This window comes from Astyanax mexicanus, chromosome 2 (genome assembly GCF_023375975.1).
Source record: "Astyanax mexicanus isolate ESR-SI-001 chromosome 2, AstMex3_surface, whole genome shotgun sequence".
In the NCBI taxonomy this organism is placed as follows: domain Eukaryota; kingdom Metazoa; phylum Chordata; class Actinopteri; order Characiformes; family Acestrorhamphidae; genus Astyanax; species Astyanax mexicanus.
Genome location: NC_064409.1, coordinates 54784870 through 54899476, shown reverse-complemented (window position 1 = coordinate 54899476; position 114607 = coordinate 54784870). Strand labels below are relative to the sequence as shown.

The window sequence follows — 114607 nt, the reverse complement described above, 5'->3', positions numbered from 1 at the left end:
CTCCAGTACTCCCAGTCGATGACGGCCAGGCCCTGAAAGTCCTCTGAGGGGATGTAGTGCGCGATGTCTTTCCTGGCCTTGCTGAGATGTGCTTCTAGACTGCAGTTCTGAGGTAGACCTCCGTTCACAGGGAACCCTTGCTCTGTGTAGAACGGGTAGTGACCTAGACGGTTAGCATAGAATATGGTGACGTCCTGGCCCGTGTGTACGGCTCGCGGACTGCCGCTGATGTGGAACAGGTCGAGGCTGATGTTCATGTTGTACTTGACCATGCACATGTCCAGCGGAGCATTCCAGGCAGCCAGGAACGGCTTGCGGCCCACCAGGGGCAGCTTAGCGGGTTTCTGGCTGAAGGCAGCATGCACCAAGAGCAGCAACCAGGACAGCACAAGAGTGTAGGCAACAGGCACAGCTTGATGATGTGAAGCCCCGCAGGGCACACCGGACATCCTGCTTTCTGACTCACCAAAGAGCACTGTCAATCATCCTATGAGGAAGGACAAGTAAGGGATTAGAGAGGAGATGGGAAAGGTTGCCCAAATGTTCCTCAGCATTTATTTTACCATTTTTGTTTAAAATGTTTTGTTGTGTTGGGAGGAGCAGTGCTTTTAAACCATTTGATTTTCATATTTAATTTAAAGGACAAAATTAACATCTTTGCATTAACGTATTTTATTTTTATTTCGAGCATCTCCTGTTTGTAAACAATAAATACATTTTTTTAAATATAAGAAACTCTCCTATTTGAAAGGCAAGTTATATCAGGTATTGGACAGTTACACTTTACACAAGTTTGTAGCATTTTATAGTAAATAGAAGATGTCTCAAATTTATTGTTGGCCTCTTTGTAAAGTAGAAAATATCGCCATATGAACTATGTAAAATCTTGTGAAAAAGTATTTGCCCATACAGATTTCTTTTGTTTTTGCTTTTTCATCATACTACCATTTTCAAATTAACAAACACATTTTAATATTAGATACTAAATATAAAAAATCAGTTTTTGAATAAGAATTTAAAATTAAGTGAAGAAATCTGTTCAAACCAACCATGCGAAAAAGTATATATGTTTGTTTTATTTGTTTGTTTTTTTAAACACACATGTATACTTTTTGCATTGAAACTCTCCTATGAATACCATTTTTACCTAAGCTCCTTTTCTTGTTATTAAATGTTGATAAACTCTCACCTTAACTGAGGCAAATGAGACCTGCAGTTCTTTAGATGTTTGTTTGTATTTTGTTTGTGACCTCCTGAATGAGTTGTCCATGCCCTTTTAGAGTAATTCTAGAGTAGAGTAATGTCACAGTTAATTATTATATAAATGTTTAAGCAAAAACAAAATAAATCTTTAAGGAGGCCAATACTTTTTCACTGCACTTTATATTTTTTACACAGAGTAAATTACAAATCTACACAGTGTTTCCTTTGTCTTTTTTTAATTGCAGGTAGTATGAAACCAGGACATTTCATGTTTTGTCTGGTCATCTTCATTTAATTTAATAATATACATTCAATTTGGAATTTCAGGCCTGCAACACATTTCAGCCAGTTCAGTATGTGTATCTTCATCCACAGCCATGCCTTTGTAATGTGTGCAGCATGTGGTTTTGCATTGTCTTATTATAAAATTCAACATTCCTGGTAAAGATGCCATCTTGAATGCAGTGTGTTGCTCTGAGATCTTTATGCGCTTTTCAGCATTAAAGTTGCCATTGAAGAATTGTGTGGTTACAACCCCATTACATGACAGAGCCTGGCTTTTGCACTTGTAAATGATAACATACAGTCTGGGTGGCCTTTGATTCAGAGCTTACAGCATTCTTTCCTTTAAATAAAAAGATCTGGAATCATGATTTGGATTTGTGAGCGGAAAATACACAAAACACAGCAGACACAACATGAAATATCTTGGGTTTAATACTGCAATGAAATAAAATGCAGTACAGTACCAGTCAAACATATTGACACACCTTCTCATTCAGGGTTTTTCCTTATTAAATGTGTTTTCTACCTGGTAGATTAATACTAAAGACACCAAAACAGTTAAGGTGAAGATGGGTGATTTGTGGTGAGTTAGGATGAGCTGGAGCACAGCATGGAGAAAAGCGGCAACTATTGTTCAGCACCTCCAAGAACTCCTTTAAGATGCTGAGAAAACTATTTCAGGTTACTCTACCCCCTTAGAATAATCTAAAGCATAAAACATATTTTGGTTCGTTTAACACTGTTTGGTTAGAAAATAATTCCACATGTGTTCATGTAGCTTTAATGTCTTTAATATTAAAATTAACAATGCAAAAATTAATAAAAGAAAAGAAAACAAATGAATGAGAAGAGGAGTTCAAACTTTGTTTTTTACATTTTCCATACTGTCTCAACGTTTTCTTCATAGATGAAAAATTATTCTTTTTGTGTTTGTTTCTTATATTTTGATCAGATCTGCCTAATTCCTGTAAAAATGTGATGACAAAGTGACAAGAACCTGTTCAACTTCTTTAACTGTGTAAAAATGTGTTCACACACACTTTGGTCCTTTCAGTGATCCAGAGACTGTAAGTGTCTTCTAAATTATCACAGCAGTGGGTTGACTATTAACAGTACGGTCAACATCTTTTCTGTGTTGTGAATGATGATTAATGGCTGTAATTAGGAATATATAGGTCCTGAAATAAATATACATTTATATATGTATATATGTTTAAAGTGACACTTGAGCAAAAGGCAGAAAATATGGAAATTTCTTTCTACAGAAAGAAAACAAAACATGAGATCTGGTGAAGTTCAGGACATGGTCAGAAATGAGGAGGAGCTCAGTGCTGATGTGGCTCTCTGTGTCTCCCGCTGGTCTGACTGTGATTTAGACGCCACCTTGATGATTTCAGTCATCACTTAAACTGCGCTTAGCTGACCACTAGAATAATAACCACATCCAGCCACACACACTCACACCGTGGCGCCCACACAGCCATAATCATAGCTGCCCTCGCCAGAGGCCTGCCTGAAAACTACAGCACCCAGTAGGATTTGTTCACCACACATGTAAAGACAACATTCGTAGTGAATTAATGGGTTATAGGAATATTCTATTGTTCTTTTGCTTGGTTTGAGGCTCCTGTTGAAGGTTTGATATACTATAATACGCTTACAGCAAAAAGGTCCCTGCATATTAAAATGCTACAATAGTCCTTCCTGTTCATTTTAGACTAGAAGAGACAAAGCAAGTTTATTTGCTTTATATGAACAATAAAAAATACAAAGATACAATGAGAAAATGAAAGCATGAAAACATGCAAAACATGCATTAAATTATATATAATTAAATCAATAATTACAAAGAAAAGAATAATAATAATACAGTTAGGTCTGTCACAATACAGAATTGACTTATTGTAGAATAAATGGACATCAGGCTTCAACAATATTTGAAAATCGTGGGAGTGGGGGGAGTTGGACATGCCATGTCTTCTAAGAATAATTAATTGAAACATGGCATGCGTCATTTGGCCTAATACAACCGGAATGTTTACACTAGTTTCATTTTCCAGCACATACAGCTCTGGATATAAAATTAAGATAAAACAAGAGAGTATGATGAGTTTCTTGGATTTTACCAAATAAAAAACCTCTGGAATATAATCAAGAAGAAGATGGATGATCACAAGCCATCAAACCAAGCTGAACTGCTTGGATTTTTGCACCAAGAGTGACATTAAGTTATCCAAAAGCAGTGTGTAAGACTGGTGGAGGAGAACATGACAAGATGCAAAACTGTGATTAAAAACCAGGGTTATTCTACCAACTATTGATTGCTGAACTCTTAAAACTTTATGAATATAAACTTGTTTTCTCTGCATTATTTGAGGTCTGAAAGCTCTGCATCGTTTTTGTTATTTCAGCCATTTCTCGTTTCTGCAAATAAATGCTCTAAATGACAAAATTTTTATTTGGAATTTGGGAGAAATGTTGTCTGTAAATTTATAGAATAAAACATCAATGTTAATTTTACTTAAACATACACCTATAAATAGCAAAATCAGAGAAACTGATTCAGAAAAGGTTAAAAGCTTTATCTATCAGATGCCAATTATATCTGTCCAGTAGTATTACTTCATTTGCTCTAATCCTGGATACATAAGTACTGATGAGGCATTCTATTTTCTTGCTGGATTGACTGTGATTTAGATTTGATGATTTCAGTCATCATGTAAACTGGTAACTAGCTAGCATTTTTTTGCTTTTTGGATTCACAAATTCAGATATGCAACAAGTTCATCACTGGTGGAGTCAGGGGGGTAACCAGCCTCCCAAGCTCAGAGTGACTGAAAAACCTAGCCACTCTAAACTCCCTAAGACTCACTCCCCCCACCCCCACCATTGTTTTACTTACTAATTAATTACTCCATATGGTGGTGCTAAGCTGTTGAACGGGGTAAAATGTGGTGAATGATATTGGGAAACTTGGGACACTTTTTTTATGGCATTTTATTCTACATGTGGGAAGAAATTAGGTGCTCGTTCCTCAGGAGCTCTGCAGGTTCTCACTGGTGCTAAGTAAACTTTTCTGAGCTGCTGCTGTTTAGACAATTAATTTCTTTCTCGCTCTTTCTTTCTCTTTATATTCGCTTGCTCTGATGGTATTGGCCCTGATACGATACCAGTATCATTATTCATGCATTCCTAACAAAAACTATACGATATATCATAACATCGATATTTTGTCCCACCTCTTTTATACCAATCCTACTAGACAGCATCTCAAAGTGTGCAAAGTCATTTTTTATTTTTTTGCACATGCCCTTCAACTAATTAGTAAGTAACAGTAAAGGTGGTTTCAATTTAAACAAGGGCAGTAAGTGCATTACTCAGCACATCAGTCTGAAAAACTGAAAAAAAATATTTTTACTAGAAATCTTACGACATGATTTACAGGAAGCAGCATGGGAGCATGGAATCAATCCCCCAGTAACCATGGGGATAATAACATGTGTAGTCAGACATTATTAATGCCAGTCATCTGCTAAATCAGAGGTTGAAAAATGAGGCTAGGCGAGGAATGTTGTGGGTGAAGGCAGATTTCAGATCCCCGTGGCGGTTACGTTATTGAGTGGAAAGAGTTTGGCTGACAGCGCTAGCTCCTTTTCCCTCATTGCTGGCGCTGAGCCCATGCCATAAGGGGCGAAGAATTAACCCACTTCCTGCATAATCATACTTTACAGCAACCCACAGAGATAGAGCTAGAGCCGTCTGTTCTTCACAGAGTGGATCCACTCTTCAATGCTAAACTGACACCTAACATCACACCAACAGTGCTGAGCATCATCCCCATCCAAGAAGAAGATGTACAATAAAATCACACAAGCCATCACAGTTAATGACCCTTAAAATTTACAGAAGAGCTGCCTGGAAAATGTTACTAAGCCCCGAGTCTCAGAAGACTTTGTATTGAAATGCAAGGAAGAACGTACTGGGAGGTCATTCAGGTCTGTGTTTCTCTGAATGAACTTTTACAAGAGGAAAAACTTGCATGCAGTTGTCTGTAAAGCTTAGGTTTGACCCCAGTTGTCAAAGACTCTGAGAGATGAAAACCAGCTATGCAGAATTGCACAGACATTGTGTCAGTACAGTCAGGACAGTTGTCTGCAGGGTTTATTTATTTTTGAGCTTCCCCAAAATCCCTCAGCTGTCTCTGGTAGTAATTAAGATAAGCGTTTGTTGGTAAACGTGGTTTTTATGGAAAACTTTCAGCCAGCATCTTCAGAGAAACCACAGACTGTGCAAAGACGCAGAGTCGACCTGACGCAAACAGTTCTGATCATCTTCGTTCAGCGCAGTCCAAATGGAAACACAGGAGCAAACGCAAACACGCACGAGACTCAACTGCTTTTATAAGAGGAGACAGCTGGTCGGTTTGATGTTTGAACTGGCAGATTGTATAAAATGTGGTTTATAGACATTTAAGAAGATCTCCTCAAAGCTTTGTCTGAGAACATTTACAGTTTTACTTCCATTCATTCTGCACAGCTAGTTTCATGATATGAATATTGGTTACAATTCTCATTAGTTGTTTCCTTTAATTCAGATATAAAACTAAAATATGATCTGATTTGTTTGTTGATAGTCAGAGTGAAAGCCAAAACAGAGAGAGAGTTTTTTTTTTCATTCTTTTTTTCTCTCTCTCTCTCATGTTAACCTGAGGTCATGTTTTGGTCTGAAGCGTCTCACTCGCTCGTTCACTCCCTCCTAGATTATAAGGACGAATGAACGACCTCTTAACACCCTGAGATGTTAATCTGGATCTTGTTTTGACTGCTCTAGCGGTGGTGGCTTTTGTTCAGCAGGGCAGGAGGAATTTGTTACGTTGATACGACGTCTTTACAAAGTTATCTGTTCCTATAGTGGAATTTTACAGTGTTGAGCAGCAGCAGCAGCAGCAACATGCGGCGAGGATGTTTAGCTGAAGCTCAACCCGAGAATGGGGGCGTAATGTCTGCTATCCCACAGAAGCTCATTATCCAAAACTTGCTTATCTCATCTGGTATTTTTACACTCTTTCCTCTTGATGAAGAGACTTCATAACATTTACAGAGCTTTACAGGAACGTGCCTGTTTTGTATGTTAATTGTAAATGACATGGTCTCAAGTATAGAAAACAGATGTTTGGAAATTTGGACTAATTTGGTTTGGCTTAATTTGATTTCCTGGCGAAACACTTGTCTTCAGCTTTATCACTTTCATTGCTTTGGATTCTTTTAGTTACAAAGTCCTAGTTACATTCATCACATTGCTTTTATTTATCTTATCTTATCTTATTTTTTTTTTTAGCTGGTTCTCAAACGGTGGTATGTGAACCACTGATGGTATGTGTTTAGTGCTTAACTCAGCATGCAAACCTACACTTCAGTTTCAAAGGCCGTACATAACTCCACAATATTGCACAATTTAGGATTATTAGTTGAATAATTAACCTAATTAATTAACTTAGACACTGTGGACCAATACATCCTCTTGCACTCCTGTTATTTTCTTCTTGCGCTGGCTTTCTGAGATGTCTAAGTATGCATACTGCATTGATAGCAATCATTGTAGTAATTATAATAGCAATAATCATTAATTTGCGGAAATGTAAGAGTGGGTAAGACTGACACACTATCCCAAGTAGGCGATAATTAAAGGTTTTAGTTTGATCATGGGTGATATGTGGTTTAAAAGTTTGAGAATCACTGTTCTGCACTATTGCTACTTCCAATTGCAAGTTCATCACTACAGTAAACACTTTGACAGTCACTCCACCTCATCAAAACCTGCACGCTTTTGAATAATACTCTAAATACTTCAAAATATTTTGTTTCTTCTGTGCTTCTACTACTTCAGGTCTACTTTTAAACACTTAAAGACACTCTTCACACACTCTGCATTACTTTCATTCATTCATTAACTTTAAAAAAAAGTCATAGCAGATGGCCTACATGAGCATGTTGTGCAGTAAGTAGCACAGGAAACTGATAAAGGAAAGTAGTGCCGTTTTTCCGGAGCTAACAGGAGTTAAGGACAATCACACATGCTTCTAAACTTCATAAGCAGTGTCATGTTTCTCTCTGTCCAGCATGAGAGAGAGACGAGAGAGTATATCAACAGGCTGAAGTGGGATTTGTATGCAGCACGCAGAGTGTGAAAGGTCACTCACCTGAACGTTCCCCAAGGCCCATTCAGTGCCACTCCTCTGGGCACATGTGACATGCCCCTCTCTGCGTCCCCAGCATGGCAGCATACTTTCTGTCTGCTGCAAAATCCACCCACCAGCACTTTTATATACAGAAGGAGAGAGCGAGAGAGTAAAGAAAAATACAAGAGAGAGAGAGAGTTTCCTGAGAGGGAGGAGAAAACAACCACTGAGCCTGAGAGAGAGAACCACAACACTGCGATTAGAGCAGAGGGAGGAGGGAGGAGGGAGGGAGGCGAGGAGTGAGGAAGGACTCCAGTCTAAATCCCATTGACTGGGTAAGTGAGAGTGTGTGTGAGTGAGAGTGTGTGTGCAGGAGTATGTACTTGTTTTACACACATTTGCAGGACAGAGGTTTTGTAGCATTTTATTTGAATGTTACCTGCATAGAGTAGGGGCTTTATAACACATGCATAAGTGAATATTAATATTGCATGTATAAAGCAATGCTTAAATATTTATAAATTGTTCATGCCTGTACTTCTAACACTTAATATGTTGATGTGTAAATTATTGCATTATACATAATCTATAACACTATACATAAAGTACAGTTCAAAAGTTTGAGCACACACAAAGTATTTAGGTGGCTAATTTCTGAGTCCAGTAACTCTAATGAACTTATCCTTTGCAACAGAGGTAACTCTTGCTCTTTCATTTATGGGTCGGTCCTGATGAGGGCCAGTTTCATCATAACAGTTTTGATGGTCTTTGCGACTGCACTTGAGGATACTTTTAAAATGATTGAAATGTTTCGTATTAACAGACCTTCATTCTTAAAGTATTTATTTTCTTTACTTAGTTGAGTAGTTTTTCCCATAATCTGGATTATAGCATTACTCAAATAGCTCTATTCACTGTATACCAACTCCACCTCTTCACAACTTTACAACTGATGCTCTCAAACACATTATGAGGACAAGAAATGCAAGTAATTAACTCTTGATAAGTTCAGCACAGCTGTTAACTAAAAGCAATTCAGGGGACTCTATCTCATAAAGCTGACTGAAAAAACCTGTCATCTAAGCAAGAGGTGTCTAAATCTAAAATATAAAACATATTCTGGTTTGTTTAACATGAATGAGATTGCATTTGCTTTATTTTAAATTATGATATAAGGTACAAACAAAGGCATTTCATGTCTAGTACATTCTGATTAATGAATGAGTTATGAATATAAAATATATTGCCACCTTAATTTGAGGGTTTTAGAATTATTAATAGAAATTAATGGTAGAAATGTTTGTAAAAGTCATAAATAGCACTGTTCTTACATACTGTGTCTACATCTTATGGAAATCATGCTTCACAACAGTATTATAAATTAACATAAAGATCCATAACAAAAGTATGTATGTACAGTGTTTAATATAAATAGTTTAATATAAAATATTTACATTAATGTAATACAATTATTTAATTAATTTATTTGAATAGCCAACACTGCTTGATTTTATAAAATATCTTAAGTCATGTTACGAATAGTAGCATAACCTATTTCTAAACATTGCATTATTCAATGCTTATGAATGATGTGTTATAAAACGCCTACATACTTATAGCAACTTATAGCAAACAATGTCTCATTAAAAGTTCTTATGCCGATAAATCCCTTTCAGTACAGTAAGTACAGTTAATAAACAGAGGTCCCTCTATGTCTCCAGTCCTGACGAGGTATTAAAAACAAGTGTCTGTGTGTGTGCACATGCACACATGCCTCTGATCCCTCCCCCAATAATCATCTACAGTAACAACATCTTACTCAGCTCATCCCCATCAATCAGCATTAGCGGGACAGCATTAGCGGGTTGTGGCTACATGTACTCCAGCCACCTGGCCTGCAGTTCACAGGCTTTCATTTGCCACACATAACTTGCTATTGTTGCGTGGAGGCCCTGTAGCCGCCTCTCTCTTGCTGCTCAGGTTACGCTGCTCTGTGACCTGTGATTGGCTTGTTTTGCTCTCTTAGTCACTGTCTGTTGTGGCAGTAGACGAGACGCTCGTCAGAAATGTATTTCGAGGATGTAATTAAGCAGAACCAAAACAATACTTTTGAAGGTGTTATGGCTGAGCAGCATTACAACTTCATGCTGATTCATTCATTATTTAAGTGGCAGAGTCCCTCAGTATAACCATAATCATACACTGTAAAAAAAAATTAAATAAACATAGTTCTCCTTAATTTGATTTTTAAGTCAGCTGAACAACAAAATAATAAATTGTACCATAAACTAAAGCAAAACAAATCGTCTCAACTAACATGATTATGTTTCATGTTAAAAGTTGGTCTAACTATAAATGATCTGTGTTGTCAAAAAAACCCTAGTCGAGGCAAAAGCAACTCTTCTGCACATGCTCAGTTTGACTCTTTAGTTTAACCACATCTGCTGAGCAATTCTGCAGGGGATTCCACCTGATGTTGGGCACAATTCTTTGCATACTGGGTGTGTCCTTCCACTTCTTACTCACCATCAGGGTGTAATCGTTCTCCACAGGCTGCTGCCTTCTGTTGGTATTTGTAAAGTGTATGTGTTAGTAGTTAACTGCTTGGCCTCATCGTATAATAAATGGACGTGAGCTCAATAATATTTGATATCATGATATCGTCTATTGTGTTTATTTGTATGTTTGTACACATATATAACAATGAAGAGTAAAAATATGTATTTCCAAGACTATGATTATTAAAATTTAGTTTTCTTTAAAAGGGTATTTCTTTTTTGTTGTTTTTTGATGTTTGTTGGGGTTTTTGTTTTGTATATTCTTTTATCATTATATCAGTGCCATAAAATTGTCTTAAAATGACAATAATATCGATTATCCTTATAATTTTTGGGACAATATATCGCCTACAAAAAATTCCTATCTTTACAGGCCTAGGTCTCAGTGTTAAGGGCTATAAGAGCAAGTTACTATGTTTTGTGTTGCTAAGTGTCTATACCGTATTGTCCCATTTGCATTACTACAAGCTTATGTGACTGGCAACAAGACAGATGTGTGATAACGTTATAAATTCTGAGTTCCAGTTGCTAACTTAAATAACAAAATATAGTGTAGGCCCACTGCATGAATGTAATTAATGTAAAACGTGTCGTAGACACAACTTATTTTTTGAGTTGGTCCTAAAGGATAGTCAGCAGAACTTACAATACACGTTTCCATTTTTTTAAACAATACAGGCCAACTAAATACACCTAAGGGTTTTTTTAAGTTGGTGAGGCTTAATATTTCAGGTTTTATACATATGAAACGTGAATTATCTAAACTATTATTATGTAAATTATGTAAATTATCTAAAAGATTTCTCATTGCCACAATTGGTGGCGGTTTTCTTCATAACTTAAAATTTGAGTTAGCCTCACAAGTTGCCTTAAAATATTCTCAACTTTTTCTTTTTTACAGTGTAGCCGGAGTGTTGTTTTAAACAGCTTATTGTAACGCCGAGTAAAAGGTAAAGACTGGTTTATTTACAGAGTAGTAAGCAGAATAACACAGCCAGAGAACAGGTTGAACAACACTCACACTGGTAGCAGGAGATGTAGTAGTGAAAACAGTCCAAGATCCAAAGCCAGAACGACAGTCCGAAAATACAACAAATCCGATAAGGGCAAAGACAAAAGGCAAAATCCGTAATACAGAAAAAAGGGTCATAACAAAAGGGCAGACAGAAAAAGGTTTGGAAAAACGCTCAGTACGCAACATGAGTCGACAATACCTCGCAAAGTACATATGCTAACAGAACCCTATATGTACAAAACCTAGAATTACTATGAACCGGAACAACTTAGAACACAGGTGACTCAGAACGGGGGAGAGTATCGCGATTGGGTGAAGGTGAGCGGCTGACGGTGACGTCATCGCCAGTGGGTTTTTGGGAAATGGAGTTCGGGAGTGTGAGAGGAGAATCTAGAGACGTGACACTTATAACAATTGTAATATTATGTGGGCAGCAAATGGTCAAATCTCTGCCAATCTGCCATTGCTTTAACATCTATAACATTAATTCATATCAGTAGACACTAAAAGTGACTTACAGTGTGGAGTTACATGTTGGCTTTTTGTGATAACCCTAAGGCCCCACAGACAGATACTTAAAGCAGTTGCAATCTTATCTGAGGTGTTGTTAACTTGTGGCTTCTGAGGCTGGTAACTATAATGTGCAACAGAGGTAACTCTTGGTCTTTCTGGAGTGGTCCTGGTGAGAGCCAGTTTAATCATTTTTAGACATTTTTATGTCTTCGCGACTGCAACTAAGGATACTTTAAAAGTTCTTCAAATTGTTGCAAATGGTCAAATCTCTGTCACTAATTCATACCAGTATGCAGTGAAACGTACAGTGTAGAGTTACATGTAGGCTTTTTGTGCTAACTCTGAGGCCCCACAGAAAAGGAACTTAAAGCATTTGCAATCATAGTGGGACCACACAGACCCTCAGATGTTCACATGGCAAATCTTATCCAATTATCTGTCCCTAATGTTAAAACTGCATCAGCTATTTTCTTGAAAGCTCTTCTTCAAACATCAGTGAGTGGTGAGCATGTGGTGTCTTATGTCATGTTCTGCTCTAAAGAAGCAGCAATGCAGACCCTGATACTTCTGATTGATTGTGTTTTCTAGAACACATTTAGTAACATTGGAATACATAAAGAATACAGCTGCAGGTCTTTCGGGGAATGTATCTACCAGCTTTGCACATTTTTGTCTGTAACAGCAATTTCCATATCTTGGCACAGAAGCTTCATGGGATTTAGGTCAGGACTTTGACTGGGCCATTCTAACACATGAATATTCTTTGATCTAAACCATTAAACCATTCCACTGTAGCTCTGGTTGTATGTTTAGGATCATTGTCTTGCTAAAAGGTGAATCTCCTTCCTGTGTTTAGCTCCATTCACCTTCCCATCAACCCTGACTAGCTTTCCTGTCCCTGCTGAAAAAAAAGCATCCCAACAGCATGATGCCGCCACCACCATGTTTCACAGTTGGAATGGTGTGTTCTGGGTGATGAGCAATGTTACTTTTCTGTCTCATCTGACCACAGCACCTTATATAAACACACACCTATTGGCACCAATCAGTGGAATGGTGTGATGGATCATACTCCATTCAAAACGTTTGAGAAAAATTTGGGAATTGGGGATGAGATGAGGTGTTGATACTCCAATAACCTGACTTCACTAACACTCTTGTTCCTGAATGCAATCAAATCTTTATAGCAATGCTCCAAAAGGAGTCTTACTTGGTCTTACTTGGATGGTAGGGACAGTTACTCCAACAAAAACAGGATAAAGTTGCTTTTGATACCCTTGCTTTTAGAAGAAACAATCAATGAGCTTGTCTTAATACTGTTTTTGACAGAGTGAAAATCAGTAAGTGGAAAGCATGCAGTTTATATTTTGTGAGAATGATGATCATCGAAATAACTATTGAATTAAATTGAATATTTTTACATCGCCTTTATAAAATATTAATAAGGTTTGGTCTGCTCTTTTCAGAATCCAAAAAAATGCTTTTAAATTCTGTATAATTCTGTATATTGGCCTATATTCTAGATTGTTTATTGGTCATCAGACCTGCCATGTCCACAGAGATGAGAACAGGACATCAGTGCACCCAAAACCATTCAGGAAGTATTTGACACTCTGGAGGATCAATTTAGAGAACTTCAACTTCATATAACAAACCTTGCATTTGGAACTTTCCCATTGCCGTTAATTTTACACTGTTTATTTTGTTTTAAAAAGAAAGCTTCCTTTGGAGGCTTTGAGTCGTTTTTTTCTGCTCATAATGAATCCATATATCTTGTTTCTTGTTGTTGTTGACGTTAAAAATGATGTAAACAAGACATTTTTCTCCATTACTACTGATTTTTGCATCCAGATACCCGTCACTTCCTCCACATTAGGGGCCTTGGTGTTTAAAAATCACAGAGTGTACCATTTACACAGTGTAATTTATTGATCACAAGAGGAACCGAGGGCTTTCAACATCACCGTTATTTATTACCTCAAACCATTAGACTGGCAAATGTGCACGGTTTCAGCCAGTATCATCTACATCCAGCGAGCATGGCCTGCAGAACATGATCCATGAGCTGCTGGAATCTTCCTCCAGCCTCCGTGCAGTCGCCTTCCGGGCTTCTTGCGTGCAACCAGTGTGGAGACGCATTTGTTCCAATGGGAGGAGTGGGTGAGGAGGAGTGGGGGAGACTGGAGGACTAGAAGAACTTTGGAAGAAAACCGCATTCCCACAGCTGAAGGAGTGTGTGATGGTTGTGTTGGCCTGGAGCTCTGGATCATTGCTGGAGATTTCCCCTACCTCTTGTTCCTTCCCCTCAAAAAAGCCAATCTATTTCTGAGGCCTAACTGGCGAATTCTGTGGACAGAGGCCCTTTTGGAGTCTCAGGAGGAAATGATTAAGTCCTTCAAAACATCTTGACTTTCTGCTTGCAGACAGACAGACACCTTAGGGGTACAGTGTGGAACAGCCATACAGCCAAACACTCACCTTCCTGTTTTGATGGTTTAGTTGGTTCAAAACCACCCCTGCAGATCTGATGTGCTGTAAGATTCCATGTTCCATGTCCTTTTATAAACACTTAGTGACTTAGTGAGTCACTAGCTGGAACCTTCTGGAGCCTCTGCTAATTAAATGTAATGATCTGAATCTCTACAGTACTGTATAAACTTGTCTTCATGTTCTTCAGGTTTAGTAGAGACTTTGTTATTTCAACTGCATGCTTTATTCTTAAAAAATACAAGTGGTGCTATATAATTACCTCTTTGATTCCCAAAAAAAATATTTCAGCAGAAGACACTTTAAGACCACTTTTGTAAAAATGAGATTTGCAAACCTTTATTAACCTTTTAAAGATTAATGAACCTTCATGTAATGTTAAGATTCTATGCCAATAAAAAGTTTATCTAAGACCTGTTTGTGAATGTTAACTTTTTTAGAGTATAATTATAAGAGAGATGGTATTTTTGTGCTTCTGTGGTACCCCTACTGGAAAGTCGAATTCTTGTTTTGGGACACCCATCAAGAAGGACATGCTTACATGCATTTCTGGACAAGCTGAGAGAAACAGAACATGCCCTAAAAGTGACACCTTCCTTTGTTTGGTCCAGAGTTTCAGACTTTTCACTTTTTGGTTTGATCCAAAGTAGCAGATGAAATGGGCCACAAAACCATGGTCCGGACCAAAGGAGGTGGTCTCAGTCCAGATCTACTAAACCATGGTCCGGTTCATCTGCAGTTGTCTGTAGTGTCACTTTTCTACATGGTTCAGTTTATATCCAATCAAACAAAGACACACAATCCTTGGTGTGGACTTGCACCGGATTTTTCAGGTGAGAAATACTCACTAGCCAATTGACTTGAAGAAAAGTACTTCATACTAGCACTTTTCACTGTTAAATCAGACTACAGATATCTGCACAATGGAAGTAATAAAGGGAGAGAGTCATCTACCAACCCAGATAGAGCATAGACAACTGCACTCTCTCAGACTCCAGCTGCTGATGGAGAACCAGCGTGACCCAACAGTTACTCAATACTTGCTATTGTTGAGGGCCACTTGGGCCCCCACTTTAAGTGTAGTCTTTTTAAGTAATCTCACATTATTAATTAGCCTCAAAACATCTTATCATTCAATAATCCATCCAACCATATACAGTACAACATTTAAAAATTTGTTATTATAGAAAATGGTTCTTATTTTAGAAAAGACAATGGTTTTATATATAGAACAGTGGCAATCCCAAGAAACATTTGATTGCATGTTTTAAAATTGTTCTATATAGCATCAGGATAGGTTGAGCTATTATTATATACTGCTAAAACTTTTTTTGTTCTGTAGAACTCCTTTTACTAAAATTTAAGGTCTTAAACTGTAGGTAGTAACATGAGAATGGACAGCAAAGACACAGGGATCTTTGTGATTACTGGGTTGGTGGGGGGGGGGGGGCAGATATCTGGAGATGTTTAAGAGGACTTGGTGAGGTTTGGACAAGTACAGTCGCTAGCCCCTATAAACCACAGGATACTGCAGTGATCCAAATGTGGTCTGGAAGCTTCATTACTGTGGCATTCGACCATTTAGTGATCGCCATTCCTAACTGTTCCTGACTCTCTCTCTCTCACTCTCTCGCTCTCCTTTTTTCTCTGCAGTTCATTCTGACCACCAAAACCTGGGGCCAGCAGAGACCAGAGAGAACAGTCATATCCTTTTCAATTTCACCTTGCCGCACATGGTAAGGTGTATGGGAAAAGTTGTACTACAGAAAAACAGCTTATGTTCAATTTGTCTGCTACAAAAATAGTGTTTTTCTTTTCTTTATTTTTTTTTCTCACAATGATGTGTTGGTGCTCCTGACATAAAGGCTGTGAAATGTGTTGTGTCAAATGAACTGTGTAATGATCATGAAGTGTTTTGTCACTTTTCAGGCCTATGTGTGTTTCATTTGGTCACTCAGTAAATTACAGACTTCCTGTCAGCTGAAGTCAACTATAGACTTCTGTAAGCAGCAATTAGCAACAAGTGTGTGTGACACACCCTGACCTTTTTAAGATGTAGTGCTAGCTAAGTTGCAGTGGTCCGTGTGTGTACTGTGAGAAACAGGCAGCAGTGAAAGTGCGAGTTATTCACCCACATTGGCTGCCTCATCAGTCTTCCTGTGCTGGATGGTAAAATCAAAGATCTGCTGAGTTGTTCTAACAGCTCGATCTGCCAGCTTTCCCATAGTGTTGATGTTGGTAGGCTACTTTGTGGATGTTAAGCATGTCCTTTTGTCTCTAACCGCATTTCATCATACTAACTGGGAGGTCTCCTTCATTAAACCACAGCCCGGGCCCTGCGCCCCTGCTGTTGATTTAGGACTGGTCTGAACTCTTTTCAACTCTGCAGCATCATGTATAGAATTTGCTTTGCTTGTTCAGATGGGGCATTTCTCTACAGGACAAACCTGCTGACTGCGGACCTCGCTTTCCCGCTCAAACTGCCAACTGTCAGAACCTCGCCACATGATCTCAACCTCCATAATGAAAACAGGGATTCTTCCAAAGCTTATGACTTTTCTATATTTATTTATATAGTTGTTGGCATCTAAAACTGGTGCATAAACAGAAGTTTTACCTCAGTTTGAGACTTTTGCAAAGGCGCATTACGGTAAAACATGTTTAATGATTCATCATCTAATGAGTCATACAGTGTATTCCAGTTATGAAAAGGAGGGTTATATAGGATAATAAAGCAAAGTAGGCTCTTTAAATTGCCTATATAACTGCACTTCGGGTTATTTCATTTTCACACTTTAGGGTGTTGCACAGTTTCAGCCATTCAGCCTAATGTTGCTGTAGCACTAAAAAAAACTTTAGACACATGGTTTACTCCTACTCCTTACTCTCTATATGTTTTAGAACATTCTCCAGAAGGAAAATAACTTGAATATGCTGCATATGAAAACATAATTCTGCCCGCAATGTTGACTGGTTGGACATTTGGAATTTTTAAATAGAATCATCAGAACAGTGATAAAGGAGACACTAACGGCTGGTATTTCAGTCAACAAAAATTACAATGGTGTTAGTTGTAGATATTTAGGTTTATCATGACAGAGTTAGACCGAAAACAGTGAAAGCCCATGTTGGAGCAGCAAGAAACAGGAGAAGACTCTCAACAGAGAGAGGAGTTGCACGCTTCTCTAAATGGCAAGAGCTAAAATGCTGATTGTAAGAAAAACCGGGATGATGATTTTTTTTTTCTCTTTCTGTGCATGTTTGTCTCAATGGTAGTCATTGTTTGTAAATATGTTTGTTTGACTTTTTTTATAAATGTTGACTGTTGCTGGATAACTAAGTGGCTAGCAGAGATGTTTCTTAGTTAGATAATTAATTAGCTTGTTAGCTTAACATTGTTATTTCAGTAATAGCTGGATAACGGTCTTTTTTTTCTAAATGTATTTTACTTTCAACCATGTAGTGCACAAACCATTTTCTGTTACATTTGCCTGTCTGTTGTTTACAAAACTATCACATATGGCTAGGGAAAGGAACCGGAGGACCAGCAGCACGACAATCAACATTAATTCCCAGCCTGTAGGGGGAGCCTTGTAAAAAAAAAAAATGGTTGCATAGTGTGCCTTTAAATCATTTGTTTTCGGTGGAAAGTGTACGAAACACAGAAGAGTACCTCCAAAAGTCTTTATTTCTTGTTCTGACACAAGCTGAATGTACCATAAGTGTCACTAACTTCACTTTTCTGTTTTTAGTACTGTAGTTTCTAAACAATGCAATTTCTATGCATTATCTAATTAATGTTTATCAACTCCCTGCTCTGGGGGACACCCTTGTATTTTTACCCATGTACCATATTTTACGCACTATAAGGTGCACCGTATTATAAGGTACACTATTAATGAGCGTCTATTTTCATAAATAAGGCACATTGGATTATAAGGCGTCTTTTAAGCAACAATATTAAGGAACAAGGTTTCTCTTCCAATTCAGCATGTCTCGCCGCTGAAACAAGTAAAGCTAAGATAAGTAAACAAATGTATTTCTTAAAAAAACATTTTCTTTTAAAATCAAACAAGCACTGGACATTAATCTACACAGATTTCTCTCCTGAAAACTGTTTATTTGGGTAAGTAAAGCGCTTCAGTTTACTTACAGTAAGCTTAGATTTCCAGGATTTTAGCGCAGTTAGCAGCGCTTAGTGCTAGTAAATGCTACCCAACAGCACTACACTAAGGAATCCAGATTGTTCCAGTAACCCAGGGTGCTATCAGCTAGCGGTTTGTCCGACGTAGCTTATTTTAACACGGTAAACCAGCAGACTACTGGTATACCACTGGGCGACAAAAGAGCTAGCGCTGCGGTTAGCGGTTAATGCTAATACTGCTCCAGCCCAAGTGATGGTGAAACTTCACTGCAACTCGTTTATAATGCTGCACTTCAGCGGAGTGGCTTTACTACTGCTTACAATCTGACCAGTAAAATTCATACATAAGGCACACCGAATTATAAGGCACATTGTCAAATTTTGGTAAAAAAATATATATATAAAAATTAAAGATTTTAAGTGTGCCTTATAGTGTGAAAAAAAAGTTAATAAATAATAATACATATGTCTTGGTTTATTGTAAGTAAGTGTTTTAACAGAGAGGGGCTTAACTGAAGCATGCTTTTATCCAGAAAGTTCACACATTCTCATACTGTGACCGAGAGAAGTGGGACTGGTTAGGACATGTCAACACTTTCTGAAAATCTAAACTGTGGGAATCATTTCAATTACAAATAAAGGTTCCTCTGTTATTCCAGAGTGCAGTAAATGCAACAATGTATTTTACAGCACCTGTATGAACAGTAATGAGAAGGACGCGTGGCTTACTTTACCTCGGAGAACCTGCTATTAGTGGTTAGAGGGCGAGGGGATGAGGAGGACTGGCAGTTGGTGGAAGAAATGATGGATAGGGCAGAGGAGGCATTACTCTCATCTCTTCATCTCTACGTTATACTCATTCTGCAATCAGAGGCATTACTGTGATTACAGTATTTCAGCTTGTAGAAGAGAACATGGAGGTACTTCAGTGTGAAAAGTGAATTGAAGTACTGAAAGTGATTGAAGAGGGACTGCGCTTTTAGATATTTGATGATTTCAGATAAAATATAACTTTGTTGTTTGGCTGAATGTTAGTCTGCCCTTTCACATCATTCCATTGTCCTCTGAAGTCTGATTTATGTTTGAATCTCGCAGAACTGCTGTTGTCTAAAATTACAGTCTTGGCCGTCCTCAGCTCACTGAAGAAACAATAGGCCAAGGGGATTTCAGAGACTGAAGCTAGGGAAAGTTTGCAAAAAAGAGATTTATTTAAGTACAATCATCATAAAAAAAATGACTAACAGGAATCAAACTTGGTGGGTAGTTGTGCCAGACGTTTTTTAACGTTTTTTTTAAATAATCCAAGATCATCTGTTTGTTTTCACGTCACACGTCCAGAAGGCCTAGTGTCATGGTGTGGGGGGCAGCTATTTGGCACAATGCCAGATTACATTTTTTTTTTCATTACAGGCAGATTGACAGCCTAGTGTTACTTTAATGAAGCACTGCAACCAGTGTTACCCCACCTTTTCTGAACACACACACTCCACTGTGCTATCCCAACAGGACAATGCTCATCCACAAACTGCTGCAGTCTGAAGAGCTCTCTTGCCTTGAAGACACAGATGCTATGTAATGGCCATGGAATGGATTAATGCAGGACATCATTACTCCTGCCACGATAAGATTTTTTTCTTTTTTTGTGGACGAAATATCATCCCAGAAATGATTATGATAAACAATATTGCTGTCATTTTTAGACCACTAAAATCCACTGACGTTTTAAATAATTATAGTTTGGGAAATATATACCTTTTTCTTCTCCTACTGCAGACTGTCCACACTGTGTGTATGGAGTCACAGTTATTGAAGTAGTGGTCTGCATATTGCATGACTGGCTAAAATACTGTGTACTGTTATATATGTGAACAAACATACACTTAAACACAATAGACAATATAACAATTATCAAATATTATTGAGGTCGTGTCTTAGAAACGTCTACAACTCTTTAAAGAGATGTCATGTTGTGTTACACAAATGCGTTAAACACTACTCAATACATATAACCATGAGATCCTTCTGGGTTCAATTATTTTTGCATGTGTAGGAGGCCGAGCACTGTGCACAACCTGAATCACCAGTAAGCAGCTTTTTCTTTAGAACCAGCTGGTTGATGAGCTTATTTCTACAGGTACTGTAGGTTCATATGCACCCACACTCACACACACGTGTACAGCCACATGGTACCTCTCCCCTCTCCTCAGTGCGCACACACACATATACACACACTAACAGTAAGTAAGTCTACACCCTCTTTGATGTGTTTCCCTCTGGATTGCTCAGTAAAGAGACCCAATAACCTTCGCTCTGCTGCACGGTAAGGCGTGTTCTTCCTCTCCTTTTCCCGGCAAGGGGTCTGCTGCCGTTGCTTGTGTTGGATAAGTGTATCCCACCCTGCCAAACTGCTGGAATTCCGTGACCTCCAGATCCTGTTTCACATTTGTGTTCCTGGAGGTTTTCTGGTCCAGACCAACAGCTGCAAGGTGTGTCTCTGTGTGCGCGTGTGATCCAGCAAGCTGCAGCCTTTTCTTCATTCCTCTCTCCTTCGTGTGCAGTAATTCTTGGTGCGCCAGGATCAATAAATGCTACAAAGGCAAATAAATACTCGAATCTTGCCCAAGGCCACAGTTTATGGAAAGCAGCGCAACATTCCTTTGGTCTTTGGTTGAGGACCCTGATTTCTTCACACACAGTTTCAGCATGGACTTACAGTAAAGTCTACTAAGCAAAAAGCTAAGAAACATTATGAGCTGCTCCATAAAGAAACATCGGCCTTCAGAAAGATCATCAGACAGTTTGCGGTATTTATTTTCTACCTACAAAGTGCTGGGCGTCGCTCAAGAAGCTGCCATATCATGACATTTTACACATATAACATCAGTTTCTGATGGTATTTTGTTTTAGATTGCAGGCTGTGATAAAGCTCATGAACCCATGCCTCCAGTGTGATAATACTGCCTGTACTAAAAGAGTGTCGGACACACCTGGCAGCTTGTTTGGACTAGACTGTTTCTGTTCCATTCTCTTAAAGGTCTCACATCCTTCATTTGTTCTGTACTTTTTATATGTTTTTAAAGTTCATATCCAAGGTTTGTGCAGCTTTATGTTTTCAATAAATGGTCATTAGTATTTTTAACACGAATATGTTGCAAGCTCTTTTTATTTTTTAGATCTAAACAGAATATTTGTGTTACTGTGCAAATTTGGTAGTGCTAGACAACACTGTCAATGTTCACAATGTAGCTGAAGTCGAGTTAAGGCTTCTAAAAGACTTCCCTGTAGACTACTGGTCATAGTTGATGCTACCAAAAAGGTGTGCATCTTCATAAACATTCAAACTTCAACCTATTGCATTAACTCAGATTAAAAATAAACTACCATTAAGTAAGATGTATTATAGCTTAGTTAGCATTTGCTATGGCAGCTAGTTAATATGCCATTTTACATTTTATAGTATGAAAAAACACATGTGTACTGTACAACTGTATTTACAACATGGACAAATACATATATTTATGATTTTACAATTTCCTTACAATTTAGAACACCTTACATTTAATGAAATATTAAACTATATGAAAAACTACCAGTTTGCTATTGCTACTTTTTATTTTCAGGTTGCCCTTTTACAATTTACACTGTGCATAGAAAACCTTGGGTAACTGGGAACTGAGAACTCTGTTGCATCTTAGAAAATGCTCTGAATGTAGGCTGCATTTCTCAGCTCTACAAGAACAATCCTTCAGTTTGGTACAGCATTAACTGACATAGCAGTCAAAAATATTAGCTCACCTTTGCTGAATCCTAGGCTTTTGAGTTTGTGTTGAGTGTTATATGAACTTGTTTTCTTCTCCTTATTATTTGAAGTCAAAAAGCTCTGCAGCTTTTTTGTTACTTCAGCCATTTCTCATTTTTTGCAAATAAATGCTCTAAATTACAATATTTTTATTTGGAATTTGGGAGAAATGTTGTCTGTAGTTTATAGAATAAACAACAATTTACTCAAACATATACATTTAAATAGCAAAATTAGAGAAACTTATTCAGAAACTGAGATGGTCTCTTTTTTCCAGAGCTGTACATGTATGAGTTGGGATAACTGTCACATTATGTGAGTGATTCATTTAGATGAAAAAAGCTCAAGATGGAGAGATATTGTTTTAGCCTTCAAAGTTTATAGGCACAACTGTAGGAAGACAGTGTTTTGGAGCCTTAACCAAGTCTGAGCCATCTTGGTCAACCAACTTTGTCATTACAGTTTGGTGCATTCTCACAGTGGCTGTTCAGAGTTCCCCAGGCTGCATTTTGTTTGTCTTCTTTCAGGCAATTTACTATAACTCTAGATATGAGGAGTGACCATGCTCCAAGTAAACAACTATTTTTTGTTATGTTTCCATATGTAGAATAACTACATAAACAGACTTCCTGTTACAGTTCTATTAAATAAAGGCTACAGTGATTCACCAATACTGGTAGAAAATGAACTTTCAAGTCAAATGAACTAAATTAAAGGAACAGAAAACATTTAAGATTTTTTTCAAATGCTTCATGCTTGTCAACGTTCGCCCTGTCAGTGTGCTCTAGCCTGGATGTCCAAGCACTTTGTCTCAACATGTGTCCACAACCTTTTCAACAACACTGTTTATAAGATGAGACACTTAATAATGAGACACAGTCCAAGAAAAATGATGACGGACAGACAGGAGAAATAAAGGGACAGCACGAGCAGCAGCTCAGGCAGGAAACTGTCGTTTGATCTGGGAGGCAGTGGGTGGATGAGCTGAGGTATTTCACAGTAGATACCCGTCCAGCCCTGGTAACACTGGCAGGTGAATTTGTGCTTCATGTCCAGTATATCGTGGTAGTTGAGGTGTCCGCTCACATGGAAACGAGGGCCGCGGGCGGCTCGGTTGAGGTGGATGTTAAAGAAACGGGGGTTTAAATGCAGGTAAGCTTTAGAGTCCATGCTCTTGCGAACACATTTACCATTCTTCTTGCACAGAGCCTTGCTGCACAGCTTAGCTGCAGAAGTAACGTTGATGACGTAATGGCCGAGTGGGCCATCGATATATTTTTTCACTGTCAGACAGTTTCTCTGCAAAGACATAAGCAAAATTCAGTCATTAGATATGAACCGATATTCTGGTTATGGGTTTTGTTTTTTAAACAATTGGGATAGCTGTAGCTGATAACTGTGACTATGCTTTACAATTTGATGGAACATCACAAAAGCCCTATCCGGACAGGATTAGTTTCTTAGGGGGTCCTGGCGTACTATTTTTTTTTTATGAGGGGTCGTCTGTGATTTTATTCCCGTCCGGAAAAATCATGTATGTGTTTTTCTCAGACGTCCTGTGAGAAAATTACAGGATGAATTACCTATTGTTTTTTGCTGAACTCTGTGGTCCTCTAGTAATTTTAGTCCCTTCCGAACACACATCTCTGAGATTCATCACCTTGCATTTAATAAATCCAGCATATGAGATTTAAAAGGTGAGTTTTATTTATAGTGCGTGCAAGAAAATATAAACAAAAACTGTGAAAATACACTGACTTCTTGCAGTTCAGGTAAGATTGAATTCTGTCACATCGACTCTAACCTGTGCCCCCTCTGAGCATCAGGTGGGTCCTACCCGAGGCAGCCTTTTTCCACCCATGCCTTCCTGGTCCTTCTTAACAGACGAGCAACACATATGGACGAATATTTACAGAATAAAAAAAACTCTTATCTGTAGCTCCTGTGTGCTATAGTGATGCTAAGGTAGAATGAAATGATTATAAACAGGCTTGTAAAACTCTATTTATACATCCAATCATTAAAGAAGAGTTCAAAATACTAATTAAATGCATCATTCGGCACATTAAACACCTTAAATCTTAGAGTAAATATTTACTATTACTCTTATATTAAAATCTATTGTGTAGTCTTTTAGTGTACCAGATTTGGAGTCCCTCATTGTCCTATTTTGGGGCCTCTGATTTTGACGTGTTAATTACTAAAGCAATAAAGTGTAGGATTACATAAAGAGCTATAATGGGTTTAAGGAATAAGTAATAAAAGCGGGTTTATATGGCTAGGAGGATAATGTATTTATTTTCGTCTTTATGCTTTCTGTAAACAGGGACTGAATGAAAACACATAAGGGCATACCCCTAGGCAGTACTACACCACTGTCATAAATCATCAGCTGCTAGAGAATCTTCACGTCATCATCAACAGAGACATGACTGTTACGCTGCTATTTCAAATGACAGCAAGTTTGGGATTGACCTTCTGGTGAATATTGACATTACACATAGAATCTGCATCTAAATATGAACAATAAAAAAAAAACTTTACTGTATTTTTTTATAATTTTATTTACAGAGCCACTGTTTTTTTACTGTTTTTTATTTGTAACTGAGTTAATTGACTTTGAAATGAATCAAATTGGCAGCAACACTCAAGATTTACATTTATTTTTATTTACATTTTTTGCACACGTCCGTAAGATGATTAAATTCGCTAATAAAGGAAATACTGATTGAAAGTGTTTGTTTTTTGAGGTTGTTTGAAATCCTTCCATATGTTCAATATAAAAACCACATTAGTCCAGATGGCGAGGTTTATAAGCAGAGATAAACTCCAGCAGTGACTCACGAGTCTGCAGGAATGTTCAATTTAAACTTTATTTTAATGATGTGTGACTTGGGACTACTAAAATCTGTGTACCTGAGATCGAGCATACTCTGAAGAACCCCACAGGACCACTCCATCTGCACCCAGTGCTGCACTCTCTCCTATGGTGTGGACCAGGTCACTCTGTAAAGAGTTCAACAGCACAAACTTAACAACACATAATCATATTTGCATGAGAAATGGTACAGTATATTAATATTAATTTATTAATTTAAACTGTTAAAATGTCTCTGCATGTTGCATAATTTTGGTTTCTTTAGAGCTCATGACGTTTGATGACCTCCCAAGCTGTTGCGTGCTATTCCCTATCAATAAGAGCATATGAAAGTCATATAGGTTCCAACACTAAATTCCAACATTGCCCTGATGTGCCACAAAATGTATAACTGTGGATAACCCAATCAAAGTGAAAATATTATTGTTCCTGTACCACCCCTGATATCCAGCATTCCATTCATAATTACTTGACGTGTGAGTGTTTTACCATATCTAAGGCATTCAAGATGTTTAAGAGTGGAGCGTTTTCATCAACTTCGTCAATCAAGTCCTGGACCAGTGATTGAAACAATATGTGCTTTTGATGATTTCCATATGCTTTACAGGAATAAGGGTGGCTACAAAGGGTTCTACTCTTGACAGCATATTGCATACAACATATAAATACGCTAACTATATGTACAAAAGGTTGGTGGACACGTCTTCTAATAAATAAATAAAGCTACTTTAAGTTGAGAAGTTAGAGTCAGAGAATTAGCAAATAAACATGAATCAATTTATTGTAGACATTAGGATAAATGAGTAGAAGGTGCCTCAGCATTGAGCCTTGGAGCAGTGAAACTGTGTTTAAAATGAGTTGGGAAGTCCTACAGGAAAGAACAATTAAAGGAGATCTCCTTAATAGACAACAATACAATCAGATGAAAAGACAGGGGAGACTTTAGCATAAGTTTCTTGATGCCCAAATATGTCCCCTGAGATAAGTGGGCCACATATCTCACATGTCTTCTCATGAGGTTTAATATAGATCTCAACAGCAGTGGTGGATCAGCTTTTAGGGTAGTGGTGGCTCAGTGGTTAGAGCACTGGACTACAAGGTTTGTGGGTTTGATTCCCAGGTTTGGCAGACTGCCACCTGATCTCACTAAAACTCATATGTGTCTAAACCACTCAGTTTTCTCAGCATTGTATTGTCTTTTGATATTTCTCCTAAGCAATTTTAGGAGATAAAGTCTGTGACAAAGATAATCTCTAAATGTCATCTAAGTGAGAATCACAAATACCTCCTCTGAGACATCAAAAATCAACATTTGAGAAAAAGGGGATAGGTTTGGAGATAAGGTGAGGTGGTGATGATCCAAAATCTGGTAGAAAACCTTCTTTGTGGATAGTAGAGACAGTAACTTCTACAACATGAACTCATTTTTAATACCCTTAATCTCATAAGAACCAGTAAATACTTGTTTCAGAATAGTGAATGTAGTATTAAGTATTGTGTTATTCAAAGTAAGTAAGTTCTAGGAATAGTATTAATATGTTATTGGTCCTAATACATTTTTTTAGGCAATATAGAACATAGTATTGATGAAGTGTCAGATTTGAGTTTACTCAAATAATTAAAATGCATACATTTTTGATAATTGTTTTAAAGTTAACTTTTGTCTCACAATGTTATAAGTAACAAAAATAGAGGACCTTAATATTGCCTGGACAATTTGGAAAAATGGGAGACAACAATGCAAGTACAACATTAAAAGAGGAAGAAGAACCACTTTGTTGCCATAGTAATGCTTCACCAATTACTACGAAAGTGATTAGAATGTTATGCCAAGCCCAAACTACTTAGATTAATATATAGTGCATATATTATATGGTCTTTATGGCATTTAACTGATGCTCTTATCCAGAGGAACTTACAAGGTTAGTCCTATTACAGAGCTGGGCCATTGTAGTGTTAGGAGTCTTGCCCAAGGACTGTTATTGGTGTAGGCCAGCATGGTCACCCAGACCCAGGATTGAACCCCAGTGTCCCACAAGATGTGGTAGCTCACAAAGAGGCACTGGTGTTTTCACTGGCGCCACACCAACAATTATAGTATTAGTGTGTAGTATGCAACTGGCATGCACTCTTCTGAGAATATGTTTTACACTGACAAAATGTCTGCGTGATAGAAAACAACTATTTAGGCCCAATCCCATCTCTCTTTTGTACCCCTACCCCTTGTTTTCGAGTGTAACCTTCCCCTTGGAACAGATTTACAAGGTTTAGGGGTGAAATCCTGCCTCTAAGACTTAGAATAACCCTTTAAGCAGCTGATAAAGATATATTGCAGTGGAGGGCTAAAGTTCAGCAGCCTAGCTGCTTGTTAAATTAAGGGCCTTGTACTGTATGTCTTCAGAAATGGGGCAGGTGTGGCAGAAATGAATTATTATTGTCCATTCCTTAATTCCCCTGTGATGTAAAGCTGAAATTAGCATTTGTTCACTTTAATTTTTTTATTAATAATAATTTCCACCTTAAATAATGCAGCCTCTTCTGTATGTTGCACCATTTAAGGTGGAATGGGAAGGTTAGCTAGCTAGCTAGCTACTGAAACAATTTTTTAAGCTTGTTATGAAAAAAATGGTCATTAAACTACACATTCAACATATGGTAATATATGTTAAGTTTTTTTTTATTTTAAACAATGGTAATATAGTGGTTAGGATCATTTTAAAAAAGGAAAATACTATCATTTGTTGGTTTCTTTGGTTGCTTCTGCCACCATCTTGCCAGTGATTTTCATCCCCCTGTTTTAAGTATGCAAAATCTCAGTTAACCATCCCATTCAAAGCCTATCCCTACCACTTTGCGTGCACACGCAAACAGAGGGGTAGGGATAAGTGGTTGGGCCAATGGGTGAAATAGGATTGGGCCTTAATCTAAATATAACCAGTTACATTGCCTCTTAACAAATGAAGTTTTTTGCTTAAGACAAAATATTTTTCCAAAGTGTTTTGAACATTAAATATACAGTATATTGGACATATATATTTTACTATATTACATTGCTTTCTCACCTCAGACAGCACAGTGAATGTGTAGGCATAAAAGGGTCTGGAGTACACGAACACAGGCAGAGTGAAGTCATTCCGGGCGATCGAGGCGATCCGCATTGCCTCCTTGACCCTATAGTGCACAAACTTCACAGTGTTGGGTGAAGACTTCAGCTCATAGTCCAGGTATATGGATGGATAGAGCGCTGTGCTTTCCTTCCAAAGCCACATGAGATGGTCGTTACGCACATGCTCCACATTGGGGCACTCTCCCGTGTATCGGTGTGGGTGCTGCTTGTAGCCGTAGTTGTAGCAGTCTGGAAACAGGTAAAAGCCCCACAGGCCATGTGGCCGGCGACTCTTTGCAAGCTGTAGAGTGAAGTTCATGAAAGCCTGTCCTGCTCTCTCAAAAGTCTCCTTGGCTTCATTCTCCACTTTGCTTTGAGGCCAGCGAGGATGAGCCTTTCTTATGAGCTCCTTGGATTTGTTCCGGTAGATGTCCTTGGAGCCCCAGTTGCGCACCCACTGAGGACGCCAGTTCTCCCAGTCAATCACAGCAAGTCCTCGGAAGTCTTTGAACGGGATGAGCTTGTCGATGTCAGCTCTGGCTTTGTTGAGGTGCTTGCTGAGGCTCTGGTTCTGAGGCAGGCCTCCATTGATAGGAACTCCAGTGCTGGTGTAATAAGGGTAGTAGCCCAGGTGACTGTGGTAGAAGATGGTGACATTTGGGCCGCTCAGTGTTTCATTTTGGTTAGCAAAAATGTCAAATACACTTAAATCCAGGTCCACCTTTCAAAAGAGAGAAAATGATTGTGGATTATTAGGAATTTTTAATAGAACAATTAAAATGTATTACAGTGTTTTTTTTATATGCTGTTTAAATTAATTCATTAAATTATTTAATGATTATAGACATAGATATGAATATATTTGAATGCATTTTATATTCAATATTCAATATTTGTTTGATTGTTTGTTTTTTAATGTCAATTAAATAATAATAAATAATACATAATAAAACCATTGTAAGGCATAAAAGACATCACTAAAATCACATATTTAGTTTATTAAATAGCATTTAAAAGGAATGAGTCACCAAATAATTCAGAAAATACAATTCAGACACTTTCTTTTTCACCCTCATTTAAACATAATTTTATTCACTGATTAATTGAGGTAGACTTTTAGAAAGTTTTAAGAATAGGATCTGCAGACACATAAAAATGACTACACTGATGTGCCATGAGACTAGTATTGTGTCCCACTGAATGAGGATGTGATTTCTGCTGTAGTTGTTTGTCTCTTTACACACACAATTCTAGCCAGATGCCACTGATTACAATCAACACCATCCACTGCACTTCTGACTTTACTCAAACTTTATTTATTCACTCAATTTTTTTTATGTTGCCTTGCCATGAGTACTTAATCACAAGATACAACCTCACACATGTTGCAAGTGTGGGAATTACCAAACAGTTCCCAGAGGTAAACCTGCATATCAATTCACATACTGCTATCCAATGAATTTTTTCCATGTGTTTTTTTTTTTATAGGTCAAGAATCCTATACTGCTAACATACCAAAATAACCTTTCCATATTTGTTTGTACATTAATAAGTATCTAGTGTATCAAGGCCTGGTTGTTTAGTGATCTACATATTTAACTAGAAATCACAAGTATATTATGGAAGATCCCTCTGAACAGTGTGCTCATGGCAAGGCAATGTAAATTATCAGAGTTCAACTGAGGTCTGATAGTGAGTGTCAGAGGCATCGAACATTCCATTTCCAAAGTTGTTCAGGTATCCGTCATTCCTCAGTTCATAATATCACGTGTGTCATACTGGTCATAGAAGGTATTACTACCCACAGTATGTAACATAGTAAGTAGTAATGATTGTGACCAGCAGCACCAGGTTAGAATTGTCAAGAATCACATTTACATTTAATGCAGCAGGCCCCACATGTCAGTGTACGTAAAATATTTACTTAAAATCATATGAGAATATACCCCCACTAAGGTGGCTTCCATTCAAAATGGACTGAATGTCTCTGTCTGTTTCAATTAAAAAAAATATATATAATTACTGTACAACTTTTGTTAATAACTAGAAATCACAGTTATATTATGCTTAGTTTACTTTTTAAGATTTGCGAAAGTAGATAAAGTTACGTTCAATTCATTCAATAATTCTTTAATAATTCCTTTTTACCTTAAAACGCAGACGGCACGATTCAGTGGGTGCGTTCCACACCACCACAAACGGCCGATGGGGCAGTAGAGGAGTGTGGGCCTGTTTCAGCTGCTCACCCTGAACAACAACCAACCCCCACAGCACTACAGTCAGCAGGTCAGACACTGCCATCACCCCTGGGTCTGCATGGATCAGTCACCCACCTACAGAAATACAGAAATCAAAAGAGGGATATCAGGGAAATCACCTTCTCCTTTGAAAAATGACCATATGTTGGGGGCTCTTGGCAAGCACAATCAAAGGAGATGGGGAATGAGTGTGAAAGTGTGGGTCAGTGAGCTGCTCCAGATTCCTCAGCAATACAATGCCTGCTTTTTCCTATATAGGTTTTGCTGCATTCAGTGTTTAACTCCATGCATGAACACAGTATTCATGATGTGGTTTAAGAAACTCAGCTTTCTAGTTCCCCACAGTTTGGTATAATAGCTTAATATTTATGTAATTTCCATAAACGTAAGGGAAACCATGACCTTGAATGCAGGAAAAAGTTAGTATGACTGTCACTGCAATCATTTAGGAAAAGCTGCAGTAATTTTCCTCCAACCACAAAAAACGATGATGAGAAAAGCAACATTGTATAATGCATCTTAATATGAGCATACATTATATTTGAAACACAACCTCAAATCAGAAAAAAGTGTGTATATATATATATGAATATAAGTATGAAAAAGCAAATAAATAAACACTTCTCAAATATTCATTTTTGATCCAAAATAGTAATATGATTTTCAATAGGTGATGTCAAACAATGACTCTAATGATTAACTGGTACAAAAGCAATATCCATGAAAGTCTTTGAAAAGCAAATATTTTAAGTTTGGCAATAAACTTAATTATTAAAAAATTAAAAGCAATTTTGTATATTTTCTCTCCACAGTGCATAATAAAAAATGTAACCATTGACGGAACTGGGAGTAATTTTAGTGTTTGAAGAGGAAAGGCATGATCTCCTAGAATTTCTGATCCCTCAGAAGGCATATTCAAGAACAGAAAGGCAGAACTTATATTCAACGATAGCTGACTGAACCGCATAGGTAAGGGATTATTTTGGAATACTGTAAAGCAGTACAATACTGAGCTACTTTCACAAACACTCCTTTTTTAAACTTTACTGTGTAAAACAGAGGCCTTAGGTTCAACATATCCATATGTGGTGTTGACTTAAAGCTCCACTAGGTAGGATTGAGATTTTGTGCTCGTGGGCTCCCCCTACAGTTGCAGAGTGTAATAAATGTTTCAGGCGGATTAGTTTTTCTTTCTCGTTTTCTGGCTTTCACAGACATATTCGGTCTCTTTCCAGCTCATGCCAGAGTGTCTGTATGTTAGTTTGTAAAGAATGAACCAGTAGTCCTTGTATAACTGTTAGAACTAAATGTCGGAAAGCAGGTCGCAGTTCTCACGAGCGTTGGTCGCGGCCGCCTCAGAAAACTTACAGAGTCTGGTTTGAGCTCAGAGGAGCCCGGTGCAGACACGAGAGCACCGCTATTCCTTTTTTCAAGCTGTAATTTTACTTCTTTAAAAAGATCAAAAATCAAGGAAATCCTACCTAGTGCTGCTTTAAATGGGCTCAGATGCATCTGGGATGGACCATACCACAGTGAAATCATGCACTGTGGTCAGAAGAATCAGAATTTTATAGAACACAGTTTTTCTATAAGCTGTGAGCTCAGGACAAAAGATGAAAAGACCATCCAAACTGTTATCAGCAGTTATCAAAAACAACTGAGCTGATGTGATGCAGCATTAATGCAGACAACTACACTTTAATAACAGCATATGCTATCTTCACAACAACATTGTTTTCACACATTACCAAGGCATGTCTGTAGAAAAGAAGGAACACGTACTGTACTGGTATGCAGTCCTGATTTGTTCCCAATAGAGAATGTGTAGAGAAAATGTGACAGCATGTACTTTTTCACACATTAAGGTGTGTTTGCAGAAAGAATTAGAACAAAACGTCACCTGAAACACTTCATCACTTAGTATACTCAGTGCCTAAACGTATTTTAAGTGATGTAAGAAGAAATGGCAACACTATAAAAGTGTAAATGCTTTACCATCACGACTTTTTTGGAAAATGCAGAAGTAGAAATATGTGTATTGACAAATAAAATAGAGTTCAAACTTATTTTTCTTTACATTGCAAGCAGACAAAAAGTACACATTCTATATTTAGAACAAGGGCGAATATGAAGTAAATATATTCTAGGTGGCTTTTCAGAAATGTTAATATTATGTCAAATAAATGAATAAATGAAATACCATTTAATACAATCTAAGCAGCAGAAATGTCTCTAATAAGCAACACTATGCCATGACCTCCATTTGCACCATCCATTTGTTTTAATGTTTTAATGTTTCACATTTCCAATTCTTCTACATTCCAAAGGTAACCTTTGCATTCAGATCTAGTGACAGGGAACACCACTGAACAACACTATACTCTTTGTCATGTTTATGAAACCAGTTCAAATTTTGTAGCATTGACCTTTGTGACCTGGAGCATTATTATGCTGGAGGTAGCCAATAGAAGATGGGAAAATTGTGGTCATGAAGGATGCACATGACTACTGGTAAGAAACAATAGTCAAATAGGCTGAGGCATTCAAGCAGTGATTGACTTATATAATGGGTGAATTATAAGAAAGAATTCCCCATCCTCCACCAGCCTGGACTGATAGACTGATGACACAAGGCAGGTCAGGTCCATAGATTCAAGAAGCTGGTGTCAATATCAGACCTTATCATCAAGATTAGATTCAAGATTCAGATCAGACTATGTTTTTCCAGACTTTAACTGTCCAATTTTGTTGAGCCTGTTTCCACTGCAGCCTCACTGTTCTGTTCTTGGCTGACCTGAATTCCACCTGCCTCAAGGTACTGTATATTATGTAGATATACAGTAGATCTCAGTTACGGTAGCCTTTTTGCCAGCTCCGACCAGTCTGGTCATTTTCTATTGACCTACTTTAACAACAAGGTGTCTTTGACAGGAGAACTGCAACGCTAGAGCTTGTAGTGCTGAAAATCCGAGGAGATTAGCAATTCTATAAATAATTATAAAGTCCATCTGCCACCAACATGTCAGTGGTATGAACATTAGCTAATGCAGCTGACCATATTTACATGATTTTAATGCATTGTACTGCTGCCACACAATTAATTGATTAGATAAATGCACAAATTATTAGGGGTAAGGTTATTTCTAATAAAATGCTAATTTAAGAGTTTTCATAGAATGACTGTATTTGTGTAGAACATAGGAATCAAGTATGTCTGTAAATTTCATTTTATTTATTTGTTGCAGTACCATGAAAGACATTGAACCAGTGGTTTAACAGACTTTCCTGGTTTAAATGGTTCCAGAATGCAAAAACCAAATCAAGAATAAAGACATAGTCCATGAATCATTTTACGGGCTTACACCACTAATGGTAATTGATCACAGTCATTACATTCTGAGTGCAATTTCCCTATATTTAAACTAGCCTGTGTTTCCCAATAATTTCAAGCTACAAAACTAAGTAAGTGGCAAAAACCAACACATGTTTTTCATTAGACTCTGAACTAATCACTCTAAAGTTTATTTCACACCATTCCTAAAGAGTCCAAAGAGATTCAGCACTGCATTTCCTGTAAGGATCGAGATGGCAGAGAGATTTGAAGCGGTGCCTGAAGACAACAACATGGTGAAGTCACTACGGCTCTCCTCAAACCACAACAATGCAGCGTGCCCAACCACACGGAGACCTCCCCAAAAATGATGTCTGCAGCTAAATCTCTACTGTTTGAAGCTGCATTTTCCTTCAACAGGCCTATGTGACATAAGAGAGCCCTGTCTTGTTTTATTTGAGCAAGGTCTGATTGAATCCAGATGAAGGGGGTTAAGTTCCTCTTACAGTACTGATCTTTCCATCGTGCTTGATTCTCTGTACACTTAGGAGGCCCAATAACCCAAGCCTGGGAAAGAATTTCCCATGAGGTGTCTCTGTAAACAGATTTTTTTAGTCTAAACTGAAGACTGGGCCTATTCTTTTTTATTCAACTTGTCAGCATCTATAAAAAATATTAAGCTGATGTATCTCGCTTGCTAAGTTTTTGCATTTTTGTCAAATGTGCTGACCAAAAGAAATGTCTGGTATTTTAACATTTTTTTATAGCTCATTCCTGACCAATATGTTTTCTATCAGCGCATATGACAATAAATCAAAAGCAATTTTCTGCAATAATTTATTTATTGCAAGTCCACATGCAGATGGACGTCCAAAACTCTGTGGCAAAGCAAAAACGCTACTGTCATTGCAGGACTTTGTGTATGTGTGTGTGTGTGAATGTGTGCGTGTGTGTGTAAATGTGTGTCAGTGTAACTGTAATAATTACATGGACTGTGGGGAGCAATCAGCCACTTACTTATGGCATTTTTCACACATCCATCATATTTTTCATTGTTTCACATATTAAACATTTTCCAAAAAAATAAAATAATCAAAGAAAATAAAGAAAGTCAAATGTTTTTGTCTATGGTTGCAAAACTGACTGATCTTCACATACCAGAAATACCATGATATGGGCCCTATGTTGCACCCTGCTCAAGGTGTGTTGCAATGCTCATTGCTATCTTACACCCGCAATATTGCGCAATACATACACTAGAGAGCAGTTCAGATTTAAAGGTTTCTGAAAACAACAAACATGACTATAAAGGAGAAGGTCATGATAATGTACTTACTAGGGGAGAGCGGGGTAATGTGAGCCATTTTTTACATTTGCCCCTTGCTAGCTGAGCTACAATGATATATAAGTAAATTTTACATTTTTCCAATTAATTCAGGATGTTTCCTAACTATTAAAGTTATCAGAATGTCTTCAAGACAAAGGACAATGAAAATATGTTTGTTTTAAAAAAAGTGGTCTTGTGTCTCACTTTACCCCAACTCAGGGGTAAACTAAGACAGACCAGAGAAATTAAGGGGGTAAAGTGAACCAGTTGGGGGTGTACTTATGTTTTCCACTTTTAAACTACCATTAACATTACATGTTGTAACAATTACAATCCTTACAGCTAGATTGACAACCACACATTCCATAACTAATATCGGACTAGTGTTAGAATCATGGAAATTCAGTCCATTAATATTTTGTCATTATCACAACCCACTCACTATTAGTCTGTTATATCATGTATAGCGCACCTGCCGTGGTTTTTGAACTGTAAAGACACCTGTTTCATCCACATTGTAAATCATGTGTGGAGGGAATGCGTGTCTATTAAAGATGAGAGACAAGGGAAGAACCTTATTGAAATCAAAGCCAAAAATTACAGGTAAAGTCTCCATAAAACTTATACAACTAAAGAATTGATTCTGTCACCTGTCCATTACTACAGCGAGATTTTCGAAGAACTCCCTCACTGTTGTTTTATTAAAAGTTGTAGCCCTTCGCAGAGATGTTGCCTCAGGAGTTCATACAGAGAGATGTTGAAGTGCTAGGAATCTGCCAAACCACTCTTTTCCTAAAAAGTACAGTATTCATTAGTATAGATTTTGCTTTTGGAAAGTTAACCTACAGAATCATATAGTCATGTAATCTCTTATCATATAATCATATAATCTATGTAATCACACTCTAGCCCACCTGCACAATGTTTCTTAGTCCAATTGGCTGGGACGGTGTTTCACTTTACCCCACATCATTTGTCTCACTTTACCCCACAGCTACCATTTTTGAAAAAACATAATCTCTAGCAAATCAGGCTAATCTTCAACTACCATCAATCACATGGTTTGATATGTTGAAAGTTCATAAGCATGTATGATATTAGTTTTTATACCTGAATCAATTTACTTTGATAAAATAGTTGATTAAGTTCAAATCAAGAAAATTTACTTTTACATGCAGAAAACACCTTTTTGTGAAAAAACCCAAACCTTTACAGCACCAGCAACAACTTCCTCTTCCTAGTAGTGGGAAATGGGAGGGACTTGACAACATAATGGTCACATGACCACAATTGTGTTCAGTTGCCAAGATACAAGGGGTGTCTCACATTACCCGATGTCTCACATTACCCCACTCTCCCCTACGAAAAAAAGACAAAAGACTGACATTGTAAACAGTTGTAAACTGAGCAAAAATTTTTAAACCTAAGTTTCTTTTCTGCCAGTTTCTCTTCTTTGTTGTCTCCATATGGAAGTGGTTGTGTTTAACTGGAAGTATTGGCTGCAATGCCCCTAAGATTTTGTTCTCATGAGGAAAAAAATCCTTAAAAAACACTTTTGCTGTTCTCACAACAAACAAACTTAAGAAATGTCCTTGTAAGATATTACAGAATGACTCCTTGTTGTATTTTTGTTCAATACAGAGTAGTCAGTATTAGTTCGTTTTCACACCATCACTATTTGGTCTGGTTAAAACGAACTCTGGTTCGTTGGAACTAGTGCTGGACGATATGGCCAAAATTTATATCACGATATTTTTCTTAAATTTCAGTCTATACAATATAATTTCGATATCGATATAAATACTTTAAAGGCCTCAGAAAACTGCTAAGAAGCCCTGCAATCCCTGCATCTTGCACTGCAAATTTAATTTTTATATAACTGTGTATGTTTGTATGGCTGGCATCAGATACCCTCATTATATGCACATCATCTATCTATCTAATGGAAATATGTAGCTACTACTGTCTGAAAATTTAAATTATATCTTTGAAACCTCCTTTCACAAAAACTATAATACTTTAGAAATAAAAGTGGTCAAAATAAATCAATGCTCAATTTTATTTGCATATAGCAAAATAATAACATGACATCCCTGTCAAACATAAGCCTATATAACTATTACCAATAGGGGGGGTATGTGCTCTGACTGTGAGACTGACGCTGTCTACTGCTCTCACTGAGGCGGCTCAGGGATTATCTCACACGCAGCGCCGTGCACAGTGCCTAGCCTAGCCATTTTAACCTAGCCTTGCCTAGCCTAGCCTATCTGGCTACGTGCCTGTGTGATTACGTCATCACGCACTGACGTAGCCCAGCTACGGGGGCTGAATGTGTTCAGCTCTGCGGCGAGCTGACGCCAGTAAAAAACGCCTGTCCGTGATTCTAATACATATCGATATACCACAAAACTGATATCACCGTTATTGAAACATTTCTTATCGCGATAAATACAGATATCAAATTATTGTCCAGGCCTGGTTGGAACCCTTCGGAAGGGTTTGATTGAGCAGGTGTGAAAACAGTAATTGCATACGGGTGCGGATCAAAGGACCGGAACAAGACCACCTAAAGGAGGTCCGGTCCCAAACGAACTCTGGAGCGGTTCACTTGTGGTGAGAATGTGGTCTGGTCTCAATCCGACCCAGCTCTTAAATATACTCCTTTTACTTGATCTAAACTGCTGATAAGTCGCAGTTTCATCTAACATATTCGCCAGGTAAAGCTAATCACCACAGCTACGAACAAACATTGTCTCTGCTCCATGCTGTTTACACGCACCGAGTGTGCTGCGTTTACTGCTCACAGCAACGCGACTCTGTTTACTACGTGTACATCTGCGCTACACGCCCTATTAAAATCATTGTGTTTGAAAGCCATTTTTAAGCAGCTTCACACTGCACAGATGCACGTGCTGGAACACAGAATCTTCTCACTATATATACTTTCTTGCTCACGCACCTGACAGCACTGACCAATCAGAGAACACAGAGTGCACACATGGGTCACTGGTGGGTATTTTGGAGCACTTTAGTTAATGCCTGTGAGAAACCAAACCAAACAGAGGGAAAAAACACTCCAAGTAAACAAACTTATCAACTGATCTGGACCATAAAAAACAACTACAGGTGTGGAAACTCCCTTAATGTAATACATGTGATATTGGAGATCACATATAGTGCAGAGCACGGTCCTACTATAGGTCATATGGGTGCATGTGCATTGGTGTTGGATTTGAGTGTGTTTGTACAGAGAAGTGTTGACTGTAGAAACATTACTGAAGCATGGGGTTCGGATGGTGTGAGGTAAACAGTGTTGGTGTGGGAATGGAAGTAAACAGTTGGAAAGCCAGAAACCACCCTCATCCTCAGAGATGGGCAGAAGAAGTGAGTCAGCTGTTTTTGGGTCAGCTTGTGGAAAGATGATATTACAGCTATTGTTTTTCTCATCAGTGTTTTAGAGAAATTTCTTGTGTATTATGTTTTGCTGTATTCGTGGGAGGCAAGTGTCCTCTGGCTGGAAGGGAAATGTGGCTTTTACATGAAAACAGTTAGAAACTTTTGTCTAGTCTTGGTTGGGTTATGGTTATGTTATTAGTGGAATGCAGAAGAGTACACAAGTTATTGTCTGCATGGGTGAGTGGGATGATTTCCTGCTTTCAGAGTTAGGAGTGCATGGTACACAGAAGAATGTGTTTGAATGGATGGAGGTCTGCTAGTGAATGCTCTATTGTTAACACTATCCAGTCGCGGTCACAGTGAATGAATGGGAACTGATGTTGCTGGAAAAAACAGATACTAAAAGCCTCTCATCTGAGGACACAGAACTTGTCAGTTTTCCAGTCCTCATTAACTGAGAGACCTAACTCTCAGCTCTCTCTGTCTCTATCTCTCTCTCTCTCACACATCCCCTCTCTCTCTTGTATCCCCACTATCTTACTTATTTGATCATCTTTCTCCTAATTGTTCCTCTTATTGTTTCTTGTCTCTCACTTCCCATTATCATTCTATTTTCTCTCTCATCTCAATTTTACTTTGGCCCTGTTTTTTTCTTCTCACTCTTTCCCATCTCTCTCCCTCTCCATTTTCCTTGTCATTTCTCTCTTTATTCTCTCACACTCTTTTTTTCTCTCTTTTTTCTCTCACCCTTCTCTGTTTCTCCCTTACCCCTTAATTTTTCTCTGTGCTGACTCACTCTTTCTTGCACTCTCTTTTTTAAATTATCTCCCTAGCTCTCTCCCTTTCTTTTTCACTTCTCTTTATTTGTTTGTCTCTCTCTTACTTCACTCTGTTTCTTTCTCCCCACTCACTCTTTTTCTTGCTCTCATCATTTTCACTCTTGTTCTCATGCTTGCTTTCTCACTCACTTTCTCTCTTTAAGTCTCTTTCATGTACTCCCTTCCTCACCCCTTTTTGTTTCTGTTTCTTTCTCACCTTCTTTGGCATCTCTATTTTCTTTGCTGTCTTTATAGTTTATTTTAATTTCCATGTTTATTCCCATTCTCTTTTAATTCTCTTTTAATCATGTGTTCTCTCTCTCTCTCTTTATCTGTTTTTCTCTCCCCCCTCTTTTTCTTGATTTCCGTCTGTCTTCGTTCCCTTTTATTACTCTCTCTAATTTTCCCATTTCTGTCTCATTTCTTTTTTCCTCACTCCCCCTTTCTTATTCTTTCTGTCCTTATTCTCTCTTCACTTTTGCTGTCTTCTTCTTTGTCTTTCTTGCTTCTCTTTCATGTTCTCTCATTTTTGCTTACTCTCTATTGCTCTTCTTTCTCTCTCACTACTTTTGCTTGTGTCTCTTCCCCTCATTTGTCTTCTCTCTCTCTTTAGTCACATGTTTTTTTTCTACTGGATATGTGAACTTAAAAGACCTTTAATTATCAACCAACATGTTATGTGTTCTTTTTTATATCTTTTATGTCAGCAGCACTGATAGCTCTAAACCATAACATGCTATAGCCCACCACAATCTACACACTTCTCCCCAGATGAACTGTCTAGTCAGATTGTTTAGCAATGATTAAGAGCTAGGTATCAGTCCGAACAGTCTGAAAGTTTCTTAAAGCCTCAGTACCTTCATACGTTTCCCACTGTAACAATTACTGTAATGAGTCACTTACCTTCTACAGTCTACTATCAAATACTGTGAGTCTTCTTTAAACCACAAAGTGACCTTTAGAGTCAGTTGTACTTGGTCATCTGCTGTGTCCTTTTCCTATAGTGTTCTGTCATTACACACTGTCAAAAACTCCACCTAAATAAAAAGATCAGCGTTAGGTGTTGATTTCTCCATGGCTGGTTCTGTGCTGATTCTATAATAGCTTTTCTGTGCCTCTTTTGGTACAGGCATGCATGGAAGCATCATTTGCAGTCTTTTGTTGTTGGATTATTGTCGCTCCTCCCAATCGCACTCTAATCAAGCTGCAAATAGGGTCAGCAGCACTGTCCCAACATAACTGTCACCAGAGAAAAATCCAGCCTGAATCAAACCTGAAAAACAATGGTTTTATACCATATAACAGCATTCAACTCGAAAAACAATTTGGAGTTGACTGGTTAAATTATGCATTGTCTTGGTAAAAAAAAAACCTTGAAGATGGTTTTATTTAGCACTAAATATGGTTTAATTCTTTAAAATCAAAGAAATCCTTTACAGTACCATACAGGATTTCTTTTGTTTAAGTGTGTGCAGGAGAGATTTAAATAGCATAATGTTATATGGTTTTATACAGGTAGACTGTAAATAATGTAAAGTCATGCTAACAGAAGAAGATAAAGTAAATAACTAAGGTATTTTTAATTGGGTTAACTCAACTTTAGTTTAGTGAAACATTCTCCCAACTCACATTTTTTTAGTACTGCATCTCCGTCTGATCAACAACCTCCCGACAAACTCAATCCAATGAAAGAAGGCCATCCTTTCATCAGGCACCTGATCATGGAGGAAGCAAAAAGTCATGTTTTTTGCAATATTGAGCCAAACAGTACCACATATGAAAGTGACTCCAATCTGATTTTAAAAGATCAGACATAACATGTCCACACAACCCTGACGAAATTAGTTTTGTGTCAAGTTAAGGCATGTTAACGCCCAATCCTATTTTTAATTTTTAAATCTTAGAACACAGTTACAAGGGGAAGGAGTGAAATCCTCCTCATACAAATTGGGACACCCTTCAAGCACCCTATACAGATATATAGCAGTGAAGTGCTAAAGTTTAGCAACCTAACTGCTGCTTAACTACTAAACTGTAGGTTTAACTTCAAATGTCTTCAAACAGGGGTTTAGGTGGTACAGCAATTAATGATTATTGTCTTTTTCTTATTTCGTTTGGGATAAGGAGCTGAAATTAGCTTCTATTTTAATTTATTTAGCCTTTGCTATCTATTGCGGGAAGGGGAACATTAGCTAGCTAGTAGTACTTTGTCTTAGCTATCTACTACTATCAATTTTTTATGCTTATTATGAAGAAATGGCCATGAAATGTTTATTACAGATTAAATTATGGTGATAGAGTGGTTATTGTTATTTATAACAAGGAAAATACTCAAATTAGTGGGTTTCTTTGGTTCAAAATCCCAATAAGGGCTCAGAGATCCATTGTTAAATGCCTTCTAATCAGGACACATCACGTGTTACAGGAATAGGACTTCCTACAGATGGGAATAAACAGTAAAGAAATTGAGGGAGAGGAAAAATCTTGCATAATACTTAAGCAATTTTAGCTGCAGCTCATTTACCAATGTTTTTCATTGGCCTTATCTTAATATGTATTTCTGAAAATGTGTTTTAGGAGAACTGGAGTATTTGGACTCAAATAATCTCTGAAATCATTCACCTCTCATTTTAGGCCTTGCTTGGCCTGCCTTCCAATTAATCAATTGGTGCATTAGGGTTCAACAAAAGTGTCTAGAACTCCAGTTAGGTGCATTCAGCTGCAACATCATGGAACCTTCAGAAAAGCACAGCAGTGCTATGTTTTTATACCTAAGCCACCTTCTAATGCAGTGCACGTAACCCATAATATTGGATGCCTACAAAATATGCTTACGGCAGCAGCAAGTACTACACCTGATATTTCCACTTATTTAAACAGTTGTGAAAACATGGCTTCATCATATTTGCCTGTAGAAAGCTGGCAAATGATAGCATCATTTTAACACTGGATCAATCCACTTATGTCAACTGTTTAGGCTGCAGGGTGGGAACCAACATCCTTTGTGGTTATGGAAGAGCACCTGCCAGCTTTCTTTTTTTTCAGACAGGGGAGGGAGGGATGTTTTTGCTCATGCATGTGCTGTGGAAGCACATTCTTACAGCTGAGGTATTTTCCACAAAATCTGATGAGAATAGCTTTTGAAGTGGCTGGAAAATGTTTAATATGACTGACAGCCATACAAGAAGAAACACCTGGTGGTGCGCTGACTGTGTTTATCTGATTGTGTTAGCCAAGGTGGAACAGGAGTAAACCCAAACCCCCCAAAGATACACACATACACACACACACACACACACACACACACACACACACACACACACAAGCTGCAGAAACATGAAAACTGTGTACCTCAGCACTGTCTGGCACCACACACAGATCAAAGAGAGTATGCTGGCATAGGGTTGCACTTTCTAAACTAACTAATGTTAGAGGACCAATGCTAGTGATTTAACATGCAACATATGTTGTATACTGTTCATAATGTAGGATAGTGCCACTAAAAACAGTACATCATCTTTAATTTTAATATAACAAACAACATAACAACCCACTCGAAATTGCTAAAGAAACTGCTGTGAAATCAGTTGTTTTAGATCTTGTTAAAGGCTTATTTATGCTCAGTGTTAAATATGGATACAGAAGAAGCCTTCTGTCTGTACACTGTGTTCATTTCGGCCATATTAGTGCATGATCTCTGAAAACTTACAGATACGTATAGAATAAACTGAGGCACTGGAAATTATGAACAAAAAAAATCCTGAATTAATTTACTTTATTACATTACATTACATTTAGCGAACACTTTTATTCAAAGTGACTTACATATAATTATGTACCTTAGCAATAAAGGGCATCAACGTTTAAGTAAAAAATATTTTTTGACAGGGCCTAAAGCAGGCCAAAGGGGAAGAGTGGAATAGAGGAGGAAGGGGAAAAAGGGGAGCAGGAAATGAGGTTAGAAGTAGTTTTTTAGAGGTATTTGTTGAGGTGCTCTTTATCCTTTTAAGTTTTAGTTCATCACAGTGCAGAGAACAGTACCATATTGACACAATAAGGAAGAAACGTACGGTATAACTTTTTTTTCAGATGTCCTCTGAGAAAATTACAGTCTGAATTACCTACTGTTTTTCGCTAAACTCTGTGGTCCTTCGGTAATTTTAGTCCCGTCCGGACACAAATCTCTGAGTTTTGTCACTTCGAGTTAAATAAAATAGCTATTTGTCCACTGCCACACATCGTAAATACACTTTGGGCGCAGGTTTCTACGTAAACACAACAGCGAGTGGAAATGGAGGAGCTACTGAACATAATGTCATGTGACCAAAAAAAAAGGCAAAAAATTCACTGGTTCTCCTGTTTTTTCAATTGCAGTCTGAATGCAAGAGTTTTATCACTGAATATAAGTGTAAAATACTTTTCACAGATGTCCCCCTGAGAAACTAATCCCGTTCGGATAGGGCTTTTCACTGAAAGGTACTCTGTTGTACCTAAATTTAAGCTACAGCCCTAGAAACAAGCTTTGTACTCTTTTAAGTACAAATCTGTACTTATTTTTGTTAGTGTGATGGCTCTATTTTTTTACAGGAATTTTTCTACACACGGGCTCTGAGTGTGAATTTGCAAAGTCGTGTCAGCAATAAGTAAAACTTAAAGTAGAACAATGCATTTATTGGAAGGAGTTTTCACAAACATTTGGACACATTGTGTATTTCTGAATAGTGAAAGAATAATTGAGACATGGCTGTATCTCAGTGTGGTGCTCAGACCATCCAACATTCCTCTTCACCTGCTGTGACTCTTAAAGCTCACACAAGAGGTCTGCACTGTAATAATCTGTACAAGTAAGATTCAGTTAGAGAAATGAATTAGGGGTCTTATTAACAAGTAATTATTAGCTTCACTCTTCAAAACAATAAAGGTGCTACAAAGGTGTCATTGAGTGATAGCTAACACAGAAGAACCACTTTTGCTTCTGTAAGGGAATATGTGGGTGTGTAGAAACTTGTAAAGGTTTACTAAGGTGGTAAACTAGCATTTTAAATGTTTCCAGATATAAAGAATGTGCAGCACCTCTGTTATTTTAAAGAGTGTAGCTGTGAGAAGACATGTGAGCCAGAAACCACACAGCAGTACTGCTGTCAGTGCATTTAACCTCATACACACTGGATAAGAGGATGAGTGAAATATTCAGTAACTTACGTTTGATTAAATCATGCGTTAGGAGAAGTTACGAATGATCAGTCTTCACTCAAACACATCACCAGCGGAAATGGGAAAATAGTAAATAATGAATTTAGCTAATCAGCCTGGCAGCGCGGCTCTTATTTGTGTTTTTCTGGTATTCATTAGAGTGGTGCTTGTCTCCATCTAGTGGCGAACAGACTGTGGCACACTGCGCTGTTACGCTCAGTTATGAAGGTAAGTTTCTGAGGAAGGGTTTATTACTCTAAATTTAATTACTACAATCATATCAAGACGTTTCTAAAATAGTCAATAACCCATTTTAACGTTTTCAACGGAAACACAAACATATTTAATAATGAGCAATGTTAAAATGACCAATGGTTTAAAAGGATAGTTAAACATACAATCGAGCAGTAGAACCAACCAGAAACCTTTATCCTTTATTTAGTTGACAGAAAACAGTTAACATTTTAACAGCCACAAACTGTAAAGAATTTTAGCTAACAAGCTTTAATAATAATAATAATAATAATAATAATAATAATAATAATAATAATAATAATTCCAGAAGATGTAAGACTCTTATACTCCATCTAGCCAACACACAGCACTGACACTTTACAAGGACAATTACATAATAAAACAACACTGATACACTTTACTCGCACTGAGACAGTTTATTACTTTTTCATGTTACTGATATCCATTTATAATCATCCATGCTGCTATAGCAATTTGCACTTGGGCTTCACGTTGCTGCTACTTCTCTGCTCCTTATATTTTGTGATTTTGTCTTCATATTTATCTATTTTAAATTGCTCTTTGGGTGTAAACTGGACCATAAGAATACAATTTTGTACCACATGTTATGTGAAATGGCAGTAAAGTCTTCTTGAATCCTTGGATCCTTAATACTACTACTACTACTACTACTACTACTACTAATAATAATAATAATAATAATAATAATAATAATAATAATAATAATAATAATAATATTTAATTATTTCGCAGCTGTCATGCATTAACATGTTTAAGTGCTAGAAAATGGAAGAAATAGAAGAAACAAGTAAATTAAAATAAACATAAACCAAGATAAAACATAAAAAAAATCATAGTAAGCTGTTACATTTTTTTCGGTGCATAAAACCAAAATCTTGTTCCCCACTTATCTTCATATAGCAGACTTGCAATATGTGATCTTAAAGAAGGACTTGGATCGTATAGAGATTCACAATCTGAAATATACGATGGAGCCAGTCCATTTAATTCCTTAAAATCTAATAGCAGTATTTTAAAATCTGTCCTTAAAAAGCCAATGTAATGATGCCAGACTTTTTTACTTAGCTATTTCGCTGACAAACATGCAGACTAAAAAACTCAGTAAAGCTCAATAATAAGACTAAACAACTATGCAATATTTATGTTATAGTAAAAATCATATCACGTACTAATTGGGGATGAGCCCTAAATTATGGAAACTAGTTAATTGAAGGTAGCTTAGTTTTGGAAAACTATTAAAATTGCCTAATTCACATTTTGTTTAAACTAGATTAGTTTAACTATCACTCTTGACATAGACCATTATCCTAAGGGGTATAATCCAGTGATCTGATCAACTGAGGGTGTAGGAGATGTTACCACAGGTGGCCAGTATCATGAGTATCATGATTTAGGCAAAAAAAAATAGCTATTTCAGGAGCGTGATGATAAAATATAATCAGTACTATTCCTAAATAAACGAGGCAACTGGTGTGGAAACAGTTTTAATGTGTATTTGTATTGGGAATTAAATGTAACAATATGACCATTAAATATTTTATTTGACTTTGTATGACTTTAAAATAAAATGCACAAACAAAAAGATTAATACACAACCTGTGATGATGTTCCAATAGCCCCATGATGAGGAATTGTGAAACACATGCATTGTCCTCTCCTCAGCCATGCAGGCCTGTTCCTCTTTCATGCAATGTATACCTGTCTTCCTGAAAATGACATAATCTGTCAGCAAACAGATAATAGGCCAACAGTTTCTGTGTCTTAATGGAAATGCTTTATATTTAAATTTGAAATATATAATTTACTAAATAATACATATAGACAACTCTTTATGGTATTGACTCAGTAAACTGCACTGGATTTAGTTGTTTGAGATGATAAAATAATGTTGTCATGCTGTTCCTTTAATTGCGATGATTCTACAGCATTATTTGCACAAGGCTGTGCTCTGTTGAGTGTTATTCCTCCGGGAAGCCAAACCATTTCCACACAAACAACCCATGCAAGCTGGTTACCTCTGTAGCAGGTGTGATATTATTAATTAATATAATAATGTTCATTTTTATTTTTTGTATATAACGGTTTCAAATATATTGACAATTGCAATATATTGTCCAGCTCTATACTATAGTTGGAAATTTTGTGATTTATACTTGCATCTCAATTATCAACAACCCTTAGAAAACATTTCTCTCTCGTACTGTTTTCGTTAGTGTGTTATAGACACAAAAGTACCAGTGTAGTGAACTTGTTTGACTAAGATGGTTTAATGCTGTATTGTTTGCTTTTGTATTAACATGACATAGCATATGTATCAGTGACATTTGGTCCTTGCATAAGTCTATTTTTATATTATAGCTACATTCTAAATGCAGACTCTCAGTAAAAATGTTTTTGCAATCTAGGCAGTATTCATTACTGAGTGTAGAAAGTGCAGCACACATAAACAGAACTGTAGAAGTAAAGATCTCTGTCTGTTTCAGCATATTGTATTTTGCTATGTTTCTCTTAGATAACTCCAATACTAAGCTGCTACTACAGCATTTTTGACGGGACCCAGGGTCCTGGCATAACGCCCTGTTCAGACATCTCTCCATCTGGCCTGATCTCTTTTCTGTCCCTTCATCATTTGTTTATCAGTGGGGAGGAACAAGGTAAACTCCACGCCTGGTGGTTGTTGCGTAAGTGCCAAAGCGCTTATTCATTTCATCCCTATTCATTAGACTATCTTAAGATAGAGGCCTGCGGATCATGCAAAACATCCAGGGCTAAATCTATACAGTGGTTAGGCTCACAGTGTGGTAGTGTATAAATGCAGCCTATTCGACACTGATAAACATGTTTACTGAGGAATCATCACAGGCAATGTAGCTTTAATCCCTGTTTATTGAATGCTTGTTAAAAAAAATGAACACGTTATAAAACTTTTTAGAAAATATTTAGACAGTTTTTCTGATTTTGCTATTTATAGGTATATGTTTAAGTAAAAGTGACATTGTTGTTTTATTCTAACTATGGACAACATTTCTCCCAAATTCCAAATAAAAATATTGTCATTTAGAGCATTTATTTGCAGAATTAATAAATGACTTGTTATCATGCATCTTCCTCTTGATTATATTGCAGATGTTTTCAATTAGGTAAAATCAAAGAAACTCATCATTTTTAAGTGGTTTCTTTTTTTTATATGAGATATTTTTGACCAAAATTCTAAATGATTTAATCGATTTTATTTTGTCATATTTGCAAATAAAACATCATCAAATTTACATTATACTAAATTAAAGCTATAAAATGTCCAACAATTAAAAATGCCACCACTTCTCAGTATATGTTTGGAAATTGTCCTACCACAGCTAACTTCTCGAAGTATGAAATGCTTTAAATATGTACTTTTTATTGTTGTCAATTAGAACCATATTTTAACTAGTACATAAACTTTACCTTAAGTTCAAACTGAATACAGACATACAGTATGTATGTATGTATGTACATAATGTTTTGGTTTAAACTTGAACATTGTTACTGAATATTGTTTTGCTTGAAGAAACTACAGCCTTGGAAACACTCCCTAGAATTATTAACTGTACTCTTTAATGATTCTGTTCAAAAAACACTGATGTTCTTTGACTGTCATGTGTGGGGTAATTCATTACACAATAACTTGCATGTGAAAACTCCCAGCTCTGATGAATGACATAAAATCTTAAAAGATGAAAAAAATACCATTGAGTCAAAGTTTAAGTTAAAAATATATTAAATATACAGTATATTAAAATCAATGGGTCAACATATAGTGTAAATATATTTATATATCTATGTGTCAAAGCAATAATACATTTATGCAAATGGTGTCCAGTGATCAGCTTCTTGTCCAGCACAGATGACGTGAATATAAGTTCTTATCATGGTGTTGTTCAGCACTATGTCCTTTATGAACACAGCAAACAGTCCCTGTGTATCAAACAATTCTTACATGTACTTAAGTCTCTGAGAAAGTGAAAGTACAAATATTGAATAGAAAGCTGTGTGTGACTTCACGCTGTGTAGAAAAGGCATGTGCTGGCTATCTAAAGAGGGGTTCCCATCACTTTACCCAGATAACTTGTTGTCTCCTACGTCATATGCACTGGTCCCAGAACAGCAGTGAGGTTTCTCTGCCACTCAGGGTCATGTTCTCACCACAGCCCTCTTTGTTGATGAAAAAACTCTGACCTTCCTAATTCCTGAAAAAACACAAACAACCTCCTAGGCCTTATGTCATTGTGACACAGCCAAGAACATAAAGATCATTAAGCAAAATTAAGTAATCAGTAAAGAATATACCTATTTTTAATAAGAATGTATCATAAATAATGCACAAATACCAGAATGTCGTGTGAAGGGTGCAACTGGAGATAAACCACAACCACACTTTCACACTCTTATTCTTATAAATAAATTTAGAGTAAGAGTGTGAGGGTGTGAGGTTGTGGGTATCTCCGATACCAACATTTTACAATGTTGAAACAAGTCAGAATATTGTAAATAATTCAGGTTTTTTTTTAAAGATGTCATGAGTCAAAGAGTCATGAGTCAGCATATAACATGCATTGATTGTAGATTTTTTAAAAATAATGTGATTTTTTATTTATGACAAATTGTACAGTAATATTGATATGTTGCCACTGATGAACTGTTTGACCACGTTAGAAGTGTTTATATCAAAAGGTATTCAGTCTTTTCTTGCAAAAAAAAAACAAAACGAAACAAAAACATCAGTTAGATTGTTTTTATATATAAAACTCTTAAAAGCAGCATTAGCTGCATTTCATTCCATAGGGTTCCTACACAGTGCTCTTGTATATATTCCCTATACAGTATAGCGTGTCATCGGCTAACAGCAATTCCTTTGGTTAAATCCCTTTATTTGGAATGCCCTAGCTGCCACATTGTCACATAAAAAGCAGTGTGACATGTTGACAGAACACTTTTCTTTCTAAGGTAAACAGCAAATATCATATGATGTATGTTATACTTAAGTTGTTTACAAAATGTACATGCATGTATTTTACTCAGCATGGGTAAACACATAAAAATATGCACTAAGCACTAAGGCCACATGCTTGGTAAAAATATCAAATGTTATAGCCATAGGAAGCATCTATCCCCATATAAAAATAAGCTTAAAGGCTAGAACAGAGTGATTCTGAATGGTACGGGCGCTGTATATAATGTGGGGAAGCAATTAGAGAAAATCTGTCTCTATTAAACAAATGAATCCCTGTTCTTCATTTTAATTCATTACACACTCAGCTCTCCATCACAAGCCTACCAATTCATGAATCCTGTCTTTGGAGCATCACTGAGCAGTGCTTTATAGAAAGAGGGGGTGTGATGACCACCAATATCATGTGAAGTAAACACACTGCAATATATATAATAATGTTTTTAAAAATATTAAGGCTGTCAATTTAATGGTAATTTTGATTATTTAATCACAAAAAAATAGCATAGAACTTACTCTATCTAAACAGCACAGTAATATAAATATTACATCAGCTATAATAATTTATCTCATCATAATTCATCATAAAACAATTTGCATGTAAGCTAACCTGCTCCAATGCTGAGTTTGGCTGTTAGCTAGCATGGAGCTGCTAGCTGTTTTCAGGTGTTCCGAGATCAATAAATGATTACTCGAGTGAACTAAAATCATAATCCATGCATCATATCAAACCACGGAACCTATTAATCTAACAGCATAGTGATATCTATCTGTTATCAAACATCAGCAAATAATTCAGCTCGAAAAACAGTTAGGTTTGCCAGCTAGCCAATAAGTCCCCAGGACAGTTTGTATTAATATATGGTCCAATATCTCAATTCTGTTAATATTTACATTTCATTTTTAAGCAGGGCTGATATGTTTTATTATTATAGTGCAACATATTTTAGGTATTAAAGTAAACATGTCTTAGAGTAAAGTTACTCTTTAAGATTTATTTGAGTCTAGAATATCCTGAAGAGAACCCCGGGCAAGTGTCACATTTTTCTATAATTGCTGGTTATATTTAGGCAAATAAAGGGGCATCAAACAATACTATTGATTTAGGCTTGTAAGAGATACACAGTATTTAGAGCATCTGTTACTGATTCTTCAGGGTAAGCACCTCACACTTAAGACAGCTATGCACCTTTTCTCAGTTAGCTTTATGGAGTAGAGTCTGAGCTGAAATTGGCTTTCAGTTATCAGCTGTGATGAACTTGTGTTAATTACTTCAACTTCTTGGCCTTTTGTTTGAGAGCATCAGTTTGTTGTGAGGAGGTAGAGTTGATATATAGTGAAGTAACATTCTAATACACATTATAGCAAAAACTATATAGGTAAAGTATATAGTTCAATAAGTAAAGAAATGAGGGTCAGTCAAACTGAAAAAAGGTCAAGAACTTTCAAGTATCCTCAGGTGCAGTTGCAAAGACCATCTATCTCTCTCGCTCTCTCTCTCATATACACACACACGTTGGGCTATGTGTGTACGTATATGTAAAAGACTCTGGAGACTTTGTTCATATTTGGTCTGATGTAAATGAACACTGTATTTACATATATATATATTTGAATCCTCGTATCTTGTGTGCTAAAGCAATGATTAAATGCTTCGGAAATTATCGGTGTTTTCCCTTTGAAAACAGCGGTCAGGAGGATACACTCAGCACTTGTTATTGACTTTATTAACTGTGTTTCTGTAACTGGACGTGTGTTAAACTGCTCCGGCTCCCTGTCTGCAGCGAGGCTCATCCCTCTCCAGCTCCCGGAGGCCCCGCCCCTCCATCGCCTCCATCCGCAGGACTGCAGAATACACGGGAAAACAGGAATGATCCATTCGGCTGGGAGAGGGGCGCTTCAGTAAAACAGAAGGATACTGTAGGTTTTAGGGACCGCTATCCCGCTTTATATGAGCCGGTGTGATCCGGGGTGTTGGTGTAAATCAGCCGGTGATGAAAGTAGTTTCACATTGTGATGATTAAATATTTTGATTTCTGCTGATTCAAGCCCCCCTTTGGCCGAGTGTTGATCGGCTTGCCCGCCCCGCTGCCATGTTGGATTGAGGGATCGTGTTTGCTGTGGGAGTTGGAGATGAAAGTTTATATTGTGCAGTTTGGCGATTATTGACGCCTGCAAAGTGCGGTCCTTTCGTGGAAGTAGAGGATTGGTTTCTGGGGGGCCTGCGCAGGGAGAAAACACGCCGGTGGTCTCTCCGTGTGTGTGTGTGAGAGTGTGTGTGTTAGGAATGCGGGTTCCAGGATGAGCCGAGTGCAGGCCATGGTGACCAGAGATTGCACGTATTTTACATAAAACACTCTTCTAGCGGACAGACGTCTCTACTAACTAGTTGGTCTCGACTCTCGGCAATATGAGTGGACATCCGCCTCAGAGGAGGGTGGCGAATGTCGGATCTATGCTTCTCACCCCTCAGGAGAACGAGTGTCTCTTCAGCTACCTTGGCAGAAAATGCATCGTAAGTTCTCTCTCTCTATGTGTGTGTGAGTGTGTGTTCTCTCCTGATGGTCATCCCGTGCTCTGTGAAGTTGAAGTAAAATCCAGCCCCCGTGTAAATGATTTACCTCGCTTTAGCTGTAGCTACAGGGCTTCGCAGCAGCAGCTCAGTGTTTACTCTCTGTTCCCTCACCCTGTCACAGCACCGCTACCTTAGGTCAGCTAATAGCTAGAGTGGATGCTAGTTAGCTAGCTAGCTACTCTTGTGTAATGCTGCCTTCAAGTTGTGTGGAGAAAATCGTATTTACGAGATGAGAGCACATGAACGCAACCACAAACTCGTATTTAGCTGCCAGTGGGAAATTCAGATTTTTAGAAAAGTCCCAAGTTTCCCAATTGGGGGCGTGTCAGTAAACAGAGGTCAATAAATTAAATTAAGTTATTTAAATTGATACATGAATTCAATTAATTGATGCAGTCAATTAGTATTGTACACTGCTTAAGTTAATAAAATCTCTAGCAATACGTGAACGAAAACGTAAAAGTCTAGTATGAGTCACGGTTCTGATGGGATTAAAAACATCACTCAACTAATTCATGTCTTATTCGTTTTGTTCTTTTGGATTAGGGCAAAACAAACCTCCCTTTTTTATGATAATAGACCAAAAGTATAAACAAAACGATTCTCCAATCACGCAAGTAGGAATTACCGTGGGGGACTTAAACGCAGCATAAGCTTGCGGTAGCTAGGTTACATTAGCCAAGACTGTAGACTTGAGAGAATTCAGGCAGTCTTCCTACAGCAGTTAGCTAGCCTAGCTAACCTAGATAATTGCTTGCAGTGGGATATAAATCCATATTTATATAGTATAAAAGTGTGTGCACAGATAGTGGGATGAAAGTAGCTAACCTAGATAGCTTTAGGTTGGCTAGCTAGGATAGCTAAGTTAGATATCACTCTCTTAAAGTCTGTTTGGTGCAGGTAGATAGAAACGTTAGTTGGCTAATTGAGATAGAAACGGCTGCAGCTTGTTTCCTCCGGGCCAGCAGGTCAGGCCTGGTTTGTTTACAGCAGCCAAGGCACCCAGGTGTCAAGTGATAGCTAGGCAGCCTGACTGCAACTTATTAGGCATTGTACACCCTTAGCTTGGTGCCTACATGGTTAAAAACGTAGGTTGTACTCCTGTAGCTAAGATACTTTGCAAACTGTTTCAGACTTTTTGAAGGAGCCCTGAGTAAAAAAAGCCAGTTGTAGGTTAGCTAAGCTAGAGTAGCTAGTTAGCTTAACTAGCATTTTGAAAGAGTGGCTAAACAGTATGCACAACATTAAAGGTTTTGTCCATATGTTTGTTGTACATTATTGTGGCAAATACCTACATAAACAAAATTGCAGGCTTCACAAGTTTTCAAAATGTTCTTTTGTGTCTCTTTGAGAACATCTTTTCCAGTGTTTTTCATTAAATGAATGTTTACATCCTGCATCTGTTCCATATCCTTGCTGTCTAATGAAAAACAAGTGTCTCCATTTTTGTTGATTTTTAGTTTACTACAAAATTCAAACACCCAACACCCATTTGAACTCAAACCTACACCCAAATGTACCCCCAAACTTACACCCAAACTTTTAAAGAAATGGGCCAATTGAAATTCTCCAAAATGACCTGAAATAAACTCTGTTTGCATTGACCTTCATTAAAGGTTAAAATGATTTTATCCCTCTGCTGTGAAGTTGCTGTTTTGGAGATACTTGTTTCTTATTGGACAGCGATGAAATGCTTTTTCCCGTTTTTCCAGTTTCGCTACATATGGGATTTATATCCAAATGCCCCTCAAATAAAGTTTCTAGGAAACATTTAGGGGTCTTCTAATGCACTTGGGACTAATAGCCCTGCTTGGGATTTAAACTATTTCCTGTCGTTGTCGCTAGCAGCGATAAATCACTCACAGGGAAGCATTATCCACTTACACTTCCTTTTTCCCCACTGACTACACAAACACGAACAGGTAACCCCTGTGCCTTCAGGCTGGGGCGCACTGTTCCTGTTTAGGAACCTCTTATGTTCTTCCAAATGTGTTGGAACTGCAGAGCTTTAGGTTGAAATCTCACAGATGTGAGTCTGCTGCATTGTGGCACAAATATTTTGAAAAGTGTCGAAAGAAAACTTTCTACAGACCAGTGATCTAGATCACACCTTCATATTAAAGAAAATGACTGTTATTTGAGATAATATTTGACTCTTGAGCCGAAGGCCTGACATTAAAGGATGAGACTTGGGCTATCTCTGTAATCTTTGCTGCGAGAACTCAAATACAAGTGCGGAATTGCAAATTGTGGGGTTACATAATGGCTCTGAGGCAGGGAATAAGGATAAGCTTTCTTTTGTGAACACAGAGAAATGTCCTAAAGTTCATACCCTGTGGCGTAAGGGTCGTGCTGATGGTGCTGGTTGTGTAGGCTGTTTCTGAATAATACTTTTTGTCCTTATTTGTTATTGGAATGACGACTGGTCACAACTTCTCAATCTATAACCCACCTAAGTAAAAAATTGTCTCAGTTTATTCCTGGATTGAAGAGGGGATTGTCACTACACGAGCAGTGTCTGCCTGGGAACTCCAGCCAAAGAGCCAGGCCATAAAGATGGCTTTCATAAGGGATGACTGAATATGAGACACAATGGCGAGGCCCATTTCCAGCAGTCATGGGTCCATTCATTCCTGTGTTCCGAACCAGCACTGAAATCCGAGGGCTGAGAGTGGACCAAGTCCAATTCACACAATGGGTAAGGGGGGGGGGGGGCAGAGGGACACAGGGAGGAAGAGAGGGTGGAGAGAGAGGGGCAATCGGGGACAATTGTGCACAATCAGCAGTCTTTGCGGACAGGAAGTGAACTGATCTGCCTCTTCAACACCAACGTTTTTGCTTGGATGAATAAGAATGCTGAGCCAGTGCTGATCTGTGATCGGATTTCCACAACCCCCCCACAACCTACAGCTTCAAATAGCCCAAGCTGCTGGTACCTGAGTACAGAACAGCAATTTTAAGCTGATATCAATCTTAAACACAATGAGTCATGTCAAGTGTTAAAATAAGGCAAGGTCAGGTCTTCTGTACGTTTTGTAAGATTGTAAGAAGGGTTATGCAGTTTGTGTTTTGCATTAACATTGAAAGCAAGCTGTTCATTAGTAGGAATGCCTTAAAGTTTATGCAGTGACACACACAAACTGGGCAAATCTCAGTGAACCTGATGAACCTCGTTCTCAAAAAGAGCCTCTGAAAAGGCTTCACAGACACGTTTGTCTCTGCATTTTGGATCCCTGCAAGCCAAAGACCCACCCACTCACCAACTTTCCCGGGACATTTACTTTAGTAAGAATTTTCTAATGCTGAGAGTGCATTTTTCTTTGAGCATGAGGAATCAGTTTTTTTCCTCTTTGAGGTGAAGAAAAGCTGTGTGTCGTTACTGACGTGGCAGTTTTGTGCGTGGATAGAATCGCTATGCTTTTTGTTTGCGTTAGTTATTGGCCTACGTTTTGTTATTTATGTGTAGCTTTTTGCTGAGCCAGTTACTAAAGATCTTCCCTGTTAAACCCTTAAAAATAAACTGAAAAAAGTCATTAAATAGTTGACTTCTGACAGTTTTGAGTGTGTGCATGCCTGTGAATGTGTCTCTGTGAGCAAGCACACTTGTCCATGGAAAATATTTCATCTTCTCTGAGATCTTGGCTGTCTTCCCTTTGACTGTATTGCCAAGAAGCTGGCCTAATTTTTTTTCCTTTGGTAACCCGTGTCCTGGAGGAGCATTTACTGTTGCTCTCTGTCACATGGATGTAACACAGGCAGTGTCCATGTACATAGTAAAGTAAGATGCTTGGACTGTTTTTGTGTGTTTACAGTAGTTATTTTGAGTGTAATTGCTATGAAATTCAGAATTTATATTAGTTTGGCATTGCCCTTTTTTTATTAAATAACTATATTTACTTTACAACTTGCACTTGATCACATGTCCAATATGTGTTTTTCTACACCTGAAACCAGTGACCATAAGTGTGTAAAGTGCAAACATATACTTCTTATACTCCTTATATTTTAGGAGTGCAAAATATGAAAATCAAAAAGGTTTCTAAACAGAACACAAGCCTATCGACTAAGATGCCCTCTGGCAGGTTCTATATGTAGAGACAAACTATCTCAATTAACACGTTTTGAAAAACCAAATTAGAACAGTAACTTAAATTGCTGTTACTGCAGATATACATTTCTTGAAGACTTTTAAGTTTCATTGTAAATGGTTAAATGTCAGGTTTTTTTTTATTTAAGTTTATTTTATTAAAAAAGTACTTGTATTTATCTGTCCTATTTCTAGTTTACATGATGTTTGGAGGTTTTAAAATGCAGACAGAGCTAATAAAAGTTAAGAACACGCTCAAAACCTACAAACGCAATTATTTTCTCATAAATATTTAACGTTATTGCTTAAAAGTAATTTAGCATGCATTGACCTGTAAAAGAGAGAGAAGAGCCTCTGTTATTGCTACTTCAGGCTCAGCATGTTCCTATTTGCAGTATGTAACTTCCATAAGAACTGCATAACAGCATTTGTGTAAAGTCCTGCAATATTGCTGAACTGCTTAAGGTCATGTGTTTCTTTCACTTTCCCTAAGTAAAGAAATATTTTTTATGAACATTAATATACAGAGGTTTAAGCCATCCTAACAATGTTGTTTTAGGAAATATGACTCAAACTCAAAAAATCACTTTCTGGTCAACATATCACTGAAGGTATATACTTTCTAAAATGTAAGTGTTTATTTTTTTATGATGTGAAAGTTACAGCGATCTTTCTCGCTCATCAGTTCAAATCTTTTTGAAGTTTGGGAAGCTGTTTGTGTAACAAGAATGTTTGTTTGGTTCTTTTTTGCAGACACTTTGTTCGGCAGTGGTCCAAGTGTATGTAGCAGACAGGGGCCCATCCTGGACCAAAAGATGCTGTGGTGTAGCTTGCTTGGTGAAAGATAACCCTCAGAGGTCTTATTTCATCCGTGTGTTTGATATCAAGGTGAGTCAGCTGCAGAGCTTTTTTTCCATGACATTTATGACCTTGAGCTCTAGCTGATACCTGTGTGTATTATTTTGAAATTATGAAAAGAGAAAGATTGAAGACAATAGTAGAGTTGAATAGTAATTTCTTTGACAAGTAAAGTGCATTACAAATAAAATGTTATTATTATTATTATTATTATTATTATTATTATTATTATTATTATTATTGAGTTTGGATTTTGATGCTTTTTTCTTTACAGGATGGAAAACCTAAATTTGAGCAGGAACTCTACAATAATTTTTCAAGCAGTAGTTCAAGACCATACTTTATTGCATTTGCAGGAGATGTAAGTCTTCACTTCTTTTTTTTTTTTGTGCTCAAGTTCCACTTGAATTAAATTTCCATATTGTCTTATACTGTGATGAGAGAGAAATGATACCCATGTACTGGAGGAAGTCAGTGTCCCAAGGTCCTGTGACTAACTTTGTGAACAGCAGTTAGCCAGTAATAAGTAATGTATGCCTTTGTAGTGTGTGTATTTAAGAAGTGAGGTTAAGATAAAGAAATGTAAGAGCTACACAGTCATAATTAAGCAGAGATCTGTGGTCCAGTGGCCTCATTTGTCTGCTGGCACTGAAGGCGTTGTTTTGATCCCTTCTTTCAGAAGGAAAATTCAAATGTATTGGATATGATTTAGTGTGGAAATTTCTGTTTATGCTAAATGACAGCATTTACTGTTTGAAAGTCACATTTGTGTGTGTCAGTCTGTATACAGCTCTGGAAAAAAAGAAAAGACTTCAATTTCTGAATCAGTTTCTCCAATTTTGCTATTTATAGGTATATGCTTGAGTAAAATGAAAATTGTTGTTCTATTCTGTAAACTACGGACAACATTTCTCCCAAATTCCAAAAAAACATATTGTCATTCAGAGCATTTATTGGCAGAAAATGAGAAATGGCAAAAATAACAAAAAAGCTGCAGAGCTTTCAGACCTCAAATAATCCAAATAAAACCAGTTTATATTCATAAAGTTTTAAGAGTCCAGAAATCAGTGTTTGGTGGAATAACCCTGATTTTTATCACAGTTTTCATGCATCTTGTCATGTTCTCCTCCACCAGTCTTACACACTGCTTTTGAATAACTTTATACCACTCCTGGTGCAAAAAGTCAAGCAGTTCAACTTGGTTTGATGGCTTGTGATCATCCATCTTCCTCGTGATTATATTTCAGAGATTTTCAATTTGGTAACATAAAAAAAACTCATACATTTGAAGTCATCTCTTATTTTTTTCAGAGCTGTATATTAGTTTACATATTGCTTTTGCAATGTTTGTACTATTGTATTTACTGATCACATGTGGTGAAAATGTGCATCTCGAGTTAGGAATCTGATTGCATTTTCTGCTCTACTCAGACTTGTCAGGTCGGCCTGAATTTTGCCAGTGAAGAGGAAGCAAAGCGTTTTCGTGCTACACTAAATGAACTGCTCAGCAGACGACAGAAGAAAACTGGTTAGTATGCTAGATTTGTTTTGTTTTTAACCTCATTTGTTTTTCAATTTTCCATCTCCCTTTCACATTTCTGATACAACTAAACTTCCAACTACATTGCCTATTGCTTAATTACTGCATATTCTTTATATCTAAACACGTTTTTCACGATTGAGTTACATTCCCAGGGCCAGTATAATTTCACCCTGCCTCTAATTCCTTTCAGTTCTATAACTTTTCTGTGTTGTCAGGATACTCTATTAGTGCTTTCTCTGTAGATGCTTTAGAAAATGCTTCATAGTGGCTTTCTCTTTCTTCATGATCCTGTCGTAAACTCAGTGGTGGCTTATACTCTCTTTGCTCTGGCTTGTGTCTGGTACTTCCCTACTCTATTTTGCATGCTGGGCTTTGAAGTTTCTGGTTTTCTCTGTGTGGACTGATGTTCAAAGGGGTCCCCGGTGCTCACCAATGGCTCACCCTTGTGCGCCTTTCCTTTTCTCAGGCTCTTGACTATTAGCATGTGGCATAATCGAGTGTGTGCTTAGTGTGACTTGAGTGCAGACTGCTTCTATTGTCACACAAATTCAGTCTTATTTAAATAAGGGGAAACATTATACAGTAAGATATAGATCTTTCTATGTAAACAAGCCACTCTTATTGCTATGATGCATTAGTATATACATTTAACACTATATTTGATCTTACCTGATAAATGTTATGGAGTATTAATGTCATACGCTGAAGGATTAACAAACTGCTCTATATGCATTACAGTCCCAGTGCTCAGGGGCTTATCACACCACAGCACCTTAACTTAAGCCTCTCATTCCTCTCTGTCTGATCCTTTTGCGAACTAACCTGACATTAAAAACTGACCTTTAATTCTTCCTCCTTCTTAGAATCTACTCTCTTTTGCTACTCTTTCGATTTGAATTGGCCTCAGAATTTTAACAATGTTAATTTTGTTTTTGCAGAGAAAAGGCGTGATCCTCCAAATGGTATGTCTGCTAGTATTTACATTCAATGATCAATTACTTCTGACTTAATTATTCTAATTAAGTAGCTGTAGATCCACATAAATTAGACTGCTTTGTAATTTCCTTTCCAGAGAAGAGAGAAAAATATATCGCTGTGTCCGTGTAAGTGTGTGCGTGTGCCTTCATGCATGAGGGCACAAGTGCACATATGCATATACATGACCTAGATGAGACATGTTCACCCTCTGTGTTGAACCTTGGGCTAAAAGTACTGTGCAAAATTCTTAATAAGCAGTAGGTACACTTAGGCCTGTCACTATAAGAATTTATTGTGGACGATATGTATTGTCCCAGAAATAATGGTGCTAAGCGATATTATTGTTATTTTAAAACCATTTAAATGCCACTGACATATGATAATATAATAGCACAACAACTTTAATTAATCATGTATCACATATGATGACCTCTGGTTTACAGTATTTTTGCACAGTGTTCTACACCTGTACACATCTAATGTGCTTGTCCGTAGCTAGCTCCCTGACCTGCTTAGACTGATGTTTTTAGTCACCTTAGTACATTTTACTGTAAACCACAGATTTGCCTATTAGAAGTAGTTTAGCATTAACTAGCGTTAGCATTATTTAGTGCTGGGGTGTATACTGGTTTATTCGGGGTACAGAAGAAGAAATTACAACCAGTATGCATTTTTCAGATACCACCATACCGCTAGAGGCGCTGCAGAGTGCTGAGTCAAACAGCACCGCCAAAGAGGCATACTAATGCTAGCCAGCTAGCATAACAAGCTAATCCTCTCCCAGACAAGCCCAGAATCAGTCCTGAGTGCGGAGAAGGAAGCCATGTTAAAGTTGTTGTCGTGTCTCTTTTTAAGGTTTATTGTTTGCATTCGTCTGCTAATGAAGTCTGATTCCTTCATATATTGTGTAATTTTGGGAGTAAACCCAATAGTAATCAAAGCCTTAATTTAAGCCTTGGTGTTTTATATAATATGTACTCCTAACAGTATGAGTAGTAAAGTTACAAACATAAATAAAAGCCCAGTCATGCAAATAAATAAATAAATAAATAAATAAAATACTGTGATATACAGTGAAACTGTCAGAATTAAAAAAAATACTGTGATTATTAATTTTTGGTCATGCCGCACAGCACTAGCATTAATTCATTTTCTCCAACTGTAGCTGATTTTGTCGTTACAGCTCTAGCCTGACAATTTGCAGCACCGTTAGCAAAGAAGTATTGACTCTATGACACTACACTAGTTGCTGTACAAGCATTTTGCAAATGATTTGTTCAATTTTGAGATTTCGGCATAAATGTGAAATGATGTTTGTTACCAGGATTAGAAGCAGCATCGAAACATGGAAAATGGAGAGATTTCACTCCCTTCACTGTCTTTGCTTTTAGCAGAGTCATGTTTACAGCCAGTTGCAGTCTTTTTATGGCCACTTTGTTTGCAGTTCAGAGATGCCAGGCAGGAGGAGCAGTGGCACCTAATGAGGGCTAAAATCTCATACTTTAATGATGTCCACTGTACATCAGGGTGTGCAAACACACCAGACAGTTCTGGTAGAGTAGTGCAGAGCAATTATTTGTACACAAGCTTTGGATTCGGCATTTCACAATGTTGTAAGATCTACCAGAAAGATGCTAGAGGCTTTAGAGACTAGTGAAGCCAACCTACAAGCAGCTGGTGTGTCTAGACTGGAGGCAGTAAGGAGGTAGGAGTGGAAATAAAACAGCACCTTGGGTGGCGTGCATTTGAGGCTCTTGGTAGAACTTGTGTTAAAGATTTTACCAGTAGTTGACAAAGCTGTGGGTAATGATCGGTCATGATGGTACGGCTAGTTGCTTCCAGTCACCCTCCATGGGGGCCAACTGCAGATGAGAGAATTTAAAATGCTTTAAACAAGCTGGACACTTGTCTGCAGTATGCAGAATGGGGAGTGAAAGGTAGTGCGTGAAATGTTTGTCATATTTCTTTGTTGTTACACTGTATGTCAAGAAATAAGAATGAAACGGTAGGTTGTATTACCTGGCCTGCTGCAAGTGCTTATAGTGTAATAATTCCTTATTTATTCAAAAACGTTTTCTAATCACTCATTTTCACAATTTGGCTTTAGTTTTATTTTTGAGTTCTTTTGATGGATGAAAAAGCTGCTACAGACTAGGGGTGGGCAATATTATATCGTATAAAATATATCGTGATATTAAAAATCCATATCGTGATAATAGAGATGTTCTGTCTTAAAAGTAGTCTATTATTTACCGTGAAGCTTTAAGTGTATTTATTGTATAACTGTTTTAGTTTGCAGTTTATATGCATGCACTAAATATTCTGCAATATTATTTGCTGCATTATATTATTTTATGCTATATTATTTATTTTGCCACATTATGATTATACTGTTATACTATTATACCATATTCCTGAAATTAATTAATTATTTTTCTGTTTTCCTATATCGCCAAGTATATCGTTATCGTAAAATACCCTGAAATATCGTGATATTATTTTAGAGCCATATCGCCCACCCCTACTACAGACCATTTTACATTTAGATAGCTTTTGTAATCTGTGGTTTACTGTTATTGTGCAATCCATCACAATACTCCTAAAACTTAAAAAAAAAAAAAACAATTTTTTTGTGAAATTTTTATATTTATTTGAAATCTTAATTTTGTGGTACCTTTCAAAACAGTGCTTCTGGTAAAGGCAGACATCTTCTTATCTTTTCTTTTAATGAATTTTTGGTTGTGTAAGCTTTTTATTCTCTTCATTCTTGTTGTGACCATAAACCTTGAATGATCTGCTGTGGATCCTGGGTTATGACGTATTTAGCTGTGGGAGGGTATTTATTTATTTTTTTTGTTCGTTGTGAGTTCACAGTGTGCACACACACGCACACACACACACTTATTAGAAATAACGCGTGCGGATCCCAGCTGCAGCAGACATGTAAGGCCTGGAGCAAATTTTAGAGCTTAAGTGGGATTAGCTGTGGTTTTAGTGATTTATGTAATATTCTGCAGAATTTGTAATTTATCAGGATTTGACGTGTGTCGTTCTCATTGGTCGGCGTTGGGTTTGTCAAAACTCATACCGAACGAGTCAGGGGCTCAGTGTGAGCGCAGGCGTTAATTAGAATGTCTCTAAAAGTCAGTCTTGCAGATCTTTTACTTGCCATGTTTTTCCTTCGGCTGCACCAAGATGATGTTCTGTACGACTTTCCTGTCTGCGCCATCTGAGGAGTTTTTAGAGAACGTTTCCAAGCCTGAGGGCTGTCTTGCACCTCTTCACTGTGTGGTGTTATCAGGGGATAAGCTTTATTCACCTTTAGTCCAGCCTGAGAGTCTGCCTGAGCTGTTGGTACAGCGCAGTGACGGAGCGTCCGTATTAGCAGCAAGTGTGCTCTCAGGAGCTGCTGTGAACTGTTTGCCTTCAAAGTGGAATGATTGTGAAGGTAGTGAGGAGGGAATCATGAAGGACACCAAAGGTAAGAGGCTGAGGACATGTGGGATAATGTAACAGTGCACTTAAAAAAAAAAAGTTATCAGAAGTTCTTCAGTGCATTTGTGTACATTTGAGTGGCTCACATAGTTCTCTCATAGTTACCAAGACGTGTTTCTACTCTTACACTTAGACAGTAATTTTTTTGAATGTAGTCAAGTTAATGAGGACTTCTTGCAGCAACATTATAATGGTCTGAAGTGTTGGTGTTATAATTGAATCCAGAGAGAGTTATGCCATCAAGTTTCATCTCTCCAGTCTGCCTAAACACACATTGAAGTGGCTGCAGCCTGTACCGATATGACATAACGAAGCTGGATGTAGAGCGAGGTAGAGCACAGTGCACCATGTTGTTCATATGGAATGGTGCACACAACAAGCTACTTCTTAGCCTGAGAAGAATAAGTACAGCCTAGCCAAGTGCCAAAAACATTAACTGATTTTAAATGAATTTGTTTCAAGTCAGAATTGTATCAGAATGTCCAACAGCATTGTTGTACATCACATTTTGTACATATTGTGCACATCTATTAGAATGTGTGGCCTGAAACTGAGCTTTCAGCAGGCACAGGTTAAAGTGGACCAAGTTTGATCTTTTTTTGGAGTATGTGACACAGACGTATTCACTCTGTGACAGCAGTAACAGACAAAAATACATTGATTCTGGCCTTTTCAGATTAAGTTTGGGCCCATTTCATATGTTGTGTTGAAATCTGATATGCAGCAGTAGAACCTGGTCTGGACAGCCGAATTATGTGTGCTGAGTAGAAGGGGAAATGGACAACAGCAGTGAGTGAGGTTTTCAATGGTAGGGTAGTGAGGTAACTGACCTAGTAAAAATATTTGGTGATGTCTCTGTTCAAACTGCAGCAGTGGCAAAGGAACGTAAAAAGCTTAAAAGCAAAGTTTGAAGAAACCAAGGATGCAAACCAAAGCAGACAGATGAACATGTCTTTTTAAGCAAGGCTTGAAAATATTTTAGCAGTAAGCCCATCTAGCAGTCACTGGAATCCTTAAAACCTCCTTTGATGCTGAATGAAAATGAAACTGTGAAATGGTTAATGTTTGTAATTCTTGCTGATGAATGGAGGATAATGATTAGATCTTATGCACTTATTCAGTGTGTCAGTGTTGCCCACAGTCATGGATTCCAGCCAAGCAGACTGTTTTCTGTGGCCTCTTTCTGTGGTTCATTAATATGAATTGTGCATGCTGGCGTTTTGGTGCTTTCAGTCCTGCTCACAAATAGCAGGCTGTTATAGGTCAAAATGTGGGTTTCTCTGTGGATCTGGCCTCACACTTAGGCTGCATAAAACATTATTTTATAGTATTAAATATTTTAATACCAGTACCAGATGCTGATGTTGTTGTTGTTATTATTATCCTGGGAATTAATGTTTTGTGGTAAAACCTTATTGACTTTTTAGCATTTACAAGCGAGAAGAATGAAAGTGGTTAACTCATTAATTTATTATTAGTTTTTTTTAGGTGTGATAAAGAATTGGTATATTTATTAGTACAATAATAGTCACAATCTATGTTCCACACTGTGTGGAAATGATGAAAGTATTGTTAAGTGCTTCCTCTCTAACATATGTAAGTTAATATGCATCATGAGATGTTTCCAAAAACAAGACCATCCAAAGGTTTTGAAGTATTACACAACATTTTTATGTGTTGCACTCTTACTCGTTACAATTATAAAAAAAAGTTAGCAATCATTCCAAATCCACATTATCACTAAAGCCAGAGCAGCAGATACTCTGTGCGATGAAGCTCCTCATTACTGAGTGAATCAAGAGATCAAGGTGATCTTATAAGAAGACCTCGCTGCTCCCAATACTATAATACTATACTATAATAACACAATGCTGTACTTTTACCTTCAGTTCTTAAGTAGTACATTTTAGAAAAAAACTTCTTGCAATATTTAACAGGACAAAAAGTGTTGAAGACTTTACTTCTACCACTTAACTGTTGTCCTTAAAGAACCCTTCAACTTCTACTCAAGTCACTTTTTGGATAGAGCAACTCAAGTCTGGGTAGTACTTTATTTATGTCTGGTCAGTGACTCAGATTTCTTATCAAGAAGGAAAAAAAATGTCACTTGTCAGTCAGCCAGACACTGTTTTACTTGTACACTTTAGCCAAATGCTTATGATATATAATCCATTAACAAACTAAGAATTCACCTATTTTTTCCTCTTCTTTTTTTTAAGAAGTGGACACAGTGTTGTGTTTTTTTAATGACACATATAAACTGTCATTGGCCAAAAACATACTAAAATAAAAAAAAAATTAGCTAAAATGAACTAATAATTTGCTTGTTCTAAAGAGTGCGGTCTTTTCCTCAGCTTAAACTATTTATTTTCAGCTTTATTTTTACGCTGGCATTGAGTTTGCTCAAAACAGTTTCATGTGTTTTCAACAGATATCATATTCAGTATTGTGTGTGTGAGATCCCGTGTTCTGTGTGGATAGTTTGTGAAACACCCCCTCAGTGTCTGTGAATGGAAAGAATAAGCTGTTGTTGGCAACACAGATGCTGAGAAGCTCGGCAAGCAAGCAGTATTCTCTACATGCCCAGCAGTATTTATAACGGTGATAATGATTCTACGGTTCTAGCTAACGGCTGCCTTTTGCTTTGTGTTTTTTTTTTTTGTTTTTTTTTGTTTTTTATGTGCTATGTCCAGGACCCACGTTGCCAATGGCGACGGTGGACATCAAGAACCCGGAGATAAACAATGTGCGCTTCCACAACAATTCCCACATGAACAACATGGTGCACAGTAGCTTTAACAAGAAGGAGAAGAAGGTGAAGGGCAAGAGGAAGAAACTGACGAAGGCTGATATTGGGACCCCAAGCAACTTCCAGTAAGTGTTCCGTATCATTTTTTACTCCTCTTTATTTAATTTAAAGGTTGTAGTGACTTGCCTGCTTAAACATGTAAAGACACAGTTGCTCTCAAACTATGAATGATCACAGAATATTACATTTATTTACTTTCTGGTTTTCTTATCAGCGGAAAAGTAACATTAATAAATTGAACGTGTGATGAGCTTCTGCATGTCTCTTACCATTTCTGCCCTTCACTGTTATTCGTGTCATGACTTTTGCCTCCTAATGTGTCTATATGTACTGATATGGACTCTCTCCGTCTCTTTTTAGGCACATTGGCCATGTGGGCTGGGATCCGAACACAGGCTTCGATGTGAGTACCATAAGAAGGGCTTGTTCTGTCACTTGTGCTAACCCTCACACTCATATACACACGCAAGAGGCTCTCATGGCTCAGAAAACAATGCAGACCTGTATGGCAGTGGCATGATAAAGCATGAATGGCCTTGTGTTCACGCAGGCTGCTCTCAAACATCTGATGCCGTCATGTAGCTTCCCATCCCACTCAGCAAATGCGTTTCATTCCTGTGCCCATTTTTCCACCACGACCTTTTGGATTGATCATGCTTTCCTTATTGTTACTTAAGACCAGAGGTGTCGAGTAATGTTCAATAGTACAAATAAGGCTACATTTACATTACTAGACTGAAGTGACTTAAATCAGATTTTATTTGCTCAGTTTGGCTCAGACCAGATTTTTAACTTCTACAGAAGTATTTTTAAACTCTACTATCTATACTTCTGCCTTAGTAATAGATGTCAATACTTTTGACACCTTTGCTTGTGACAGTCTGTTGCAGTTATTATTTTGAACCTACACCCTAAAGAGAACCAAAATCTTTCATTTTTAGAGATAAAAAAAGAAAAATAATTAAAAGGTGTATTCATAATTGAATCTTTATCCCAGAATGGGTCACATACTTTTCATAACATGAGTGTCCCTGTTTTTTTTCATTCATCATTATGTAACACAAGGTCATTTGTCCAAAAAGTTTTAGATTTAAACACTACCTAATTAAACGTCAGTTGACTTTAGTTCACACGCATGATCTTTGCAGTGAACTCTTCTTTTAATCTTTAGCTTTTATTTCTTTATCCTTTGAGTTAAGAAGGTTGATTGAGTTTTTTAAACTTTGATATGAAATAATTTTCTGATGTTTATTTTCAGCTGAATAATCTGGACCCAGAGCTGAAAATTCTGTTTGACATGTGCGGCATCTCTGAAGCTCAGCTGAAAGACAAAGAGACATCTAAAGTGATTTATGACTTCATTGAGAAGAAGGGAGGTGTGGAGGCTGTTAAAAACGAACTGAGGAGGCAAGGTAAGCAGTCACTAAAGCATGCATGTATAAACCTCCTAATTAATTTATTACCTTGTCACTTCATCTTCAGAATCAGGATAATAAAAATAAATGGCGTAAACAGAACAAAACCATGGATTTAAAACAAAGACAGGTCTGATCACTCGGAGCAGATTTAAAGCACAGCACCTATCTTTTTTTTTTTTTTTTTTGGCAAAATAACTTTTTATATAATTTCTGCCACACAGAAACCTTATATCTTCTATACTGTCTGAGTCTGGGAAAATTTCCTAATGTTCAGTAGAATTTTAAGGTTTTGCACACCAGCACAATTTGATCTAATTAAGACAGACTGTGGTTCATTTGCACTTAGTACATCCATACCGAGACCCTCTGGAGGAGTTGGTCTCGGTCAGGTTAGTTAGTGGTGAGAACGTGATCTGGTCTAGAGCCTACACAACTATTATATAGCTCTGGAAAGTAATAAGACACCACTTACAAATTTAAGTTTGATTTTACCAAATTGAAAACCTCTGGAATATAATCAAGAGAAAGATGGATGATCACAAGCCATCAAACCAAGCTGAACTGCTTGAATTTGTTGCACCAGGGGTGACATAAAGTTATCCAAAAGCAGTGTGTAAGACTGGTGGAGGAGAACATGCCAAGATGCACGAAAACTGTGATTAAAAACCAGAGTTATTCTACCAAATATTAATTTCTGAACTCTTAAAACTTTATGAAAATGAACTTGTTTTCTTTACATTATTTGAGGTCTGAAAGAGAAATGTTGTCTGTAGTTTATAGAATAAAACAACAATGTTCATTTTACTCAAACATATACCTATAAATAGAAAAATCAGAGGAACTGATTCAGAAACTCAAGTGGTCTCTTAATTTGTTCCAGAGCTGTATATACACACACATAACTATTTGAGCTAAACGGCTGTTCAGGCGCAGTTTACCTTGATTAAATACTCCGACAATTACTACAGATATGATATGAGCAGCAGATATGTCTGCTGCTGCTCCATACTAAGCTGTTTACATACTGAACAGCCTGTGTGCAGCGTTCGCTGCTCATGACTGTGCGACATTGCTTACTGTGCCGTGCATCCAACAGACACACTAAAGCAGGAGATACAGGGGGATGTTTGGCTTTGGCTGGGTATTGCTCTTTATCTTTTTGGTGCATGAAAAAGTGCAGTAAGTGCAGGAGACAGCAAATCTGACACTCCTCCCGTCTGTGCTGGTCACTTGATCTCTTAATGCATGCATACAGCCAACATTTGAAGCACTGAACATTAAAGTTTACCAGCCTGTTAAATGTTCACTGAGAAAGTTAAAACTTTCATCCCCTGCGACTGTGCTCTGTCAACACTACAGTACACGGACTGCCCCCTTTTGAAGTCCTCTTTTTAATGTATAGTTCTTTGAAATGTATATATGTGTCTGTGTGAAAATGTTCAGTTGATACTTAGGGCTCACTGCATGTTTAATATTTGATACATCTCTGTGGTCTGTCTGTAGGTCCCCCCAGGTGGAATGGTAGGTGTAGATGTTTTGTTTGAGCTGAAAGGTAAAGGTAGATTTGCATGCAGTAGGTGTGTGTTTCACAGCTTAGGGGTGTGCAGTGCGTTGGATGGTGTTTTTGCTGATTTATAACTTAATGACCTATTTAATGGATGAGCAAAAAAGGATGCAAGTTTTGCTGTGGTGTGTTTTTGAGAGAAATAATAATAATTTATATTTACTTAAAAGAGTGATACAGGACATTTTAAAATTAATGTACATCATCAAATATATAGTTGTGCCCAGGGAATGTGTCAGATTGTAGTTCTATTCAAAAGGTAGATACAGGTACAAATACAGCTACACATGCATAAGTAGTGTGTAATGCATGTGTAACTCTGAAACTGCAAGCTCTTGAGATGGCAGCAGTATGTGGATGATGTGTGCTTTTAGAAAATGTAGAGCCACTGCTTGCAGAAGGACCCTATTAACATAATTGGTCTGTCAAAGTGTGTGTAATGAAGACCAAAGGTATTTTAGGATCGTATGAAATTGCACCCACACGATGACACCAGTTTCATTCTATTAGTTGATCCCTACTGGGTGCAACTTTTTAATGATAATCTGCTAAAAAGAGTGATGCAGATAATTCAAAATGAGGAAATGTCTTGTGGTGCACAAGCTGAACTGAGTAAGTCCTATTATGAAGTGTTATAATCACACTGTGGAAGAGTGTAGAATTGTCCTTGAGGCAGTGGTGCAGGTTGTCAGCAGTCTGTGCAGTAATATGAGTCTGTGAGAGGTACTTGGATGAGTCAGGAATTTCTGTGAAAAAGTCTGGATAAAGTATTAGTGTGTGTCCTCGTATAAGTTCAAATAAGAGTTAGATTTAAGGAGTTATATTTAGTAAAATGCTCACTGTACAAACAAGTATTTAGTCTTAGTTCCCATTTATGTACTTAAGTAGTCCGTTAACAGTCTTGAGCAGCCATTATGTTCATCCACAGAGATATTTCTGCTCATTAATCTTAATCATTCATTACTTTTCATCACAGAATGAGAAGCTGCTTTTATATATTAGCAGGACAGTTGTAGTCACAATAGGCTTACCTCTGTATCCAGTATCTGGAGCTATCTTCATCAAAACTGAAAATGGGCACCTTGTTCAGTGATGCAAAAAAATATATGAATTAGGTAGTGCTGCAATATTAAAAAAAAAAAAATAAAGTTCCATCTGATTTATCTGCAATTTCATAATATTTAGGCCCAATCCCATTCCTCCTTTGTATGCCTTCCCTTATTTCCTAGTGTAACCCTTCCCCTTAGAACAGAGTTCCAAGGGGAATAGGTAAAATCCTCTCGCAAGACTTTTGGAAAACCCTTCAAGCACCCATTACATAGTATATAGCAGTGGAGCGCTAAAGTTTAGCAACCTACATGCTGGTTATCTATAAATTTTGGCCATTGTAACTAAGCTGGTGCTGCAATTATTTATTGTTCTGTGATTGGGAGCTGAAATGAGCTTTTATCAGCTTTTTTCTTCTTTTTTTTTGGTCCGTTCCACTTTAAATGCTGCAGCCTCTGCCACCTGTTGTACTATTTAAGGTGAAACTAGAAAAGTTAGCTACTGAGCTGAAGTACTAGTGATTTAGTTTATGCTTGTTTTAAAGAAAATTGCCATAAAACATTGAAACTACACATTAAACTATGGATCTATAGTTGCTATTTTCGTTTTTAACAAGAAATTCTCAAATTTGTGGAATTTTCTAGTCGCTTGTGCTGCCATCTTGCCAGTGATTCTTAGTATAATCTTAATAATCGGGACACTGTTGAGTGACGTGCACACGCAAAACAGAGGAGTAGGGCCCAAGGGTGAAATGGGATTGAACCCAATAATGCCTTCTGTAAGTAAAATAAATGAAATTGGGCATACATACGTTTCCTCTAGTGCGTTTTTGCACGTCCTCAGTTATGACTTATGCACATTCGCACACTCTGTGATGGTGCTAAAATGATATATCAAGCGGCGCTTGTTAAAATGATACATGTTGCATTGGTATTAGCTTCTTAACAACAGTACTGTCCTACATTTAATTTTGAACTTCATAGATTTTACAAATACAAAATGAATCTAAATCTGAACGCAAAAATATGAATTGAATCCTGCATGTTGTGATTGTAATATTGTTTGCACTATATTAAAAAAAGCCTAAATATTATGAGCGATTGGACTGCTATGCCTTCTGATTAACATGTACAGAAGCACTTATTTGTAACCATGTTTGGGCAGGATTCTATCAGCATTGAAAAATTCTGCATTGCTAAATTCAGTTTTGCTATGATGGTTAACACATTAAAACTTCTTCTGTTTACCTTTTTCTCCCTCTTCCAGCACCTCCGCCTCCTCCATCACGTGGTGGTCCTCCTCCCCCGCCCCCTCCACACTCCTCTGGACCTCCTCCTCCTCCTCCCCCTGCCCGAGGACGAGGGGCCCCACCACCCCCTCCGCCGTCTAGGGCCCCAACATCTGCACCTCCACCCCCTCCTCCGTCCCGACAAGGCATGGGAGCCCCTCCTCCTCCGCCTCCGAGCAGGGGGCACCCCCCTCCCCCTCCTCCTGCTCATGCCAGCATGCCACCCCAAGCACCCCAGTCTCATCCTCCACCCCCGCCCCCTCCGCCATCTGGAGGAAGCGCTCCGCCCCCTCCTCCTCCGCCCCCTCCTCCACCTGGACCTCCACCTCCGCCCGAAATGGAAGGGAGCGTAGATTCAGTGCCCTCTCCTGTGGGGGGTAAGTCAGCCCTGCTGGAGCAGATCAGAGAGGGCACCCAGCTGAAGAAGGTGGAGCAGAACAACAGGCCAGTGTCTTCTACGGGGCGCGATGCCCTCCTCGACCAGATCCGACAGGGCATTCAGCTCAAAACGGTGAGCATTTTACTTTAACTAATTTTAACAGTTAAATCCTCGAACATGTTAAAACCGAACCAGCTCTCTTATAATGTATGGCACTGGTGAAAGCCAAATTATCACCAAGAGCTCTGAAAACATCCGGACTCTTCTCTGTCCTATGGACAAGGTGGTGCAATGAGTCAATCAGGGTCTTCAGTCTCAGACTAAATACTCATCTTTACAAAGAGTTCCTAAACTTAACAATTTTCACTAAAAAGTCTAAACATTATCAAAGTTTGATGTATTTGTTGATTCTTGTTTTTAGAAACTAGTTTTTGGATATTTTCAAAGTAAACAACAAAACACTTTTGTAAGTCACTTTGGATAAGGGCATCTGCTAAATCACTGAGGTTTTTTAATGAAAGTGAGATGCCAAATGTGCTTTAAACTGCAGCACCTGGAAAAAGGATAATTTTTTTTACTTTTTTAAATATAAAACATCTTTTGTAATAGTTTTTATATAATTTTTTTTTTAATTACGCAGTTTGAAGAACTGACTTAAGTACCGCCGTAAAAATGACCCTAGTGTGTTGGCACGGCGGTAAAAACCTACTCAATCAATCAATCAATCATCCGCTAAATACCCAATATTTAAATGTATATCCATAAAATATTCCCTCGTTAGATCTCTCACAATCCAGTGCGAGACGAGCATTTATGCTGTCCATACCCCCACACTCTCTCCACAAAGGTGAGATTATTACAATAAACTTACTCCAATCCTACCAAAGTGCATTTATAAGAATTTACTGATGGAATAGGAAGTTACATCTCCACATACAGACTCCACACCTGCAGTGGTCTGCACCACAATCTGCTTGAAGTTCACCCCAGACCCCATCGACTTCAGAAAGACTGCTCCCAAGCTCAAAAACTGCTTTTACACTTTAAAAACTGTACCGAACCTGTGAACTTGTGCCTGGAAAAAAGGGTAGTGTAAAAATACCATGCCCTTATTTGTGCTCTATAAGAAAAAACATTATTGAGGTGTGCAAATACTATGAAGGTTATATTCAAACATTGTGTATATTGTAGGTTGAAAACCGTATGTGGATTTATGCAATGCACGCATGAATATTTGCATTCCATGGTCACATAATAATCCAGCCGCATTCAGAATGTGGTGCTTAGATAGTTGGTGAGGCTCTGGACTAAAGGTGAAAAGTAAAGGTTGTTATTTCAGTTTGGGTTGAAGCAAAGTACCAACAACTGTTTGATTCAGAAAACACATATTTTTGCTCAGAGACTAAATTTAGTGCAGTGCAGCAGCCAAAGACCTTGTTTTCCGGCATGACGCAACAGGTGCCTGTAAAATCCCAGAAGTGTGTATCTGGCTGGAACTAATATGATCAAACTCTTGGTTAAAAACAGGAAATTTAGTCTGTGAGGCAGAAAAAAAGGACATGGTAAAAAAAATCACAAAAAATCTCCATCGAAAATTACAGAAGCCCACTTAGTTATTTCTATCCAAATGAGCTTAAGACAAGAACAGACACATGGTTTTTATTTTGTGTAAAAACTTACTTAAAAGCATAATAATGTTAATCAGATCAGTTTTATTGTAATGTCTGAATAACAACTGGGGTACAGCTGTGTGGAAACCTTAGAAAAAATGTCACTTTGCTAGAAAAGCATTTAGTACTTGTTCTTTTTGAAATATGATATATATGCATGGTGCACATGAAGCTGTTCTTCTACCCCCATCTCCGGCATTAGCCAATAAAAGAAAACTGACAGAAAACGACTGAATCAGGAAAAGTCCAACCCGGAAATTAGGATTCATGGCCCCGCCCCCCTTGGCTTGCGATTGCAACTGCAAAATTGTAACATGAGCATCACAGTGCTGTTAGCTAATCGGAAGTGACACGTTTGCAACATGAATATTCATGTTCATATAGAGCCGAAATTCTGCCCTTTTTCCCCGCCCACTCCTCCACCTTACTAAAACACCCTTAAACAGAAGCACCATCTCACAGGGGATTCATTCGTATGAAGAAAAAAAAAAGAGACCTCTATGTGTAAGAGCTAACATTATGGATGTATTTTTTTAAAAGTTGTAATAACTGTACAAAAACATTAATAATAATTAATCATTTTCCTTTTTGTTTTCAGGTATCAGATAGTTCTGACTCAGGCCCACCAACTCCTGCTCTCTCATCAGGCATCGTTGGAGCACTTATGGAGGTCATGCAGAAGAGGAGCAAAGCCATCCATTCCTCAGGTAAGAGCTCTCACTACAGACATGTTGTTAATTTCAAGCCTTGAAAATTAATTTATCCCTTTGATAAAAATATACCAAAATAAACAGAGCAATCTAATATTCACCTTTATTTAAGCTTTATTTGCCTCAAAAAGTCCCACAGTGAAACATAAATCACACTTTTAAAATGTAATATTAAAAAAAAGATGACATGAATAAATGAATGATAAATGATACATGAATACAACTGAAAGAATCATAAAACAAGTAAGATAAGGATAGATTAAAATATTAAACAATTTCCAGGCAGTATAAATCATACATTTCAATGCTGTACTAAGGCCACTAGAGGGAGATGTGACTGCTGTAACCAGAGTATTGTCACAGTGATGCACAGAAATATCTCTGATTTTAACAGTGTTCAGTAAATTGGTGGAAATAGAACTGTCTCTGCTTCAAGCTAAAACTAATAATACATTAGCAGATTGTTTGTTGGGTCTAAGCAAAGCCCATTTCACACCAAACACTGTGTAAACACACTTCACTCATGTATTAGTCAAGGAAGCCTTTACACTGATCAGTCAAGCACAAGAATATGCTTCAGGTCTATTTTTAATGAGTGGCGCACTGCAGACTGTTTCTACTATTTCGTAGAAAATAATTCTTGCTAAATGTACCATCGAGGTCAGGGAACATATATGTTGTGTGTATTTCCATACAATACAAGACAGTCTGGCGGTTAATGTATTTTACTCACCCTTCAGAAGTAGAAGGTGATTAATGGCATGTGATGTCATTTAAATCCTATTGCAAATATAGACAACGATTTTCCTGTGAAATGTCCTTAGTGTCCAGTGTTTTTATGTTTGTTTGTTTTTTTAAGCACTTGTTTTTTATTTTATAGACAATGTTATTGGCCCTGTGTAGACCATGTGGCCATGCAGTAGAATTTTAAATAAAATATTAAAGTTTTTTTTTTGTTGTTTGCAGATGAAGATGAGGATGATGACGAAGATGAAGACTTTGAGGACGACGATGAATGGGATGATTAGTCCTGGTCTCCTTATGCTAACCCCACCCAGTAGAATAACTGACACTAAATTCTCACCTTTCCAAATTGTACTCAAATTCTGTACATGTTCTTTCAAATCGCTGTATATTTTTGTTGCCTTTTTTTTTAAATAATTTGTGCAATACCTCATATAATCTGTAAAGTATTGTCATGTATCCTCTGTAAAGTAATCTCCTGGGATAACCACGTGAAGTTTAATGCCAGGCTGGGTTTTCTTGACTAGTTGATTTGAATGTTTTTGTTCCCTCGTTAATGAGGAAAGGGAGATGGACAGGATCCTCTAAGTTCTTGTTAATTGTTGATTAATGATTGAAAACGCTATTTTCATACCCTACTTTTCTGTACCTTCGATTTTCTTATTCAAATCCTAGTTTAGCACTCTACGTTTTGGTAAGAGGTTCTTCTATCAGAATATTTAATCCCTCCACCCTCCCACCCACTTCTGTATAGTTACTATGTAAATGTACACTAGGCAGATATACTGCGGTTGTTATGTTTTGCACGGATGTCAAAACAAAAGTCACTACAAGACAAAAGTCACAACAAGACTACAAAACACTACATTTGCTGCATTCTCACCAATTATACCCTGTGACTCTTCCTTACAGAGAGAAAGAAAAAGAAAATCACTCGACACTGCATGTCAATAGACAGTCTTTTTTTTTTTTTTTTTTTTGCTTTTTGGTGTTATTGAAAAAGATAACGCTGTAGTTTCAAACCGGTTAAAGTTATGAATGCCGCTTGCTTCTGGATATGGTGATCACGCCCTCTCAGTAACAGGTTTTTATTCAAGTCATATCATAAGAAAAAGCACTACACGAAGCATTCAGTGAACCTAAACCATTTACTAGAAGCTGTTAAAAAGCCAATGCTTGACTGACACCTACATGTAAGGTAAAATACAAGGTAAAACACCTTTGTGTAGCAATTAATGCTGTTTTAACAGTGTTTGTTTCAATTTCGCTGTCCTTCAAGGATTGTGCTGCATTAAAACTATAGAACTGACTTCAAACCTTACAAATGGGTTGGAATGTGGAATGAAAACACTAAATTGTGTACTTAAATAAATGGTAATATTGGTTCATTTTCTCCATCGTTTGTATTTGTGTCTTAAAGGTCCTTTTAAGCAAGAAGACAAGTCTTAGTAGTGCAGCTTTATTTGTTTTTGTCCCATTGACTGCATATAACATGGATGCTATGGTTTCATTTCCATTCTGTGGAATTATAGCCAAAGTTATATTGAAGTCAAATTTCTGCAAGAGTCTACATATTAGAGTCCAGAGGCAGAGCAAAAAACAGTGGTTACTGATTTGTCCAGAATGGCTAAAGAAAAGTCAAATTTGCCTTCAGTAAGAGTCCAAAGATGACTTACGGAATTACCAATGAAGTCTTAATATTGTTACATCTGTTTTAACAAGAAAAAACACAGTCAAGGAAAAATAGAGGGAAACAAAAGACCAACTGTAGACTCCAAGGCAACTTGCTGATGTTGCTTCATGAATTCTGATGGTTTGTGGTGCTGACCTGTAAGAAAAAAGAATTTATGTAAATTTCATCTGTTACTGACTGCACAGTGTATTTTCAGCATGGCTGTGGGAATTTGAGCGAGTTTCCAGTAATATCCATATTTTCATTAAGGGTCTATGACTGTGTGACATTGCTTGAATCATTTATAAATGAAGCATTTGTGAGACTAACATGCGAGATGTCAAGGAGAACAACTTAGTATTGTGTCTCACGACTTCTGCCACATCTGCACTGAACTGTGAGGTGTGTGGATGGGAGTATCTGCCAGTTGAGTGTCTGTTCATACAGACAGTTCTGCGCAGGCACAGCCAGTCGGGATCATTTCCTCCCACTAGTGCTGGGCGATATGTGAAAAATCATATATCACGATATGGAATTTTTTTTATATCACGATAACAATATATATATATATATATATATCATGATATATGACATTTAAGTATCTTTTTAGTTATTTTTTGTTATTCTTATGACAAAATAATATCATTGCTTACTTTTTTCCAACTTTATTTCAAAGTAACATTAAACCAAACTTTCACAAATGAGAATTAATACCTTTTAGTGCAGCAATATATATGTATCAAATGAAAACAGATGAGGTAGATGCAGTAGCTATTTTTCAAAAGAACAATGCGTCTCCATTGTTCAGCTCTCATGAGTTTAATAACGTAAAGCATGTCGGAAACCGGCGTGTCCGTGCGTCTCCGTCAAATAACGTAAAGAAGCGTCATGTCGCAAAACCACATTATGAAGCTTTTTTTGCGAAGATTACTTTATCATCACTTATATAAACCGAGTTTATGCAAAGTGACTGCCAATACATTCCATCGTAGCCTACTTTATATATTTGCATAAATCATTGATGAAAATACTGTAGAAACGATAGGGACGATAGAAGGTAAGTAGAACGATAGACACTTTTCTATCGTCCCCACAATATTTATCGTCATATCGCACACCACTACCTCCCACTGTGCTGTCCACTGTGGGTTGTAATGCTTTCTGTGATGTTCTGTTTACATGACTAGGACAAAAGCTACAGTGCAGTGCTTACCCTATTGAGTGTCCTGTGGTTGCTCCGGATTGCTGCCATTAAGTCCCCATGTGCTGACCTCTGACCGTTCCTGTCTTCTTGTGTTTTCTTGGGTGGAGGTTTTAGAGCATGTATCATATCTTTCAGAACATCTCCACTTTCCTTTTCTTTGGTCTGGTTCTTCACCTTCTCTGTGTTATGCTTGTTTATGTCTTGCTTATCTGCTGTGATCTTCTGATTTTTGACTGTTTCAGCAATATTTCTGGTGGGTCCATTCTTCTCGTAGTTAGTTTGACCATTAAGCAGTTGTTTAGGTTTAAGTTTAGGAAGAGAACCGTTCTTCTGTTCTTGGGAAAATCCGACCACTTCGTTGTCGGGCATGTTTTGGGGCCCGTTCGTTTTCGTTTGAGTGGTTTGTGCCATTGTTTCTTCAGACTTTTTGTTCTTTTGTCTTTGTAACTGCAGTCTTGTTTGCCTCTGGCGGTCCTGGTTGCGGGTCAGGATGCTGGTTGCGCTCGTTCTGGGACCTGGAAGCTCAAACTGGTACCCCAGCTTTAGTAGGGTGGTGTTTTCTCTCAGGAGCTTCACCATCTCCATCTCCACCTGGCCTCCACAGATGTGCCGCTGGTTTTGGAAGCGAAGCTCCACCAGGCTGGAGTTCTGCTGGAGAGATCTGATCAGAGCCAGGATCCCTCTTCCCGAGATGAAGTTGGATTCAACGTTGAGGCTGGAGACGTGGTGGTTGTTCTTGATGGTGTTGGCCAGGGCTAAGGCCACTTGATCGTCTGCATGGGTGTTGGCAAGGCTGAAGACTCGGACATGCGTGTTGGAGGTCAGAGCCTCTGCGAAGCTGATCAGCGTATCCTGGGAAAGATTATCAATGTTATTCAGGTTGACCTCACTCACAGACTGGTCGTTTCTCAGGATCTTCTCCAGGACGCCGTCAATGTCCGTGGGATTCTTGCTCAGTCCCTCAGGCATTATATTTAGGTTTGAGTCTACCTGGTAGTGGACATCTCTCTTGGTTCCACTCAGCTTGCCTTTTCTGTGGCCAGTTTTGCTTGTATTCTTGCAGTCTGGTTGAGATGAGTTCTTCACTTGAGTTGAGTTATCTTGTCTGTGGTTTTGTGGTCCGTTCTTCTTCTTCTTGTTGTTGAGAAGCTGCAGTGTCCTGTGAGAGGGCTCAGTGTCACTCTCACTTAAACATTCCTCTTCACTCTTATCTGTCTGGCTCTCATCCATGCCCTCCTGTGGACCATAATGGAGTGGAAAATGAGGTTGAGCCTTGTGTAAATACCAGGCACACCGAGACCTAATGAGGAATACCCCGGAACCCCCGAATGTTGCTGTCAATCACTCTGGAATAAGGTATTTTAGGCATTTAACCCTTTAAACTGTAGGCGTATAGTCATTTTAGCTAACTAATTTGTAACTACTTGAAATTATATTGTAAATGCGGTGAAACCTAACATGTGCTAAACCTCTGGCTCCTCTGGGCCATGATCACCACTGGCCCAACTCCTGTAGGGCATGGTCCATGCAGCAGTGAGTTGATTTATTTTTTAGCTGGAGATGGTTATAAGAGGGTGATCAAGATTAAGAAATTAACTTGAAATGCTTTATTACCAGTAAATACATTAAAAGCGCATTTAATTTAATCTTGACATAATCTTGACATTAATAAACAACATAAAATGAGAACCTAATGTAACTTTTTATGTGTATAACTGTAGGGACTCTTTGAGCCCTGGGGACATTTTAACTTAAATCTGCTGTATTTTTCTGCTGCCCGTCTTATGATTTGAAAGGAAGTCAGGACATCCAAACAGTTAACCCACATTAATAATAATATAATAATAATAATAATAATAATAATAATAATAATAATAATAATAATAATAATAATAATAATAATAAAAGACTGAACAGTATATTCCTAAAAATAATCTAAACATTTTGACACAAAATACACATAAAGCTCTACAAACATTTTTAATCTAAGAAATGTAAATCTAAAAAAATAAATGTTGATGTAAACATAATTTTATTTATTTATTTATTTATTAACATATTGTTAATCTATTAGTAGGATGTGTTCTTTAAATGGTCATATAATATATTTATATTGGATAATACTACTGTATATTAAATAAATAATAATTTAATCCACTTTAAAAACTCAATTAAATCACAGTAGTCTACTACAACAATCCTTTATTTACTGTATGGCTGGAAACCATGGGACCAGTAGGTTCATTTTCCTATATGTGTATAATAATTTGAAGGGGTGTGCACAAACATGTAGAGATACAGCTCTTGAAAAAAATGAGACAAGTTAAACATAATGAGTTTTTTTGATTTTACCAAATTGAAAACCTCTGGAATATAATCAAGAGGAAGATGGATGATCACGAGCCATCAAACCAAACTGTACTGCCTGAATTTCTGCACCAGGAGTTGCATACATTTATTTAAAAGCAGTGTGTGAGACTGGTGGAGGACAACATGCCAAGATGCACAAAAACTGTGATTAAAACCAGGTTTAATCCAGCAAATATTGATTTCTGAACTCTTCAAACTTTATGATTATTAACTTGTTTTCTTTGCATTATTTGAGGTCTGAAATCTGTATATGTTTTGTTATTTCAGCCATTTCTCATTTTCTGCAAAAAAATGCTGTAAATGACAGTATTTTTACTTGGAATTTGGGAGAAATGTTGTCTGTAATTTATAGAATAAAACAACAATGGTCAATTTACTCAAACATATACCTATAAATAGCAAAATCAGAGAAACTGATTTAGAAACTGAAGTGTTCTCTTTTTTTCAGAGCTGTATAGTATAATATCTTTTGTCAGCACATTTTATAATACATTCTAAATAGTTCAAATCAACTAATGATGTAATTCTGTGTTATATGTTAATAAACATAATACTGTGTATTATGATTATGACCTATGCCTTGTGTAATTAGGTGTTATTCTCCTGTTCTGCCACTTACCTGTTGCAGGGCACAGTCTGAGCTGTCTGTCTCTTGTAGTTTGTGAGTTTCGTTCTGCCAGTGCTTCAGCAGAGCCTCCCTGCAGAACGGACCTGTGGGCTGTTTGGCTGTTTGATCCAGCTGCCTCAGTCCGATGGGAGTGTTTTCATCTGGATCGATTTCAGCCATTTCTCTTTCTAGTTCCTGCAGCTCTTCGCTGGTCAGGGTAGCCAGAAGTTCATCCTCGTCCACATCTTCATATTTATTAAGTTCCTGTCTGTAGCCGAAACTGCTCATAGTACTGACAGTAGTAGTGCCAGCTCTGCTCACTAAACAGCTCTCAGATCTGGTGTGGGGGAATGGCACAGCCTGCACAGGGATATAAGAGTGTGTGTGTGTGTGTGTGTGTGTGTGTGTGTGTGTGTGTGTGTGTGTGTGTGTGTGTGTGTGTGTGTGTGTGTGTGTAGCCCACTGTTAATCTAATCTATTAACCCACTAAATAATATTATGGAGAGGGGGACAGGCTACAGAATAGATGAGCTGCCAATGATGTCATGTCAGTGTGATGCGGGGAGGTGGATAGAGTTTCATAAAGACTGTGAGCTCATTTAGTCGTGGTCAACAACTGATAACTAAGAAATACCTCTGGGAGGCATCAAATAACAAGGCGGCTTTAGATAGAATCAGTATGTCAACTTTGGTGGTCTTAACTTTAGGCTACAGCATCTTAGGACAAACCTTTGTTTCATGATGGAGAATTAATGACCTTCATGGCTTCAGCGGAGCTGAAAACTACCAGAAGATAAGTTGAGCTTATCTAGTCTATTAGATTTTTTTAAGATGCCAGATATCAAACAAATAATTAAATATTTCAATCATGGTTACATGAGGGTGAAAATTGGAGAAGTGGTCATGTTAAGGCAGACAAATAACACATTTTAAATAAAGTTATTTGTAATGGATTTTCAACATCCATCACTACACAATAGCTTCATTATGAGTAAATAATGAGTTTAGGAAAATGTTTCTAATATTAAGTAGGGCTGGGCAATATAACAATATTGTACGCTTTGTGATAAATTTGTTATTAAGATCAATATCATGCTTATCTGATCATACGATGCATGTCAGTTTTTGAAGAACACTGACCAACTGCACTGCATCCAATTAAATCCTGATTAATTGGATGAAGTGCAGAACATTTTGAATAAAAATAATTGTATTTTAATAACTAGTATAGTGATACAGGTTAGAATATGCTACAATTAATGCATTTTGTCAAAATATGGTAAAAAAAAAAAAACTTGATACCATAATACAATATTTTTCCAATATTGCCCAGCCACACTGACAAGTCATCAGGTTATCAGCACACGTCACAGCAACTTGCATTTACAAAAAGCAGCAACATACTATAATGCTATATAAATTCATATACACACAAGTATTGAACATTGACAAAAGTTTTAGTTTATTGTCAAAACAAACAAACAAAGCAACACATAGCACATGGGCTTGGTCAATTATTTACAGTATTTTTTGGTGAGAAATGTATTTTTATCTTATCAACTTATATACAAACATAAACAAAGGGCACCTTCTATTCTCTTATTTGGTACAGCACCAAAGACAAGCTATTTAAAGCATAGTCCCTATTTAAAGCAACATTGTTATTTTTTTTTTTACCATAAAATAGCACCTCTCACCATTACTCTATAATGTTACTCTACCACCCAGTCCACATGCTTCTTTCACTTTCAGTGACAGTTTCAGTGCCAGTCTCGCGGCTTGTCCAGAAATGCATGTGAAATGTGTATCCTTTTCCGGGGTGCCACAAATGAGGAATTATGCTTCCTGACTGTAGGGAAAGCACAGGAGCAGGAAATCAGGAAGCCTGTTCTCACATAACGCTGCTTTAAAATTAAGACTTTTTGTGCAACTTTAAAACATGATGAGCAAAATGAGTTCTGTTCATAAAAGTTTCAGCACTGTTTCTACTCTAATATAGATCTAATTCAGTGCTGGTTTATTTAAACAACTGGGTATGTTTCAATAAACTTAGAGTCTGCCATACAGGTCATACTCTCTATACATCAGGAAGCTCTGAAGTCCAGGTGGGAAATGTGCAGAGCTGAAGATGGCTGGGTCACCCAGTCTGTGTGGAGTCATCCTTCTCCTGATCTCCAGTCGGCACATGTGCTTCAGGGTACGAGGGTTTCCTGTAGAAGTTCACAGAAAAGACATGAACTGCACCAGATTGCTATTATGTTAAAGAACCATTAAAGAACCAGGATTATATTATTAGTAGTGAATGATAAAATGATCATGGTGTGTCATCAGATATTAAGGAAACATGTAATTTTCAAGCACTGTCATCTCTTGTCAGCAGAGCTTCGGTGCCAACCTTATCTGCCCCAGAGAGTTCTATTCTACTGGCAGTAGCAGAATGAATTAAGTAAAACGGGTGTCCACAAACTTTTGGACACATAATGTATATATCGTCGCTTTCCAATGAAAAACACTTATCTCCAAAACAGCAATTTTACAGGAATGAGAAAAAACTTTGTAAACTTTCAATGGAAGTCAATGTAAAAAGAGTTTATTTCAGGTCATTTTGAAGAGTTTCTATTGGTCCGTTTATCAAAAAAATTTGGCACAGTGTAAGGGACAGTTTATCTGTTGAAATTATGTAGTAAACTAAATATTGACAAAAATGGAGATAAGTGTTTTTCATAGAACAGCGATGATAATACAGCTTAGAGTCTGTGTGAAATTAAAAATTGTTATATTAGTGAGTAGATGTGTCATGGTTTTGGTCATTCACCTAAAATGTCACAAATCTCTGGCCACTCTTTATGCTTCTCCAGAACCATTTTCAGCTTGTGACAGATGGGGACATAGAGAACATAATCCAGGAGAACCCGCACAACTCTTCCTGCATTCTGCGCCAACCACGAGACACTGATGAAATCACAAAACTGCACAAAAAAAAAAAAAAAACGCGGTTAATCCACCAAATATTGATTTTTTTTACTCTTAAACCTTTATAAATATGAACTAGTTTTCTTTGCATTATTTAAGGTCTTAAAGCTCTGCATCTTTTTTTTTTATTCCAGTCATTTCTCATTTTCTGCAAATAAATGCTCAAAATGACAATATGTTTATTTGGAATTTGAGAGGAATGTTGTCTGTAGTTTATATAATAAAACAACAATGATCATTTTACTCAAATATATACCTATAAATAGCAAAATCACAGAAACTGATTCAGAAACTGAAGTGTCTTTGATTTTTTTCCAGAGCTTTATGTATATATATGAACAAGGCAATATAAGCATGATTATCCCTTTAAAAAGCAAACTCACAGGGATCTTTTCACTTGAATGCTCTGAGTGATGACTACGGCTGCTCCGTGTTGAATCATGGTGACAGCTGAAGCACTTGTCTGCATCGTAGCCACAGTTCAGTATCATTCGCATCATCATCTCGTCCTTGAGGCAGTACTGTAGAGCTGAAGGGAACAGTGTGTCAATCACTGCTGTGAAGTAGCAGTTCACATCAGCCTGCCTGGCCAGGAGAACCTTGACGATCTCGTACCTCCCGGCTCTCACTGCCACGAGGAGGCAGCTCAGTGGATCCAGATCAGTTTTAGCACCTGCATTCAGCAAGAGTTCAGTGCAGGTGACATCTCCATTGGAGACTGCGAAGAACAAGGGGCTTCTCCTCATATCCCCGTAATTATCAGACATGTGCTGCTCGAGTGGAGCGTTGACATCGAAGCCTTTCTCCAGGAGAAGCTCCAGGCACTGGATGTGACCACCATCTGCAGCTGAGTGAACAGGGCTCTGGCCAGAAAGTCTGAGAGCCCTTTTGGTGGTAACGGGGATCAACATCCTGAGTACACTGAGAAAAAAAACGTAATATGAGGTGATTTCTATTACATGTGCATCTGTATTCTGACAAGCCAAATGTCCAAGGAGAGGAACTACTTATTGTGTACCATGACTTTTGCCATGTCCTATAGAGGCTGAAAAATGCTGAACTGACCTGTGGGATATATGTGTGGACTCTCCTGCATTGAATGTGAAATGGATTTTTGTCACTCTGTTCCCACGAACAACTCTAGCTGATCATTAATACCATAACCACTGCACTGTTCACTGTGGGTGGTAATGCATTCTATGGTGTATTCTCAGTACACATGTGACACTGTGAATCACGGAATGTAATGTCCCACCCGTCTGGCACCCACTATCAGACCTCGCTTCATAATTCATGTCACCTTGCCCATAAGTATGCTGGCAACCTTACAAGATAACATCTTGTGTGCTTTCCCACATCATATCAATGTTTGATCAGGTCATGTTCACAAACAAGACAGTCAATATACATTTGCCTTTATTCCACATACTTACAGGTAGTGCCCTTCGTAAGCTGCTCGATGTATAGGAAGCTGTGAGGAGAGATTTAGGAGGTTTGGATTGGCCCCGTTTTGAAGGAGAAGGTCGATACAGTCAGGATTACCAGCGCCAGCAGCATCATATAAAACACTGTCACCATTCGGTGCCTGGGCGTTTACATCAGCACCTATCAGTATAGAAGGAAAACATATCCTATTATTATAATCTGATTCTCTTGACAAATAATGTTATTATTATTAATATTATTATTATTAATAATAATTATTGTTGTTATTATTATTATTATTATTATTACATACACTTACACATTTTCTCTTTAGCCCAAATTATAATCTAAAACAGGGTTTTTTTCACATTACATTACATTACATTACATTTGGCAGACGCTTTTGTCCAAAGCGACTTACAATAGGTTTCCAATAGGTTTACAACATATTGGACAGTTGTGCTGGTACTTACAGGAGGTCATTACATTTCAACAAACATAATTTAAGATGTGATGTTTTAGCACTGCAGAGCGTGGTGAAGGCTGCACAGAGGATTGTTGGAGTTAGCTTCCCCAGCACCACAGACATTTACACCTCCAGATGCAGGAAAAGGGCCACCTGCATCAGGAAGGATCCCACCCACCCAGCACACGCACTTTTTGTCCCACTCCCCTCAGGCCGGAGGCTGCGGAGCATTAAGTGCAAAACAACCAGACTCAGAAACAGCTTCATTCCGGAAGCTGTAAGACTCTTAAACTCCACTTAAGAACACACTGCACTGACACCAAGGACAAATGACTGTTTACAAACACTGTCACTTTAGTTGCACTGAGACACTATCTCCACTGCTCAAATTCCATAACATGCTGTTTGCTAAGTGCGGACCACGCCTTATAGAAGTAGAAAAGGAAGAAAAAGGGGAGGGAACTCGGGGAAATTTGGGCTGGAGTTCTGAACTGCGTGCTGAAGAAGCGTGCAGTTATATCCCCCCCTTTTTATTTAATGAGAAGTGGAAGAGTAGAAAAAAGGGGGTTGTTGGGGAGGAGGTGGGTTGCGAAGTTTTCGTCACGAGAGATAGTAAGTTAGGGGAGGTATTTATAGGACGGTTGATTGATACGGGGTGGAGTTAGAACGTAGAGTTCGGGCGTGGTCCTTCTCCCAAACTTTTGTTATTACATAACATCATTTTGCTAAGTGCGGACCACGCCTTATAGAAGTAGAAAAGGAAGAAAAAGGGGAGGGAACTCGGAGAAATTTGGGCTGGAGTTCTGAACTGCGTGCTGAAGAAGCGTGCAGTTATATCCCCAAAATATGGAGCTTATAATGAAGCTAGTTTGAGATGAGCCTGTCTCGAATCGCCTGGTTTGGAACGGATGTATAAGTGGTACGCCTGAGAAGACCACCGTCCGAGAAGCTTGATGACGTGCTCGGGGATTCCTTGTCTGGAGGCGTTGGATGCTGCACCGATGCGGAATGAGTGGGCGGGGAATTGGTCTGGTGAGTAACCGTTGACTGAAAGGATGAGGCGGAAATGTGTGTGGAACCAGTGCCTTGTGATTATACTACCAGATTCCGTAGTGAACGGAGGATCCGAAGGTGATGCTTGTTGAGAGAGCCGGAGATTTAGGTGGTGGACGAGTGGTTCGTACGGGCTGAGGGGTGAGTCAAGTTTAAACAGATGGAGGATCGTGGTTTTGCCAAGTTGGTCAGTTTTGCTTCGCTTGATTTTAGAGGTGAGAGTATCCGAGTCCAGGATGCTGAGATCTGATATGAGGGGGTATGAAAAGGAGTTGTGGGAGATTTTAAGTGAAGTGAATTCTGAGCATCTGAGGAATCCGACGTATGCCAGGAGAAATAGCGATTGGAGCGTGGAGGATGTTGTCGGAGGGTAAAAGCCTGATCGGAGGGTTTGAATGCAACGATGGAGGATTTCTGGTGAGATGGGAGCTCGTTCGTGTGAGGATGGAGTTTCTGATTTTTGGATTCCTTTCAGGAGAAGGGAAATTTGAGGGTGATTAGAGGAAGGGTGTGGTATGCCAGTAATTAGTTTAGTGAAAAAATTGATAGCTGCCAGATGGACTCTGAGTGATGAGGAACGGGCTGAATGTTGAATGTGAATGAAAGTAATATAAGCTGCTATTACGGATGGATGATGAGAAGGGAAAGATATTTTATGTGTGGAGTGGAAATTTTTGTATGCTTTCCAGCTTGACCAGTAAGTAGAGAGTGTCTGTGGGGAAACGGCTGAAGGGATGGTTTGTTGTGCTTGGAGGATTAGTTCGTTCAGACGGGGGTGTAGTGTAGTTAGTGAAAATGGAGGTACCGGCGTTGGGTTGCAGTCTGCATGCGGAGCCAAGGATCTGGATTTCTGGAATTGAAAGCGAGAAAGAGAGTCAGCAATAGAGTTGGATAAACCTGGGATGTGGACAGCTTTAATTATAAACTGATGCTTAATGGAGTGCCAAGTGAGGCAACGGATAAAAGGCATTATGTTTAGCGATTTTGATCGATTTTTGTTGATGTGGACTGCGGCGAGATTGTCTGAATGGAGTAAAATTGATTTTCCTGACCATTCATGTCCCCAAAGGAGGGCAGCAACGAGGACCGGATATATGTCCAGAGAGCGCAGAAGAATCGCGCGGCGGAGCAGATGAAGTTCTCCGGCCGAGCAGAAGCGACCAGAGGAAGGAGCGGCATCTGTGAATAGCTTAATATCAAAAGAGCTGGAAGCTGCGTTGGCGTAGAAGAAAAACCCGTTAGATTGCAGAGGAGGCACAGCCAGAAATGGAGCTCTGACGTGCAGTATTAGTTGAGCATAACGAATGGTGGAGGGCTCGGACGAAAAGCCAAGCGGAGGAGGCGGGAAATGAAAGAACGACCCTGGGTTCGATTCGGGTTGTGAATAATGTGGCCGAGAGGGGAAAGACGGTGCTAGGTACGGGCGGGGAGACTTGAAAGGAGGCGGAGTCCAGAAAGATCCCAAGAAACTCGAGAGATGTGGAGGGACCAACGGAGTTCTCCGACAGCGGGGCACGGAGGCGAGTGAAAGCGCTGGTCATGGCTTCAAGACCCATCGAGAGGGGCGAGGAAGGAGGATCGATGACGAAGTTACCCAGGAGGTGGAGCACGAACTGGGGCCCGTGTTAAGCAAATCCAGCAGAGCGCCTTAGCAAAGGAGTCGAAGCTTGGGGTTACTTTTGCACCCGAAAGCAAGGTGAACTGAAAAACGGACTCTGAAAAGGCGCCAGGAGTCAGGATGGAGAGGGAGGATTTTTGAAAGCCGAAACCACGTCAGCCTTAGACAGCCAGGCCCATCGCGGGATGGGGAGCTTCGTCCCGCAAACACACGTCAATGAAGGTCCAGATCCGGGGCGTCTTGGAATGTAGCAGGGTTCCAGTGTTGGAGATGAGCCGCAGCGCGAGCTGAGAGGGGGCGGCGCTGTAGATGGAGAATGAAGGTTAGGAAGCTCCAGCAAGGAGCTGAGCGGGTGCTGCAGCCCGGTGAGAAACGGCGAGAGAGGAGGCGGGGAGAGAATTGACGGAGTAAAGGAAGGAGAAAGGCTGGCTGGAAGGGACGGGTTGGAGAATAGTGTTGCCAACTGCTCAGTAAGGAAAGTAGCCATTGGCTGCAGTTTGTGAGTAAAACCCCTTAAATGTTAGAAATGTTACAAATGAACTCCGTCTGTTGCTTTTATAAATATAGGCAGAGACTTCTGAAAATAACTGCATTTTAACGTAAATTACATGATTAAGTTTTTTTTTTTTTTTTTTGACAGTCAGCGGCGGCTGTAGGTATGCGCAGTTCGTTGCAGCGTGTTTGAAGAGCAGTGTGAGTGTGTGGTCTGACTGAGACTGCGCTGTGAGTGTCGTGGGCGGGGCTCGCGGCAGCACCTGCTGCTCGCTGAGGAGAAACTGAAGAGCATGTGTGTTCATTTAAACTCTCAATAACAAACAAAAACTAAGTCGGCAAGTTGGCAACACTGTTGGAGAACAGCAGGAGGAACGCAGAAATGGAGAAGGAGGATGACCGAGAGAGGGGGTTTGAACGACTGAGGGGAAGAGGGAAACGAGAAAGACGAGAGAAACGAGGCGCTGAGGCGAAGTTGGTGCCGCGCCAGGTGTGCGAGAGCTGCAGCAGCGGCGAGGGGGTTTGGACGACTGAGGGAGGGGGAGTTGGACGACAGAGGGAGGGGGAGTTGGACGACAGAGGGAGGGGGAGTTGGACGACTGAGGGAGGGGGAGTTGGACGACTGAGGGGAAGAGAGACGAGAGAGACGAGAGACGAGGCGCTGAGGCGAAGTTGGTGCCGCGCCAGGGGTGCGAGAGCTGCAGCGGCGGCGAGTTGAGCGGGTGACGTCATCAGGCCGCGACACTGGTGCGGCTCATGTGCGCTGTTCAGAGGTTCAGTGAAAAGTTCCGCTTTTGGAGCAGAACGGGGGAAAGGGACGCCACGGTCCTTCAAAAACCCGCTGCAGCTTAACAACAGTCCAATCGGACATGCGAGGAGGCTGGGACTTACTAGGAGAGAGGGGCCCAGGGCCGGCGAGGCCGGCCGAGGAAGACGGGCGTCCGGAGCGACGAGCCCGCGCAGGAGGAGTAGGGGGAGAAGAGCGGCGGGAGCGCCGAGATCCGGGGGTGCACTGGTGAGGACGACCGACCCGGGAGGAAGAATAAGCAGTAGCCGGAGTAGAACCAGGAGTAGCCGGAATGGAGATTACGGAATTCAGACGACGAGCCCAGCGAGGTGGAGTAGGGGAAGGGGGAGAAGAGCAACGGGAGCGCCGAGATCCGGGGGTGCACTGGTGAGGACGACCGACCCGGGAGGAAGAATAAGCAGTAGCCGGAGTAGAACCAGGAGTAGCCGGAATGGAGATTACGGAATTCAGACGACGAGCCCGGCGAGGTGGAGCAGGAGTGGAGACAGGCAGGCTAGGAGGGAAGAGGTCCTCGTCGGAGGCGGTGAGTTAAAGGTCCATGGTGGAGAACAAGCTAATGCGAGCAGGCGGGTGCGGCAGATTCGACTGATGCGAAGTTTTCGTCACGAGAGATAGTTAGTTAGGGGAGGTATTTATAGGACGGTTGATTGATACGGGGTGGAGTTAGAACGTAGAGTTCGGGCGTGGTCCTTCTCCCAAACTTTTGTTATTACATAACATCATCTATAGCACACTTGCACTCTGGACTTCATGTTGCTGAAAACTTTCTACTCTGTTTTTTTTTTTTAATTATTTTGGGATATTTATCTATCTATTTTGTATATTCTATTTTTATTGTACTCTTTTATCTATATATCTATTTTAATAACAGCTCTTTGGGTGTAAACTGGATCGTGAGAACACAATTTCGTTCCACCTCATGTACCACATGTGATGCGAATGACAATAAAGTCTCCTTGAATCCTTGACATATATTAAGTCATTTATTTATTTATCTGGTGAATTAGCAAGCTAGTTATAATTAGTATCTTCATTACCATCATATTGTATCAGTTTTACTCTGGTGTTTTACACCAAAGCATCCTTTGGCAATTCAAATATATAAATCAATTCAATGGGCTATGTTGATTGTTGTGTTTTATTTGTGTGCATTTAAGAAGATAAAATGTATATTCAGATTTTGTGTGGGTCACATGATGTTATGTGGTTAAGTGGTTAAGTGGGCTGCAAAATATTGGGAACTCCTAGTTTTTAGTAATAGGAAACAGATGTGTTCATGTGATTTCTGGCACTAAAAGCAGCATTATGGGAGAATTGGTATTTTTGTGCTTCCCCTGCTGTTAGACAGTGTAATGTCCTGTACTGGCAAGCGGACAGATCCAGAACCAGCACTAAGAGGGAAGGAAGCAAGTAGCCTGCAAGTTAAAGTAATATTTCAAGATTTTATACAAATTTGCCTTGGGTCAGCTAATGTTGGACACAGAGCATGCCTTGACTGACATTTGGGCTAAGGTGATAATTCTCTAAATTAATTATTTAAACTATAAATGAGTCCTACCATTGTGAATGAGGAGATCTAACACCTCTGCCTGGGCGTACTCTGCAGCGATGCCCATCGGGGTCACCCCACTCTGATCTGTGTCTGAGATCTGGCCTCCATGCTGCAGTAAAAGCTTCAGGACTTCAATGCAGCCCACTTTAGCAGCCTCATGCATGGGTGTCCACTTCTTCAGGCAGACCTGGTTCGCTGATGCTCCTCGAGTTAAAAGTGCTCGTGCAATATCATACGCGTCTGTTCTTACAGCTGCAACAGAGCAAAGCAGTTCAGATTATTCATCTGGTGGATGTTATCTGAAACCTATGGTATTATAATGTATGATTTTGGAATAATGCAGAGTGAAAAAAAGACTACCCAGCAGTAAAGGAGACTCATTCTTTCGGTTGGTTCTGTGAGGAGAAGCACCATGTGCCAGCAAAGTCCGAACAATCTCCACTAGTCCAGCTTGAGTAGCCAGAGTCAGAGGAGTCTGTCCATCTGCTGTTTCCTCATCCAGGCTCAGCCTGTAAGAAGCTGGCAAACACAGAACTGAGAAGCCATTGGGTTATTCCATGCAGCTCACATCAGACCTGACTAGTCACAGCAAGGATTTCTATACAAAAATCAAGAAAAAAAATCTGTTCAGAGATGTAACTCATACCTACAGTAAAATTGTGATTTTTTTCTTTGAAAAAAGTTTGCTTTTTTAACTCTACAGTAGAACTTCACTTAAGCTCAAAAGTAGTTTGTCATACTCTAGTCTACTCTAACTCTACCACCCCATATGGAAAAACACAGCTAACAGCGTCTCATCAAACACTGTGAGTAAGTGCTGTTTCAGGATTAATTAGATTGGACTGGATTATTATTTGTTCTCTGATATTTGATTTTCTGCAGATTTTGGTCTAATGGCCAAACCCATCAATGCTAATATAATCTCTATTTCTAATTAATTATATAAATAATAACTAAGCAAAAGTTAAACATTAAAACAGTTATAAATACAGCAGTCAAACAGTAAATATTTATTCCTGATACATAATACCAGTTAAAAGTTTGGGCACCATTCTCATTCAAAGTTTTTCTTTATTTAATTATTTTCTACATAGTAGGTTATTATTAAAGACTTCAAAATAATTAAAAGAAACACATAGAATTACATAGTAAACAAAAAATTGTTTGTCCTCCACAATGCCCTGATGTAAACCCAACTGAGATGGTGATTTGAGGTGATTTGGGATGAGCTGGAGCTTCACAGCGTGAAGAAAAAGCAGCAACTATGGTTCAGCACCTCCAGGAACTCCTTCAAGGTGCTGAGAAAACTATTCCAGCTGACTCTCCCTCATGAAGACACTGAGGTTAAAATACCAAGGGTGGGCAGATCTGTCCTCAAAGCTAAATGTGGTACTTAGAAAAATCTAAAGTAACACTTTTTGTTTACAAAATTACACATGTTCCTGTACAGCTTTAATATCTTTTTACAATGTAAAAAAAATCAATCAATGTAAAAGAAAGAAAACACATTGAATGAGAACATTATGTTAAATTAATTATTACTTATAAAAATATTGTTAATATTATATATTAATATTAAAACTTATATTAATAAATTAATCTGTTGTTGGGTTATATGGCAAATATTATTTCTGAACCTACTTTATTGTTAACATACATTATTAACAACATTATTCCTGCAAATACCCAGTTAAACTTTCTGCTGCAGTCCTTCAAATTTCAGCATTCAATATTTAAGATTGTGATTTAGAATTCTATAATATTTAATTGATGTTATGAAACTAACATTTTTGGAGTTTAAATATTAAATTGAATGGAAATCCATGATGTGGCCTGTCAGTCCTTAAATAAGTTGATGTGGAATAACTCCATTATAGAAGAACCAAGAGTTTTTGCTTACCATACAGCACCATTTCAAGCACTTGGACAGATTGCTGTACTGCTGCTCGGTGAACTGGGTACCAGCCTCTATTATCCACCTCAGTAAAGGCAGCTGGATAGTCCAGCATATCCTGGAGAGTAAACAGGTCACCTGTAATGAAAGTGTAGTGTAATAAAAACATGTAGTTTATGCATATTTATTAACAATGTTTGCAGATTCACAGCAATCGTTCGCCTGTAGCTTTACCTCTTCTGATTGCATCCAAAATCTTCTCATTGTCCACACTGAGGATTCAGCATAAAATAAAGAAAGTTTTAAAAATGACACAGACTGATACCAACAATCAGATAGCATAACAATTCATTTGTCATTTAATTTACTGTTATTATACCTGGCTGGATTATTATTACTGTATGATCCCTGGAGGCTCTGCTGGAGCGCATAATTAAGAAATTGCTCATCTTCATCCACATCATCTGGAGCATCCATTATTCTGAGAAAAAAGTAAAATCCAATTATTTTGTATAGTGCATTTTTACAACTAATGTTGTCACAAAGCAGCTTTACAGAAATTTGATCGCAGGACAGAGAATCAAGCAAAACATTGAACATAAAAGTACAGAACCCCCAGTGAGCACGGAGGCAAGGAAAAACTCCCTCAGAACTGGAGGAGGAAGAAACCTTTGGAGGCATCAAGGTTCACATGAAGCTTTTACTTTTACATGTACTATTAAGACTAATACAGCTCTGGAAAAAATTAAGAGACCACCTTAGCTTCTGAATCAGTTTCTCTGATTTTGCTATTTATAGGTATATGTTTGAGTAAGTGGATTTTTTGTTTGTTTAATTCTACAAACTACAGACAACATTTCTCCCAAATTCCAAATAAAAATATTGTCATTTAGAGCATTTATTTGAAGAAAATGAGAAATGGCTGAAATAAAGAAGATGCACAGATTTCGGACCTCAAATAATGCAAAAAACAAGTCCATATTTATAAAGTTTTAAGAAATCAAAAATCAATATTTGGTGGAATAACCCTGGTTTTTAATCATAACTTTCATGTATCTTGGCATGTTCTCCTTCACCAGTCTTACACACTGCTTTTGGATAACTTTATGCCACTCCTGGGGCAAAAGTTCAAGCAGTTCAGCTTGGTTTGATGACTTATGATCATCCATCTTCCTCTTGATTATATTCCAGAGGTTTTCAATTTGGTAAAATCAAAGGAACTGATGATTTTTAAGTGGTCTGTTATTTTTTCTAGAGCTGTATATTAAATATATTTTAAATGTTTATTATTTGAATACTGTAAGCATGTTATTTTTATATATGTAATGTAATATACAGACAGTTAATAGACCTGCATTTAAAGCATTGCCCTAAAATAGCTGTATGTCTAGAGTCTCAGCACGCTGCTAGCAAGCCATGCCAGGCTGAAACTGACTCTAAAGACATACTGACCTGATTCATTCAAACACTCTCACTGTTTGTGGTGTTTTTTTTTTTTTTGTATAATAAAAAGCAATTTGTATTAACAGCTCCTTTATGGTTGCACATGTACATTTGTGTTGCACACAAAAATATGAAGGCACAACAATAATAAAGTTATATTTTGTAATGCATTTACTTGCTAAAGGGTGGTTAAATACTGCAGTCAGATTGTTATTGTGTTGATTTCTCACATTGTCAACCATACTTTAGAAGATATTGTTATTGTAGTGTTGAACAAGAACAAGCACAACGATAAACCTACAGTGTTCATACAAGCTGCATACAAACAAACAAAAAGTTTTAGCAACTAAACATCCAATAAAATAAGTAAAGGCACTTTAAGGTCAAATCAAATAATCCTTGTTGGTCCCAATTGAGGTTCATTCAATCGCAAACACATAGACTAATCTCACCTTTTGAGATATAGTTCCAGTAAAGTCACGGGTCTTGTACTGCTTGGTTTAGCCGTGCCCTATCTAAACTGACTGCCCCTCTCCCAGACACCCTTTCACCACACACTGCTATTTTTGGCTGTCACCTGCTTTCGGCTCATAACACTAGGCTGAAATGTTATGCTTCTTTGCGTGCACGCTTATTTTTGCACGGTAATGCTAATGATCTGTAAGTGTTCATTCACTGATTTGGAATTGCTTTTATAGCCCTGCAATGCACAGTGACTGACAGATTGAAACTGAGATGACCTCAGCAAAAATGCCCATAGTGGTCTATGGAGGATTTTCCTTTGGCCTTGTAATTGACTGACACATCCAAGCAACTACATTTCTAGCAGTGCTAAAGAATGCTATTTGTGTATAGACATAGTGTAAACAAATATAGTCAATGTATAAAATTGAGTAGTGTGTCTCTTTAACAGCCTGCAAAAAAGGATTGATCTTTTTGTGTTTTTTATAGTTAAAAGCAATCAGCACCTCTATGTCGTCCATCTTCCCACATCACCGCCATAAGATGTTCTCAGTACAATTATTTGCCTTTTCAAACACCTTTAGCTGTATTAAAGCTGATGTCTGTATGTTTTGGGATTGATGGCCCAGTCTCCTTTCAGAGCGGATGAATCTGATTCCAGGTTATGTCAGAGAGAGAGAGTGGGCTCAGTCAGAAACTCCCCTTTTTTGTTTCCTTGCTTTTATTATGAGTGAATGAGCTACTGAGCTCTGAGTTCCTCCTTCTGAAGTATCCATTGCTCCACCAGCCGCTCGTGTTCAGTAAAACTGAAACTCTTTCAGAGGCTGTGCATGTGACGTAAGTACGTAAAGATGCGTACCATGGCCAGGCACGAAAAAATTAAAACATTGACACAAGTGATGTTGCAGCAATGTTTAAAAACATAAAATAAATGTGGTCTAAAAACATCAAGAAAAACTTGACAGAGTGAATGTTCAGAAAACCTTCTACGAGTCAAAAATTGTTAGCTGGGACATGGTTAGCTGTGTCCAAATGTTTGTAAATGGGCTTTCCATTTGTTCTGGAACATTGTTACAGAACATACTGTATTAGAACAATGACTTTAAAAACAACCTTCAAATACACTCTAATAAGAATAGCAAGCATGTAGAATTCACTGGGCTTTGGCCAGACTAATGTTATCAGGACATTCAGCACTGAAGTAATGTAGGTCAGTCAACTCTTGACCTAAAAATGTTATCATACTGACACTTAGTAGATAAAATCCTTTATTGGCATCCCTCATGAACTGGAAGGTTACAATGACCAGGTTGATGGAGGGAACATTGTTTTAAATGGACACAGCCTGGCGCAGTGTAGACTGACTGAGATAAGATACATCACCCAATGCCCCTCCCATTTTTTTTTTTTTTTTGGCTTTTTCAAATTTGAGCTGAGGGTGGAATCTGCCAAAATCAGGGGGCTTAGTTCCCCTTTAAGGATTCTCCAGAAACAAACACTTGAAAGGCAGCGGCTACATAAGTCATAATATCTGCATAATTTACATCACAAAGTGATGTAAAAAACAAAAAACAAAAAAACACAGTGCTTGTATGAAATGTAAACAAGTATGCTGCACCCACAAAAGACAGGTTAAATTGATATTTTTCTGATATAACTATCAGACTGCTCGGTCTATTGGCATATTCTGCCAAATCTGTGCCATTTCTGTCCCCAGGAAAGTACATGTATAAATGTGCCCACAAAATAACTGTCAAATACATTTTATTATTAAGCATAGTGTATTGTACATTGACCAAATCGCAAAAGTAAGATATGTAATTAAAAAACATTAGTAAAAACAACTTAGAACTACTTAGAACATTGACAAATAGCATTTGTTACCTGTCCCCGCTCTCTAACTATAAACTTTAACAATTAAATTTATTTTTTTGCATTGTTGTGTAACTTGCTTTTAAACATGTTTTTTAAATGTCACATGAGTTTTATAACCATTGGCTTAGAAACCCTGTAAAAAAATAGTTAAAGCTGCATGAGTTTGACCAGTACCTGTTTTGAATATTTAAATATACAGGTCTGGAAAAAAATAAGAGACCATTAAAAAATGATGAGTTTCTTTAAATTTACCAAATTGATCATCTCTGGAATATAATCAAGAGGAAGATGATCACAAGGACGATCACAAGCCATCAAACGAAATTGAACTGCTTAAAATTTTGCACCAGGAGTGGCATAAGGTTAAAGATATATGGTTAAATAACAGGGTTATTCTACCAGACATTGATTTCTGAACTCTTAAAACTTTATGAATATAAACTTGTTTCATTTTTTTTTTTTGCATTATTTTAGGTCTGAAAGCTCTGCGTCTTTTTTGTTATTTCAGCCATTTCTCATTTTCTGCAAATAAATGCTCTATATGACAATATTTTTATTTGAAACTTTGTCCGTAGTTTATAGAATAAAACAACCAGGTTCGTTTTACTTAAACATATACCTATAAATAGTACAACCAGAGGAACTGATTCAGAAACTGAAGTGGTCTATTAATTTTGTTTCCCCAGAGCTGTATGTGATATTAAGATTTAGAGTTGAAAAAATAAGTTTAATTTGGAGTTACAACAAGCAAATTGCACCCTTTCGGTGGAATGGCACTATTATATTTGTCTGCGAAGGTTTAAATGATATATTTCACTGGTATATGTATATTATGAAAAAGCCTCAAAGCTGCGCAGACTGAGCTGAGAGCGGTTCACCTCCACGCGGGGTCACGTGACGGCGCAGTTACCACAGCAGCGCCCAAACACTGCGCGCACCTCAGCCTGGTCTTCTGAAACTGTTCCTCTAGCGATCACTTTCCTGTTTAGATGTGTATTTAGACAGCAAGCTGTTTTATCCGGGTTATATTGTGAGTGTGGGTCTGTCAGAGAGATGGAGGAGCGCGACACAGCCTCAGAACCAGACCACAGCACAGAGGCGGGGAACTTATACACAGCGGTTCCGCCCCAGAGCTCCTCACAGGTCCAGAGCTCCTCACAGACCCAGGCTGAACCGGAGGAACCCGCTGAGGAACAGCCTGATCAACAGCCTGAGATGAAAGTGGTGATCAGGACTTTAACCCCATCACTGACCTCAGATCAGGAGATCCAGCTGGATCCAGCACCTCCAGACCCCAGTCAGGACGCACTGATCCCGCAGGAGAGTGAAGTAATAATCCAGGAGTCTGATGATGTTGGAAACTCAACAGCAACAGGTGAGTTAATAACCCTTCTGTAAATTCAGCTCCAGACCAGGCCTGGGCTGCACCAATATTAACTTCTTAAGTACCTAAGTCATTAGTTAACAAAATAATTTGTTTCAAACTATCAATTAATTTAATTCAGTCTAATTTTATTCATGTAGCACTTTTTACTACAAATGTTTTCAAAAGCAGCTTTACAGAGAAACAAGTCCAAGCCTCTTATGAGTAAAAGCACCACTATGACAGTGTCAACAGTGGCCAGGACAAACTCCCTATAATAAGAAGAATAAACCCTAGGAGGAACCAAGACTCTGTCAGAGGAACCCACCCCCTTCTGATCAACCTGGACAGCACAAATAAATAACATAACAAAAATAGGAGTACAGAGAAATATAGAAACAAGTTGTAAGATATGAGTGCGAGTAGGTGATGGGCACATAATTGATAATAAGGAACTATAGCTAAAGTAGAAAGAGGTTTTGGGTTATGAGTGAGAGTAGGTAATGGGCACATATTCAGTGGTAATGTTTAAGAGAAGTTATAGCTAAAGTAGAAAAAAGGTTCTGAGTTTATTTTAGTGTAAATAGGTAATGGGCACATAATGGATAATGGAGAACTGTAGCTAATGTAGAAACAGGTTAACGTTAACGCTGGAGAAATGCATCACAGCGATCAGTGGAGAGCCAGGCTGGGCAACATCAGAAACTGGGGATGTTGATACATGTGAAAGTGATAGATATAAAGAAAATAAAGAAAAAGGGGATTAGAATGGTTTTGTTAGAGTAAGAGGTCTAATGCTGGAAAGCTGGAACCATGGATGGACACCTCCAGGCATGCAGACTGGGCAGCTCAGTACATGTGAAAGAGATAGAGAGAGAGAAGAGATGGAGGAAAAAAGGGATTAGAATGGTTGTGTAAAACTCTGCTGAAGAAGCCTGTTACAAGAGCACAGCGACAGGAACCACAGATGGACACCGATGTGTGACCTGTAAGAAAAATAAGGACAAGAACAATAATGATTAAATCCCTGTAATCAGAGAAAGTAAAAGACAGTAATAGTATGGCTGCAGGCTACAGGGAACCATTATGATAAAAAATATCCAAAAGCTTGAGTAAGAAGAAAGTTTTTAGTCTATATTTAAAGACTAAGTGTGTGTCTGAGGCCCGTATATTAATAGGGAGGTTGTTCCAGCTTTATAAAAGAAAGCTCTTCCTCCTTAATTTTTTTTCCTAATACGTGGCAATGGGACTGATAATAGGCTAGCCTTGAAATAACTTATTTTACTACAGAAAAAAATGTTTTTCACCTACACTTGTGGCCTCTACAGTCCAAGGCCTGTTAAATGGATTTAACAAAAACATAGTAGAATTTTGAGAACACTGTACACTCCCATAATGCTTCATGATTTATAGTAAACATCACTGCTTACTATGAAAGCTGAAATGTGTCCCAAAACACATTTTGAGTTTTGCTACTAAGCAACAGACAGCCAAACAAAAAGGAGCAGACAGCGAGTAGTTCATTATTAATGTGAGGATTATGTCTGTAAACTTCAGTAACTTTAAGTTCAGACCTTCAGGTGTTCGTGTTTAAGTGACCAGAGCGGTGCATGTTACTGATGAGGGAGTGTTTCACCGCTACTTTCCACCGTGAAATACATAGTCTCTTCCTATGTAGTGCAACACTAATGAGGTAGTAGGAAACAATTTCGGTCACAGCCTATGATTCAGGTGGATGAAGAACTACTTGCCTTAATTCACCAACTAATTTGCCTTAATTACTTCAGTATTTATTAGTGACCCATCTTTGAAAAACAACCCAACAATTTCAACATGAACATCTCATTTGCTGTTTGATTTAATTTGAACATTTTTTTTACATTAACAGACCTCTATTTCAATTACCCACACATCAGATCAAACAGATTAGATAAATGAATAAATCACACAAAATCAAACTGAAGTGTTTTATTTTTGTTCTTGGCAGTAATTATCCTTATGCTGACACAGTCACAAAACAGCCAAGAGCTCATCACAAATAGATGAAAACAAGGTGGCTTGTGCACACAAAGCCTCAAGAAACAAACCTTTTTGTTTTAACCACTTGTATGGATAGCTTCATAGCTTCATAGCTTCATAGCTTCATAGCTTCATAGCTTCATAGCTTCATAGCTTCATAGCTTCATAGCTTCATAGCTTCATAGCTTCATAGCTTCATAGCTTCATAGCTTCTCCAACAGTGATTCCCACACTTCGGGCTCCACTACTTCCTCTTTATAAACCCTTAGGCCCTCCCTCCAGGCCAATCCAACTAAAGAAGCTAAAATGAACTACATCGCCTCACATACAAATGAAATTGAAGGCTATAAGCCCAACTAGTATAAACACTGAAACATAGGATAAACACTGAAGCATAAATTAATAAATATTTCTATCAGACACATTGTAGAAACGTTAGGTTACACTAAAATACCCCCTGCCACAACTTCAGGAATGGTATGTCCCACTCCTAAAGGCGGGAAGCTTCCTTATAACTGAGCTGAATGGTACAGTTGCTTCTGTTTGAGAGTGTGTTGAAGTTACTGTTGTTGGTATTGATCTGTTTTAAACATTGCTAATCCAAATAAATGGAGTGGAAAGGCTGCTGGATTCTCCACAAGCTTATTCTTAAATTATTTCACCTAAATACAATAAATTCACCTTACTTAATTACATTAATTATTGACAACTTTTGAATTCTTTGTGTTTGAGTGTACATGCTCCAGTACATTATGCGTACAACTGCACTGCCAGTTACCAGTAAATTGGGCTCACATTATCTATCTGTGCTTGATCCAATTATATAAACATGTTGGCAGACTTCTCTGTGTCTCCTCTCAACAGCAGAGTGGAGGTGGAACAACTAAAGGCAGAAATTCTGTATTAAACCACATTCTGTTTTTACAGTGAAAATATTAATTATGCCAGAGGGGCACATGATGACCATGGCTTTTACCATAGGCCTCACAGCTCAGGATCTAAAGAATCATTTTGCAAGTGAACTGAGAGTACCATCGGATATTATCCAGATCAAATTGAACGGTAAGTTAAATTGCACCATTTTCCCTTTAAAGCAATAAAAGCAATGTATTGTCTAGCTTTGTGTATTTAATAGTTCCATCCATGTTGAAATGAACAAGATATAAGTATAAAATATATAAAAAAATATATAAAAAATATATATAAAAAGTATATTGGTATATTTCTTTGCACAGCATGAGTAATAGGGATGGGTAGATCAATTTCTCCTATCTTGATCCTCCAATTTTTTTAAGCAGTATTTTTAATGTTTGATGTTATGGAGCTCATTTTTAATGCTGAGAAAGCCTGTTTTTTAAATACTGGATAGTCTGTTTGAATATTTGGTGTAGCTTTAGCTTATTTTTAGTGAGAAAATGATGCAAAGCACATTTCCATGTTTCACACTGTAGCTAAAAAGTTGTTTTACAGACTGCACTAGGTTTGTTTAAATTTTCTCCTAAAAAGTATATGAACCCTTGTGGTGAGGATACAAAAAAAATCCTATTTTTGCTGGTATTGCTGCACAGTAAAACAGTTCAGCACCTTTTGCAGTGAAGTGGAGTTTCTAAATAGTTTTTCTATGCCAGGTGATGCAAATTTCAGTGCTTAGTAATATTTTATTCTTGCTTTAAATGTTAAAATAAATAATTAATCTTTAAAGCTGATGTCCATAAGATTTGGGATTTGTGGGATTTAGGGCCCTCTCTGGTGAGAAGGGTAATTGCACCGAACCTGTGGTTGAATAATTTTAAACTGGGTGGGTGTGATGCAGTCTCCTTTTAGAGCAGATGAATCTGATTCAAAGTTATGTTCAGTCAGAGAGAGAGAGTGCACAGTCAGAAACTGCTGATGGAAATGTCTTCAGAGGATGTAAGAGAGTTATTATATACAGTGGTCAGTTTTGTCAGTGTAAGTAAATGAGCTACTGAGGTCCGAGTTCCCCATTCTGAAGTCTCCATTGCTCTACCAGCCGCTCATGTTCAGTAAAACTGAGCTGACTTCTGTTTTACAGGCTGTACATGTGATGCAAGTATGTAAAGACGCATAATGTGGCCAGAAAAACTCCAATGAAAAGCGACCAGACACTCCAGTTTTTAGAATGAATATATTAGGCTTAACAGGGGTGGTCATTCCAGCACACTGGTATCATTATACACACTATTCTTTTCCCTTCTACATTTAGAAATGCTTCTGCTTTCAGTTTAGAAACAGTACGGACTGCCACCTGAATGCCTCCTGTAAATCAGTTCATCTTCTACTCACTGAACTATTTACAGTAAGAGACACTTTGATCTGGATGTGCAAACTTTTGCATGCTTCTGTAAGAGAGGAGCAACAGTTTTTATATTGGGATTTGTTGTCGGTTTTTTTTTTTTTTTTTTAAGTAAATATCTTTTCCTGACTAGTGGGGCAGCATCCCCTTGCTACCAGGATAGTGATAGTAGCAATAGCGATAGAATATAAACAGACTGGGTTTTTTTTATTTATTATTTGAAATTGATGTTCAGTCAAATTCTAATTTGTTTTTGCTGTTTTGGTTCTCAGGCGTGGCTATAGAGAACCAGCAGACGCTGATGAGCCTGGGAGTGCAGCCCCACGGCACAGTCCAGTTGGAAATGAGCTCATTAGATCCTGAAAATTACCCCATCAAGCCAGTTAAACCACAGCAGGAGTGCAGCATGCCTGATGTCATTACTGTCAGAGTGCAGACAGGTCAGTCGAAGATTTTATCCTCCCAGCATTCATGCACATGTGCTTTATTGCTGATGTCCAATCAAACTTTTTTTTTTTTTTTTTTGTCACTTTGTGTCTCCCTCTGTTCTCTTTAGACGTGAACACTTTTCAGGATGTGGTTGTGGAGATAGAGAGAGCTACTCAAAAGAAGCCTTTCCTGGGAGGATATCGTCACAAGATCAGTAAAACTGATTATCACCATGCTGCAGTGCAGACTGTAGCCAAGAGGAGGCCCGATAGGGGTGTGGAGATGTTTAGCAAGGATACACAGGTACAGATAGCTTACATACACTGTATAATAAACATTAATAAAAACATTGTTTTCTTTGGTAACACTTCACTTTGATGGTCCATTTGATGATTCTCACCTGACGTGTCTATTAAATTCAGTTGAACTGAAAGGTGAAAGTAAATGATTCTCTATTGAATGTAACCCTAACTCTAACCCAAACTCCAATCTTTACATTTTAGCACTGGGTTTAGGGTTAGATTTAAAGTTTAGGTTAGGGTTAGGGTTAGAGTTAAGTGTAGGGTTAGATTTTAGGGTTGGTTAAGGTTAGGGTTAGATTTTAGGGTTGATTTAAAGGTAAAGGTTAGGGTTAGGCGTAGGGTTAGATTTTAGGGTTGATTAAGGGTTAAGGTTGGGGTTAGGTGTAGGGTTAAATTTTAGGGTTGATTAAGGGTTAAGGTTAGGGTTGATTACGGTTTAGGGTTAGGTGTAAAGTTGGATTTAAAGTTTAGGTTAGGGTTAGGTGTAGGGTTAAAGTTTAGGGTTGATTAGGGTTAAGGTTAGGGTTAGGCGTAGGGTTAAATTTTAGGGTTGATCAAGGGTTAAGCTTAGGGTTAGGTGTTGGGTTAGATTTTATGGTTGATTAAGGGTTAAGGTTAGGGTTAGGTGTAGGGTTATGTTCTATTTTGAATCTTTACACTCATCATATGGTTAAGTTGCAGTTAATAGAATGTTAGTTGAATGTCAGTTAAGCATCAACAAGGCCATAAAATGGACCATTCAAGTAAAGTGTTACCTTTTCTTTAATACTGTAAAGTAACTAAACCTCTTAACCTGTAGATTAGTTAAGGGTAGCTTAGTATATGGGACCTGCTTATAGCTTAGTTATATATAGTAGTTATATAACTTATAACTACTGGTACATAAATGTATTTTTGTTTCATAATAGTAGTTTCATAGTAGATACTGAGTAATTTACAGTAACTAATACTAATTTACAGTAACTAATACTAAGTCTAAAGTAAATAAGTTTATAGTGACTTGACCCCTACGCTTATTATAAAAAAAAGTAAATAATAATATAAAGACTAGAGGTAATGTGGTTACGTAACTTATTTAACAGACTTATTTTTTCAAGAAAAACACTCTGTAACTGTAAAATTGGTGAAATGAATGAGGTGCTTGTGGATCCTTGATATGAGCAGGCTAACACTTCAAACATCAGCTTCTAAACTTTAACACTGTTACATAACACAGGCTACTCATCAACAAGCTCTACTACAGCCAAAACACTTCTTGCTGGTTTGTTTGGGGGTATTCACGAGGTTGCCATTCTTATGATGTCAGTTTAATTTGTTAATTTTTGACTCGTTAGCAACCTCATCAAGTGTCCCCACGATTTCGGTGCATACAGACGTCAGAGCTTTTATATAGTCCATGCAGGTGCACAGCTTTTATCTAATTACTGCATTAATCTGTGATCTCCCATCTCCAGACAGTGGTGCTGAAGAGCCAGGCTCAACAATGCACCATAAACACGTCCACTCAGATGACTAAGATTGGTCTGTACGTGTCCAACATGAAGGACAAGCTTCTAACTCCTGGTACCTACATCACTGCAGACCAACTCCACAGCACGAGGCTGAAAGCTGTATGTGTATATGTCTGTCTGTCTGTGTCTGTGTGTCTTTGTCTCTATGGGTCTGTCTGTCTGTCTGTTTGTCCGTCTGTTTGTCTGTCCGTGTGTACGTCTGTCTGTGCCTGCGACTGTGCATGCGATTCTGTCTGTCTGTGTCTGTCTGTCTGTCTGTCTGTCTGTGTCTGTCTTTCCGTGTGTATCTGTCTGTCCTTGCGACTGCCTGAGCATGCGACTATGTCTGTCTGTGTGTGTCTGTCTTGCATCTGTCTGTCTGTCTGTCTGTCTCTGTCTGTCTGTCTCTGTCTGTCTGTCTGTCTACATGTGTCTCTGTCTGTGGGTCTGTCTGTCTGTGTGTGTCTGTCTGTCTGCATGTGTCTCCATCTGTCTGTCTGTGTCTCTGTCTGTCTGTCTTTCTGTCTGTGTGTCTCTGTCTGTCTATTTGTCTGTGTGTCTCTGTCTGTCTGCGTGTATGTGTGTCTGTCTGTGTGTGTGTCTCTGTCCATTGGTATGTTTGTCTGTCCGTGTCTGTCTGTCTGTTTGTCTGCATGTGTGTCTCTGTCTGTCTGTGTCTCTGTCTGTCTGTCTGTCTGTCTATCTGTTTGTGTGTCTCTGTCCATTTGTCTGTGTTTTGTCTGTGTCTGTCTGTCTGTCTGTATGTGTGTTTCTGTCTGTTTGTGTCTCTGTCTGTCTGTCTATCTGTCTGTGTGTCTCTGTCCATCTGGCTGTGTCTCTCTCTGTCTGTCTGTCTTTCTGTGTGTCTCTTTCTGTCTGTGTGTTTCTGTCTGTGTCTCTGTCTCTCTGTCTGTGTGTCTCTGTCTCTCTGTCTGTCTGCGTGTATCAGTCAGTCATGATTCTGACTGTGTTTGTTTACGTGTTTTTAGGTAATAACGATACAGACGTACACTCGGCGCTGGCGGGCCCAGCGCTTGACTGCTCAGCTGAGGCTAGATAAGGAGCTGCAGCTGGTCAGGATGGAGAGAGAGGAGAGGAGGAAGATAGAGGAGAAAGAGGAGCAGATTAGGGATGAGTACTGCAGGAGAATGAACCCACGGAAAAAGGAGGACTTTGCTTTGCTCTACAGCGCACTTGAAAGTAAGCATGTGTTTAAATTAGAGTGTCTATCTAGCTATCTCTTGGTCTGTCGGTCTAGCTACAGTTCTGTTTTTAGTGTATGACTTAAATAAAAAAAAAATAAATAAATAATCAGTACATTTTTAATGTGATTGTCATTCCCAGCCCTAGTGTTGAGTTTTTTTGTCTGTATTTAATATGTAATGACACTGCAGTGTGAGCATTTCTGTGCATCACTGTGAGTGTGTGTTTGTACTCAGCGTGTCTCTGTGTGTGTTAGAGTGGAGGCAGGACGAGGTGGAGCGCATCAATGCCACTCTGAGTGGAGCTGAGCGGAAGGCAGCACTGTGTGTTCTCCTGAAGGAGGAGACACAGCTCATCGCTTCTATTGGATCCCACCGAATCACTGCAGGAGAGAGAAATCAGGAGAAAGCAGTACAAGTCTTTCTCAACAAGGTCTGCTTCCCACTGGAAGACAGCTTTATTATATACTGTACAGAAGAAATGTGCAAGAAATGTGCAGGTCAACTTCAGTCATCGCAGTAATGGTCTTGATTTTTTTTCATATGAACGAACAGAGCATAAAGCTTTTCACTGCTAGTTGTACCGTGTATGACTGTATTAAATGGGCATCCCACTTCTCCTGCAATTTATGGGATTCTCCCTCATACTCATACATATCAGCACCTGTCTGATGCCCTCAAATGATTTACGATATCTCAGATTGGGACATTATATTGTCGCTGTCCAAAGAAAAATGAGCATCTCCGATTTTGTCGATTTTTAGATTACAACATTATTTCAACAAAAAGATGTCCCTTATACTGGTAGTTTTTCTTGATGTATGGACCAACAGAATTTCTCCAAAATGAGCTAAAATAAAATGTTTTTACATAGACTCCCATTAAAAGTTAAAAAGGTTTTGTCTCTCTCCTGTAACATTGATGTTTTGAAGATACTTGTTTTTCTTGGACAGTGACGATATGTTGGGCTCAATTTTTCATACTTTCTTTTAGTGATTATGATCGCACAAGTATGCATCTTGTATTTCAAAATTGAAATGTTAAGTAAATGCAAACAGACCTTCCTATCTGGTTACTGACATTGTGTGACACATCATTATTTACAAAAATTTTACTCTATTGTGGCAAACAGCTAAATCTAAATTTGTGGTCTTGTATTCTTAAAACACTAATTTTCTGAATTGAAAATCTAAATGAAATCCATGCTGATTTGACATTAGAAACAACCTTGCTATGCTTATTGTAAATCTAAATCTTACAAGTGAAATGCACAAATAAAGAAGCACATTTAAACGAATAAAAAATAAATAAATTTCTTTTATTAAAAACTCTCACTTTTGCTCTGGTGCAGTGTGCAGCCCCTAAGACATGGCGAGCGTTTGATGGAACGATGACCCAAATGGACACTCCAGAAAGCATCAGGGCTAAAGAGCTTCGAGATCTTTACAACAGCATCAACCTGAATTACTTAAGCCAGGAGGAGCGGCTTGACGTCCTCCTCACTCTCAAACACACTGTCAAGGTAGCGTTTCTTTACTCGTGCCTACCTTTAGGCTGACACTTGATTTATGCTAGTTACAGTTATGCTGTTGAATGCTTTATTTTAAAAAATGCACAATTTTTGACTTGGAGATCTACCAGACCTTTGTCACTGGTTATAATATGGTCATTGGTCAGTTCACATGGACAATTCTGTCCAGATGCTGCAAGTCATGATTATTAATGCCTTAAAACAACATGTACAGGGAACAACATTCCAGGAATGTTAAATGCTCACACAATTTCAGAAATTAAATATATAATCCATCTGGCATCTGTCTATCAGACCTCCCTCAAACTCTGATAATTTCATTTACAAGTCAACACCTCACAACTTCTATAGGTATAGGCATTCCCAAGTCTCCTCTGAGGTATCCTTTCATGTTCAGTTTACATAAACTTTGGCAGTTTGATTCCAAACATAATCAAACACATCTGTCAGGAGCATCTGAATTGAAATTCCAAACTGAACTGTGTGTTGTGTGCTGAACTTTTCACAGTGGTAAATCTCCAGAATCATGCCTGGGCATCGCTGCTCTGCTTCACCAGATTCCTTTTTATGCTCTGTGTGTGTGTGTGTGTGTGTGTGTGTGTGTGAACAGGAGCATGACTGTAAGCTAACCAAGCAGATAGTGGAGTTGATTGACAGGGAGGCTGACCTGCTGCTGAGAGGAGTGAAGGAGAGTAATCTGGAGGGGCTGAGGAAGAGAATAGCCACCCTCTTTCTTCAGTACATCAAAACCCCCACTTTCAACCCCCAGGTGTCCAGATTTTTGCAGGTATGTTCTTCTGGCTAATGCTTTTTTCACCTTGCAAACTCATTCTAACTTCTAAAATACAATATAGACAGTATAGATACAATATACAGTATTTGAAAAAGCATGTGAACCCTTTGGGATTACTCGGATTTCTGCATAAACTGGTCATAAAATGCATTCCGTTCTTCATCTAAATCGCAACAATAGACAAACAGAGTCTGCTTATACTAATACAGCACAGTTTAGTTTAAGCCGTCTGTTTGTCTGTTGTCGTGACTTGAAAATGAAGATCAGAACACCTTTCTGGACCAATTTATGCAGAAATCCAAGGAATCCCAAAGTGTTTACATACTGTATATATTGTCACTGTTAGCCTTAATTAAATTCAGTGGGATAATCTATTTTTTCCATAGAGCAAACTTGCTCTTGCTCTGTGTTGTATCAAAGTAGCATATTCTAAACATTCATTTAATCCCTAGTTTTGTATCTTTTTCTGTAATTAGAAGTTGGTTGCTTGATTTTTTTATTAAAGTACCTCATTGTTAAGCCTAATGTTATATACCAGCCATAACATTAAAGCCACCTCCTTGTTTTTACGATCATTGTTCATTTTATGCACCTATATGGTAAAAGGAGCTGATCAAAGAAATAGTCAATTAAGAAACAAGCAGGTGGTGACATGTGCTCTTTCTTCAGATATTTGTAAATCTCATATGTATCATTTTCACAACATAGGTCATAAGAGACTCAAGAAGAGAAATCTTTTATTCAGTTAGTTTGATTATCGCGTACAGATTTATCAGTTATAATCGTTTATTGTCCTGTTCTCCTGCCACAGGTGCCACAGGATCCAGCACAGCTGAAGAAGAACATCTACTTCTGTCGTGGCTGCAGTAGTTACCTGCTCTCCACTGACTTCGCTCTGACGGCAAGCGCGCGGGTGGTGGGGCTTTGCCTGCAGTGCTCAGAGCTGGACAATGAGGCTCGATGCCAGAAGGATTCCTCTCATTACAAAACCATCCTCAAACGCCTACGTGAAACAGAGGCCGAATCCAGCCCAGACACCAAGATCACTTACCTCCTGCAGGTAGCTGATACATGTGTGTGTATCTGTGTATATACAGAGAACAAAAACAGAGACTTAAAAAAGACTTATTTGCTTAAGTGGTCTTTCAGCAAAAAAACATCTGTAGTGTGTATGTCGTCCTCAGAAGAGGAGTAATGCATATAGAGATGGACACTATGATAGTATTTTTTTTATAGTATACTTATTGGGAATATTACAAGTACTTAAAAGTCACTGACTAAACTGTACATTTCATTAGACTGATATTAGTCCTGTTAAAATGGCTAATTATCAGCAAAAAAATGTTTTTTAGAATCTGTCAGTGTTGATGCATTTTGTCTGTTTGTCAAACACTGAGATAAATATTATGTATTGAGAAAATTGAGTTGCCCAGCTCTAAATTCATATCATAATTTTAGTTAGTGAGCAGCTCTGGAAAAAAATTAAGAGGCTACTTAAGTTTCTGAATCAGTTTCTCCGATTTTGCTATTTATAGGTATATGTTTGGGTAAAATTAACATTGTTGTTTTATTCTATGAACTACAGACATTTCACCCAAATTACAAATAAAAATAGCTTTCAGACCTCAAATAATGCAAAGAAAACAAGTTAATATTTAAAGAGTTTTAGAAATAAATATTTGGTGGAATAACCCTGTTTTTTAATCACAGTTTTAAGGCATCTTGGCATGTTCTCCTCCACCAGTCTTACACACTGCTTTTGGATAACTTTTGCACTCCTGGTGCAAAAATTCAAGCAGTTCAGCTTGGTTTGATGGTTTGTGATCATCCATCTTGCTCTTGATTATATTCCAGAGGTTTTCAATTAGCTAAAATCAAAGAAACTCAATTTTTAAGTGGTCTCCTATTTTTTCCAGAGCTGTATATTTGTTCCATTTTGTGAATTTCCTTACTTTGAAAATAATTGGTTATCTGTCACTGTTGATGCATTCTGTCTGTGTATCAAACACTGCGATAATAATTGTGTATTGAGAACATGCCTTATTATAAAATGCCTACCATATTGCCCAGTTCTACATTCATGTCATTATTTTAGTTAGTGATTTTATATTTATTTGTTCTGAGGGATAATCAGAGGCTTTTGTCATACTTGGGCTTGTCTGCATGTCTTCATTAGGAGCAGGATCTGCAGTATCTGGTGGATGTGGTGTGGGGGGCTCAGTCTGCTCTGTGTGCCTGGAATGACCTGCATGATCTGGTTCTGGTGCGCTGGGACAGGCACTGGGAGTGGAGCCCCTGGAACTGCATCCTGCTAACCAAAGACGAGGCTGCTACACACTACAAAGTTGAAAATATGGAGAAGGTACCGTGTATATAAACAATCTATATTGCAGTGCTTAATAGTGCAAAATAACACATTTATTTAGTATTTTACTTGGTTCTTGTATAATTCTTGTATATCTTGTATAATTAGTAAGTGTTACTTTGGTAGGCGAGTAGAAAGCACAAACACAATGTTACTGGTGTGATACAACATAAGCAAAACATTTGTTCCAGTCCAAAAATAGCTTTGAAAGTTTAGTCAAAGAATCTTCCGTCCAAAACAGGGTTTTTTGGAATGCATTGGATAATGAAAAAAACAAGGAAAATGAATTAAAGTTTACGAGAAAAACAGCGAGGCTTTAGAGTTCCAGACTGACCATCCTGCTTTGACTTTGGTCAGAAAGCTATCCACACCTACTGCTAACACCTCAGAGTTAGCAGGGCCCATACTGATCTAGGTGCTTTTAAGCTCTTAGCCAGCATATTTCAGCCTCCCTAAACTCCCTAAAGTCAGTCTAAACTTTTGTCTGACCTAGACAAGTCTCAATTCGTTAACTACGGGACCTCATCACTCGCTGTTCCACCCATCACGAGTGAGTAGTGTACATCCTCGAGGACGACCTGACCTAAAATGATGACTGGTCTCAACTTGTTTGATTAGCCTGTTCTCATCTTAATACAGGTGCCACAGGCATCTGTTTGTTAAGTCTGTTATGTTTTCTCCATCCTGCTCAGCTCAAAGCCCCCACTGTCCATGAGGTGAAAGTGTTATCTAGCTCAGAAAATGAAAAAAAAACTGTATTTGGATCTGGAAATAGCCAAGAAATAAAACATTTTATCAATTTATAATTTCTGACTGAATGCTGATTGAATACGGATTGCTTTCAATGTGAGATCATGTTTAGTCCTGTCTGCAGGGAATCCTTGCTTCAAAAGGCTATGAGTCTATGAGTCAGTAAGAAATGTAGGTCACAAAACATTCATTCAGTTACATATAGATCATCACTTACATTTACCCAGCTTACATATGAGAATGAATAGGGGTCAGACAGAAAGGCAAGTAAGTGGGCTGAGTAGAAAACATATTTAAGCTGAACTGATGGATTTCAATGGGAGTGTCTGACTGTATGTGGGCTTACTTAACCTCAAAAAGTCCCCGGAAACCTATTCCTGGATTTTTCTTTATCATCACTGGTACAACTTGAGAAGATCTCAGCTAAATTGCATTGCTTTGCATGTGTTTGCCGAATAGTAATACAAATTGGTTAAAGAATGAAAGAAAAAGCTCATGTAATTCCAACAGTAGAAAATCAGAGACTGGTATTTAGGGATTCAGCATCATAAGTATCTGTAATGAATATCTTTGAAGACTTAATTACCATCCTGAAGTATCCTGTACTCATTTAGAGTATAGAAGCATCTATACTCTTTCTCTATATAAGCTTATATACAGTACTTTTTAACTGATTCAGGTACATTTGTAGCAAGCGCCCAGCAGATGGCAGTGTTGAAGTCACCATGGTACATGAACAGCAAAAATTATTGCTCAATGTCTTTGACAGTGAACCAGACCACTAAAGAGTGCCTAATAGTATTAGTAATCTTTTTTATATATATAAACGATTTCTTCTAAAATGACCAATTATCTCCTTAAGTGTTTATTTCGTTACTAAGGTCTTAACAGACAAACTCTCAGTGCCAATTCTTACTCTTTAAGTTATCCTTCTATTAGTAATATGGCACATCAAGCTATTTTTTGCTTATCCATCAAAAAAAGAGAAAATATCTGTCTATGTAGGTAATTCTTGTTGCAAAACCTTAAAATTGTGGAACTTGATCTGAGAACTTAAACTAAGAATCCTACTCATATTTTTTAATTTAAAACTTGCAATCTGAAATGTATGCATGTATTCATAATGAAAGAACTATTAATAGAATAATAAAAGCTGTGCTGCCATGTTAAGTGTTTGCCAATTTAAAAAAAAAAAGTATGAATGTAATATTGTTCAGATATTATATATTTCTAAGTTTTCAGACCAGGCCGTACAAGTTCTCCAATTTTGTAACATACTTACCTCCATAATCTGCCCATTCAAACTGGGGATGCACAGATTTATTTATTTATTTATTTATTTTTTGGCTACTAATGCCACTTACCATCTACCATGCCACTTACATCACCACTGAATAAATTGAACAGCCTTATTTAACAGTATTGTGATTTAAAAAAAAAAAGGAATTACAAAACTACAATATATCCCAACTCATTGCTAAATTATTATATACCAGCATTCTTGCACTGTCATCAGTCATCAGTTGTTCATTGTTGTTTTACTGTGTTTAATTGCACTACTACTTTTTATTTTATTGTATTTTTTTATCTGTATCGTTATATATTAACCCTCTATTGTAACGTCTCTGTACTATGTATACCTGCTGCTACTGGATGTCCAGAATTTCCCTCTGGGATCAATAAAGTATCTAATACACATATACACATCAACAAAGCACCATACATTTTCCTTAGCTGTGCTGTCGTTGCTGGAAAAAAATCTAAAGTTAAAGGAAACACTGCAATATGGCTAGAATTTACTTAGTATTATTATTTTTTTTTAGGTTTTTTACTTACGATTGCCAAATATTAAATGCATTCATATTTCAACATTCAAAACATCTGGCAATAAGCAAAGGCAGTGCAGATCAGAGGACCATCTCGGGAATCCAAAAAGAAAATCAGTCTTAATGTAATTCACCATGAGTTTGGCACCAATATCAGCACCTGAGGTTATTTTGCTGCTGATTTGAGCTGAGTGATTTTGATTGGACACACTCAGAACACTCATTGAAAAAAGCCAGTAAATCTCATCATGCCTCTGTGAATGCTTGGCTATACTGTGTTTATCAGTTCATCAGTTAACTCCCCGAACCTGAAATAAAGTCATTTTACAGTTCATTTTATTTCAGTCTGTCAGGGATTCTCCCTCCCAGAGATAAGAGCATTGCACATGGAAGATATTGCTCTCGTATTCTAGTTGTTAATCTCTTCAACACGCATGCTGGCCCAATGCAATCTTTTTGTGTATTAAAAACAGAACGAACTCTGGTTTATAGGCTCTCTCTGATACCATCACATCACTACTTTGCAGGCATATGGGGAGGCGTTTATCCGTAACATCAGGCTTAAACACGCTCAGGCCCGGAAGTACTTCTCCCAGATACGCGCGATGGCTGAGTACGTTCATGATGGCGATTCAACTCCAGCAGCCCACAGCGACTTGCTGGTCACGAAACCCATCACTACATTAACCAAGTAGCTTCAGCAGAGGTCTTCAGGACTGTCTACAATTTTGCTTCTCAATGTATCTTGTCTTTATATATGTAAAACTCTAAACAATGCAATACACACTGATTTGCTAATGTCTGTGTTGAGTCTAGTTTCATTTTAAGAGTGCCCCTTCCTTGCCCCATTCCCATTTCTACCCCTATTCCTTGTTTTTTGAGTTTCCCCAGTTCCAAGGGGAAGTGGTTGAAATCCTACCCCACCCACACCCCACCATTAAGCTGCATGCGCTTAGAGGATGCACAATTGGCCCTGCTCCCTCTGGGTGGGTAGATGGCGCTCTCTCCCCACATCACTCCTACGGTGATGTCCACAGCACAGGACGTCTGTGAGCTGATGTATCAGAACCGAGCCGCTGCGCTTTCCTCTGAGCGTGCTGGCTGCTCAGCAATGCTGCATCAGTGAAAAGAAGCGGTGGCTAACTTCACATGTAATTGAGGAAGCATGTGTTAGTCTTCACCCTCCTGGTGTGTTGGGGCATTACTGGTGATAGGGGGAGTCCTATTGAGTGGGTTGGGTAATTTGCCATGTAAATTGGGGAGAAAATGGGAAAAATTAGAACTAAAATTTTATATATATATATGTATATATATATATACATATATATATAAAATAAAAAAAGAATAAATAAAAAAAGAATACTGCTAGCTGTGCTCTGTAGACCACAGACC

General features: G+C 38.1%; 6 protein-coding genes across 11 annotated transcripts in view; 2 read left to right on the top strand and 4 right to left on the bottom strand.

Moving 5' to 3' along the window:
• The window catches only part of LOC103034453 (hyaluronidase-4), a 15505-nt gene extending 7729 nt beyond the window's left edge, over nucleotides 1-7776 (bottom strand). The window contains exons 1-2 of the mRNA XM_007246551.4: nucleotides 7688-7776; nucleotides 1-487 (exon numbers count right to left, since the gene is read on the bottom strand). The exon at nucleotides 1-487 is cut by the window's left edge and continues 505 nt beyond it. Of these exons, the coding sequence (XP_007246613.2) occupies nucleotides 1-449 (449 nt within the window). The 5' untranslated portion in view covers nucleotides 450-487; nucleotides 7688-7776. The remainder of the gene's footprint in view (nucleotides 488-7687) is intronic.
• A 12824-nt stretch (nucleotides 7777-20600) lies between these two features.
• On the bottom strand, nucleotides 20601-44650 carry hyal6 (hyaluronoglucosaminidase 6). 2 transcript variants are annotated; one of them, XM_022672245.2, is made up of 7 exons: nucleotides 44499-44650; nucleotides 40926-41011; nucleotides 40200-40333; nucleotides 30315-30499; nucleotides 28123-28887; nucleotides 25099-25188; nucleotides 20601-23481 (listed from the first exon to the last, which is right to left on the bottom strand). In XM_022672245.2, the coding sequence occupies exons 4-7, from the start codon at nucleotides 30465-30467 to the stop codon at nucleotides 23029-23031; spliced, it is 1461 nt and encodes a 486-aa protein (XP_022527966.1). In that variant the 5' UTR covers nucleotides 30468-30499; nucleotides 40200-40333; nucleotides 40926-41011; nucleotides 44499-44650; the 3' UTR covers nucleotides 20601-23028. The 2 variants fall into 2 exon arrangements, with proteins under 2 accessions (XP_022527966.1, XP_007246617.2); XM_007246555.4 differs by lacking the exons at nucleotides 40926-41011; nucleotides 44499-44650 and having other exon boundaries at nucleotides 40200-40563.
• A 7010-nt stretch (nucleotides 44651-51660) lies between these two features.
• Nucleotides 51661-76310, top strand: wasla (WASP like actin nucleation promoting factor a). Of its 3 annotated transcripts, XM_007246552.4 has the most exons (11): nucleotides 51664-52267; nucleotides 57168-57302; nucleotides 57547-57633; nucleotides 58704-58800; nucleotides 59754-59777; nucleotides 65982-66162; nucleotides 66458-66500; nucleotides 67356-67509; nucleotides 71393-71925; nucleotides 74062-74170; nucleotides 75140-76310. In XM_007246552.4, exons 1-11 carry the CDS (start codon nucleotides 52163-52165, stop codon nucleotides 75199-75201), a joined length of 1530 nt encoding a protein of 509 aa, XP_007246614.3. In that variant the 5' UTR covers nucleotides 51664-52162; the 3' UTR covers nucleotides 75202-76310. The 3 variants fall into 3 exon arrangements, with proteins under 3 accessions (XP_007246615.3, XP_007246614.3, XP_007246616.3); XM_007246553.4 differs by lacking the exon at nucleotides 59754-59777 and having other exon boundaries at nucleotides 51661-52267; XM_007246554.4 differs by lacking the exons at nucleotides 51664-52267; nucleotides 57168-57302; nucleotides 57547-57633; nucleotides 58704-58800; nucleotides 59754-59777 and adding an exon at nucleotides 62724-63274.
• lmod2a (leiomodin 2 (cardiac) a) lies at nucleotides 75019-81161 on the bottom strand. Its single transcript, XM_007246556.4, has 3 exons — nucleotides 80783-81161; nucleotides 77803-79029; nucleotides 75019-76745 (listed from the first exon to the last, which is right to left on the bottom strand). Exons 1-3 carry the CDS (start codon nucleotides 81056-81058, stop codon nucleotides 76716-76718), a joined length of 1533 nt encoding a protein of 510 aa, XP_007246618.3. The 5' UTR covers nucleotides 81059-81161; the 3' UTR covers nucleotides 75019-76715.
• Nucleotides 81162-81681: 520 nt separating this feature from the next.
• On the bottom strand, nucleotides 81682-95023 carry asb15a (ankyrin repeat and SOCS box containing 15a). Of its 2 annotated transcripts, XM_022672247.2 has the most exons (11): nucleotides 94947-95023; nucleotides 93431-93532; nucleotides 93286-93323; nucleotides 93058-93189; nucleotides 91518-91676; nucleotides 91164-91409; nucleotides 85177-85348; nucleotides 84127-84664; nucleotides 83586-83739; nucleotides 82836-82980; nucleotides 81682-82619 (listed from the first exon to the last, which is right to left on the bottom strand). In XM_022672247.2, the coding sequence occupies exons 2-11, from the start codon at nucleotides 93526-93528 to the stop codon at nucleotides 82607-82609; spliced, it is 1695 nt and encodes a 564-aa protein (XP_022527968.1). In that variant the 5' UTR covers nucleotides 93529-93532; nucleotides 94947-95023; the 3' UTR covers nucleotides 81682-82606. The 2 variants fall into 2 exon arrangements, with proteins under 2 accessions (XP_022527968.1, XP_015460596.1); XM_015605110.3 differs by having other exon boundaries at nucleotides 81683-82980.
• Nucleotides 95024-97738: 2715 nt separating this feature from the next.
• On the top strand, nucleotides 97739-114013 carry iqub (IQ motif and ubiquitin domain containing). Of its 2 annotated transcripts, XM_022672249.2 has the most exons (12): nucleotides 97739-98206; nucleotides 101141-101275; nucleotides 102800-102967; nucleotides 103084-103259; nucleotides 104713-104868; nucleotides 105738-105948; nucleotides 106208-106383; nucleotides 107302-107472; nucleotides 108092-108268; nucleotides 109086-109334; nucleotides 110451-110636; nucleotides 113743-114013. In XM_022672249.2, exons 1-12 carry the CDS (start codon nucleotides 97885-97887, stop codon nucleotides 113908-113910), a joined length of 2295 nt encoding a protein of 764 aa, XP_022527970.2. In that variant the 5' UTR covers nucleotides 97739-97884; the 3' UTR covers nucleotides 113911-114013. The 2 variants fall into 2 exon arrangements, with proteins under 2 accessions (XP_022527970.2, XP_049330548.1); XM_049474591.1 differs by lacking the exon at nucleotides 107302-107472.
• Nucleotides 114014-114607: the final 594 nt, after the last annotated feature.

Bases quoted from the DNA above. Each gene is read 5' to 3' on its own strand.
- hyal6 (XM_022672245.2), bottom strand. From the start codon at position 30,467: ATGGCAGTGTCTGACCTGCTGACTGTAGTGCTGTGGGGGTTGGTTGTT. The intron at 28,888-30,314 runs GTAAAAAGGAAT...CTCTTTTGAAAG, and splicing joins CGTGCCGTCTGCGTTTTAAG to GTGGACCTGGATTTAAGTGT. The intron at 25,189-28,122 runs GTGAGAAAGCAA...AACTCTTTACAG, and splicing joins CATTCACTGTGCTGTCTGAG to AGTGACCTGGTCCACACCAT.
- wasla (XM_007246552.4), top strand. From the start codon at position 52,163: ATGAGTGGACATCCGCCTCAGAGGAGGGTGGCGAATGTCGGATCTATG. The intron at 57,634-58,703 runs GTAAGTCTTCAC...TGCTCTACTCAG, and splicing joins TTATTGCATTTGCAGGAGAT to ACTTGTCAGGTCGGCCTGAA. The intron at 74,171-75,139 runs GTAAGAGCTCTC...TGTTGTTTGCAG, and splicing joins CAAAGCCATCCATTCCTCAG to ATGAAGATGAGGATGATGAC.
- lmod2a (XM_007246556.4), bottom strand. From the start codon at position 81,058: ATGAGCAGTTTCGGCTACAGACAGGAACTTAATAAATATGAAGATGTG. The intron at 79,030-80,782 runs GTAAGTGGCAGA...TATGGTCCACAG, and splicing joins CAGACTGTGCCCTGCAACAG to GAGGGCATGGATGAGAGCCA. The intron at 76,746-77,802 runs GTAAGCACTGCA...TTTTTCTTACAG, and splicing joins ACCACAGGACACTCAATAGG to GTCAGCACCACAAACCATCA.
- asb15a (XM_015605110.3), bottom strand. From the start codon at position 93,528: ATGGATGCTCCAGATGATGTGGATGAAGATGAGCAATTTCTTAATTAT. The intron at 93,190-93,285 runs GTAAAGCTACAG...CTTTCATTACAG, and splicing joins TTTGGATGCAATCAGAAGAG to GTGACCTGTTTACTCTCCAG. The intron at 91,410-91,517 runs GTAGTCTTTTTT...GCTCTGTTGCAG, and splicing joins TGAGTCTCCTTTACTGCTGG to CTGTAAGAACAGACGCGTAT.
- iqub (XM_022672249.2), top strand. From the start codon at position 97,885: ATGGAGGAGCGCGACACAGCCTCAGAACCAGACCACAGCACAGAGGCG. The intron at 108,269-109,085 runs GTATGTTCTTCT...CTCCTGCCACAG, and splicing joins AGGTGTCCAGATTTTTGCAG to GTGCCACAGGATCCAGCACA. The intron at 109,335-110,450 runs GTAGCTGATACA...TGTCTTCATTAG, and splicing joins AGATCACTTACCTCCTGCAG to GAGCAGGATCTGCAGTATCT.